The sequence below is a fragment of the Mustela lutreola genome, chromosome 14 (assembly GCF_030435805.1).
Source record: "Mustela lutreola isolate mMusLut2 chromosome 14, mMusLut2.pri, whole genome shotgun sequence".
In the NCBI taxonomy this organism is placed as follows: Eukaryota; Metazoa; Chordata; class Mammalia; order Carnivora; family Mustelidae; genus Mustela; species Mustela lutreola.
The window spans coordinates 1,868,853-1,990,748 of NC_081303.1; the positions used below are offsets into that span (position 1 = coordinate 1,868,853).

At 44.5% G+C, this 121,896-nt stretch overlaps 2 protein-coding genes across 5 annotated transcripts; both read right to left on the reverse strand.

Annotated features, from left to right (window-relative positions):
• Window positions 1–8,661: 8,661 nt before the first annotated feature.
• Window positions 8,662–75,673, reverse strand: F5 (coagulation factor V). Its single transcript, XM_059146872.1, has 25 exons — window positions 75,459–75,673; window positions 72,308–72,390; window positions 65,134–65,256; window positions 51,644–51,856; window positions 49,472–49,615; window positions 45,623–45,844; window positions 43,781–43,946; window positions 39,011–39,188; window positions 37,128–37,227; window positions 36,627–36,838; window positions 35,383–35,533; window positions 33,397–33,609; window positions 29,768–32,282; window positions 26,545–26,707; window positions 25,573–25,809; window positions 24,499–24,712; window positions 23,472–23,651; window positions 21,439–21,555; window positions 20,464–20,535; window positions 19,452–19,555; window positions 18,887–19,042; window positions 15,930–16,074; window positions 13,845–13,996; window positions 10,725–10,907; window positions 8,662–9,413 (listed from the first exon to the last, which is right to left on the reverse strand). The coding sequence occupies exons 1-25, from the start codon at window positions 75,605–75,607 to the stop codon at window positions 9,267–9,269; spliced, it is 6,339 nt and encodes a 2,112-aa protein (XP_059002855.1). The 5' UTR covers window positions 75,608–75,673; the 3' UTR covers window positions 8,662–9,266.
• Window positions 75,674–78,485: 2,812 nt separating this feature from the next.
• Window positions 78,486–121,647, reverse strand: SELP (selectin P). 4 transcript variants are annotated; one of them, XM_059146875.1, is made up of 18 exons: window positions 121,341–121,646; window positions 121,111–121,194; window positions 108,049–108,139; window positions 105,838–106,224; window positions 102,342–102,449; window positions 101,697–101,882; window positions 100,778–100,963; window positions 100,105–100,290; window positions 98,401–98,586; window positions 95,872–96,057; window positions 92,491–92,676; window positions 87,234–87,419; window positions 85,719–85,931; window positions 84,548–84,733; window positions 83,423–83,539; window positions 81,107–81,137; window positions 80,035–80,090; window positions 78,486–79,176 (listed from the first exon to the last, which is right to left on the reverse strand). In XM_059146875.1, the coding sequence occupies exons 1-17, from the start codon at window positions 121,479–121,481 to the stop codon at window positions 80,036–80,038; spliced, it is 2,715 nt and encodes a 904-aa protein (XP_059002858.1). In that variant the 5' UTR covers window positions 121,482–121,646; the 3' UTR covers window positions 78,486–79,176; window position 80,035. The 4 variants fall into 4 exon arrangements, with proteins under 4 accessions (XP_059002858.1, XP_059002857.1, XP_059002860.1 ...); XM_059146874.1 differs by having other exon boundaries at window positions 83,423–83,542; window positions 121,341–121,642; XM_059146877.1 differs by lacking the exon at window positions 85,719–85,931 and having other exon boundaries at window positions 83,423–83,542; window positions 121,341–121,647.
• Between the last annotated feature and the right edge of the window lie 249 nt (window positions 121,648–121,896).

Here is a 121,896-nt window from a genome sequence, read left to right on the forward strand (position 1 = left end):
TTTTAACAACTTGAAAAAAATCCTGGAGTAGTAATTCTATGTTTCCTCTGAACTTTTCATCTTTGTGATACACCCACAGACTGTTTTCTAATTCTCAACTAGAACTATTAGTAATGTTTAGGGTAGTATCTGTTAGTTTCTTCAAGTCATGGCTCTGCTGTGAGTCATTTAGCTCCTCTGCATAGCAACCAATTATGATATAACAAACAGTGGACAATGAGATGTCAGTGGAGGATATATTATGCAACAAAAGTTATAACCTCATCTAAGTGACTTCAAATAGAGGAATAAAAATATAGATATGCTTTTTTATTTAAAAAATAGAGGTATTTTAATATTCCCACATAGCATCAAATATAACAAAGCATCCTGTTGATCCCCAAATAAGTATTTTTCAGATTAACAGGCACTCTTAATTAATATTTATATATTAACAATTCATGTCTACCTGTTTGGAGGGGATGAATTATAAATGTTACTACATCCATTCTGTGGAAACGAAACCAGACTCAAAAAGAAGCTGGGCGTCTGATCATCTGGCTTCCAGCTTTGGCTCTGACACAAACAGGCAATAGTTTCAGGTAAGTTGTTTAACCTTTGGGGACTTACCCTTCCACACAGGGCAACAAAGTTGGGTCTCACGATCTCTCTTCTTCTCATCTCTTGCCTATTACTCCACATGATTTTCTTGTCCCTGTTATATCTTGGTAAATTCTAGATCAGGAAAGCTCCTGCCCACCACTTCAGCAGAGGGACCCATGGCTAGCTACGAAATTTGGGGAGCCCATTGCAAAGTAAAACTGGGGGCTCCTAGTTAAAAAATTACTAAGAATTTCAAGGGGGTGACAATAGAGCATTAAATAAGCATGAGGCTCCTGTGAGCATGGGGACCCTGTGACTTGAACAGATCATGCAATCCATGAGGCTGGCCCTGGAGAGAACAAAGGAATTTTTCTTTACATTCAGAGGCTCTCTTTTGCTGCTAACTGAATGAAAATCAGAGACATCTCGGTGGAACAGTGACCTGAATCATTAAAGGAAAGAAATTATGAGAATACAGAATTAGAAAGCCAATGTTTCACATTGACCAAAATGACAGAACAGGAGACTCCTGACTTTCCCTCCTCCCACAGATTTGCCAACTAGACAGCTGCATATGGATCACTTCCCTCTGAATGATATCTAAAAACCACGTGAATAACTCCTCCACATCAGCCTACTGAGAAAACACATCAAGAAGGGTAGGAAATGCTGAGACGTGTACCATAAACCCCACCCCTGGCACAATGCCTTACAATCGGGGGGGGGGGGGAATTCCCAACTCCCAGCTTCTCCCTGTGAGTGAAGTGTTTGTACCCCACATCTCATGCTCAACTTTTAAGGCTACTATGAGAGGGATGGGTCCCCAAATCTCCCACATCAGAGAGCCAACAGGGGTTGGCATTCACAAGCCCCACAGGAACATAGCAAATGAAGAAGCAGCTGTTAAACAGGCACACGAACACTCCCCCACCTATTCCCTAAGGCTCAGTACAGCTGGAACAGGCAAAGGTACCCATCCCCAGTTCTTCCCTGGAAGGAGTTTGAGTGCAGACTTTCCCAGCTGCTGGCTGAGGGTCTGGCTTCTAATCAGTTTGCATCTGGCTGCTGACTGGGACATCCTAGGAGCCCTAAAAAGCGGGAGGACACTTGTCCCATAGTCTCTCTTTGGCTCACTTCAACAACAACAACCACCTAAGTTGCCAGATTTTCCTGGAAGGAACTTGTCCACACACAAAGTGCTCCAAGTTTTGCAGTTGTCACTCAGGGAGCAGGTTCCCAAGTCACCTAACTCCATTAGCCACCAGGGTTTGGCATCTACAATCCCATAGGACAACATTAAACAAAGAAACCAGTTTCTAAACAGGCTCACAAGCTTTTTTTGTAGCTTTCCCTTCCCCATCTCAGCATGGAAAGAAGAGGCAAGAACACTCATCTCCCCATTTCTCCCTAGAGGGTACTTGACTACTTTCCTAGCTGCTGTTTGAGGTCCTGGCTTTTAGTTAGACTGCATGTGGGAGCAGCCTGGGATCCTCACAGGAGACTGGAAGAGCTGGTGGGCATGCCCCCTTTGATCTCCCTCCAGCTTGTCCAGCAGTAAAACCAAGTCTCCAGCTTCTCCCTGGAAGAAGCATGTCTACACATCTCGCACCCAAATGTTACAGCTGCCACAGAGGGAAATGGATCCCAAATCATCCAGCTCTTGGTGCTGGCAGAGCTCAGCATTCACAAGTCCCCCAGGACAATATGATACCAAGAAATGATGCTACATGGATGTACAAACACCTTTAGCAACTATTCTCCCTGGTTCAGAACAGAGTAAGCTAAACCACCCAGCACCTGAGTGGTTTTGATGGAGACTGGACTGTACCTCTAATATCCTGACTTTTCCAGATACTGCCTGAAGGTTAGGCTTCCAGTTATCCTGCACTGGTGAGACGATGGAGCAGATAATTCGTATTCATGAAACTGAACAGGCATGTGCACATTTTCCACATCTCTGGGACAATCTACTACTGGGACCCATAAAAATAAAGACAGCAGAATGGATAATCACAAAGATTTGAGAAGCAACTAGGACCTCAGGCTAGGCTGATTTATGAGGCTCAAGTCCAGTCAGTCAAGTCTGGGAGAGTTGGCAGTTTCATCTATTGCACAGAAAACAAGGCAAAGGGCCAAGGAAAATGACAAAGCAGGGAAATGTTTTCCAAGCAGAAGAACAAGATAGATTTTTAAAGACCAACCTTAATGAGATAGAAGTAAGTGATTTACCTGACAGAGAGTTCAAGATAATGATAAAAATTCTCACTGCCATCAAGATAGCAATGAAGGAACAAAGTGCAAGTTTCAACAAAAAGATGGGAAATATTAAAAATTACCAAATAGAAATCATAGAACTAAAGTATACAATAACTTAAATACAAAATCCAATAGAGGAGCGCCTGGGTGGCTCAGTGGGTTAAAGCCTCTGCCTTCAGCTCAGGTCATGATCCCAGGGTCCTAGGATCGAGCCCCGCATCAGGCTCTCTGCTCAGTGGGGAGCCTGCTCCCTGCTCTCTCTCTGGCTGCCTCTCTGCCTACTTGTAATCTCTGTCAAATAAATACATAAAAATCTTAAAAAAAAATAAAATTCAATAGAGGGCTTCAGCAATAGACTAGATGAAGTGGAAGAAAGAATCAGTGAACTCAAAGTCAAGACACTGAAAATCATCCCATGAGAGAAGCAAAAAAAAAAAAAAAAAAGAAAAAAAGAAAAAAAAAAGAAAGAAAGAAAGAAAGAAAGAAAGAATATAGCTTAAGGTACTCATAGCATACCATCAGGTAGGCCAGTACATGCATCACAGATATCTGAGAAGGAGAAGAGAGAGAAAGGGATAGGAAGCCAACTCAAAGAATCAATGGCTGAAGACTTCTCAGACCTTAGGAGAGAAACAGATATTCAGATGAAGATGAATCCAAAAGAGACCCACACCAAGACGTACTATAATTGTATTGTCAAATATTAAAGAAAATGAGGCAACCTTAAAACCAGCAACATAAAATGACTTGTTATGTATAAGGGAACCCCCATAAGACTATCATCAGACTGTTAGCAGAACCTTGTAGGCCAGAGGAGAGTGGGATGATACATTCAGAGTGCTAAGTGAAAAAATAAAAACCAAAATAGCCACCAAGAACCCTCAACCCAACATAGATATCCTTCAGAACTGGAGAGAGGAAGATTTTCCCAAACATGAGCTGAAGGAGTTCATCATCATTAGACAGTCCTCACAAAAATTGTTCGAGTTCTTCAAGCTGAAGAACTGAAAGGATGCCAACTAGTAACGTGAAAACATAAGACAGTATAAAACTTGCTGATAAAAGTAAATATATAAATATATAGGTAAACTCAGAATACACTAACATTGTAATGCTGGTATGTAAGTAATTTACAATACTAGTATAAGATCTAAAAGACAAAAGTCTTAAAATAACTACAGCTACAATAACTTGTGAATGGAGACACAATATTAAAAAGATGTAAATTGGGACATCAGTAACGAAATGTGGGGGAAGGAATGTAAAAATGTAGAGCTTTTGTATGTGCTTGAGGTTAAGTTGTTAACAGATTAAAATAGACTGTTATATATACACAAAATATTATGCATAAGCCTTATAGTAACTATAAAACAAAACCTTCAGTAGATATACAAAAGATAAAAGAATCAAAGCATACTATAGAAAATCATTAAATCACAAAGAGAGCAAGAGTAGAACAAAGGAATGCCAAAATCGCCAGAAAACAATGAACAAAATGGAAAGATTAAGTTCATATGTATCAATAGTTACTATAAGTGTGAAAAGACTAAATTCTCCAAACAAAAGACATACAGTGGTTGATGGACATAAAGTAAGAACTAAGCATGCATGACCTAAAAGAATAGCTCCAGCTTTAAGGACTCATACAGACTGAAAGAGAAGAGATTAAAAAAAAGATTTTTCCGTGCAAACAGAAAGAGAGCAATGGTAGCTCTAAATTCTATCAGACTAAATAAACGTTCAGTCTAAAACAATAGGGAAAATAAGATCACTATATAATGATAAGGGAGTAAATTCATCAAAGGAATATAATCACTATAAATACCTAGGTACCCAACGTCAGCCTCCTAGACATAGAAATCAATTATTAACAGATCTGAGGGGAAAAATAGACAGCAATACAATAATAGTAGGAGACTTCAGTGCTGCCCTTTCAACAATGTACAGGTGGCATAAAACCAGTCAGTAGATCAGATGGACCTCACAGATATTTACAGAACATTCTATCCAACAGCAGCAGACTACACCTTTCTCAAGCACACATGCAATATGTTCTAGGAGAGATCATAGTTAAGCCACAAAACAAGTCTTCATCGATTTAAGAAAGCCAGAATCACCTCTACGCTTTTTCTAACCATAATGGCATGAAACTGAAAATCAATTACAAGAAAGCAAAAATTCACACATACGTGGAGATTAAACAACATGCTTTTAAACAACCAGTGAATCAACAAAGAAATCAAATGGGAAATAAAAAAAAATCTTGAGGCAAATGAAAAATGGAAACGCTACCAATGGAAAACATAACAAGCTTACGAGGAAACATACCAAAAACTTATGGGATGCAGGAGAAGTAGTTCTAAGAAGGAAGTTTATAGTGATAAACACCTACATTAAGAAAAAGAAAGCTCTCACATAAAGCTAACATTATATCTAAAGAACTAGAAAAAGAAGAACTAAGCCCAAAGTTAGTATAACGAAGGAAATAACAAAACAAAATGGAAATAAAAAAAATATAGGCTAGAAGGACAATAGAAAAGATCAATGAAACTAAGAGCTGATTTTTTGAAAAGGTTAACAAAATTGACAAAACATTAACTAACTTAAGAGAGAGAGAAGACTGAAATATAAGATCAGAAGTGAAAGAAGACACATTACAACTGATATCACAGATATACTAAGAATTGCAAGAAACTGTTATGAACAATTGTACACCAACAGATTTCTTCTAGGATAACCAAGGAGAAATTAACACATTCCTGGGAACATATAACTAACCAAGAATGAATCACAAAGAAACAGAAAATCTGAGCAGAACAATAATGAGTGATGAAATTGAAGCAGTAATCAAAAGCTTCGCAATGAAAGGAAACCTGGGACCAGATAGCTTCATGGGTGAATTCTGCCAAACATTTAAGGAAGAATTAATACCAATCCTTTGCAGACTCCCACAAAAAATTAAACAGGATGATACTCCCATACTCGTTTTATGAGCCCCTACCAAAGCCAGAGTATGAGCCTTCATCTGAAAGCCAGAAAAAGATATGCCCAAAAAGAAAATTACAACCTAATATCGCTGATGAATATAGATACAAAAATCCTTAACAAAATATAAGCAAGCTGAACTTGATACAGTATTAAGGATCAAACACCACGATTAAGTGGGATTTATCCTTGAGATGCAAAGGTATTTCAATGCATGCATTCAATAAATGTGATATACCACATTAACAAAATGAAGAATCTATATTGTAGTATCATTTCAATCAACATAATCAAAACATTTAATAAAATTCATCATCTTTTCACAGTAAAATTTCTCAATAAGTTGATATAGAAGAACTATACCTCAACATAAAAAGACCATATATGGCAAACTCACAGCTAAACATATCCAGAGGAACAAGTTGAGGAGCAAGACCTGGCCTGCCCACTCTTCCCTCTTTCATTTAAAATAGCACTGGTAGTCCAGGTCAGGGCAATTAGGCAAGAAAAAGAAATAAAGAACCCAAATCAGAAAAGAGGAAGTAAAATTGTTTCTATTTGCAGATGACATGATGTTATACAGAGAACCCTAAAGATTACACTATTCTTATAGTGTTATATATATTACAGTTAGAACTAATAAATTCAGTCAAGTTGCAGGCTATAAAATCAATATACAAAAATCAGTTGCATTTCTATATACTAACAATGAACTATTGGAAAGAAAAATTAAGAAAATAATCCCATTCACAATAGTATCAAAATACCTAGGAATAAATTTAACCAAGGAGATTAAGTATCTGTACACTAAAAACTATAAAACATTGATAAAAGAAATTGAAGACACAGATAAATGGATAAACATTCCCTACTTGTGGATTATAAGAATTTGTATTGTTAAAACGTCCATAGAATCCAAAGTGATCTACAGATTCAGTGCGATTACTATCAAAGTTCCAATATTTTTCAAGGAACTAGGAAAAAAAATCCTAAAATTCATATGGATCCACAAAAGGCCCCATATATCCAAGCAATCTAGGGAAAGAGGAACAAAGCAGAGGCACCACACTTACTGATTTCAAGCTACGTTACAAAGCTACAGTAATCCAAAACTTGGATATTGGCATAAAAACAGACATAGATAAAACAACAACAACAACACAGACATAGATCAATGCACAGAATAGAGTCCAGAAATAAACCCATCCATACATGGTCAATTAATTTTTGACAAAGGTGCAGAAAAACACTGTAGGAAGAGGATAGTCTCTTTAGTAAATGGTGTTGGCCAAACTCAGTATCCCTACGCAAATGAATGAACTTGGACTGGTAGCTTACCCCATATGCAAAAATCAACTCAAAATGGGTCTCGGCTGGGATGTAGGGTGGGCTGGTGGTGGCGGCTGGGGTGGTTTTGTCTGCCTGCCCAAAGGAGGTGGCCATGTTGGCGGCGCTGGGGAACCAAGCTGTGGTGAGACGAAGCCCGGAATCCCAGACACTGCCCATGGAGCCCGAGGGGTGCCTGAACGTGCCCCTCGGGGGTGGTCGGCTGGATGGGATAGGAGAGTAAGCATGAGCAAGGGCGAAAATAGGGAGGGATGGGCCGTGCTGATGGCTGTGAAGTACCTTCATCTGCAGCTTCAGGAGCAGTGCAGGTCTGGTTTGGAGATCAAGCCCTGGTAGACCCCTTAACGGAAAGAATAACTGTGAGGTGATGACATGTTAATGAACTTGATCATGGGGATCCTTTCACAACGTAGAGGTATGTCAAATCAACAAGTTGTACACTTAAGTATATTATGATTTTGTCAAATGTTATTATGATTTTGTCTCCCACCTTTATTGAAGCCTATGTTCTGTGGGTGTTTGAAGCTCCTATACACCTTCACAGGACTCAGCCCACCCACAGAGGCGACAGGTAACTGACCGTGTCTAAAGGTGTCCCCAATGAATTATACTCCTTGGGATGCACCTGTGACTTGTGCTAACCAGTAGAATACCTCAGAGTGAGGCTGTGCCAGTTCTGGGCCTAGCATTTAAAAGGACTGGCACAGTTTCTGCTCCCTAAATTGTTAACACTTGTTTGAAGAGCTTGACTCACTTTACAAGAAGTCCAGCTCCCCTGTTGGAAACATCCAAAGGATAGACCACTTGGAAGCCATGTAAAGAGGAAAAGAACTGAAACCACATGGAGAGTGACAGAGAACCAGCTGTTTCAACATCTCCTGAAGCCTTCTGGTGACTCTGGCTACAGGAGCATCTGACTATAATCTCACTGGAGAACGCAAATGAAGTTAGCCTTAAAACCACCCAGCCGAGCCCAGTCAACCCACAGAATCATGAGAGAGAGAATTAACTGTTGCTTTAAGCATTAAGATCTGGGGTGGTTTGTTCCACAGAAAGATAACCTCACCAGTGACTGTTCCATGTGACTTCCAGGAGGCCAGAAAGCTCCCCAGTCTCTCAATGTCGATGGTGTCATTGGATGCCAAGTTCCCAGGGAAGGGAGTGCAGAAAGGGGAAGTCATTAAGGAAGGGAGAGCAGGAGGTTGGGGTCACCTTCAGGGGACTGAAGGGAGCCTCAGGGACTTGGCAGTCCCAGCAGGAACAGTTGCCTTTGGGCGAATGGCTCCAAGGCCGTTTTGCAGGTTTTAGCTTTCCCTTAGGCGAACCCATGTTTTGAAAAGGTAAACCATTGTAGTGCCAGCTAGAATGAAGCCAAGGTTACACACTCATTTCTCCCATGGTTATTTTGGTTGTGTTCCGTGTCTAAAGACCCCTCACTCTGACCATCAATAGGTGATTCAGTTCCAAGGGAGATCAGGCCAGACTCACAAGTTGGGACAACTGCGTCTTTACTCATAGAGGGTCAGAAAAATCATTGTTTGGGTAAGACAGGGTACTTTAAGCACTCATTCTTACATATGGTATGATTTTTTTTTTCTTTCCATGTTAAGAAAAATGAAACATTTAAAACCTTGTTTCCTTTACTCTTAAATCATAGGGATTTTTGTTTGGTTTGGTTTGGTTTTTTAAAGGTAGGAGTGAAAACTATCCAGGTCTAAAAATGGTTTTTTTTTTAAAGTAGTATCTTTTTTATTAGTGTGTGTAGGTTTTAAAAGAACTATAATGAAGCATTGCTAACTACATAAATATTACTTTACATAGCATTTTTAATCATTGTGAAAGAAGCCATTTGCTTGTTGGTTCTCGATATTTTTCCCATCTATATTCAGATCAATTAAGAATTAACAGCTATCATCTCACTGAATTGTAGCAAGGAGTTTACCTTATGAAAGTTTCATATATAAAATTTTATTCTCTAATAGAAAAAAGGGAAAATACCGAAAATTATTAATGTTTAAAAAGCTATAAAATACATTGCCTGCTCTAAATGGTTTGATAGCTTTACAAGTCCTTCCTATGTCTTCGAATATTCAATTCTAGTAAATATCACAGCCAAAGAGCTCCAAGCGAAGTGCAATACTTTGATTCCATGTTTTAGGAATGATGCGGATGAACCTGGACATAATGGGTGGGTTGAAAGAGTTCTTCACGTGTCCTTTGATATTATTGTTTCCTTCAAAAATCTGAAAGCAAAATATGAGAAGGTCTTTAAAAATGATATCGTGGTTATAAAAATCTTACAGATCATTTTCTTTTCTTCTGCAATTTTCGTTCAAGCTGAGGGCATTACACATACAACATCACTGGAGATGGTCTTTGGCCGATTATGAAATCCCATGCCTAACAGACCTCTTTAGGGATTCCACCTCCCAGTGATCTGGGTCAGAAAAACAGAGAGATCTGACCTTGCTGTGAGGTGTCTGGGAAACCATCTCTGCCCTTAGCGCCTCAGTAGCTGTGTGTGACTTTGGGCCAGTCTCTTATATTCTCCAACTCTCCATGTCCTCACTGGTAAATAATAAAAGTTTACCCCACAGGAGTCGTTACAAAGAGTTGTTTAAGTATATAAATATGTGACAAGTGCACAGTGAGTGACAGATAACGGTTAGTTGTCACTGACATTGAAAATAAAATGCAACCATGGGCTTTGACTTATTCTTTTTGGCAAATGTCTTCTACCCTCAATTGAACAGCGTTTTATGACTTCTTTTTTTCTTTTTGCGTCCTGGCAAGTTCCCTGAGATCTACCCAGAGCAGCAGCTGGGCCACTCTTTGTTCATGACACTGATGCTTACTGGGCTGTAAAGACATCCAGGTAAGACACATAAAACCAGCCAAACCAAACGACCCACCAGACAAACAGCCCAGGAGTTTAAAGAGAGAAGGTTCAAATGCATTCACCAAGGTAGGTGCTGAGCCCATGATGAGCATTCAGTAAAGGTCACCCCTTCTCCTGTGTTGTCCTATTGGCTCCAGCCTGGTTTCTCTTCCTGGAATATTAGGCTCATCTCCCTGATTTTTCCCTAGTAGCATTTTGAAAACACATGGCTGGGGATTAAGGAGCGTAATGGAGTAGTTCGTCTTGCAGGAAATTGGGTTCCTCATCGGTTAGGAACCTCATTGTCTCCTGCTTTAATAATATGACACAGAAAGCTTTATGGCCGTGGGTATTTGCTCAGTCAAGAATAACAAGCTGACCCAAGATAAGCTAATATGATGCTATTTCACAGTGGACGTTCCCCCAGACCCCCGTTATGGACGACATGTTTGTGTCCCCCTCAAATTCTCACTATTTTGCAGGGGCTCCATCTCCGCAGAAAGTTAGCCTGCGCATTATCTGTCTTCAGAGCAGCTCCCTGCGGAACTGGGGTTCAGACTTCTTAGAGGGGAGGTGCATGTCTGTGCATATTTGTCAAAAGCAAGGAGCTCTTTGCAAAGGTAAGGCTGTCTCTCGCCAGAGCGGGATGTGAGTTGCTTTGCTGTCGCTTTGTTACCTTGGCCACCATGGAGGACCCCTGCCTGTAAGGCTTCCATTCCATGCCCTGGTCACTGTACTGGATGCTGTAGCTCTTCACGTACATCTCGGAGGACAGAGACTTGCAGCCCTGTGTTACAATTGCAGTTATCTTCTTGATTTTGAGCAGATCAATTTGTAACCACTGTTGGTGGTTGTTTGCCTGTGAAGATGGTGAGGACACATGAGCAAGGCCGATGTTAAATCCCCCACTTTTTAGACCAAGATACTCAGAAATGTGCAGAATTCAAAAGCTTTTCCTATCTCATCCCTTAGGATTCTCTGTCCTTTAGAGGACTTCCCTGTTCCTTCTTGTTTGCTGTCACAGACGTATATAAACTTTTAGTGGTGTATTTCATATATCGTACAATAATGGTTTACTTGTTTATATCTCTTCGAAGGCTGGGATTTATTGTGTTTTGTTTCCAGATACTTAACACAATGCATGGCACAGAGTTGGTGTTCAAGGAATATTTGCTGAATGAATAAATAAATGAATCTTACTTGAGAAAAAAAATTAGATTGCTAAATTATCTGTAATATTATTCTCTTAATCAAATTTATTTAAATGCCGTGATGATATTGCGGATGGGTTATCTGGGAAAGGACTCTCTCCTCTCTCTATTTAACCTCATTTAAAAAAAGTCCCACTTTTCTTTCTCTTGCTTCTGTCAGCTAGGAGGAGTCATCCAGTTTCTTCTTCTCTGATATTTCAAACAAATGTAATACCTGAGAGACCTAATAAAGCCATGACTAGGATCTGATATGGTACAGGAGCTGTTCTGTCTCTGGCCTGATGAAATGCTTAATCATATGTTTGCTGACACATATTGGAGAAAGAGGGTCAGAAGGACTAACTGACCGATTTTCACCCTTGGGAGATTAATCATGCCCCATAGTCTCAGTCAGTCCTACATGAAATAACGAATATTGATCTATTTCTTTAACATCACTTATGTGTACATGTATGTACGTGTATATATTGATACACAGATATATGTGTAATTCATATACTACATGTATTTTTAAAGCAGATTAATTGAATTAAAATTATTACATTAATTAATTTTTGTTAATTTTGTAGCACTCTCTAGTGACATTTGGTGATTTCTTAGTGTATCTTCAGGCTGTCTGTGTCCAGTCCAGGTTGTACTGGTGACACAGAGGTAGGGATCTAGAGAGATCGGGAGGCATAATGATCTTTCATAGACATAAAACAGGCGGGCGTGCCTCCGTTTGCATGTGTGCCTGCCTAGGTCCAGCTGAGATTTTTAACCTCTCTAAAGAGACCTCATAAAGACACTGGATTCTAATAGGAGATTAAGTGAAACAGTTCTGATTTAGAATTCCAGATTTAAAATGGTGACCTTAAAAATTAGAATTAGTATTTCATCTTTGAATCCATTATTATATCATGAAGACCGAGAGCAAATTATATACAGAGCAAAATTTTTCAAAAAGCTATAATACAGAGTAGGGTGAAAAAGTTACCTGGAAAAAAATTGGATGATATCCTTTCTCCTTAACTTTTTTTATTATTTAACATTTTATTTATATAACTATAGAAATGCAATATAGTATCACATTATTACTTTTATTATTTTAACTTCTTTAGGTCTCTGTTTCTCCCTCTACAAAATTGCAAAATGAGGTATTTGGGTGGTTTCCAATGGTGGGAGGACCACTGATCTGTTTATCGGGAGAATGGGCTTCCTGATTCTGCCACCAAACTAAGCTAAAATGCTTTAATCTCCTTCATGTTTAAACTTAAAAGGAAAAGTCTGGACCAGATGCTTAGCAAACCCCTTGCTGTTCTTACATTCTATGAGACTGTGACAGACCAGAAATGAGTTTTGAGACACGGATATCTGTTCCCAAGACTATCTGTAGGGGGTCCAAGTTCTTCCATTTTCTCCATTCCTACCACAACTCCCCTTCTGTTGCTGGCAGCCTAACCCACGGATAGGACCTGGAATTCTATAGAGTCCAGGGAACTGGAACGCAGGTGTTTTAAGGAAGAGACAGAGGAGTGTAGAAAAGAGGGAAGGGTTAAGCTGACTGGTAGAATCATTCTGAGCTCTGATGCCATTGTGATTTTTTTAAGTCAGTTGAAGAGTGAAATAAAAATGTGTCAACTATGAACTGTTACCCTAAAACTGAGTCACTGGAATTATCCAATGGGTTATTATCTGGACAACAGAACTCTCTGGAGGATGCTTATTAAACTTAGGCCACGGATCTATAACCCTGGTTTTGCAACATTTTGCCATGCCTCCAACTGTCTAAACGAATGTCACAAAGTTCTCAAAAAATGGGAACAAAAAAAATTTTAAATAACACTACTATGAAAATGAAAAGTATTGGGGTGCCTAGGTGGCTCAGTCAGTTAAGCGGCTGCCTTCAGCTTGGGTCATAATCTCAGGATACTGGGATGGAGCCCCGCATCAGGCTCCCTGCTCAGTGGGGAGTCTGCTTCTCCTTCTCCCTCTGCCTGCTGCTCTGCCTACTTGTACTCTCTATCTGTCAAATAAATAAATAAAATCTTTTTTAAAAATTAGGAAAAAAAGAAAATGAAAAGTATTGCTAAATTGTGGGAAAAAAAAGTATTGCAAATCTAAATCATTTATCACTAATATGAGTTGTCTCAGTTAGGAGCTGGCCAACTCTAGCCCAAGGGCCATATTTGGTCCCCGGCCTGTTTTTGTAAATCAGGTTTTATTGGAACACAGCCATGCTCATTTATGTACTGTTCATAGCTGTTTTCCTGCTACAAGGGCAGAGTTGAGTAGTTATGACTGAGAATGTATGGCTCACAATGTCTAAAATATTTATGGTCTGGTCCTTTGTGGAAGAAATTTGCCCACACTTGATAAAAATCAAAACTAGATCAAGAACCACAGACATGATAAATAACGTCTCTGAGCCAAAGTCAGAGCTAAGCTATCAAACCAGCGGACATCCTAGATTCTCGGACCTAGGATCACAACCGGCAGAAACGCGAGATTATATTCTGACTTCCCAGGACCCCATGTTTCCCGTAGTGAGGGTCTGTGTTTCCTTCTGGAAGGTTGAGGGAGCTCCGTTCACAGGCATCCTCTACCTTGGCTTGCCAGGCGTTCACACGACCCTGGGCATTGAGACGGGCACGGAAGGGTTCCCAGTAATCTCCCCACCAAGATTTTTTGAATGAGGAAGCTGTGATTTGCTTGTTTTCTATCTTTCCATTTTCCATACCCAGTGGTGCGGAGCATCCTGTCAAGAGAGAAGTAATGAGATTAATTGTGCACCACCACTCTGCCCTGCATGGTGTTTCTCACTTGCAGAGGGGACAAGAAAAAATATCACTACCAAGTCACAACAGAAACAACCATTGTCACCAATGATGTTATTGCCCAAAGGCCAAATACTGCTTTTAAGCTCTATGTATATTACTAAGTGAGAAAACCAAAGAATAGCAAGAAAAAGTAACCAACACTACCAGAAGATTCAGAAACTAAATTGGAGCCCAGGAAGTCTGACGCATGTTCTGAATATTTAAACCCATTTTCCTCCTTTGGAGAGTCATGGAAACTTCTGCCTTTTCTCTGAGGTAGAAAATACTCCTTCACTACCTAAGTACATAAGAATATATCCTATTTCTCTTTCTAAAGAAAAAGTTACAAAGAAGAAGAGTGAACCCTTTGAAGTCATGCTCAGTAGATTGTTTTCAATCATGGAGGGTGATTCATGTGACGCAGCACGGAGACATCTGCCGAGGTGCGCGGTTGCATGTTAGTCCTCAAAGCTGGTCGGGGAACGTGAGAACACAGCTCGTGAGTGAGCCCAGCCGACAACCCGTCACCACCGTCAGCTCCGCGATGCTTTGTTCTTGTTGGTAAATCATGCTGACATTTTCTTGAAGTGATATCTCTCTCAATGAAAAATGACTTAAAAAAAAGAAAACCTACAGCTAACTCTGATTATATCAAGAAAATGAAGAGTTTTTTTTTTTTTTTTTTTTTTTTAAAGTCATGCTTCTTGAATAGAAAATAGATGTTTTGAATAGGTCAACGGGGACGCCTGGGTGGCTCAGTTGGTTGGACGACAGCCTTCGGCTCAGGTCATGATCCCGGGGTCCCGGGATCGAGTCCCGCATCGGGCTCCCAGCTGCATGGGGAGTCTGCTTCTTCCTCTGACCTTCTCCTCGCTCATGCTCTCTCTCACTGTCTCTCTCTCTCAAATAAATAAATAAAATCTTAAAAAAAAATGTTTGAATAGGTCAACTGAGTTGAATGTCATATTTTAGTTTGACTCTCTGATCTGAACAAACTACCATTTACAACATATACTATATAGAAAGAAACAAACAGTGACTCTATTGCACCTTTGTTCTATTTAGTTGAATTTTATTATGGCCATTTATGATTACTTCAACTTACTTATATTACCGGTCACATTATATTCCCTGAAAAACAGCAGCTTACACAGAAAAAACTTGAGTACCTACAGGGAGCACCAAACGGAGTATAGAGTTCAGTTGAGATTTCAGGAAGTTGGGGGTGCCAGGGTGGTTCAGTCACTTAAGCACCCAACTCTTGATTTTAGCTCAGGATCGTGAGACCAAGCCCTGCCTTGGGCTCCCTGCTGCATGGGGAGGCTGCTTGAGATTTTCTCGCCGCCTTTCCTTCTGCCCCTCCCCGTCAGCTTGCTCGCTCTCTCTCTCTCTCTCTCATGAATAAATAAATCTTTAAAAAAAAAAGTTTCAGGAATTGGTAAGTAGTTTAGATCTCAAAAACATTCACTGAACATCTAACACAGGCCAGTAATGTTGCTCAGGACTTTCATTAAAGTCTGAGTGTGACCTGTAGGACTTTGGAAGAGTCAGAGCTAGTCTGAATCTTAGTTCTTATTGAAATTGGCTAATGGCAGTTATTCTAAGCGACGGCCTCTCCTTGGAGGGTCATGGCAGTGTCCGTGCCACGCTGGCACTGTTTGGAGATGGTGCCCGCCCACTGGCTGGTAGAACCAGTCTTGCTCTAGGTCACGATGTAAATGAGAGTCTGCCTGAGAAGAACCTGTTTCACCAAGATTTTTTTGAGGCACCTCAGTGACTGAATAGAACTACTAATTCTATCCATTCCTCTGTATCTACTAAAGCTTGATTCTCTGAGAGGCAGCAAGACAGTAATGCACCTTAGCATCTTACCGTTAACCTCACAGCCTAGCAGCTCCAACCGAAGGGCCGGTCTGTTATAGAATCTTGTTGGAGAGATCCTAATATATCTAGCCACGATAGGTGGGTCAAACCGATTCTCTTTTATCGTGGAGGCATCCGAATTGCCATCAAAATACTAGAGGAAAAGAGGAAAGCTTAGTTATGGAACAATTCTCTATGAAGTGGTTTTATAATAAAGTTTCAGTTTAACTTAATATTGTCATATTAAGTTTTCAGGTGGCCTGAATTAAATCACTTGGTCTTAAGAAACTGGAGATACTTTCACTTCCGGAAGGTGGTGTAAATGTGCCTCGTCTTGTTCCTTCTGCTAAGTGCAGCTAAAACACAAGAAGCCACTGAAAGATGAAGAGAAGAAGGCAGACCAGCTAGGGTTCTCGGGACCCAAAGAACAACATGGTAGTTAGTGGGCTCCCTGGGTTTCACTTTTGTCTCATATATCCCAGACTGCGAAGTGAAGAAACCAGCAACCAGGAAACACCAACAGATACAGACCAAAAAAAAAGCTCTGGTGAAGGATTCTTTTCTCTAGCCACAGGACCAGGCAAGGGCAGTCCAGCAAGCTGGAGAACGTTCAGACAATAATTGCTCAACTTCTAGATAAACATCAGAGAAAACACCATGGCCCCTCCTCCACCCAGAGCAGCAAAGACCCAGTGGGGAGCCTAGACTTCCATGCTCGTAAGATCGTAATGGGTTACCCCAGCACCCTCACCAGGACTATATTAGAGAAGGTCAAATAGGAACTCAGGACTTTCATCCCCACCAGTTCCTAATAAGGCTCCCACCACTGTGTATCATGGAGTCTGTCCCATTCCCACCCAACAGCAACGAAGAGTGGTCCTCCTGTGGGGCGACCCTGGACTTCGAAGCCCACCTGGCAGGCGTGAGGTGGGCCCCAGTCCCTTTCCTGGCCAGAGCAGTCAGAAGGAGCAGCTAAAACAGAGGGTAAGAACAGCAAGACTAAAACCCAGAACAATAACAGACAGACCAACGAAACAGAGCCAGTCCTTTGAAAAGATGAAAAAAGAGGCAATTATCTAGCAAGAATGACAAAGCAAAAAGAGAGGCACATTCACCAATATCAGTATTGCTGTAGACCCTGCAGACATCAAAAGCATAGGCGAATACACCACTGACTTTATGCACATAAATTCAACAGCTTAGAGAAAATGGATCGATTAGAAAAATACAATCTCAACTTATCCAATAGGAAATGTGCAGAGCCGGTAACTAAAAAAGAAATTGTATTCATAATTTAAAATATACACTATGGAGTATTATGCCTCCATCAGAAAGGACTAATACCCAACTTTTGTAGCAACATGGAAGGGACTGGAAGAGATTATGCTGAGTGAAATCAGTCAAGCAGAGAGAGTCAATTATCATATGGTTTCACTATTTGTGGAGCATGACAAATAGCATGAGGACAAGGGAAGTTAGAGAGGAGAAGGGAGTTGGGGGAAATTGGAAGGGGAGGTGAACCATGAGAGACTATGGACTCTGAAAAACTATCTGAGGGTTTTGAAGGGGCGGGAGGTGGGAGGTTCGGGGAACCAGGTGGTGGGTATTGGAGAGGGCACGGATTGCATGGAGCACTGGGTGTGGTGCAAAAATAATGAATACTGTTATCCTGAAAATTAAAAAAAAAAAAAAAAAAAAAGATTCCTGGAAAAGAAAGCTCTAGGCCCACATTGTTTCTCTGGTGAATTCTACAAATATTTCAAGAATTAACACCAATTCTAGAAATTTCTCCCTGAAAACAGAAGACATGCTTCCCAAATTATTTTATGAAGCCAGTATTACTCGGATATCAAAACCAGAGAAATACATTATAAAAGTAGAACTGCACACCAATATTCCTCATGAATATAAGGGCAAAAGTCTTGAAGTAATGAATTCTGTAACTGTAATCTGTCCCTCTCTCCAAGACAGATTAGTAAGGGCTGTAATTAGAGATTTTCATGATCTGCTCAAAGGGATACTGTAAGTAACGTATTACTAGAGATACCTACTGATAATACAGACACTAGTCAAATAGTAACTGATTTGCAGGAAAAATGAAACAGATTCAGCGTTCTCAGCGTAGTAACGGCAGACCGAGTCCTTCCATTCAGAGAGCTCTCTTTGGAAGGGGACTAGGGAGGAAGGGGAGTTGGGGCTGGTACACAGGGGTTTGGGGGAATAATCCTGGCTGAGCTTCCGAAAGAGGGGCAGGCCTGTCGCTCCTCGGGCGGGGAGCAGAAGGGCAAGCGCGCTGCCCAGAGCCGAACTGGCGTGGACACCGATACCTGCTTCCTTTCAGGTACACTGAGACAAAGAACAAAATACGATGGAAAAGTCAGTAGAAACAAAACTTCAAAGCCCGTTTTTAGCCTAAGCTCCGGAAGGGCCAAGACCCGATGTTCCACTCTGCCGTCCGCCGTCTGCCTGTCTGAGAGGTCTGGGTATCTAGTTTGATCCAGAAGTGAGTTTTTGGTGGAGTTTTGAAGTGTCGTAAGTCAGGCTCATCCTTTACTCTGTGGTGACAGACCCAGGCTACACCACTTTCCTTCCTAAAGCCTAAGGAAACCATTTGCATTTCTATCTCCCAGAAAGGTATTTTTTAAAAAGACACGAAGAGGGCGCCTGGGTGGCTCAGTGGGTTAAGCCGCTGCCTTCGGCTCAGGTCATGATCTCAGGGTCCTGGGATCGAGTCCCGCATCGGGCTCTCTGCTCAGCAGGGAGCCTGCTTCCCTCTCTCTCTCTCTGCCTGCCTCTCCATCTACTTGTGATTTCTCTCTGTCAAATAAATAAATAAAATCTTAAAAAAAAAAAAAATAAAAAATAAAATAAAATAAAATAAAAAGACACGAAGACAGGCATAGTCACAAGCAGCCTAGGGAGCCTAGGGTGAGTCTAGGGAGTGGGAAAGAAACGGGCGCACAGACCATCACGTTCCTGGTGCTGTTCCCCTTGAAGATCTGCCAGTTTGTGCGGTCGGAGCTGTACGCCACGGAGAACTGCGTGGTGTAGTAGGACTTCAGATACTGCTTGGCCCCTTGAGTCTGGATCCCCGTGAGTACGACTTCCCTCTGCATGTCCACCTGCCACACAGCAAAGCCATTACGGACTGTCCTTGTCAACAAGTCACACGCTGCTTCCGTGATTCACTGTGCAGCCGGCTTTCTTTGGGACTAACCACCCAAGGTCTTAGTGCTAATAAAATGGCCAGAAACAACCCACATGTGAGCATGGAGGACCTGGGCTTGAATCCAAGTTCAACCACTTACTAGACATTTGGCACTTAATTAGGCCCGCTCTGCCTTAGTTTCTTCATCTGTAAAAAGGATCTCTAGGCTGTGACTAGCACTAACCTCATAGGGTTCGTTTTGAGTATGTAAAGTACTTAGGGTAGTACCTAGAATGTTGCAAGAACAACAAGGAGAAATTATTAAACCACTGTCATTTTATTAGTATGGTGCTGTAAATATTAATAAGGTTAATAAGATATACCTGGATCCAAGGTTTAGTGTCAAGTTCTGGTGAAGGTTTCTCTGTGATCCAAGCATTATATGACCCACCATTGTTTAATCTTGCTAATCTGGGTTCCCAATAACCTAAATCCAAAAAAGAAAAAAAAAATATTCTGAATTAAAACAAACAGACAAACCAAAAGCATATAATTGGCCATTTCCCAAGTAAATTTAGTCCCACTGGATGGCCAGACCTCTGCAAGGTCTTCTGCTGAAGTTAGGAGACTGGGCTGTTGACACAAGGCCTCAGCTACGAGGCTCGTTCTCGATGGTGAAATCTTCTTGGCTTCAGTCCGTGCTTGGTCAGCTGTCAACCACCGCCCACCCCCTCTCCTGCATACAGGTTCTGTTTGTCTTTTCTCAGTTATGTTGATGTGGCTGCTGCCCAGAGTGCTTGCCTAAGGGGAGGACGTGGGAGGGATTATGGGAGCCTCCTGATCCCTTCCAACTGACCTCTTGGTCTTAGGAAGGGTTTTGAGGCAGAGTGAGGAAGTTTAGAAGGAGACCCTGACACCCAGTGGGTGGTCAGCAAAGTCCTTGAATGGTTGGCACAACAAAGAACCCTACTAGTGGGGAGAGTAGTATGGGGCCAATAAGACCTTGTGAATCTGGCTGTAATATTATGTTTGTGATCAAACCTGGAAAGGGATGAATGGGGAGGGTTTTGAAAATGGGAACATGGTCGTAGGAGTAAGGGATCCCCTCCTTGCTCAATCCTTGCCGAGAGGTTGGGCTGCCTGGGTAGAGATTCTGAGGAGCCCTAGCTCTTGGTCTTCCCTGAGACAGACTCTATAGGACCTTATACATTAGAGAGGATGTTAGAGCCTATTATACACTCCTTCCTCTACCAGATGAGCACCTCATAAGCAAAGCCCAGGGAGGAGCAATGACACGTAGATTCGACAGGTAGGGGTTGTCATGGGTTGTTTTTCAGGCTGTACACTGCACAATTGTAGGAGATGGCTTCCAAAGATGATGATGCAACCACTTACCCAAATGCTCAGAAGCCTTGATCTGTGAATCAGCTATGATACCAGTGCTTAGTCCCATCGGCATCTTACATTCTAAAAAACAGACAAAACACACACACACACACACACACACACACAGAGCAATGAATAATTTTTGCTTAGAAAATACATATAACTGTGAAATCTCCATGGCAGGAGATCATACCTCTGGTGGGTCAGTCATTTGATAGTTTCACTTCGCTTTGTGGCACTGCCTTAAACATGTCTGGTTACATTTAGTGCTAGTACTAGCAAGACTAGTAATTGGTGCTAGTCTTTAACAGAGTGACACCCTAGAGGAAAACCATGGAGACCCCAAAATTCAACTAGTTTTATACAGATTTCCATCTGCTCGTATCTTAAAGTAAGTCATTTTACAACCTTAAGTATTACCCCCTGTAAGTCTATGTTCTCAAAAGTTGACCTGAAAGTTACAGAGTTATTTATATCCTGATCACAAAAGAAAATGCCAGCCACTGAGATGTCTGGATGTTGACACAGTGCTTGAGGATTACGTACTCAGCAAATATTAAATAAATGCTGGCTGGCTGGTTGGCTGGGTAGATGGGCAGATGGAAATGATTTCTCAAATACTGGAACGCCAAGTTCAGAGACGATCCCAGTTGTTGCTGAATTCCTGGTATCTTTTCCCTCCTCTGGAAAATTTCTTACATTCATTTCCCATGAATCACACATCATGAAGGAAGCCACTTTATATTCGTTCCCCAACTGAGAAGAATGCCTTTGGGCTGAAACACGGGGTTTAAGTTTCCTTGAAGACTGATGCTTGCGGCACCATCAGAGGATGGGTCAGAATGCATCAGTTAGCAGTTAGAATAAAAGCATTATTGCCCCTGTCATGAGGAGTCTCAGAGTTCCTTATTTCCAATCTAAAAGTTAGGAATGTTCCAGCAGGGACCGTCCTGCTAAAAGCATCACGTGGTTCTTGGGCGGTACCTCTGTCTATGATGAGAAACGGTGCTTGCATCCCTGCTCTCTGGTTTTCTCCAACCTCTGTGTCCAGCAGCCACCAGCCAGCTTTTGATGCCTTCATTTCAAGAGTTTTAAATGAACCTAAAACAGAGAGTGAAGGACAATATTACACACCCCTAATGAACAATATTAGTTGACAGCTATCAAAGAATCCTAAAATCCCTGCATCACAAGAGGCTTTAGAAAAGAATTTAAGAATGACCCCTTTCTCTTAGGCAGGACTAGAAGTGTAACAAACAGATAAAAACAAAACAAAACAATGACACACACATTAGTAAAAGCAACTGCCCCAGGACTTTAAAAAATCTCCAGCACCCCTTACAGGAAAGAAGCTCTCATACAAAGTTAGAAGCTAAGTCATACACAGCACAGCTGAGCCCTAAGGATGAAAATGACCCGGAGCGACTCATGACTAGGCCTCAAGAAAACTGTCCCTGTCTCCTTTCTCTCCCTTCACTTCATTAGTTTTTCCCTTTTTTATAAGAAAATCAAAATCAGGGCGCCTGGGTGGCTCAGTGGGTTAAGCCGCTGCCTTCGGCTCAGGTCATGATCTCAGGGTCCTGGGATCGAGTCCCGCATCGGGCTCTCTGCTCAGCAGGGAGCCTGCTTCCCTCTCTCTCTCTCTGCCTGCCTCTCCATCTACTTGTGATTTCTCTCTGTCAAATAAATAAATAAAATCTTTAAAAAAAAAAAAAAAAAAAAGAAAATCAAAATCAAGCACCCTTCTCCCACGTTTTCAAGTCTTCTATTGAGTTTACGTAGTTGAATAGAGAGACGCATGAACTACCTCAGAAAATTCGCTGAAAGAAAGAAATGTCTGAAACCTCTGATCATCCACTCTGATCTTTAATGCTACCCTTTGCTAGTTCGTACTTGAATTCTGCTGACTGTAATTCATGTCTATTTTCCAGATTGTGAGTGAGAATTAATAGCCGATGGTCATCCTCCACTGTCCAGTACAGACCATTTAGATATGAAGATTTGGACAGGGCAGCCAATTCCAGCTTCTCAGTGTTTCGGAAAGGAGGACTGATCTGGCAATCTACATCTGGTGAAGTCAGGAATGAGTTTCACCTAATCCCCTCTTGTCTCTGATTTTAATAGGGCGGGTCTTTACAGCTTAATGAATGCACCACAGGCCTGAATGAAACAAACAAGAACGCCCTTTCCCTCTCCCAAACCAACCCAGTCCTGTTCGGACTGCTGTGCCCTTCTAAGGCTGAGTCACACAGCAAATTCTCCACCCAAAGTACTGGCAAGGGACCCTACTGCCCTCAGCTTCTCAGAGCATTTGCGGGAGATGGGCTGTTTGTTAAAAATGCGGAGGCTCAGGGTGCCTGGGTGGCTCCATTGTGGGGCGTCTGCCTTCGGCTCAGGTCGTGGTCCAGGGTCCTGGGATCGAGCCCTGCATTGGGCTCCCCGCTCTCCCTGGGAAGCCTGCTTCTCCCTCTCCCACTCCCCCTGCTTGTGTTCTCTCTCTCTCGCTGTCTCTCTCTGTCAAATAAATAAATAAAATCTTAAAAAAAAGGAGAGAGTCTGGCATCTGCTGAAGATCCCAAGATCTACCAGATCAAGAGCTCCAAAAGCAAATCTCTGCCTTGGCATTTGCATTTTAACCAGCTTCCTAGACTTCCACTGTGCTCAGTACCATTGCAGAATCAGTGGCCGCGGCGCTCATACCCCTACCCACTCCTACAACACACAGGGAGACCTACAACCCACTCGTACCTAAGAATCCTTGGCGATGACTGGTTTGTTGAAGCCTTTTCATTATTAAGGGGGGATTAGCCCGTGTGGTGCTGCAAAGGGCACACACGTTAGCTGCCTTTTTCGCACTCGGTATGCAGTCTGGGGGGGTGTGTCTGCCCAGGATCTATGCCAGAAACCATCCCCGACCCTCAGGAAGTAATGCCCAGGAGGGAATGAGGGCCAGCGATAGCTCCCCTAGCCGTTTTTCACCAGGGACCTCTTTCCCTCTTTCCCGTGCGGGTCTTTACCAGGCAGCAGGGGCCAGACCCCCCGCTGGTGCTGTCGAGTGCCGTTTTCCAGCAAGGTCTGGCCGTGAAAGTGAACCACGTGGATGTCTTGGGAGCTGCCCATGTTCAGCAGGTGTAACCTCACCCACTCTTGCTCGTACATTCTCAGGCCAGGCAAGTTGTAGATCATCCCATTAATGGCTGAAAGGAGAGAGAGTCGCAATGGGTTAGTGATCTGAGTGCGCCAGGAGAGAGGCTGCCGAAGAGGTCTGAGGCCTCCCGCCTCACGACCCATCTTCCTACCGCTCTGCCTGCCCAGTACAGTAAGGACAGTATAGTACAGTAAGGACCCCTGTGTACCCTGGTATCAGGGAGAGGCTAAAACGGGACCCCAGCTCCTCCCCTTGTCGGCCTCCAGCAGCCTCCTACAGAGCTGACCACTCTCCACCCCGCACCTCACACTTGCCCTGCTCTGTCTCCTTGACCTTTACAGGGTGGGTTTGCCTGTGCTACAGGAACAGGAAGACGAACATGAGCCAGAGAAGTGAAGTCCAGGGGTCAGAGGAAAGAGAGTGAGGGGATACAGAGCACGTCACCCCGGGGCCTCCTAAATTCAGAGAGAGCTCCGGGCAAATCTGGGAATGCGGATGACCGAGGTCCCTGTTTGTTCTCTCATTCCTATGAGAGCTCCTCTGTTCCCTTTCCCAGCGTAAATGTCTTGGGCTCTCGGGCTTCATCTGCTCTCTGCTCTGTGAAACGTATGTGAGTGTGTGTGCATGTGTGCACGTGTGTGCACACTGGCTTTTGGTTGGTGGGTGGGTGGGTTGGGTATGTTCTCAAAGAAGCTCCCATGTTAGCTTTCAGACCTTCTCTAGCTCCTCCATGTGCCTGCCATCTGCCGGGGGACAGCAGCCCACAGCTGTTTAAGGACCTGGTGCGGGTCAAGGCTCCTGATTCCTCAGAAGCACGTCCTGTCTAATCTTATGAAGACCTAGAGTCACCCAGTGTGATTCAGCTCGGAGACTGGATCAAAGTCAGAGGAAAATACCATGAAACTCATGGGAGTTTTTGACTTCTGAAGATGCAAGTCTCCAAGGCCTGGGGGACTGAGTCTTTTTTTCATAGTACCAGCTCTTCTTTTCATCAAAGATCATAAAAAGTAAGACGAATTCTCTCATATCCATGGGCGTGTTGCTCTTATCAAGGACTCCTTTTTCACAGATCAGAAGGGGACCTATCAAGCCAGAATGGATGTCTTTTTCCTGGAAGACAGTAGGAGGAAAATGCACAGATTTTCTCTTTCTCAGGATTCCCTTTGCTCTTCTGACAATCACTGATTATGTAGAAAAGGAAACCTCAGGAGCTCTGAGTTTGAAGTTTATAAATGAAGAGCTCAGTAAGCCTGGGTATCTCTGATCATGGGATCCCGTGGCACTCATAGTCCCTTCCTCTGATTCGTCCTTGATCTCAGCATGGCAGTAATGATAATATCAATGACAGTATCAATGCCATTATAATTAGTATTTATTGAGCATCTACTATTATAGCAAATATTTTGCTGGTAGTATCTTATTTAATTCAGATAGCACTCCTATAAATTAAAAATAAGCTCACTTATTAAATATACATTACCAAGTGCCTATTGTGTGCTATCCACTGTTTCCTCATTTTTTAACTTTAGAAACTGAGGTTGAGAGAGGTCAAGTATCTTTCCCAGGCCCCCCCAGTAAGTGACAGGATAGGAACTGAAATCGAAGTCTGTGCTTTCTCTCTAGCAAGTCCACCCAAGATGAAGGCATCTTGGCTTTGCTGCTTTTTCATAAAGAAGAGCAAAACAAAGCTATTACTTGCACAAGGAAATTGCAAAAACATGTCTTCCTCTGCAAAGTAGTCACTCTGCATGGGCTCAATCATTTCCATACCCCTCTCTCCTCTCCACGGAGCACATGCTTCTCTCTCGTGGTCCTCTGAAGACAAGTTGCGACAGACTGTTGACCAGAACCCTTACAAATTCGTCATGGAAAGCAAGACATTTAAGGAGAAATCATCTTGACCCTTCTATCTGGTGGACTCAGGTTATAAGGTGAGGCGAGTGACAAAAACTTTCAACGGATGTACCTACCGGGTTCACTGCTGAGTAGTAAGCCCAGGCCCGGCAGGCAGAGCCGGGACTCTCCGGTCCGGATCGGGTGGTGGCGTGCCATACATACGTGTAACTGCTATTTGGCTGAACAGCATTATCTTCCTTGAACCACTCAGGAGAGTCATCTTCATAAGTCTTTCCCTCTGATGACTTTTCGTAGGAAAGCCCATGGGCATGAAGAGAATATGGTCTGGATGCTAAATTTTTGAAACGAACCTAGAAGAAAGAATGACCCACAAATGTACTAAGTCCAAAAAATCCAAATTAAAAAAAGTCAGTATTATACATCCAAGCAGATTAAATTAAACCTACGTGTATATACAGTGAGATATGTTAACTGCCTACAAGTACAAGGTAACCATATATTACTTCATCTAATCTTTACAACATCCTGTGAGATAGGGCCCACGCAGTTTACCCTAAGAACACCAAAATATGTTTGTTCTTAGGCTGTAAAGCAGAAGTGTTTGGCACGTGTGACGTGACCACAGCAGGTACTGCAGATCTGAAGATGAATGAGCTTTGGGTCTCGCTCACAGTAAGTCTCCAACCTTGGTGAAGAGGCAGCGACACGTGGAGACTGACATTAAAGACCTGGGACCAAAAGGCCATAACCAAAGTATGAATGGGGTTAGACAGAATGTCTGAAAAGAGCAATTCGGCTGAACGTGCAGGAGTTTCTTGGGGAAAACAGAATTGGCCCTTATGGAAGAAACAGGAGATCCGCAGAGGAAGAAATAAAATCACGAGATCATTTTTTTTTTTTTTTAGATCATTTCTTTTAAGATTATCAAATCACTTGGCAAACAGTCTCTGAAAAGAAGTGTAATTATTTGTTAACTTTGGAAAATAAATTACCTATAGCCCTCCTGCCCCTTCCACTGTTACAAAGCCTTTGGTGCTTGTGGAAATTTCCGTGATGATCTTAGCAATGCTCATGAGATGACTTACTTGGATGACATCATCCACTTCAGCTCTAATAATAGGACCAAGAATGCCGAGATGCTCTTCATACTCCCCCAAAGGATCACGTTTGGTAAAAGTGCTATCAAGGTACTTCCGAAAGACGACTTTCTTGTATATGGTGTTCTCTGGATCATCATCAATGTCTTCACTGAAATAATAATAAGAACAGTATTTGTTTAAAGGAACAAATGAAAGGCCATTCAAAGAACTGGGGGAATTATCCCTGTTTCTGAGTATAGTATCTAGCATGGCTATTTAATTAGTACTCGAGGAACAAATGAATGAGAATATAAATGAGTAAAAACTTAAGCCAATAAATATCTTTCAGATCCCCGCTCACATATCATTTCTTAGGTAAATCTTCCTATAAAACTTTATAGGTCAAATCTGTCTATATGATTCCATAAGTTTCTATAGTATTGCTATAGCATATACAGTATATTCCTGGAGTACTCTTAAATTTCTCTAGTGTACATATAGTAAATTATCTTATTTATTTGTTTCTTTTTTTTTTTTTTTTAAATATGTCATTTACTTGTGAGATTATCTATTAGAATCTGACTCTAATACTAGAGTGAAAACACCATGAAGTCAGGAATCATGCCTAATCTGCTCACTCTTTCATTTCTAGTATCTAACAAGTTATTCAGCACACAGTAGGGACTTGATAGATTTTTATGTAACACATCAGTGAATGAACAAATATAACCACATAGTCACCTAGCAGATTTCAAGTATCAGAAGCAGCCAGGGCTTGGGGCTGTCAGGTGTCAACGGTCACCCCGTGAAGGTCACTAGGTGGCTGGGAGTTTTATACTCTGAAAGTAGCCATTTTTCTCTCATTTCCTTTTGAAAAATCCTGTTATTCCATGTGCAGTTCACTAGTTCAGTCTGTGGCCAGAGCACATCGTATTCTCTCACTGACTCCTCCACGCCCCAGGCCTGTGGAAACAGGCCAAAACTCCTCCGTCATGCACCACGTCCGTCACGCACTGTGAGCCGCCAATAGAGGATCCCATTCTGTCTTCCTTCCCACTTCTTACCCTACCGACCCCATCCTTCCAGACCTCAAGCGTAACAGAGTTTTACAGAGCACTTGGGGGCAAGCAAAGCAGCTCTGATTACCATACACTTGGCTTGCATGTCTGGAATGGTATATAGGATTTTGAAGGAACTGGTTCCATCCCTTTCCACTTTGGAAAGGCCCTAAATCTTACTCCTTCAGAGCCTCTCTTCGAAATCCCTAGATAAACTATTTATTCTCACATAGCAATGGGTGCTACATTTAAATAGAAAGTCATGGGAAAATATGTTTTATTCTTATTGGGGGGGGGTAGGAAGAGCAGAGGGAGAAGGAGAGAGAGAATCTTAAGCAGGCTCCATGTCCAACATGGAGCCCAATGTGGGGCTCAATCTCACAACCCTGAGAACATGACCTGAGCTGAAATCAAGAGTTGGAAGCTTAATCAACTGAGCCACCCAGGTGCGCCAAAAATGTGTTTTAAACTAACTGAGTTCTAATATGGAAATGCCAGCACCAGATTAATGAAATAATTTCTGTAAGCCATACCATGCACTGTGCTTGCTTACTCTGATTATCCTTTGGCTTTTGGCTTTTACTGTACCCATTAGCTTTTGGAAAAGCTATATTGTACTATATTTAGACTGTTCAAGCATGGTCACCATGCTGTGTCCCTGAGAATCTGCAGCTAAGCCTTGCCCCTTGTCCCTCCTCTCTTCTTTCTCTATATTGTCATCCCAGAATACAGAGTCCACCTCATTATGGTGTTTATCCTTAAGTGGAACTGAACTGAAAACTCTTAGAAATGTCTATGGATCCCTTAGAAACTCTCTGTTGTAGTTAGGCCACTTGCAAAACTGCATGAACTCCTCCAACTCCGTGGTTGAAGAGTGACTAGAATCCTGAAAGTTTAAATATGAAGAGTATGTTGGGGGCCATTCAGTGTAACATCTTCATTTAAAAAATGAAAGTAGTAGAGTCCAGGAAAGGAGCTCATATATTCTAGGAAACCAGGAATGGCTTCAAACTTCTGAAGTTTTAACTTTCATTTCAAGTTCAAATTTTCAATGTCAAGTTTTAGTTTTGCTCTTTGGATAAACACCAAAATTCTTCCCATGGCCTATAAAACCTAGCGGCATCTGGCCTTTGCAGAGCTAGCCAAACGCTTTCTTACCACTCACCTTCTTCCTGAGCTCCAACTACAGGTTTCAGGGCTTCCTGCTTCCACAGGTCCTCATCATGCCCTTCTTTCTGTCTAGAATGTTCTCCTCTTTCTACTTCCTACCTAGTTTACTTCTACTCATCTTCCAATCTCAGCTCAAATACCACTTCCTTGGGGTCAGATTCCTCAAGTCTCATATCAGCATGTATCTTCCTTTCCTTCTTGGTCTTTAGCTGGTTATATTTTACACTTATTTATGGGAGTATTTAATTCATATCCACCTGCCCAACTAGACACAAGTTCTATGAGGGCAGGAGTCGTGTATGTTTATATTATTCTCTTTTAGAGTCTCAGCACTTAGCACAATGCTTAGGAGAGAATAAGCACTCATTAAAGAGTTATTGGAGGAGTGATTCTATGAGCCAAATTAAAGCCCCAGTTTAAATTAAGGTACATCATCACTGAATGACTGCCTCAGTTGAAGATATAAACTTACTTTTTGTTTCTAAACTGGCTTGTATCCTTGGCCTCTGCTACTGGAATCTCATGTAATTTGAATCAAATGTCACCAAGATGCTGTATACTTTATATTGATCAGTAAACAATTTTAACGTTTTTTTTGGTAACCAAATGCAAAAGGAGATTTCTACATCACAAATTTGGATGTGAAGCCAACTTCAATGAAATCTTGTTGATTAGCAGATAGCTATGGATAGGTTGGATTCTGCACTCAGGCAAGGAAACATGGTAGGAACACGTGTGGTGAGAGCGGAAGAGAGAGGAGGGGCTTCCTTAACTATCGATTTTCATAGATTCTTATAGTGATTGTTCTTGCATTGTCCAAATATCACCAAATGTAGAGAGCTAACCTTGGAATTTACAAAGGAAATTGCATAGGACAAGTTGTAATAGGGGACCAAAATTATACTTAGTATAATTTGCCCAGAATTTTTTCCTTGGACTGTAGCAATCTTTTTAGCAGTAGTGGAAACATGAGAATATAAAAGGAGAAAATTTGGCCAAACCTTTGAGCAAATTTTGAATAATCCCAGGATATTTCTTCAGCAGCAATGTAATAATATTTTCTGTTTCCACTGTTGCTGCGGAGGTACCACGCTGCAATGCTGTCAGGATTTCTGGAGGAGTTGATGTCTGTCCTAGTATCAGTTTGGTAAGGGTCATCATAGGCCACAAAATCAATTTCAGCAGTGTATTCTTCACTGCTCTCTTCCTTCTGCCTTGGAATAATCTCAATATAATCTCCATCATTTGCACTGAGGCCTATTACGACTGGTGGGTTAAGTTCTCTTGGCACAAGAGTGTTATTTAGGGTAGGAGATGGCACCTGACCAATGTCTGGATGAGAGGAAATCTGACCAAATTCTGGAGGAAGCAATGACTGAGTAGATTCAGAGGTGTAGGATGTCTGATCAAGGTCTGGAGGAAGTGATGTATCTAGATCAGGAGGAAGGGCTGTTTGACTAATGTTTGGAGAGAGAGTTGCCTGGTTGAGGTCTGGGTAAAGGAGCATCTGATCGAGGTCTGGAAAAAGGGTTGTCTGGCTGATGTCTGATGAGAGAGTCTCCTGGTCAAGGTCTGGAGAAAAGGGTGTCTGACTGAGGTCTGGGGAAAGTGTTGTGTGGCTGAGGTCTGAAGAAAAGCTGGTCTGGTCAAGGTCTGGGTAAAGTGTTGTCTGGCTGAGGTCTGGAGAAAATGTTGCCTGGTCAAGGTCTGGAGAAAATGTTGCCTGGTCAAGGTCTGGAGAAAATGTTGTATGATCGAAGTCTGGGGAAAGGGTTGTCTTGCTGAGGTCTGGGGACAAGTTTGTCTGGCTGAGGTCTGGAGAAAAGGTTGTCTGGATGAGGTCTGGAGAAAAGGCTGTATGGTCAAAGTCTGAGGAAAGGGTTGTCTTGCTGAGGTCTGGGGACAGGGTTGTCTGGCTGAGGTCTGGAGAAAAGGTTGTATGGTCAAGATCCGGGGAAATGGTTAGTTGACTGAGATCTGCAGAGAGAGTTGCCTGCCAGGCTTCAGGTTCCAAAGAAGGGAACACTTGATCAATGTCAGTAGGGAACGGCTTTTTTCTTAGGTCATAGTCGAGCATCTGGCCAGACTCTGGAGGAGATGTATGGCTAGAGTCTGTAGTGGAGTGTATTTGATCGGACTCTCCAATAGGAAATGCCTGATAGTATTCTTCTGGGGGTATTGCCTGATAAAGATCTAAAGGGGAGCTCATCTGACTGGTGTCATTTGGGGCATTGTGATTATGGTCAGGAAGTGAGGCTAACTGGCTCAGATTCACAGAGGGGAATGTCTGATTGAGGTCTGTGGGAAAAGATGCTTCATCAGATTTATGGGGTAACAACGAATGATCAAGTCTCCTGTCTGAAAATGTGGTATTGGCCTTTCCTCTTAGAGGGTGGAAGCCCCTTGGAGATAGAGGAATATGGTGTGCAAACTTCACTTCTTTTTTCTTTTTTCGTGTTTTAATGAAAAAAGGGATTTTCTTCAATCCACTGTTTCCTCTGTCCTGTTTTACTTGGAGAGATTTATTTCTAATTCCAGAAAATCTGGGGTGGCCACTCTGCTTTCTGTGCTTTTTTATGAGAGGGATGTTTTCTCCCCAAGTCCTTGAGGCATTCCGGGGGCTGTCCAGCAGCTTATCAACAGCCATGTCTTCATCAGCATCTGGAACGATTTCATAACTACCTTTCTCAGACACCACATGCCACTTCCCATTCACAACCTTGGATGGATTCTTTTGTTTTAAGAGTAACGGATCACTGGGAAGGTCTTCCCATGATCCCATTCTGGAAGGAGATGAATTGCCTTGGCTTAAGTATCTCCCAGTTTTTTGTGCTGAAAATTCCACTTGGGAGAACCTATGCTTTGCTGTGTGCTCGCTTCCTTTCTTGGATCCCTTATGCTTAGCATGTTCTTGACCCCTGAATCCTTCTGCATCAAATGGAAGTAGGCTTATCTCTGTGATGTCTGGCTGTAGAGGATCCTCTACAGAGTCTTCAGAATAAGGGCTGGAATGTTCTGCTGTCGAACGGTTGAGAGCTGAGTTCTTGTCTAAGCCAATGTGTCCCAGAGAGCGGCCAGCCATGGTGGCTGCTGAGTGAGGAAGAGTTTTCTGAGGTTTTGCAAAGTTATAGACAGTAAACCTGCTAATGTTACTTAGGGAAGAAGAATTTGAACTAAGAGCTGTATCAGGAGGAATGAATTCAGAATTGTTCTCCAGAGCTAGGGCAGTAAGATTAAACTCCTCTTCCTCCTGATTAAGTGATGAATTTCTGAATGACCTAATTCCCAGCCATGAAGCCAGGCTGTTCTGGTAATCATCGTCATCATCAACCTCTTCACCCATGTTTTCTGAAGAATCACGCATTTTCCGTGTAGTCATGGCTGTAGATGCGGGAGGTCCGTAGATAATCTCATACGAGTCTTCGTAATCATCCCGGATACATTTAACATCCCTGAATCTCAACCTTAGGTTTTTGTTTCTTGGATTGGAATTTATTGTCGTTAACATCCAAGTTCCTATAGAAGAGAGACAGAGAAAACAGCTCTAAGCCCAGAAAAAGATACAAAAACCCTAGGACCCATTGGCAGACAATTTTCAACAAACTTCAGGTGGGGGTTGACAAGTGTGGTCTGTGGGTCACCACTGACCTGAGAACTCTTGATTACCTGTAGTCACATAAGGAGAGAAGTTAGGTGTAAGGTGTTTAGGAAACTGTTCAGCAAACTGACATTGCTGTGCACCCAATGTGATATGTGATCAGTGCCTTTATCTCATATGACAATACAGACTGAAAGTGCTGGTCAGTGAGGGAGAAAACGCTTAGCACAGATAGTTTAAGAGTCACTGTTTTAGAATATATTTAAAAAGGAAAAAGCTAAAAATAAAGTAGGCTTTAGCTATCATAAACATCTTGTTGGTTGCACATCTCGTTTGACAATTGGACTGACGGGGTGGATGATGTAAGATGTATTTCTAAGCAATGAATGACTCAGGTGGTTCGAAGGCAATTTTGAATCTCTTTGAAATGGCATTATTTCCTGACATACAGATGTGCTGGGGCGTCTCCGACAGTTACACTTGTTGAGTGTCTGCTGAGCGCTAGGCATTTGGTACATATGACAATTCACGGTCAAAGCAACCCTGTAAAGTGTGATTGTGTTTTGGAGACGAATACGGGAAGCTCAGTGTGGTCAAGGAACTTGTCCAAGGTTACACAGACACTGAGTCCCCGAGCACATCCGAGGAGCTCCAAAGCCCACCCTCCGAGGTATTGTATCTGATTACTAACTAACCCACAGTGGTGTGGCTAGCCCTAGAAATGGAAAAGGCCATTTTGATCAAAGAACACTCTTTTGTGGCTGAATGTTCATGCCTCCTCCTCAAAGTCACGCCTTATCTTTTTGCTGTTGCGTCTTTCCTTCTCACTTAGCACAGAGAAGGATGAACGGAGCCCACATGAAAGGACTGGGTCCGTTTACGTGATTAATTCCCCAAAGAGAAATCACGAGAAGTACCGAAAGGAAAGTCTGTATGGGATCAGAAAGATGAACTGAGGAACTATGGTAGCTTGGGAAGCTGTAGCAGACCTTAATAGATCAGAGGTTCCTCTCTGAGCGTCCAGGCTCTTACCAACATTATCCATGGTGACCGTCACAGATTCCCCACGCATGGGGAAGAGGGTCAAGGTGTCCTCATGTCTCTTTCCATAGATGAATGAGTGCCCGGTGAAGTGAATGGTCAAAATGTCATCCTGGGTTCCTACACTGCAGAAGTGCCACTGGACGGTGTCATCATAGCAGAATCCGAGTGTGGGTATACTCTCAGGGACATAGCCATTGATCGCTGAAGGAGGAAAATCCATTAACATGAAGCCTCCGCCAACAAAAGGACATGTGTTGAATGATACCCTTGATTAATGTCCCAATATTAACTTGGTTGTAGCAAAGCAGTGATTACGATAAGCATCACCAGCCTGTCTAACATGTGACTACATCAAACTCAGACTTCCCAAATGAGAACTTATTTTCCCTACGTTAGCCAAGGGAGAAGTATCAGGAGAAAGATAAAGCCTTTCATTCCCATTGACTTACTCATTCATTGGTCAAGTGTGTATCAAATTCTGTTTTCCACACTCAACTTTTAAAGATGGTCTAAACCTCAACTTACAATATTATCTAGAATGAGTCTTCCTGGAAGGGAAGCATAATATAAGCAATTCACCTTGACACATTGATTAGTGAGTAAGAGATAGTGTCCCTCACAGGCAGGCAGATTTAGCACATTTTGCAGCTTTAATTACATCCTCTTAACATTGAGATAATCTATAGTTTTCAATCAAGTATTAAGTTCACACATTTTGATTATTTTTCAAAGGCAGTATCTTTATTTACTTAGGTTCTAAGCATGGTGCTAAATCACAGGGCCCACCTCTGCCTGTGCCACCACTCTGGCCCAGATACTAAAGTGATGCCTGGCACCAGGGAGCACTTAATGACATAATATGTTTTTAGTTTGTATTTCATTTGGGAGGCTCTTCTAAATGGTCTATAGCTGTCCTGTCTGATACAGTGGGCGCTGACTACAAGTGGCTATTGAGCAGTTGAAATGTGGATAATCTGGATTGAAATGTGCTGTAAGTATAAAATACACACCAGATTTCAGAGACCTAGTGCGAAATAAAGAAAGCCAATCTCATCCATTTTTATATCGATTATATGTTGAAATGATAATATTTGGGATATAGTTCACTTTAAGTTTTCATATGGTTACTAGAAATTTTAAAATTATATTTGTGGCTCATGCAGAATTTCTAATGGATAACATTAGCCTAAAACTATGACAGATTCACTGCCCAAAATGAAATTATGCAAAGAAAGCTGAGTAACTCCCTGTTTGGAATTATTTTCAGGACACCTGCCTGTTCTGAGAATTCCATCATTCATATCAGAGAAAGTGATCGTAATGGCTCTTGACTCTGAGGAACAGTGGTGGGAACCTTGACACCCGTGGCAAAGTTTGCTTTTAGCAGGCTCAGTGCCATTTCTCTCAGACTTCTCATAGCAGTGGCTTTAGGCGCTGGCACTGAAAACCACAGCAAATGCCAGAACTTTGGCTCAGGGAATTCCTTCTGTTCTGAACTTCCTACCTCTCACTTCAAACCTCTTCATGAATTGGCTTTTTAAGACTCTGGCTCCCCATCTGCATTTTGCCTCCATTTAATGCGACCACCTAGTTTCGGACTACTTACCTTGTTTTTGCTCCGGCCATGGAGCCCGTTCAGCTTGTACGCAGTCTAAAACCCCACATACCACTGACAAAGGCCTGGAGCCCCTTCCTCAACACCCCGCTCTCACCCTGTTCCTCCAGAGTGGACGAGCCCAGAGCATGTGTGTAAACGCACATGCACATTTGGAGCTTGAGGCCAAGAAGACTTCCTAAGAAGAAACAGCTTTTAGCCTCTGGTCATAGGACGGCTGCTCTAGTATTCCCCAGTAACTTCGTCCCCAAATGTCTGGGTGGCGATTGAATTCTAACCCGTGCCTCTGCCTTCATGCACAGTCATCCTTCAAGCATGGGAGGGAAAAACTGATGGACAAAAGTAGTGACGGGACTTACTGCTCATGATGTTTGATTCGTAAAACTTGGGGTCGTCCCGTTTCACCTTGTCGGGATTTTCACAGAACTTGTTGATGTTGTCCTCAATGTACCAGCTCTTGTTCTCATCAAACACCGCAAACACGGCCTGCTGCTCGATGTCTGCTGCCCTCTGGAGGGGAAACGTGCCCTGCTTGGTGATCAACGTCCCAGCAGAGGACCCACAGCACTGAGTTCTCCGAAACCAAAGAGGCACAGTCTTGGGGCCACCGCAGCCCCAAAGTCTGGCATTTATGACAGCCCATTTTGTACAAAGCCTTTGTTAGAGCCAAAGGTAATATGCAAAGACAAACAGAGCAGATCAGAAAATTCAGAGACTAAAACATCCTAATAGAAAAATTCTATCTCCTCATGGCAGTTATAATTCTGTTTTATCTCTGTGAGTGGACACCTGTCCACCCGGATGACTGACTAGACATGCTCCACATAGTTGCAAGGAGAAAACAGAAGGTTGCAATAGGAACGCTTTCTACCTCTCCCTACCTGTTTCCTTTCCTCGCTCAATAAATTAAGGTCTTCCAAAGGTCCATTTCTGATTTTTCCAGACATTTATTTATTGTGTATGCCTTAGGATGAACTTCTTTGATTATAGCTTAGCCTGATCAGAATTTTAAGTTAATAGCATGGGACTATTATTTTCCAATGAAGATCCGTGTCTTTGTTCACTTTTGTGTCTATAATTTAGTATCACTAGAGATGGACCATTGTCTGGGTCCAACTTCACCAGATTTTATGTCTCCAAAGTATTCTCCCTCTTATTTCTCCCCGGTCCAGGTCTCTAAATAGAACAAGGATTGGCAGAGTGCTTTACACTTTTACCAGGTGGCATCTCGCTGAGCCCCAAAACAACCCTGCAAAAATTTTTTTAGGAGGGTATTACCCATTTAATAAAAGGAAGAAATTAAGAGAGCTAAGTGGCTTGCTGATGACATACAGAAGACCTGGAATTTCAAACTACAACAAAATATGGTGTCACGTTGCAGAACTGCCCTCTAGAGTGAGAATCTACATGAAAATAGACAAGTTAAAACAGAAACGAACAAACAAACAACAAAGGAATACATGTTGTCCCACTGGCGTTAGAGAGGGCCACATAGTATTCTGTTCTCTAGAAGGCGAAGCCCCGTCACTGAGCCTGGAGACCGGATCTGCTCCAGCCCACCAAGCTCTGGGGTTTCTGCAGGGCCCGTCCGCGGACGGGGTACCTGGATGCCTCGTTTGTCCAGGGAGCGGCTCTTGCAAATGAGCAGGAGGCCGATGAGGCCGGACGCGATGTCCCTGGTGACGTCCACGTGGCTGTAATAGGGCCTCGTCAGGCACTGCGCGTCGTGCTCTGTGGGCTCGTCGGACTCCAGGATGTTCCACTTGTACGTGTGCGTCTCCCCGGGTCGGACGGCCCTGACCATGGTCGTGTTGTCTGGAGGGAGACAGGCGGACCGTTCCGTTCCGGAGGATCGCGCGGGGCCGCGAGCCGGAGCTCTGGCCAGAACCCACCCGCCCTCGGGAGCCCGGAGAGGCCCGACGCCCCGGAGAGGCCGCGATCGCGCCGCGGGTGGCGGCCCCGGGCACCAGCAGGTGACAGGGCGGGGGGCACCGCGCGGGAGCGACCGCCACCGGACCGCTGGGGCCGTGTCGCCGAGCCCGGGCAGGGCAGGGCACAGCGGGCGGGCAGAGGCGCGGCTGCCCTGGGCCGACCCCGTCCGCACCTGAAGCCAGCGACGCGTTGGCGTCGTCTTCGTGCGGAGAGAAGGTCACTCCGTGCGGATAGATGCTGTAGACGCGGCTGGCCATGTTCTTGAACACGATCTGGAAGGCAACCCAGACCCATGACTCCGGGCCTCGGTCGGGTCGCGAGAACCGACTCGGCGCCGGCGCCCCCGGCCGCGCGGGAGCCTGTGCGCTTGCCTGGGCCGCAACCTCTCCTGTCGCCGCGAACCTTCCAGGCCGCTCCACCCCGCGGGGAGGGGCAACCGGAGAGAGAAGTCTGCCCTTCCGAGTGGCCTTCCCACAGCCCAGCGCCCTTCCCAGTCCGACCCCAGGCCCCTGCCCCTCCGCTGGGTTCGACCACGTGCGCCTTCAGCTCTGTTCCTTCTCTTTAGACCGCGATGCCCTCCACCTGGCAGATCCCCTGGGACACTGTCCTCGGTGTCCCTTTCTGAGGGGCACACAGATGGCACACAGATGGCGAGGCAGAGTCACACCGCTAGAAAGCACGTAAAAAGGATGGGCGAGCTCAGAAATGTGGGAAGGGGGAGAAGCACAGAGAAGGGCTGCGCTCTCGTCTGTAGGGAATGTAACTGAGCAAAAATGCCCTGTGTGCGGACAAAGGGGTGAAGGGAGGAACAGGATCTACTCAGGGGCCCCAGCCATGCTCCTTAATCTTCAAGCGAGGACCTTCTCTCGCCTTCCATTGGTTGACTGCCTAAGCATTTGGATCCCCCTTACTCTGCAGACGACCTGCGTTCTAGAATCTTGCCAACGTTTGCAGTCTGCACGTCTTTGCTGCCCAGCTCCTACCAAAAGCACGATGATGGGGCACATTTTTAAAGAGAGCTGTCTGAAGAACACTCGGTGCTCTTGAGTCATGTCTAAATTTATCCCCATCAGAGACCAGCCAAGGGAGAACTACATACCAAGAGCACAATGGTGACTTGTTTATACTCAATTGGATTTACTGTTCTGTTCTCAGCTATAATGACAAACATTTATTTTACAAAGCTATGTGACTGATTCACTCATTCATTTACTTAAGATTTATTTATGCATTTCAGAGAGAGAGAGAGAGTGGACATGTGGTGCAGGAGGGGCAGAGGGGGAGAGAGGATCTCGAGCAGATCCCCCAGCCGAGCATGTAGCTAGAGGCAAGTCTCCATCTCAGGACCCTGAGATCAGGACCTGAGACAAAGTCTAGAGTTGGATGCTCAACCAACTGAGCCACCCAGGGGCCCCAGCAACTTATTTATTAAACCATTTGTAGGGATGCTATCACAGACTCTACCCGCTGTATTATACAGCATCCTCTTTTTAAGGATCCATGGGGGAAACTGGTCTCAGTATCAAGGGGAATTATGTTTGTTTATGACTTTTGTGAATCTTGCCCTGACATATTTTACTTGGATGCTAGAAAACTTTGGACGAAACTTGTAGGAAACCTTATAGAAGCATACGGTGTGCTGTGAATTGTATAAGACTGACAAATCACAGACCTGTACCCCTGAAACAAATAATACATTCTATGTTAATAAAAGAATTTAAAAAAAGATTAAGTGAGAAATATTAAAAAAAAAAAAAAAAGCAGCACATGGCATGTGTATACTTACCCATGGCTATATTTTCTTTGCCCCCATATCACACTTCACCTCAATTACATTGGCTCTTTGTTTTATTCCTTTATAATTTGGTAAATTGTCGCAGATTCTTTGTATTATGAGGTAGGCTATAAATCAGAGCAAATACTACATAGAAACTAAAGTTGCATTTGAATTAAAAACTACATGGACATATTTTTCTTTTTACTACAAAGAACCAGTGCTTATAAACTGTCTTTTCTATTTAATTTCTCCCACGGTTCTATTTTTCTGTTACTTACTTTGAGTGTGTCTCTGACCTGGGCTCTGATAATCGGGCCCAAGATCCCGTCTTCTTTGATATTATCATTCTCCATACGTTTAGTGAAAGATTCATCTTGATACTGTTTGTAGACAACCTTCTTATAATGTTTTCCAATTTGGTTTGAGAAATTATCCAAATGCAGAGATCTGTATTTTCTTAAAGTGAAATGAATTTTTAGAAAAATTAAACCATCTGCTCAAGTAAAGACCCCTTACGATTTTGAAACTCCTTGTGTTTAGAAGTTCTGTTCTTGGATTAGCTAAAAATGCTAGTTTTCTAAAAATAAATTCATAATGTGGTTTGCAAAGTCCCAATATCTGCTCTTTAGCTGGAAAACCAGAAACCTTTGTCTCCTGCAACACTGACAAAGTTGCAGGCCTGGTTAGAAACAGCTACTTAGAACCTCCTGTCACTCTGGTCACTATAAAGACCTTAGACGTCTCTGGGAAAATGTCTATCCAAAAGAAAGGAGAGGATGTACTGTGAATTTTTCTCAAGTCTTTGTTATGACTTAATTTATGGTAACTTTATTGACTTCCCAGATATTTCTTGATCTCTAAAAGTTATGCCCCACACCTGGAAGCTTTGACTATCTTCATTAGTCAGAGTTCTGTGCTGTTGGGCTCACCCTCCTATCAGCCATCCAATCCAAGTGCCAACTAAAAAGCAACCATCTCCACTCATCTTCTGTAGCAACTCGATACAAGACTTGGGTCTGCAACAAGAACCACTTTTCCTTTTGGTCCTCTTTATTGCCTTAGTTTGCAAAAACAGAAGTTCTGTGATAGAATTTACTCATTTTCTGCATATATTCTGCACAATAAAAGGCACACACTATTGCCAGAGCCCTGGAATCTTACTCAGTTCCATCAAATAGTATTATATAATCTTGAGCAAGTTCCTTTTTTGCTCTTTTTCTCAGTCAAATTTTTTGAATAGCAAATACATTCACATGATTTTGATTACAGAAGAAAGCTCTCACTCACATATTTTTCCCATCAACCCCACCTCCCTGACCATCCCTGTATTTTCTAGATATTCACTTGCATTAATTTCATATGTATCATTCCAGAGCATTTTTATGCATAAATATGGAAATGTGACTTGCAAATATAAATATTCTTATACCCTCATCCCTTTAAGAAAAGGAAACTTGACGTTTGTTTTTTTTTTTTTTTTTGCATTTCCCCAGCCTCATTGAGGTGATTTTGACAGCTGTATATATTTGAGAAGTATAACATGATGATTTATGTATGTGTATATGTGATTAACACAGTTATGCTAATTAACACTTTCATCACCTCACGCAGCATTTGTCATTTTGTGTCTGGAACGTGTCTTAGCACAATCTTCTACAGGTTCATCCACATTGTCTTGAATGGCAGGCTTTCTTCTTTTTTAAGACTGAGTGATATTCCTGCATGTGTGTAATATTTTCTTTATCCATCCATCCATCAACAGATGCTCAGGTTGTTTCCATATCTTAGCCATTGTGAATAATGCTGCCGTGGACATGGAATGCAGATACCTCTTTAAGATATTGACTTCATTTCCCTTGGATATAATTCAGAAGTGGAATTGCTGGATCATACAGTACTTCTATTTTTAATTTTTGGAGGAGCCTTCTCACTATTTTCCATAATGGTCACACCAATTTATATTCTTACCAACACTGTACAAAGTTCCATTTTCTTCACACCCTCACCAACCCTGGTTACCACTTTTTTGTAGTAGCCTTCCTCACAGGTGTGAGGTGATAATCTCATTGTGGATATGATTTGTATTTCCCTAACAACTAGTGATGTTGAACACCTTTTCACATATCTATTTTCCAATTGTATGTCTTCTTTGGAAAAATGTCAATTTAGATTCTTTGCTGATTTAAAAAAATTTATTATTTTTTTAAGATTTTATTTTTAACAATCTCTGCATCCAATGTGAGGCTTGAACTCACAACTCCAAGATCAAGAATCCCATTTGTAGTCATTATCTTTGTATAAGCTTTCTACCCCTTCATTAATTCTCCTTTTGGGACTCTCATAATGCATATATTGGACGGTAAATATAAGTCATGTGAGCTTGCTTTATTCTTTTCCATTCTCCACCTCGTTTTTTGTCGTTATAACTGAATAATTTTAAATTACCTATTTTTGAGTTTGCTGAATCTTTCTTCTGCATGATCAAGTCTGCTACTGAAGTTCTCTACTGAATTTTTAAAATTCTGTCATTATATCCTTCAGTTCCAGGTTCTCTGGTTATTTTTTATGGTTTTTATTTATTTGTTACACTTATTTTATTCATGCATTGTTTTCCTGATTTCATTTCTTTCTTTCTTTTTTTTTAAGATTTTATTTATTTATTTGACAGACAGAGACCACAAGTAGGCAGAGAAGCAGTCAGAGAGAAGAGGAAGCAGGCTCCCTGCTGAGCAGAGAGCCCGATGCGGGACTCGATCCCAGGACTCTGGGATCATGACCTGAGCTGAAGGCAGAGGCTTTAACCCACTGAGCCACCCAGGCATCCCCCTGATTTCATTTCTTTGCCTACCTGTCCTCTTGTCCCTCACTTAAGATAATTGTTTTTGAATTTTTGTCAGACAATTTGTAGATCTCGATTTCTTTCACATTGGTTATTTGAGCTTTATTAGTTTCCTTTCATGGTGTCATTTTTGCCTGATTTTTTGTGATTCGTGTAGCCTTGTATTCATGTACATTTGAAGGAGTAAACACCTTCTTCTGGTCTTTACTGACTGATTTTGTCAGGTAAAGACCTTCTCCTGTCAAGTCTCTGGGCTGCTGGGATTGCCTCTGTGATCACAGCTGAGTGAAGCTGGAACCAGGTCATGTGGCTGCTTCTGAACCTAGAGTGGCATCTGTGGTTAGTGGGCCTTTTACCAGGGGGTCAGGCGGGCATGGATCCTGTCTAGTCTCTGGGCAGATACAACTGTCTCTAGGACCTTGGTCAGTAGAGCTAGTGCTGGGGTAGTGGCTATTTCAAGGTTTATAGTGGAGTCTGGAAATGGCAGTGCTGTTATTAGGTTTTTTGATGGGTGTGGCTCCCATCTGGTCCTTGAGAAGGTTCCCATCAGGTCATTGGGTATATCCCTTGGTGGGCAAGACCGCAGTTGGGAGAGCTGGAGCGGGGTTACAGTGATGCTTCAAGATTTGCAGTGGGACCGAGGTCTGCAGACCAGCCTCCTGGGGCATGGATGGATGGGATTTCCTGAAAGTCCCTGAGCTGGCAGGACTATTCCAGGGCTGGAGCTGGTTACAGGGCCACTTTAAGATACATACACCATCCAAGTTCTGTAGGCCACCCTTCAGGGTCATGGTCAGGTGTGACTTCTGGGTCCTTTGGCAAATGATGCTGGTGTCAAGACCAAGGTCAAGTGGGGCAGTAGCTGAGTCCATAATGGGACAAGGTTGCTTCCAAGTTTTTAGCTGGGAGCACCATCAGTGAATCTACCATCTAAGCATGACGTGCCTTCTCAAAATATCCTTCCTTGGTCTTGGCTTCTGTTAGGAAGGTCTTGCAATTTCTCAAATCTACCTGGATCCCAAAGCTGTCACAGAAGTACTTCTGTTTGTGGATAGCTGTCAAATCACTCTTGCTGTGGAGGGATATGGGCAGGGGACCTCCTCTTCTGCCATTTTTACTTCTCTTGACCTCTTAATCTAATAACATAACTTGGAGAACTTTTTATACTAGTATATAGGGAGTGTTTACGTCCTTTTTTGAAAACAGATGCATAGTAGTCCATCATATGGATGTGTCATAATTTGTTAAACTCATTTCCTACTGAAGGACATTTCAGGTTGTTTTCAAACCATTGCCACTACTCACAGTGTAGCAGTAAATATCCAGTACATACATCACTTCATATGTGAACGATACACCTACATAGCAAATTCCCAGAGTACAACTGCTGGGTCCGAGGACACACGCATTTATCACCGTGAGCACGTGTGTTTGTAATGGCGATACCTATTGTCGAATCGTCCTCTTGACTGGCTGCATCAGATTATTGTCCCACCAACAATGTATGATAGCACTTTCTCCTACAGCCTAGCCAAGAGATTATGTCAGCAGATTTTGTGAGTCTGTGAGCTGGAAAATCATGTCTCAGTGGAGTTTAATTTGCACTTCTCTTATTGTGAGTGAACTTGAGTATTTTTCAAGTGTTAAGGTTATTTGAATTTCCAAATTTCTTACTCTCTCTGACATCTTTTCTAATCTACAGAATAAAATAAAAGCTGTTTCTAACTTGGAGAGTTAAAGTAAAACTCATAGTAAATGTTTCACATGGTGCTTGGCCATAGCAAGCATCCAACAAGTGGGTAGCGCTATTGCTAGTAAGACTGTTGCTGCTGCTGCTACTACTACTCCTACTACTACTCCTACTGTTACTACTGTTACTACTACTACTACTGCTGTTGCTGCTGCTGCTACTGCTACTACTACTACTATTATTGTTACTCCCCCTCCTTCTACTACTGTTACTACTACTACTGTTGCTGCTGCTGCGACTACTACTACTATTATTGTTACTACTACTACTACTACTACTGTTCCTACTCTCATGCTGCTGAGTTCCCATGGGGAGTTTAGAGTAATTCCAGATTGATTTGGACAAAAAGAGCTGAAACCAATGCATGCATACCCCTGAGAGCAGTCAACTCATGGCATTTCACCCCATGCTTCTAAGACCCCTGAACCTTCACACAGTGGTAAGAACCCCAGAACTCACTTGTCCATATTCACTGGTATTACAGGTGCGTAGTCCCAGATGACTTCCTCCGCAGCAATGAAGTATTCCCACCTCTTCATGTGCCGCCTCTGGTCACGAGTTAGTTTCTTAGGATTCCTGGTTTTCTTCGCACAGTTTTTAATGTCAATGTGAGCCTGCATCCCAGCTGAATTAGAATACAAAGGCAATGAAAAGATTTGAGAGAAGAAATTACGGCCAATCCAAATGTCTATCTTTTAAATAAATTTGTGGAAGATTTAAGTAATTACAGCAAAAGTGCTGCTCAGACAACTTCTGGACATTTTGGTCTGCAGCTCTTTCAGTACCATAGAGAAAGGGGTAAGAATTAAAAGCAAAGGAAAGAGAAGATGGGTTAAAGAAAAAACATGAAAAGATTTCATTTCTTTTTTTTTTTTTTTTTTTTTTTTTTTTTTTTTTTTTATTTTTTATAAACATATATTTTTTATATACATATATTTTTATCCCCAGGTCTGTGAATCACCAGGTTTACACACTTCACAGCACTCACCAAATCACATACCCTCCCCAATGTCCATAATCCCACCCCCTTCTCCCCAACCCCCTCCCCCCGGCAACCCTCAGTTTGTTTTGTGAGATTAAGAGTCACTTATGGTTTGTCTCCCTCCCAATCCCATCTTGTTTCATTTATTCTTCTACCCACTGAAAGATTTCATTTCTTTCAGAGGAAAAAAAATGTAATTTCCAGATCCTTAAAATCTTATGACTTAAGTCTTGTTGAGTTCTCATTTTTCCCATCATCTGTCCCTTTATTTGTAGAATGGAGATAATGCAAGCACATACTATATAAAATTATTGTTAAGAATTAAACAAGTTAATATACATATTGCTTAATGTCAATGATGATAGTTTTGCTGTTGTTGTTTTATTATTATGGAGGACTCTACCGAGGGTATTGTGACAATTTCATGACTTTGAATATAATTTTGACTGCTCAGTGCAAACAGAAAACAAAATGATCCCACTGAAGTGTCTCTTTCTTATGTGTCTGGCTTTTACATACATTGTTTTGGTAAGAAAATTATTTCCTGTAGTGATATCACTTACTTACATTTTGGTCTCTGTTGACACAGACCCTCTTCCCCAAAGTTTTATTTATTATTTTTATTATTTATTTACACATTATTTATTTATTATTAACATATAATGTATTATTTGTTTCAGGGGTATTCCCAACAGTTTTCAAGCAACAATGTGTAATAGAACAATTAGTTATTTTGTTTACAAGATACCATGTAACAACCTGGGCTGACTCTTTTTCCCACCAAAACTTACCCATGTTCCTTAAAGTCCACTCCTTAGCTAGTAAAATACTATGCTTTTTCTATTCAACATACATCCAGCGGGTTAATCTTTGTGCCAGGCTTTGTGTCCACCTTCTTATAAAAGATAATTTTTCCATGTTCAATCTTTTGCGCTTTCTGTAACTTAGTGCTTCCATAAATTTACAGATGTTTGATTTGTTCTAGCACTTAGGTTTTTTTCTTTAGCTGAATACTAAATAGCCCAAAGAAGAATAACTCTATGTATGCATTTACTTCCTTCCCTTTTTCTCCTTTTGAGGAAGTAGACCCTTTTTCAGCTTTTGCCTCATTTTAGGAAATCTTTGTCAATTCCTCCACTTCCTCTATTCCAACTCATGTGTTAAAGTCTAAGCGCAGAATAATGGGATTCTGTTCTCAGGACGAAGGCCCTATGTCTGGAGCATGGGTGGCTTGAAAAGGCAAAGGAGAATGAGGGGATTTGTGCTGGGGCTGGAAAGGTCCTATACTCACAAGCAAAACTGTTGGAAGAATTTCTTACCTTGAAAATGTCTTGGGACGAGAGAAGATATGATCCACTTTCCCTCTGGGCTCATAGTCATGTTTGCAGTAGTGGATGTAGCACTGACAAGGGTGATAGCCGAGATCTTATGATGATTCTGCTCCAAGACCTGGCCGTTGAAATGAATGGAGAACAGCTCTGGGCCAGAACTCATTCCGATGAGATGCCAACTAACCTGGTCATGGGCGCAAACTGTGATATCTGAGGGGGAAAGCGGGGAACAACAGGCAGTCAGCGCTCTGTAATGAACAACTCACTCACCAGGTACGTACTGAGCACCTGCTGTGCATCAGCCATTGTTTCTGGGGGTACAGACCACCCTCCTGCTGTGCCTCCTGCCCTGGCAGCACGGACATCAGAGTGCTGGGCAAACAAGCAATCACAGCTCACGGCAATGACTGGTGCTCGAGAGCCAACAACAGAGCCCGGAGATGAGCAAAGTTAGCTCAGAAAGACAAGGATTGATTGCTAAGGGATTAAGCCAAGGAGGGAACCACGTAGGTCACCAACCATCCTGGTCTACGTGGTACTGAGGAGTTTCCCAGGGTGCAGGATTTTCACTGTTGAAACTGGGAAAGCCGTCTGAAAGCCTGGGCAATTGGTCATTCTTTAGAATCAATTTGTGCTCAGCCGGAAGGCGTCACCGGAACCTGCTGAGTTCAGGGTTCTAATCAGGTCTAATCAGGTAAGGCTGAGTTCAGGGGTCTAATCCTCTCAGCTGGACAGAGGTCAAAGCTCTGTCTACGGGAAAGATGTGAAGAGGCTTTAGGAATTCTTGATTGCTTCTTTAACCACCTGTTGATTGTTTAACTGACAATGCAGTGAATTACTCTGTGGGGTATAGACTCTCCTTAAATGCAATGGACAAATTTCCACTATGCCAGGCCATGAGGAGCACTGAATGGATGAAGTAATGGAAACAGAATAAAAGCTGAGTTTCGTTCCTTCTTTGCGCTCACGGTAACTGGGGAAATGCTAATGTGCTCGGTGGGAGATTCCAACCCTAGCCCCCATCCTTGGCTTGGGTTTTGAATTTCAGATTCATAGCCCTTAGATACTACATTATGGAGCCGAGAATCAGTCCCTTACCTACAGAGAGGCTGACGAGCTTGTATTTTTTAGGAGACCACTGTAACCTGGCGGGGATTCCTAAATCATGGGTGAGAACAAGAAGCTAGAAGGTAGGAGGCTTTGACGAAAGTGTTTATGTACTCCAAAGAAATTCTTACACTGGATTGAGCATTTAACATATCTATATTAGCATTTGTCATATTTACTTGATTTACCTTGCTCCATGAGGCAATTGTGAAGCATTAACTTTTCTGTTTCTACTAATGACAGCCCCCTATCCTGCCTCTCTTAAGTCCCAACTACTCTTTTTGACTATAAATTCATAAACTCTATGACCTGATCAAGTTATTAATTTTTTGTATAGGACTTGCTTTTGTATGACTTCTATACATTTAGAGAAATATAAAATGTAAATACAGAAATTACAGAAATGATTCACTCTGCCAGGACACAGATACAATGTATCTTTGACCACTCCCCTCTAAGCATTATAGCACTGGCAATGTCTTTTATATGTAAGAAACTTCCTAACAATCTCTGCCCAAGGATGGATGGCTAATCCGTTTTTGTAAATAGGCACATTGAGACAATTAACTATCAAGGACCACACCAAGCTAGAGAGATGAGCAAGGCTTGACTCCGATCCTAAGACAGACGTCAATTGACGAAGTTTTGGGGACTCTGAGTAGCAACCAGAGTCATCTGAGTACATCTGTATTAAACCAGGTGGGAAGGGAGAGCCAAATGAAATAGAATACAATTTAAAAATGAAGTCCAGATCTCAACCTTGGACAAGTTTTGTCTTTAGGAAGTAAGCCAGTTGCGATTGTCAAATACAGAGAATGGCCTCTGAGAAGCTTAGTGTTATGAAGTATGAAATTATTTAATAAAATAATGTTTTCATTTTTCCGTTCTTTTTCCTCAGGGTCTTTGGTTCTAAGTTATTTCTATCAGAGAGATGGAAGAAGTCTGGATGGGAGTCAGTTTTGTTGTTTTTCTTTCTCTCTCTCTCTTTTTAAAGGTTTTATTTATTTATTGGTCAGAGAGTGAGCGCACACATGAGCAGGCAGAGTGGCAGGCAGAGGTGGAGAGAGAAGCAGGCTCCCTGATGCGGGGCTTGATCCCAGGACCCTGGGATCATGACCTGAGCCGAAGGCAGATGCTTAACCAACTGAGCCACCCAGGAGCCCCTGTTTTTCTCTTAAGAGTTGCTATGATTTTCCTTTTCCACAAGAGTCTCCATGAAAACAGAGAGTGAATGTCCTACACGCCACTGGACATCACTCATCCATCGCCTTTTGAAACCTCCTAGTATTTTTGTATGTGGCGTATTTCTCCTGATCTACTCATCCCCACTCCTTGCATTCTTTTTGTTGATGCTTCCTGCTAGGGATCGACCTTGAATTTGTATTTTGTAGGGCTTTCTCTGTGGAGGAAGGCATGGTCATCATGCAGAAGAACCACAGAACTCACTGAGGGAAAGACTGAGCTTGTATCTTGCAGGTCTTCCTAGAGGCACAGGGCAAGGTGGAACCTGCTCACATCCCTACATCCCGTGCGTTAGCTGCACACTCTTTCTCTATAGAAGACTGATGAATCGCTGACCTCTGAAACCAATAATACATTACGTGTTAATTGAATTTAAATAAAAATTTTTGAAAAGAAAAAAAAATTTCTCCATATATGCATCTTTTCTCAAAATAATACTTTGACAAGTGAACAGCCATGAATTTGGCAAATGATAACAATATACTCTTCTGAAGAATGTTCTAGAAATGCTTTCTTGGATCTCAAGGCCTCTCATGAATCAAGAGTCCAAGTAGGGCAGCATTTGTACATGTGCTCCATCTCTATATTTGACCTCTTAAATACTTAAGTCGCCCTCCTGGGGGGCTTCTGTTACCCTTTCAGACACCATTAGTTCAAAGTCTATAGCTACATGTCCGAGATGGTTGTCGCTTACTGAACATGGAATGAGGTGTACTATCAGCGTAAAGTGTGCTGAATTTCAGAGATTTGTGTTATAAAGAGAAAGAATGTAAACTATCTCACAAATAACTTTATACTGATCCTAATTTAAAATGATAACATTTTGGATATATTGGGTCAAATAAAATAGTGTCAACATAAAAAAAATTCCCAAGGGTGCTTGGTTGGCTCAGTGGGTTAGAGCCTCTGCCTTCGGCTCAGGTCATGGTCTCAGGGTCCTGGAAACGAGCCCCGCATCGGGCTCTCTGCTTGGTGGGGAGCCTGCTTCCTCCTCTCTCTCTCTGCCTGCCTCTCTGCCTACTTGTGATCTCTGTCTGCCAAAAAAATAAATAAAATCTTTAAAAAAAAAAAAAAAGCCTACACCCAACACAAAACAAAGAACAGATGATGGGATCTTGAGACCCACTTAAGTGGATTACATTATCTTTCTGACCAGGAGTTGAAAAATAGTGTGTACGGGGGCGCCTGGGTGGCTCGGTGGGTTAAAGCCTCTGCCTTCGACTCAGGTCATGATCCCAGCATCCTGGGGTCGAGTCCCACATCGGGCTCTCTGCTCAGCAGGAAGCCTGTTCTCCCTCTCTCTCTCTCTGCCTGCCTCTCTGCCTACTTGTGATCTCTGTCTGTTAAATAAACAAATAAGAATCTTAAAAAAGAAAAGAAAAATAGTGTGTATGAGTTTGGTCAACTTCTGTAGGACTTCAAGGAACACAACGGACCAAAGGCACTGATGACTCCGCTGTGGCTGGATGGCATCCAGCCACATGTTACCTGGCATTGTTCCGTTCACATAGCCATTGACTGTGTACATTAAAGATGATGACGGGTTCCAGCTCTTGCTTTCATCAAACACAGCAAACATCAGCACATGTTGTTTGTCAAACATCTTCTGAACCCCGTTGTCAGTGAGGGCGCCTATGAAAGGAAGAACATACTTTTTAATAGCATCCCAGACAGAAGACTCTCGCTAGGTACTCAAAGACAGCAAAAAACTTAAGGCAAGAAGTCAATCATGATGGTAATTTTAAGAAGTTCTTATTTTTATAAATAGTATCTTGGGGCCCCTGGGTAACTCAGTTGATTAAGCAGCTGACTCCTGATGTCGGCTCAGGTCAGGATCTCAGGGTCCAGAGATCAAGCCCCGCATTGGGCTCCACACTCGACACAGAGACTGCCTGAGATTCTCCCCGCTCTGTCTGCCTCTCCCCCAACTCACACGCACACACACACTCTCTCTCTCTGAAAGACATAAATATTTATCTATCTATCTATTTATTTATTTATTTATTAGTTTTTATTTATTTATTTGACAGGCAGAGAGAGCACCGGCAGGGGGAGGAGTAGGAGAGGAAGAAGCAGGCTTCCCGCTGAGCAGGGAGCCTGATGAGAGGCTCAAACTCAAGACCCTGGGATTACACCCTGAGCTGGAGGAAGATGTTTAGCTGACTGAGTCACCCAGGTGCCCCGACAAATAAATCTTTAAAAAGTAGCATCTCTATCAAGTAATAGTGATCGGGGGCTTGCTAAAATCCTAGTGCCATGGTAAGGATTTTCTCTGACATCTCACAGCCTTGAGGAATGGGATTTAGAGGTAAACGTGACCAGGCACGAAGAAAACAATGTGGTGATGGTCAGGACTTTAGTGAAAGTACTCATTTTCTTGAGTGTCAAGAGGCCAATGAACAGAGACTTCAGCTCAGCAGGCAAGGCACCCTCCGAGTCCCACACAGCCACCTTGCTTGTACGTGTGATGAGGCGTTAAAGAATTTGTGGAGGTCAAGGTTAGTCCATTCTCTCAGCTGAGAAAGGCAGCTGGCAGTAAATGAAAGTAAAATGAAGTAAGAGCTTCTTATAAATTTGAATTTTTTTCAGCGCCACCACAGTATTTTTATATACCAGGCAATGCCAATGTGTATTTGTGCAGTGAGTAAATGAATCAGGAATGTGTGTATGTGTGTATGTATGGACAGGGGGCGAGTCTATCACATCATTTCCCACAGTGTAGTTTATTGTGGTTGTTTATGTTTTTAATTAACATACAGTGTACTATTTGCTTCAGGGGTACAGGTCTGTGAATCGTCAGGCTTACACGTCACAGCACTCACCTAGCACAGACCCTCCCCAGTGTCCATCCCCAGCTACCCCATCCCTATCCCGCCACCCCCCAGCAACCCTCGGTTTGTTCCCTGAGATCAAGAGTCTTTGTGGTTTGTCTTCCTCGCTGGTTTTGTCTTGTCTCACTTTTCCCTCCCTTCCTCTATGATCCTCTGTCTTGTTTCTCAAATTCCTCATATCGGTGAGATCATATAATTCTCTTTCCCTGATTCACTTATTTTGCTCAGCATAATACCCTCTAGTTCCATCCACATTGTCACAAATGGCAAGATTTCGTTTCTTTTGATGGCTGCATAGTATTCCATTGTGTATATATACCACATCTTCTTTATCCATTCATCTGTTGATGGACATCCAGGCTCTTTCCATAGTTTGGCTATTGTGGACATTGCTGCTATAAACATTCGGATGCACGTGCCCCTTTGGATACCTATATTTGTATCTTTAGGGTAAATACCAGTAGTGCGATTGCTGGGTCGTATGTTAAATTTCTTTCCAAGTACTCTCAGCAATATATAGGATGTATACTTTCAAGAAGACTTGGCCTTGAGGTAAATGCTAGAGATCTTATGGACCTGGTATCAGAACATACTCTCAGACAGGGATTTACTTGGGAGAGTCTCCCAGGACTGAGAAAAAGGAAGGATTAGAAGAAACAGGAATATTCCGACCCTCAAATACCAATGTGAGCAAGGATCTGGTTTCTGTGCTTCTCCCTTTGATTTATAGAAAGGTTCCAAGATTCTCCCAATTCTCATTTCACTATAGTATACCTTACCATTTCAATCTTAGTTGTTGCCCTCTCTCTCTCTCTCTTTTTTTCCTTACCTTTCTTACAAATGAGCAGAGGTCCAATCAGCCCAGAGTTGAAGTCCTGTATCAGATTCTCATAGGAGTAATAGATGTGTGTAAGGCACGGAGGGTCATCGTGTGTGGGTCCGCTGCCCTCACTGATCTTCCACTCGTACGTGTATTCCTGGCCCGGAGCTATGGCGTCATCCATCTTCTCCACAGGGAACGTGTGGTCAGAGTAAGAAGCACCTGGAGAAAAAGAGCCATGGAAACACCTGGACAGTCACTGAGGACAACGTTTTATCATCCTCAAATCTGGGGGAACATAACGTCTCTACAGAGATATCTATGCCTTTTAATAGTGAACCTTCATTATTTGGAAAAATTCACATACGCCCACTTCTTTGTCTATGCAATTATAAGGGCTTTGGTCTATGGTGATTTGAAGTGAATCAGAAAGCGACTAGTATATTCGGTAAGGTTTAGAAAGTTCATTTTCTAGGGTATCTAAATGATTAGTATCTAGGTATCATCAGAGAGATGAATCACTGTTACCAGAAAATCACCTCAAGCTAAGAGAATGGGTTTTATTTCTATTTTCTCTATAGTGCTTGACAAGATCTCTTTCATTTAATTGCCTGTTAGCATTGGATGTGAGTACACTCAGAGCTTTTTCTATGTTGTTTTCCTTCTGTATTTCATATCTTCTCTCCCACCTCTGACAACCCCAGCCCTAGTTCCTCACTTTACCACCCCCCCATCCTGTGATCACCCTGACGATCCCCAGAGCCTTGGAGCCCAGCTCCCTTACGCCGTCTGGTCACCGCTGTGATTATGAAGTGTGTCTACCATCCGATGTTTAGATGTTCTCCTCCCGTCCCCTGCGTGTCTGAAGACCCGCTGTTAACAGTCCCACATATACTCTGGTGTCCTGACTGGTGGGAGAGGAGCAGGATGTCGAAGCTGGTCTTCCTTACTGAAGAGAGGGAACGGAGATGCGGAAGATGGAGAGAAGAGACTTGGGTGGATCTTCAACAGCAAGAAGAAGATGCGGCTAGAGATGGAGCAAGTGAGGTCAGGAAGGGGGAGGTCAGTGTCGTGGACAGCAAATGTGTGAGCCATGCCTCCTTTACTCAGGCGAGCTTCACGGTCATCAGCCGGTGCAGGAACTTCTCTTGGGGATGCATTTACCTTCTGTTTGGTACAACAGCTTGATAAATTAGACGTCAAAGGGGAGACCATCAGAGTGGAGACATGAGCAGACAAAAAGGATTGGAAAAAAGGGCTCAGATGTTTAACACGATGGGGTGAAGGCTTTGTGGAAACCGTTCTTACTGAAGCGATTGTGCTTTTTTAAAACAAATGATTAATTTCTCACTCCTATTCTCTCTTCCTGTTCCTTTTCTTCTCTATTCTTCCCCCTTTCCTCTCTTTTTCTGCCTCCCCCTCTTCCTTTCGTCATCTTTACTGAAGTCACGTACAATAAAACCCACCAGTTTTAAGTATACTGCTAGCTGCATTTTGACGGATGTGTGGAGTGGAATGGCTACCCTCACAATGAAGGTACAGGACAGTTTTCTTGCTCTGGGAAGTTGCCTTGTGCCATTTGCAGCTAGAACCTTCCCCTGCTCTCTGGGCCAGCAGCTTCCGATCTGCTGTTGTCACTCCTTTCCTCTGTCCTCTGAGGTCATGGAAGCGAACAATAGATCATATGCCCTCTTGTGTCACTCATGTTCGTGTGGTGTATCTTCTTCCGTCTTCTGCCTTTCCCTGTCCTTGTCTTTAAAGTGGATTTCTCAAATCAGCATAGAGGAAGGTGATTCTTTTTATCTGGGCTTACAATCTCCTAGTTGCAGTGTTCTTTCCGTTTGCTTATAATATAATCACTGATACGGCTGAGTTTAAGTCGACCGTCTTCCTCTTGTTTTCTATTGATCCATCTGGTCTTTATTCCTTTTTCTCTTCTTTCTTGCTTTCTTTTAGATTAATCGAGTATCTCTTTTTATCTCCACTACTATTAGCTTTTCTTTGTTTTATTAGTGCCTTCGGTTTACAATATATGACTTTAACTTATCAGAGTCTACCTTCAAATAATATGATGCCATTTCACTTGTAAGACACTCGCAATAGTATATTTCCGTTTCTCCTGGTCTTTGTGCTACTGTTCATCATGCATACAGTTTACTTCTGCATATATACTACCCCCCTAATAAATTTTGTTATTTTTGCTTTGAAGTTTAGATGATTGTCTTTTCAACAGATTAAAAATGAGGAAAAACTTTCTCTATGTTTACCCATTTCTGAAGCCTTTTATTCCTTCTTGTGGATACAAATAGTCTTTTAATATCATTTTTTTTCTTTTTTTTAAGACTTCCTTTCATGTGTTTTTCTGGACTTCAAGTGGGAAATTACTTCTTATTTCTATGCTTGAGACAGTCTTTCTTTTTTCTTCATTTTAAATGGATATTTGTGGTACAGAATATTAAGGGGACAAAATGCCCTTCCCCCACTGCACACCAGTACTTTAAAGATATCCCTAATTATCTCCTGGCTTGCATTGTTTCCACTGTCTGCTGTCACTCTTATTTTCATTTTTGGATCTTTTCTTTTCTTTCTTTCTTTTTTTAAAATTTTATTTATTTATTTGACAGAGAGAGATCACAGGTAGGCAGAGAGGCTGGCAGAGAGAGAGAGAGAGAGAGAGAGAGAGAAGCAGGCTCCCTGTCGAGCAGAGAGCCCGACACGGGACTCGATCCCAGGACCCCGAGACCATGACCTGAGCCGAAGGCAGCAGCCTAACCCACCGAGCCACCCAGGCGCCCCTTTTCTTTCTTTCTTTCTTTTTTTTTTGTTCTGACAACTTTTAACATTTTCTCTTCATCATAGGTCTTTAGTAACTTGATCATGATGTGCTTTGGTAAGGGTTTTCTTCATGTTCCTTCTTCTTGGTTTTGTCAAACCTTTGTAGGTTTATAGCTGTCATCACATTTGGAAAATTTCAGCTTTGATGTCTTCAAATATTTCTTCTGTTTCTCCTCATTCTAGGATTCCAGTTATACATATGTGATATCGCTGGATATTGTCCCATAGAATACCAATGTCTTGTTCATTTTGTTCAGTCTCTCTTATCTTCATGATTCACCTGGGTAGTTTCCATTGTTATGTATAATATCCCCTGTTAATCTCATCTGGTATACTCTCCATTGCAGCCATTATATTCATCTGCAGAGTTTCCATTTGTGTGTCCTCATGTCTTCCATCTCTCTCCCCATCATGCTCTGAACATAAGGAGAATCTTCGTAATAGCTGTTTGAATGTCTCTGCCGGCCAGTTCTATCATTTATCTCTGGGTCTGTTTCTATTGATTTAAGTTTTTTCTTGGCTATGGGTAGTACATTTCCTGCTCCTTCTAATGCTTGTTAATCTTTATTAGCGTTGTGAGTTTTACATATTGGTTGCTGAATTTTGTTGCATTCTTGTAACTAATATGTTACACTGGCACACAGTGAAGAGGTGTGAAATTGATTGGATACTTTCAAGTCTTGTTTTTAAAGTTTCATCACCTTCTGAGTAGTCTGCAGTCTGGACTAATTTTATCCAATTTCTGTGCCTTCTGTTGACTTACCTCTACTGAGTGCCCGCTTGTTAGGTCTTTTCTTGTTTAATGATGGGAACATAAACTATTTCTCTGTGTGTGGTCCAGGGACTGTTCTGCCTGTTTCTTTCTGGTGGTATTTTCCATACTTTTAATACTCTCCTCACATGCATGTGCAGATCAACACTGAGTTGAAGACCTGACAGCCCTCCATGTAGATTCTTAAGAACTCCTTCTCTTTGTGTGTACCATCCTCTTGAGGATTCCATCCTGCAAATCCAGCCACTTCAGCCTACCAAAAGTCTAAACTCTGTTTCTTTAACTAAAGGACTATTGAATTCTGCCTGAGTTCACCCTCATCGTGCTATCCTGGAAACTGTCTCCATGCAGTGAGCCTGGGTACACACAGACCCACCTCATTTGTTATTCTCCTCCCTTGGAGCATTCCCTTGCATCGTCTGTTGTTCAGTGTCTGAAAACTGCTATTTCATATGTTTTGTCTGTCTGTCTGTCTCATTGTTAAGCAAAAGGATGGATACAATCCCTCATTTTCAGAAGCCAAAGCTGAACTGCTGAATTCCTATACAGATGATTTCATTTTGTAGATTATTAGCTACTGTCGTAGCTAACTGCACATTATCAGGACGAGTCTGGTCTACTCACACTCACGTGAGCTTGCATAGCACCAGCATGTTTGGGCTCTCCAGATGGGAGTGTGGAATAAGGCACAAGCTTCCATCATCAATGAGGCATTTGGGCACAGCAGCAACATGCACCATGTACTGCATGGGGTTCTGAGCACAGAAGCCATAAGACAGAAGAGTTGAGTAGATATATCTAGATTCACTGACATATCTTCACAGGACAGAGCATCTTTATATGAATGGGAATGAATACAACCAAACTTGAAATGACATGATAGTCATAATATCAGCCTTACAGATAGGAAACAAAGACGGACTTTAATGCTCTTAGAAGCTACGATTTATTGATGGTGATTACACTGATGGCATATGGAAAAGAAGACTAGATATGGCTGGACCATAAAATCTTGACAGGAGACCGAGTCTGGTTACTATTTTCTCAACACAAATCCAGCTGTATTAATTCATTTGGCAAAACTTTCAAGGCCACCTACTACCTCCAAAATATATATCCCAAGTTTACACTCTTCCCTGTGTTTCTAATGCCATAACCCTAGGATAAAACTGGACTCCAGAATTAGCCTATTAACTGGTCACTGGGATTCTGGTGCAAGACTACCCTCCCAATCAATTTCCCGACTTGTATACAGAATGATGCCTTTAGACTTTCGATCTTACTTTGCCATACTCCTGTTTAAAATCCTAACCACAGCTTCTTCTTTTACAAAATTTTTAACATGGACCACAAGTCCATATGTAATCTACCCCACTTCTCTCTCCATACTTATTGTGTATGACTTTTCCCCTTGATACTATGTAACACTCTCTGGGGCCACCTTTTAGTTCCCCAAACCAGCCAAGTTCCGTCCAACCTCAGGTCCTGGCAGATAGCACTGCCTCGGCTTGGAGTGTTCTCCCTCTTTGTCTTTCTTTTGGGTAAATATGTGCTCATCCTTTAGATGTCACCTTAAATACAAGCCTACCCCTTTCCTGGTCTCTAATTGTACTACCCATTTTTTCTTCTACAGAAGCTGTGATAATTTATAATTAAGTATGTATGGCACTGGATGATTTAGTTCATTTTCTACTACTAAATAATAACAATTTACATCATGCACATTTCTGTCACCAGAAAGTGAGCCACTCAAAGGCAGGTGCTGGTTTGTATCTGGCTAATGTCTCTGGTACCTTTCACAGTGCCTGGCATGGAGAAGGTGCTCACCGAATGTATGCTGAATTTCTAAGATTTAAGATCCTGTGGGCTAGAATCAAGGTTATCATGTCTTAGCTCATAGGTGATTAGGAATGCACGGTATTACAACAAATTACATGCCAACATTAACATTATGGAGATAATATATAAGAATCTGAGTTGCTGTCTTTTCTTCTGTTGTTCTTCAAGAATAACACTAAAATGCAGTTCTTGTGACCAAATTTCTGCATAGAATTTGCTGCCCTGAATCCTGGCTACCTCCTTTAGATAAGACAATGACTCTGTGGTCCCCAGTCCTTAAAGGGCACATTTTTTTCATTGACTTCCCTCCTGAAAGCTGTAGGCATCCGTGTTGTGACACTTGTGCTAGTGAAAAGCTTAACATGGGATCACACTGTATCTTATTTTTGCCCTCAAAGATAGCTTGACATTGATGGCCAAATTGACTATGGGCTGAAATTTCACTCAGATGATGAAAAGGATCTGAATATTAAAAAAAGGATCTGGGGGCACCTGGGTGGTTCAGTGGCTTAAGTGGCTACCTTCGACTCAGGTCGTGATTCCAGGGTCCAAGGATGGAGCCCCTCATCAGGCTCCCTTCTCAGTGGGGTGTCTGCTTCCTGCTCTCCTTCTGCCTGCCACTCTGCCTGCTTGTGCTCTGTCAAATAAATTAATAAAATCTTTAAAGAAGTAAAAAAGGGTCTGACGATTAAGGTGTAGAGAAATTTTTTAAAAAATATTTTATTTATTTATTTGACACAGAGAGACACAGTGAGAGAGGGAACACAAGCAGGGTGTGGGAGAGGAAGAAGCAGGCTTCCCGCTGAGCAGGGAGCCTGATGCGGGGCTCGATCCCAGGACCCTGGGACCATGACCTGAGCCAAAGGCAGACGCATAACGACTGGGCCATCCAGGTGCCCCCAGGAGTTGAGAAATTTTAAAAGTTTGGACAATTTCCTGAGAGTAATAATATTATTTCAGTCTAAATGGAAAAGAAAAAAAGAGTGTATAAGGAAGAGTCTCTGCTAACACATAGGAAGGATTATCTCTGGGAAGTTACAAAATAATTCTAGAAGCAAAGGACAAACAGGTCTGATAAGGAGAGTTGCCCTCTTGTCTACTGACTGGACCTGGCATGGCGAGTTGTTGACTAGAGCTAACTCCAACCAAGCACAATGGCCCTGATTCAATGTTCCTGATTCTTGGCCTCATGAAGTTAGAAAATGGTGTTTCTGGACATGATGTGTCTACTGTTCCAGTTGTTAAAGCCTCACAGGAAATTCCTAGAGTAGAAAGTGGCTTTCTTTCCATTGCCTTCAGAAGCTCTCAGAAGGACAAAAAGTGATATTCTTTGTAGGCCAAGAGGTAACTTCTGAAGTCCTTCCTCTCTTTCTCTGGACAAATGTGTGCGCATCCTTCAGACATCAGCCTAAATGCAGTTCACCCATTCCTTGGTGAATATTACATGTATTTATGAATATAGTTAGATGTAAATATCATATACACATTTTTAATTAAATATTTATGAAATTATATAATTAATGATACTTTCTCTCACTGGATTGTGAGAGAGTCCAGAATTGAAATTTCTTGGTTGAAACACTTGCTGCCTCTGTGAATTTGGCTTTCTTTAACCTCTCTTTTAGCCTCCCTTTTCTGGTTTGTAACAATATAATGTTTTCTCTAGCAACAATACAATCATTTTTGATGGGTAATGAGGACTAAAAACACATGTAAAATGTCTGGCTCCTGACCAATGCTATGACGGCCCGTCGCAATACATTTGAGTATGCTGACTATTTTCTTTCTCAGCCAATTTGCAACTGATACAACCTCTCTCCTTTGTGCTGTACATCTGATAAGGTGTATCTAAGTGCCCTTGAGTTCTGTCAACACACGTGAGAAAGATTAGAGGTGGTGACTTATCTACTCTAAAAGTGGCAAAAACTGGTAATAAGATTGCTCATAATCACCAGCAAAATTAATAGGTTTCAGATCAAAGGGGAAACAATGTGTAGGCTCTACTCTCTAATCCACTCCTCAGTTCCTCAGTCCAGAAATCATCATCATCATCGCCATGATCATGTTCCGGGCTGAGGGAGGTTCCCGGACACAAATACAAAGAAGTCTGTAAGACCTGAGGGACTCACAGCTCAGCTAACAGTAGGGTACATGCTGGTGTCTTGGTTGTGACGGGTTTCCCCTCTAGATTTCTTTTAGGGCTACTTCAGTGGAGAAGCCACAATTAGAACACATTGTGCATCATAATATGAACCAAACAATATCAATATCTAAGAATCACCCTAAAAGATTTAACACATACTAGATATAGCAATGTGACTGATTGTTGAATGCTATCAAATTTATTTTTAAATGATCAGGGTTTCATATTCAGTTTTATTTGAACAAACAATGGTTTTTAAGTGTCTGTCTAGTTGATCAAAGTAAATTATTGAGAATTTCATATTCATTTGACGTGAATAAGAATATGAAGTTACATACAAGATAAACTTAAAATAATTGAATCAGGGCACCTGGGTGGCTCAGTGGGTTGAGCCTCTGCCTTCGGCTCAGGTCATGATCTCAGGGTCCTGGGATCGAGCCCTGCATCGGGCTCTCTGCTCAGCAGTGAGCCTGCTTCCCCCTCTCTCTCTGCCTGCCTCTCTGCCTGCTTGTGATCTCTCTCTGTCAAATAAATACATAAAATATTAAAAAATAAAATAGTTGAATGAATGGTTTTGATTATGTTCACGATACAACTTAAAAGGTGGATAATGAGCGTCTTGAAAGAAATAGTGAACAAATGTGTACATGGGGAAAGATTCTCTAATTACGCTAAGTGAGGATTATTACTTATGAGGTAATCTTGGGATAATTTAATCAGTGTTTTTATTCTTTTAACTTCAAAGTATTTTATCCTATATTTAGTCTAGAACAAAAGAGGCATGTGGTAGCTTTGATTTCACAACCTAGGTAATATGAAGCATGAAATACAAGCAGTTACTTAAAGGAAGCATTTATGAAACGCATTTTTGGTGAATCTGACTTTGACTTTGTAATTGAAATAAAAGTTTAAGCTCTTAACTGAAGAGAGGAGAAACAGACAGGAAAGACTACTGTGCTAGAGCACAAGAAGTCCCTGTTCAGCTTTGTGCGAGAATGAATTCTTCACACCAAGGGTAACCGTTCATTTTATATTTACTCAAGTTTGTTCATTGCCTGCTCTGCCCATAGTCAGTGTTGCAATTTGTTTACTGATCATGATAAACCAATTATTAGCCAAAAGGTTCTCAGTATTTTTTTTTTTTAAATGTGAAATGCTACCTATAAGCTTTGGGAAAGTAAAGTTACGTAAAGACCCACTTCGGTTACCCACTAGGCTGCTCGTTCTTGAGATCCTCCCTTGTTACTCATTTTTTCTTTTTTTTAAACAACCCTTTTCCTCTCCATTTAATTAACGTAGGGCGTGCTTCAGTGTACATTCAAAGACTAGGAGCCTTCTTTCAGAAGCTATAATTTAGGGGCGCCTGGGTGGCTCAGTGGGTTAAGCTGCTGCCTTCGGCTCAGGTCATGATCTCAGGGTCCTGGGATCGAGTCCCGCACTGGGCTCTCTGCTCTGGCAGGGAGCCTGCTTCCCCACCTCTCTCTCTGCCTGCCTCTCCATCTACTTGTGATCTCTCTCTGTCAAATAAATAAATAAAATCTTAAAAAAAAAAAAAAGAAGCTGTAATTTAGTTAACAGGCAAAGTAGAATGCCGATGTTTTCTAAGGAAATGGATTGAACGGCACGGGGAGGGCAAGTCTCTCTTGAAGGGGCGTTCACATTTCTGACACTTACGAGAATTATTATATCAGCCACTACAGTTTGTTTTGGGTATTTATCATATACTCAAAGAAATGCCAAAATATTCAGATGAAAAGTGAAACACCAGTGCCCACATAAGCATTGGAATGTTTTGGACAAATCCAAAAGACTAAGTTTTCATATGGAGAATTTGGCAACACCAAACGTAAAAAAAAATCTGATGGAAAATGCATCTCATCTATCTGTCTGTCTATCTATCATTTCTATTCAGAGTTGGCTCACTAGCAGACAGCTGAATATTATAAAACTAATTTTGTGATGAAATACTCATAATGCAACTCACACATTTAAGTGACTACATAAAGCAATAAACAAATACTATTAAGATTCACTCTGAAGCAAACTTTTAAAGTTAATTGACCAAAACAGCTACAGAAATCTTACTGAAGAACAAAAGTTGCTCAACGGGGCATATTAGAAACAGTTCCATGTGTTCAAGTTAGTTTCTGAAATTTTAGCCTCAAATTTAGGCTCTTAGTGATAGCAAGTTTTTAAGTGATCAGGTATAGCTGCATATATTTTATTTCCTGGTTTCAGAATATATTCCTATTAAACACATGCCTAAAGGAAATGTTCTCGTGAGCATTTTTTGCAAATCGTGATTTGTCCAACCCATCAAATGGGTTACTCGTCCTTGCCCTAAGTACTAGTGAGGTGTCCCCCAGTCATGCCTGGGGAGTGGTGCGGGTGCGACACCGAGCTACAACCTTGCTTTTGCATCAGGCGCTGCCAATTTATGGATCCACGGCCAGCATGAGACTTTCACTCAGAGCACTGTCTTCCCTGGCCAGAACTCAGATTTCCAACCATCAACGAACTAAAGCATAGCCAAGTCTACGGCCATACCACCCTGAACGCGCCCGATCTCGTCTGATCTCAGAAGCTAAGCAGGGTTGGGCCTGGTTAGTACTTGGATGGGAGACTAAAGCATAGCCAAGAATTCAAAAGGCAACACGACTTCTGGCCAACCAAAATAGGTATTAAGAAACAACACCCACGAATGAAAGCTCAGGGTCTTTACCGATAGACAATACCATAGACAATAATTTTCAAGTCTGTTTCAAGTCTGCCTACTTTGTATATAATTCTAATATCCGTGGGTGTCTGTATAATCTCATGGTAGATTAGAAATAATGGCTTAGAAAGAGATTGGAGTTTTACTTCTCATCTTGTGTTTTAAAGAGTCTGGGAAATGTAACATATATCCAAAGTGTTTAAAAAAAATCTTAGACATTTAAGAAGTAAATTCCAAACTATCTGGAAAATATAATAATTCAAAATGATTCATTCCTCTGTGCTCTGGATAACTGAGGTTTTCTGTTTAATTTTAGTTCATTTTGACATCTCAATTCTAAGAGAGAGTTTTATTTCATTCAAGTACAAGTAAAATGATGAGGACTATCCAAGGCCAGGGACTTCCTTTAATCTAAGCGACTGAAAACAAATCTTAATGCAGTCACAATGACGAGACACGAAATAACCAACAACAGGTAACATCGTCATGCATCAACCATGGGCCCAGAACTTGACACATACTACGACTGGTCCCGGCCATAACCTTCGAGGGGAGGAATCGCTATGCCCGTGTCACAGATGTAAAACTAAAGGTTAGTGGTAAAGAAGGTTGCCCCAAATTGCCCAAATTTAAAGCCAGGTCATTCTGGCTCCGAAGCCAGCATTCTTTCCAAGGCTGTCCTTTCCTTCTAACTGATGAAAACAGGTCTCCAAATGCTTGCTGGAGCTCAAGGACTAATTCCCAGAAAAGTAGGATTGTGGTCAAGGTTGGATCATTGACTCGTCAGATCAAGTAGCCCCAGGGGCAAGGACTGAGTCCTGCCTTAGGCCTATTCTACCGTCTCAATCTCCCACCATGCACTTCTACGTCTGCAAAAAAGGAGTCTGGGCTCTCACTGGCCCAGTGTGTGCTTCATTGATTTCCCACACTGCCCCAGATAGTTCAAGCCCTGGAGGACGGCTGTGGGCCAGGATGAGTGTCAGGCAAGAAGAAGATGTTTTATTTTAAAGCAGAGGGCAAAATAAAATGAACAGAAGCCTTGTCTTTTTCCACACAAGGCACTCAATCTTAAATAGATTGAGTTTGCCTCTCGTTTCCAAAATAAAAATTTCACTTTCCCCACCAATCTGTATTTACCTTTCTCGGATTTAGGCAACTAGGGGCAATAGTGAGGTGACCAGTGGAAGTGGCGGGAGCATCTTAAACAGCTGCTCATAGACAACTGGCTGAGGGTGGGGGGGGGTGCAGGAACAAATAAACAGTAAAGAAAGGGGCATAATGTTGCAAGGTCCGTTCCCTATGCAAACAGCCCAGCTAGAATACAAAGTCCATGAACCTTACCTCCTCCCACATTTGAAATGGAACCTGGATGGGACATTTGGGGGTTCCTCCCTCTGGCATGACATTGCTGAATTCTCGATGTAGTTGCCTGGAAGCCTCATAAGTAGGTTAAATGGTTGTTTGTTATGCCACTGTATGATTTTAGGAATATAGGACAGACTCTTGCACATTCTGCCTCATTCAGAGTCTTGCCAAATTGGCCCTTAAAGATGTCTGATGTTTCAGTTAATGCTCATTGCTCTTCCTCAAGCCAAAGATTAAGGGCTGATGCAAATACTCCAGGAAAGGGTAGTTCATTAACCTATTATCAGTCCTTTATGTGTTAGTTGGAATGAGTTTAACTACTAATTTACACAAGAAATAATAAATGTAAAACACACTGTGTAATCCACAAATTACCAGATAAGTAGGAAATTATCTGAACACACTTAAAAATTTTAATTGAGATGTAACATAATTTGAATACATTTTAACTGAAAAATCAACCTCACTATCACATCTAATATCTGTCAAGTGTTCATTATATGCTAGGCCTTATCCAGAGATTTCATGACAACAAACCTATATGAGGTAGTATGATTCTTAGTCTCATTTTACAGACGAGAGAGAGATGAGGCACAGAGAGGTTGGGCAACTTCTCAAAAGCCACACAGCTAATAAGTGTAAGCCAAGATTTGCACCAAGCAGTCTACTTCCAGAACCTGCGCTGTAAATCACTTTCCTGCTTAATTGCCCCCCTTCAAAGGTATGACGGCTGGAACATATGGGAGAAAGAAAATTTGTGAGTCATGAAAGGACTGAAGGTATTTAAACGTGTTATTATACTAATACCTAGTACAATATGGTTACAATTTTCTGATATCAGCTCCTAAGAGAAGTCCGCTGTGCTTGTTGTGGTCTGAATGATCGTGATAGAAATAATCAGAGCAAGGTCGTCAACAGTACTTACTGTCCCGTGGCTGATGTGGTCACTTCTACCACCTTCGTCTTTGTGACCTTTGCTGTCGCTGCCATCATCATCATCGTGATTTACTGAGGGCTTCCCATGTTCCAGGAATCCTATTTCAGACACTACCTGAACAGTCTCATTTCAGACACTACCTGAACAGTCTCATTTTAATCCTCAGAGAGGTAACGCTCATAGAACCAGAGGTGATGCATCTGGAATGGGAACGTATGTCTGCCTTCAAAGCGCAAGTTCTTAACCATTTCACTTCATCTAAAATTGTGTTAAGACTTCTACCGCCACCGCCACCGCAACCACCAAATACCACTTATGAAGCGCGCTTTCTGTGTCAGGCCACCCGTGCCACATCAGTCCAATGCCACTGTTTCAAACTACGGTTCTTGGGCTACATCCAGCCAGCTGTCTGTTTTTGTAAATAAAGTTTTATTGGGACACAGTCACACTCATTCACTTGCACATTGTTTGTGATGGTGTTTGTGTTGAAAGGTAGAGTTGAGCAGTTACAAGACATAACCCAAAACCAACATACTTAGGACCTGGCTTCCCACAGAGAAGTCTGTGGACGCCCCCTGCTTTAACCCACTTTGAAATGTGCATGTATTACTGTTCTCATTTACACGTGCATATGTTGGAATTCAGAAAGATTAGGCAATTTTCCCATCCAGCTGTTAAAGAGCAAGAACCTAGTAAACACCTGAGGTCCAGACGGCTCCGGATTTTGTTCCTTTTCCTCCCTAAGACTTACAAAGGCAACAGCTTTCATAGTCACCCCTTGAAGGAAAGGAGATTTCTCTAACATGTGGTTAACAATCTGGTTTTAAATGTCTGACACCGGTGTTAGAGTTGTATGTTTTCCACTGCCAGAGGAGTATTAAATTACTCTTACCTTCTGAGAATTTACTGTATTTAATTCCTTGAGGATGGATGCTTACGGGCTTGTCTGCCTTATTCTTAAAGTGAACTTTCATGATGTCTCCAACTTCAGCATACAAGGTAGGCCCAAGAAGTCCTATAGAAACAAGGATTTATAATCTATCTGCGTTCAGGAATACCAAAGACAGAGCTGCTAAGCATGGAGAGACACAGACCCGCATGAGAGATGGCTGTCACTCCCCCGGCCCTGAGGCTGGCCTGCTTGTCTTTGATCTAGAAGGGTTTGCCGGCCCCTTGTCTCGACATTGCACGCAGTCAGGACAGGACAAGAAGGTAGAAATGTTTGGCGTGGGCTCAAAGCAAGTCAAGAGAGAGAAGGAATAGTTCTGATCATGTCTACCCCATCCTGACCCCTGTCATTCCTTGCAGATTACTGTCTTTGGCCAAGAGAAGAATGGTGTTCACTTTCGGTTGTGCAGGGTGATTTGAGGGAAGATGACTGGCTCCATTAGATCTCCCTGAGCGGGGGAACCTCAGAGACCTCAATAAAGTGAGGATAGGGGGAAGGTCACAGGGTACGCTGGTCCTGAGGTGAGTTCAGAGTCCCTGAGGCAGGAGTGATGCGTCCAAAGAACAGAAAGGAAGAGTGCAGGTGGCGCGCGAGCAGATGAGGGAGGGGCGGGTCACGTGGGGCTTCATGGGCTTTGGTAAGGAATTTGGATTATCTTCTTTTTTTTTTTTTTTTTTTTTTTAAAGATTTATTTATTTATTTATTTGACAGAGAGAGATCACAAGTAGGCAGAGAGGCAGGCAGAGAGAGAGAGGAGGAAGCAGGCTCCCCGCCGAGCAGAGAGCCTGATGCGGGGCTCGATCCCAGGACCCTGGGATCATGACCTGAGCCGAAGGCAGAGGCTTATTAACCCACTGAGCCACCCAGGCGCCCCGGAATTTGGATTATCTTCTGAACGAAATGGAAAATTGCTGGGGTTTTGTGCCGCAGACAGACATGGTTTTAAAAGTTCGTTCTGGAGGGAAAAAAAGGACCTCCCAGCTGTAGTGTGGAGAACAGTGTGCAGTGATGGGCCTGGAAATGGCAGCAGGTGACACAGAGAAGCCACACGCGGTAGGTGGGGGAAGACGCTGGTTCCGGATTCTGAAGGCAGAGCCGGCTGGATTTGCCGGTTGGCTGACGTGGCCTCTGAGAGAACGAAGCCAAGGGTGACCCTGCGGTGTTTTATCTGAGCAATGGGGTAAACTACGTGACCAGTTACTTCAGTGTGGGACACCGGGGGTGACAGCTGAGACGGGCAGATATCAAGAGTGACGTCTCAAGTCTTACATGACAAGTGTGCTGAGTCCTGCAGCCACGAGGAGAAATAAGACCCTGTCCCTGTCCTCGAAGAGCTCGCAAGCTCGTCTGGGGGCAAACGCACGGTAGGAGCCACCGCTGAGATGTGGGCAAAGTGCTATAGACGGAGAGAGGATGAAGGGCCAGTTCTGTCTGAGGGGTTAAGGGAGGAGGTGATACTTGAGTCGGGCTTCGGCAGAATCATACATGAGAATTTCCCAAAATTAAATGTTTGAAAAGTTGACTGCTCTCACGTCCCAGCCACCTGTAGACCCTGTGCGGTTTGCTTCTCCCCAGCAGAGACCGCGGGAGCTTGAGGAGAAAGAGGCAGCAGTCATGGAGTTCAGCCAGCATTTGTTTGCAGGGCTGATGGTCACGTTAATCGGGCCCCCACTTACAGAACTGTAATGCTGACTAAAATAGAGGCCTTTGCAGAGCTTGCAAAAAAGTAGGAAGGACAGATTTTAACAAACCATCATACAAAAGCACAGCTTACACTGAAGAGCATTTGACAGAGGGATCGTGTCCAATCTTGGAGAAAGGGAGGAGCTCGGGGTTGGACATGCTTCCTTGAGGAAGCAATGCTTCAACTGAAGTCCAAAGGCCAAGAGGCAAAGGCATGGGCAGGGACATTTCAAGGAGTAGGATGAGCATGTGCAAAGGGCCCGTGGCACCAGAAAACTTGGCCTATTCAAAAACTGACAGATGGCCACAGTGAAGGTAAAGTTCAACAGGTAAGAGAGAGAGGCAGAACGTGAGGCTGAAGGCACGATCAGAAGCCCCATCATGTAGAGCCTTCCACATCTTTGAGTTTTGCCTCTAAGTGTATCTGGAAGCCAATCAAGAGTTTTAAGCAGGGGTGAGACATGGACCAGATTTGGGGTTTTAAATCTCTGGGGGCACTGGTGGAGGATGAGCTGGGGAGAACTCAGAGTGGATGCTGAGAGAACAGAGGGCTCCAGGTGGGTGATGTGGTGACAGAGTGTAAGGTGATGATGAGAACATGCTAGAGGGCTATTAGAAGATGAAACGTCAGGGCTTGATGGATGGCATATGGGTGGAGGGGGAGGGAGACCAAGTTGCTGTGGATGGCTGGTGATGTTCTTGCTGGGGAGCGGGGGCAGGAAGGTAACCTTCTCTGACATGAGGACACCATGGGAGGTTTTGTTTGCTAGATATGGTAGGCACAATAATGGCCCAGCAGAGATGTCTGCATCTTTACTCCTGGGACCTGTGAATACCCTACCCGGGGTGGCCAATGGGGCTCTGCAGGTGTGACTAAAAGAAGTTTGAAATGGTAGAGTTTCCGAGATTATTATCCCAAGGGAAATGTCATCCAGCATCCTTATAAACAGGATGCAGGCAAAGCTGAGCTCACAGCCCTGCCGGATCTGAACCGGAGGAAGGGGCCACAAACTCGCACGTGCAGCCTGCCTCCAGTAACGGGAAAAGGCAAGGAGAGGACTGTTCCCCAGAGGGGGAGAGCTCTGCCAACGCCTTGATTTTAACCCAGTGAAACTTATTTTGGACTTCTGACCTCAAGAACTGCAAGATAATAAATTTGTATTGTTCTGAGCTAGAAGTTCTGAGCTGAAGTTTGCGGCAATATGTTACCGATTGGCAGTGGGGGAAACAGTATCTCTGAGACTGAACCCCCTTTCCCTACTTCTATCTTTCTACCTGCAGTTTTCTTACTGCTTTCAGCAAACTCTTCGCTGCTGGAGTTTATGCTGATCTTGTGCCTGGAGCGTGTTGTTTGCTTCTGTGTTCGCTCTGCACAGGACTGTGGAGGTCACACTGTTCAATCTTCAATTTAGAGATACTTACAAAGCCTGGGATGTGGGGGTGGGTGGATGGCTTGCTCAAGGTCAGTCAATCATTGGGTGGTGCCCCTGGGGTTAGAACTCAGGGCTCTGGACTCTTGAACCAAAGCTTTCTCTACCACCTTGCACAGAGCAGGTTCAGAACCGCCCCCTCTCCTGAAATAGTTCCAATGTCTACACCATTTGTGACTCCTGACCACAACCGGCAGGACTAGCTGAGCTCGCTCTCTCTTCTGGCTGCTACCCTCAATCCTAGCTCCTGATGGAAGCCCCCACTGGCTCTTCCGACCTGCCGGGGATGCCCAGGAGCCCAAAAGATGCTGGCCAGGTGGTCACAGCATGCACTGCATTTGTTGCCATGGCACCTTGCTTGGGTGATTTGTTTGCTGGCATTGCGTGGCTACAAATGCCCGTGCCTGGGATAAGTCTCCTCAGTTATTTAACCTAATAAGACCTCTTGCTGCAATGAATGGTCTGGAGTATTTATTTGCCTCCCTTTCTGCTTCCTTGGAATTAAGGCAAAACAAAGGGATGTTTTCATAAATGCAAACCAAATACCTTCCCTCATGTGGACAAACACATGAGTGTTGCCTGAGCTGCTGGTTAGCTCCTCCATCAGCCTGATGGCCTGGGTCCCAGCAGTGATGTGGGGGAAGGGGCCACCTACCTTGTGGTCCCAGGAAGGTAGCACAGAGTGTACCCAATTTCATGCGGCTTTGGAGTTGAAAAGGACAACATAAAGTCAGCTAATCCTATCCCCTGCGCTCGGGTGCATATGAGTTACAGAAAACAGGGAAGCCCAGTGTTGTACTAGTTCAGAACCCCTTCAGGGGCAAACGTTTCATACCCTTCCTTGAAAACACTCAGAGTTGACACTCGCCATTTCAAAGCCCCAGCCTGGATTCCCAAAAATGAGCCCAGTCCCTGCACTTGTCCACATGGCTGCAAACCTCGATGCAGGGACCCCTCCAGACCCCCAGTCCTATGGCCTCGCCCCCACCCACAATTACAGTGACTTCTGGGCTCAGGCTGTAGAAGTGTCACTTGACTCATTCGCACAAGGCTCAGCTGGAATCACACCCGCCAAGAGCCGGAAACGGGGAAAGGTGCCAGTGACCCAGAACCAGGCTGGGAATGGGGCAGGTCACAGAGTTGGTGGCCGTGTCTGAACCCGGAGCTTCACAGGGTTCACCCCGGACTTGCCGCACTGCATCAGCTACAGACAGACATCAAGATGAACAAAATACTACCCTTGCCTTTCAAGGATTCATAGTTAAGTAACTTTACGAGTTCAGGAAGAAGCTGCTTTAAAATGGTGTTAAAATGCCTCAGAGTTCTCGGAAAACAAATGTGATATGAGATACACAGGGGTCGGTAGAGAGGTGAAGTTTTAAGTGCACAGGGTTTAAACGTAAATTAATGATCAAGGTCTACTTGTAATTAATGAGGTTGAATCAGGAAATTTCTACAAAAGCTAATAATCTCAAAGGATTTTTAAAAAAAGATTTTACTAATTTATTTGGTAGAGAGCATAAGCCTGGGGAGCAGCAGGCAGAGGGAGAGGGCGAAGCAGGCTCCCTGCTCAGCAGGGGGATCCCAGGACCCCGGGACCATGACCTGAGCGGGAGGCGGCCGCTTCACCTACTGAACCACCCAGGCAAAGGGTTCTGATCACGTACTCTCCTCTCCAAAAACTATCAATGACTCCCTCCTGCCCAGAAGATAGTCCCCAGCCTGGCCCTGGCCTTTCTAACACAGTTCTCGGCACAGTGGCTTACATGGCCCAGACATTCAAATTCCGTTAACTTGGCAAAAGCCAAAGAGGAAAGGCTCCAAACACCTGTCCGATTCCTCTTTTTTCCAGGCCTTGTGAGTGTGTTTCCCAGCTTGTTTTCCCTTTGCACAACTATAGTTTAATTTAGTTAAATATTTCTTCAGCATCTGCTGTCCGTACTAAGCTTGGAACCAGAGCTCTGAGCACGAAGAGACTCTGACAGAGGACAGGAGATCCTTCAACTTCCCGCCCACAGTGACCAACTGGGTTTTCGTGGTGACCTTACTGTCTGTTGCCTTGCTGTCCTCCCTGAAGGTGACCGCTCTTCTTCCTCAAGCTGAGTCCCTCCAACTCTTGCATCGTATCATGTCCTACTTCTTCTGAGTCTGGCTCCGGCCAGGACTCTCCCTCCGATGTGATTACCCTCCCCTTTTCTACGGGATACGTCAAGTCACTGTATTCTTGTTTGTAAAAGTCCAAAATATACTGACGCCCCTCCTTCCCTTCCAGAACCTCCCTGTCTCTCCTCACATGAGGAGCCAAGTTTCGGGGAACCGTTTTCTCTAAGTTCCTCCTTCACCTCCATTCACCAAGGGAAGTGGCGCTGGTTTTGGAAAGCAGGGAACAGCTTCAAGGGGGTCACTAAGCATCCTCCTAACGTCGAGTGGGAAAAGAACTGGAAAGAAACCATTGGTTCTGGCATCTCAGAGTCATGGGTGCTATTTTCTGAGAGTCATTTTAGCGGACTTATATTACAGAGGGTCAGGGAGGAAACAGTATTACAGAGAAAGGAGCGGAGGGCTCATGTGGGGAAATGGCCCTGAAGGAAAGGCAGGCAGTCGAGGGGAGATTTGTTCTAGGAAGGGGTGGGCCTGAACATAGTTGCGTTTTGTTTTACTGTTGTTGAGTTTTGGCTGAAAGGAAGGTTCTAGCCAAGGAAGACTGAGGACAAAGGGAGATCAGAGGAAGCAGAACTAAACAGTTTGCACAGAGAGGTAGAAGGATGAGTCCGGGGAAGCTGACCAGTCTTCACTTGGTTAGTACGGAAGGACGAGTGAATTACTGACCAGGCGACCCAAGGGAGGAAGTTCTCTCTTTATGGCCTCTACCATTCCTGGGAAATATGGTATCATACTCAAGAACCCCAAAACCCATTCAACCCACTTTCTTTGATTAAAGGGGAGATCAGGAAAGGGGTATTGGGGCGGATCCATCTGGTAAGGGTCTGACCTGAGTTCAGTCATGATCTATCTCAGGCTCAAGGAGGCTTTGGGTTCAGCAGGGAGTCTGCGTCTCCTGCTTCCTCTGCTCTCTTCCCTCGCCCTCCCCCGCTCATGCTCTCTCTCTGTTCCTCAAATAAACAAACACAAACTTCAGGAAAAAAAAAAAAAAAGAAAAGAAAAGATGAGGAAAAAGAAGAGATTTTTCTTTGAAAACAACAGCTGTTGTATACCTCACACTAAATAAAAAAGGGGAAGAGGGGCGCCTGGGTGGCTCAGTCATTGAGCGTCCACCTGTGGCTCAGGTCATGATCCCAGGGTCCTGGGATTGAGTCCAGCGTGGGCTCCCTGCTCAGCAGGGAGCCTGCTTCTCCCTCTCCCACTCCCCCTGCTTGTGTTCCCGCCCCCCCTCTCTCTGTCAAGTGAATAAATAAAATCTTAAAAAAAAGAAAAAAAAACAGGAGAAGAGATGGGAAAAACCGAAGCAAGAGAACCAGCCATGTATGGTTCCTCTGAATGAGTGTAGGGAGCCGGCCAGAAGCAATGACACTTGCCAGGGTTCAGCTGCGCTCCATGAACTAGACCGTCAGCTCCAGGAAGGCAGGATGTGGTTCTGCCTTGCCAACTGGGGCGTCCGTAGTGCCTCTTCAATGCCCAGCCTGTAGCCAGTGCTCAAGAGTACTTTGTTCAATAAGTGAATAAAATTCAAACTCTTAAACGCTTTATTTAGCTTTCTGATCAGTGTTAAAAACAGCCGGCTTCGTGAGCACAGCCCCTCAGGCAAGAAGGGACCTCTGGCTTCATGCTTTGCTGCCACTGTTTTGAAATTCTCAAAAATGTGAATTCCGGGCTCCACATCTTCATTTTTCACTTACCCCCACAACTTAGACAGCCCGGACTGCTTAAAAACAACAAAAGCACTTATTTCTAAAAAATGTCACCAAACAGATACTTTAGATAACCAGGGATAGCAAATTTTCAGAGATTCATCTTTAAAACTGAAGAATGTACTTCCGGCTTACCTGAAGTTTTGGATCGTGGTTTTTCTTTCAGAAAATGTGGTTCATACTCTCTGTAGACAATTTTCTTAAAGAAAGGATTCGAACTAGAAATCAAATACAGAAATTAATTTGAGAGCCATATACGTCTACATCTCACATCACAAAACAAATGGATTTCTCATGTCCTCAGATACACAGTAGGAAAAATAGTATTTTAATTGCATTTCAGAAACTCAAGGTTTTGAAAATATGAATAATACATGGGGTTAATAAAATAATTATTGATCTCTTTAGGAATATTTTGTTGTGGCAACCATTCTATCCCAACTTAGTCTGCCTTAACTAATCCTTACTCAGAATCCATTTTCTAAGAAAAGAACCTAAGATCATTGTGTGAACCCAAACTTTATGCTTAGATTTTAAATGACTAAAGATATAACCAAATCTTTTATGAATAAATACATGGGCTATATTTTTAATGATGAGTCATATACAGATTTAAATTACTGGGGAACATTACAAAGAATCATTGTTTTGGTGAACCCTGTTTCTAGTTGAGAAGTTGGAGATGACTAATGGAGTTAAAGCCCTGGGCACTCCTACTAAAAACAAACAAACCAAATGAAAAAGGCAAGTCTTGGGAAATGTAAGTCTCTTGTCCAGAGGAGAAACAATGGATAAATGGCAAAGCCAAGACTCAAAGAGGTAAAACCATTGTATTCATGGTAAAGAATTCACAGAAAGGGAGGCAGTAAGAGTGGGACTCTTGAACTCTAGAGGAAAAAGAAAAAAAAAAAATATATATATATATTTATTTATGATTTTATTTATTTGTCAGAGGTCACAAGTAGGCAGAGAGGCAGGCAGAGAGAGAGCGGGAAGCAGGTTCCCCGCTGAACAGAGAGCCCGATGCGGGGCTGGATCCCAGGACCCTGAGATCACGACCTGAGCTGAAGGCAGAGGCTTTAACCCACTGAGCCACCCAGGCAGCCCAATATATATGTTTTTACTTCAATATCTGTTACCACATACCTGTAAGTGACTGAACAAGTTTCCTTAGGGAAGTTTCCAAAAACATTTACTTAAGACTTCAGACAAGAATAATAGATATATCCCACCTCTAAAAGTATTCTCCTGCTAATATTAGATGAAGTAAGAGGAAAGATCTTTGCTTTGTGCTGAAATTCACTTTGGCAAAAAAACAGGTGGTTATGTTGATCTCCTTACAGAAAGGATCATTCCGCTGTAGGTGTGGGACACTTAGTACAAGTTCTTAGTTTAAGCAGCTGGATGTACAGGTTAGATTTTGTACAGGGGAAAATGACATGATTCGAAGTTCAAAAATCTTGACAGTTGGTCTAGGTTGTCACTGTATGGTTTGGGCTCAAAAACTGACACCAGAAGTATGACTCTTACCAGAATTCTGGAAACTCAACCATAGATCGAGGGGATCAGATCAACAGTCATGGTTCCCTTTGGAGTGCTCCTGTGTAAGTCAGGCTTTTTCTCTATGTGGTTCTGCTTCCAATATTCTGCTTGTTATTTTTCAGAGCTAACTACAGAAGAAAGGACAAACTCCCAAGCATAAGCACAGAATATCCCAGCAAAGATAGCCAGCATGATAATGTCTGGCCATGAGCAAGAGAAATTAATGTTGGAAAGCCTATGATTTTCTTTGGGGTTTTGGCAGTTCTGTAAGGGTATGGTATGGGTATGATCTAGATCATCAACTCAAAAGACAATATTTAAAATGATTTTTAAAAATATTTTATTTATTTATTTGACAGAGATCACCAAGTAGGCAGAAAGGCAGGCAGAGAGAGGAGGAAATAGATTCCCTACAAAGCAGAGAGCCTGATGCCGGGCTTGATCCCAGGACTCCGGAATCATTACCCAAGCTGAAGGCAGAGGCTTTAACCCACTGAGGCACCCAGGCGCCCTAAAATGATTTTTTTTAAAGCATTTCTTGGGGGCAACTCAGTGGTTCAGTGGGTTAAGTGTCTGCCTTCAGCTCAAGTCATGTATGACCCCAGGGTCCTGGGATCGAGTCTCACATCAGCTCCCTACTCAGGGGAGACCTGCTTCTCTGTCTCCTTCTGCTGCTCCCCCTGCTGTGTTCTCTATGCCTCTCTATCTCCAATAAATAAATAAATCTTTAAAAAAAATTTTTTTAAAGATTTCTTATTGTTACAAGACCCAGGTAATATGTAATACTGTCCAAAAGAACACAGTTACAAAGTAATTCTTTAAGGGGTTTCATGTTTTGCTCTACCGGACTCTTAAAATATTACATTATTTCTTAGGAGATTGCTCTGGTTTTGTAATCCTAAAAGAGGAACTTGTCTTTCACAATCATTTAAATGGTGATGTTTTAGTTAAAAACAAACAAACAAAAAAAAAAAAAACCTGAGTCACACTGAGAGGTTTACTAATAAAAAATATAAAAATATAACCAAATGGAAATAGTGAGTCGGTCCTACAATTTGTTTAATTTCTGGGAAGTCTTGTTTTTAGCCTTTCAATTAGGAAAAACAATTTGTAGTTCAGAAATAGAGTTTTGTTACTTAAGCCACCGTTTCCTTACACCGCGACCTTCCACACTGGCCAGGGCAGACCGGATCCCAGGGGCTAAGAAGTGACAAAAGCGAAGAGTCCCACGAAGTGGAAGAAAAGGTGAAAAACCAGAAACTGTGGCCCGGTGGGTGCTGGAAACCACGGCTGCTCGGCCAGTGCCATGAACAGCCCACTGGACCGCGGACGGTGCGCGCGTCTCCAGCGGTCGGAGGCTGCGGGGACCCGGTGACTGCTCCGGCCCGGGCGTCCGTAAAGTCCCGGGCGCCTCGGACCCGGGAAGGGGCTCTGCAGGGGCTGGGCTCGCGAGGGGGTCGTGCCTGGAGCTTCCGAACCAACGCGCAGATGAAGCCCACGAGCCCAGCAACAAAGCCCCATCAACCAACCCTTCCTTCCAGCCGCGCGCGCAGACGACCGCGCGGAGCCTCCCGGGCACTCTACGGTCAGAAGCAAAATAGCGATTTTGGTTAAAAATGAGCAATAAGTTGTTGGGGTTTTCTGTTTTTGTTTGTTTGTTTGTTTGTTTGTTAGCGGTGGAGCTGCGGGAGGCACGTCCCCGCGCGCGGCCGCCGTCCCTCCCCGCAGCCCGCCCGCGCCTCACCTGGGCCCGGGGCTCTCGGGCCGGTAGCTCCAGTCCACGCCCTGGGCCGCCACGTAGAACTGCCGCAGCCGCGCGGCCGCCGCCCCGCAGCAGGCGCCCAGGACCGCCAGGACGCCCAGGACGCCGAGGCGCGGGCCGCGCGGGGCCATGGCTGTCCTGCTCCGGGACGCGGCCGGGCGCGCGTGCACTCCGGGCGGCTGCGGGAGGCGGTGTCCTCCCGCCGTCGGCCGGCGCGGGCCGGGGCTGCGGCCGCGGGGCGGTCCTCCGGGCGAGCGCCCTCCCAGGCGCGGGCTTGGCCAGGCGCGGCGCCCCCGGGACGCGAGGCTCGGGGCGGAGCCGACGGCGGGAGCAGGTGGCGACAGCGCAGAGCCCGCCGGCCCCGCGGACCCGCGAGGCGCAGGCAGAACCGAGCCCGCGCCGGCACCTGCGGGCGCCCCAGGGCGGCGGCCCCTCCCTCACCACCGCCGTGAACCCCCAGGGGCAAGACGACGTTTGCCCGACGCTCAGCCCACGCCCTCTGCCTCAGTTTCCCTGGGGTCTGGGGGAAGGGTAGCGCCGCGTTAGGGGCACCGAACCGCCGTCCTGTCGGTGAGGACGCGGGGGCGTGAGTACACGGGCCCGAGCGGCCCAGAGCGGGTCTGTGGGCCCGGACCGCTCGCCGGTTCCCACCCCTGCGCAGTTCGGCCGCGGCCGCGGAGGGCAGAGCCGACTCGGACCCACTTACTGGCTGCGCGGCGTGGGCAGGGCAGGGCCGCGGCGTCTTTCGAGCTCAGTCCCGCCGCGGGCGCGAGGCCGGTAATCTGCAGAGACACCTGCTGGGACGCGAGGGCTCCGACTCCGGGCAGCCTGGCGTGGAGCACACCTGTGTTCCTGGGACTGGGGTTTCCTGCCGCAGGGGCCCCTTGGGTTTCTTGAGGATCTGGCTGTTTCACACTGCCTTAAGCAATGGCGCTACTGGGTTTTTACCCCGAAGATACAGATGTCGTGAACAGAAGGGCCACCTGTGCCCCAGTGTTCAGAGCAGCAACGGCCACGGTCGCCAAACGTGGAAGGAGCCCAGATGCCCTTCAACGGACGAATGGATAAAGAAGATGTGGTCCCTGCATACACAATGGAACATCACGCAGCCGTCAGAAAGGATGAACACCCGACTTTTCCATCAACCTGGACGGAACTGTAGGAAATTATGCTGAGTGAAATAAGTCAAGTGGAGAAAGGCAATTGTCATATGGTTTCACCTATTTGTGGACATTAAAAGGCAGGGAAAAATGAAGTGGGGGGGATCGGAGGGGGAGATGAACCGTGAGAGACTGCGGACTCCAAGAAACAAACTGAGGGTTTTAGAGGGGAGGGGGGAGGGGGATGGCCTGGCCCAGTGATGGATATTAAGGAGGGCACGTATTGCACGGAGCACTGGGTGTTTCACAAAAACAGTGAATCATGGAACGCTACATCAAAAACTAATGGTGCACTGTATGGTGACTACCATAAGATAATAATTTAAAAATCAGATCTTATTTTGCTATTAATAGAAAACCTGAGAAACCTGAGCATTATTATAACTGTCTGAGACTCCTTGAATCTGCACTCCTCCAAGTTTGTCTTAAAAAAATTTTTTTTTAAATTTATTTATTTACCAGAGAGAGTGAGAAACTAGCAGAGGGAGAAGCAGGCTCCCCGCTGAGCAAGGAGCCTGATAAGGGACTCAACCCCAGGACCCTGGGATCATGACCTGAGCAGAAAACAGATGCTTTATGGGCTGAGCCACCCAGGCATGCTCCCAGCTTCTGTCCTAACACAGTTTGTCTCAATAGATCTGCTACATTGTAACCTGGCACCTCACATGAGGTCTCCATGATGTCGGGCTCCTCCATACTTCACTCCTCCTCTGCACAGTCCGGTCTGCTCCTTTGCTGATATACCCTGTCCGCTTAGAATGCCCAGCCCTCCCTTGTTGCTGAACAGTGTCTGTTCAGAGTCCTCTCTCTCTCCTTAATTCTGGACTCAAACTGGCCTTTTCCATTTAATGAACTACCACGATATTCACATATGATACTCATATCAAATGCCCTCTATTTGTGTGGGTAACTATTGTTTCCTGACTAGATTATAAACTGTTCAAGAGCTCAACAGTGTCTTACTCTTCTGTATCTGTGAGAGCCACAGAAGCGGACAACCGTCAGAATTCCCTGGGTAGCTTTCACAAATTGTAGATTCTTTTTTTTTTTTTTTTTTAAAGATTTTATTTATTTATTTATTTGACAGCGATCACAAGTAGGCAGAGAGGCAGGCAGAGAGAGAGGAAGGAAACCAGGTTCCCCGCTGAGCTGAGAGCCCGAGGCGGGGCTCGATCCCAGGACTCTGGGATCATGACCTGAGCCGAAGGCAGACGCTTTAACCCACTGAGCCACCTAGGCGCCCCACAAATTGTAGATTCTGACTCTGACACAGGGCTGGTAACCACTGTCCCATGATACCCAGCGTAGTGATTGGCGTTAAGACAAGCAGAGGTGTTATCAACAGTACATGAGAGAAACTTTAAAAAGCAGTGTGTCCCTCAATCCCAAGTTTACTGCCAAAGTTCTTGTAAAATTATTGTAACCTTTACTTAGACTCTTTCACAATTTTATTTGCATATTGGCCCATGAATCATTCATTGTGCATGATACCTTTATTGCCTCATATTTCACAGAGACAAGATAACTGTATTGTTTGGCTCTCTACTTTTCACATCAGTTCCAGATTACTATGTAACTTTCAACAATCTAAAAACATGTGATTTAATAAATAACATCTCTTTTTCCTTATAGGATGTTCAAGTGTTGAGGATTTTCTCTGCTTCTCTAATTTTCTGATATTTTCTTCTTTGATTCTGGGGTGGGGTGGGCAGGGATATGGTATATATTTGCTGACTGATTGAAAGGTTAATCTGTACTTGGGACAACGGTAATTGTGCTTTACATCGATGTAAACAAAATGAGGTACACAGATCCCACTGAACAAAACATCAAATAATAGAGCATGGCATTCGGGAAGAATCTCTTTAATCGCACATTTGAATTTTGATCTTGAGTTTCTTTTGGGGAGAGTGACCAGTGAAGGGAAGGGGACACGTGGCTTCCTGTGTTGATTCTTGGTCTTCTGGCACAATGTTGATTCTGGTCTCTATGTTGATTCTGGTCTCTCTGCTGCCTTCCAGAGGCTTCTCTGGAAGTCTTGCAACACAAGTGTAATAGGGCTGCATAAACAACAATCACTGGAGACCCCAGAAGGTCTTACAGAAATTCCCTCAAGTCACAGACACCCCTGCCTTCCAACCAGTAGCGTACGCCTTCCTCCAGTCTGAAAATAAAGAGGCATTTTTATTTTTCCACGGTCCGGTCTTCTGGTAAGCCAGATGCTTCGGTCTCTGGTTAATGAGTCTGTCAAGAAAGGGACAGCAAAACCCACAGACCACGGCAGAGCTCCAGCCCCGGCTTCCGGGGCTTAAGGAAGAGGCAGAGCAGGAAGGAGTGGTGACTGGAGAGTCTGGGCTTGTGGCACAATCCTTCTGCTCTCATCCAGAACTAATCTACAGGAAACCCCATGTCCTTCTTTAACAAGTATTTCCAGAAAACTGCAGCAAACATGCTACAGCTGAAGTCAAGTCTGGCAGGAAGCCTGATGTTCAAAAATAGGATCCTGTAGAGGTTGAGTAAGGAGACCAGCAGGACAGTCTCTGAAAATGAGACAGAAGTAATTAAACTAAATCGATTTTCCTTAAAAGAAAGCAAGCAAGCTTGTAAGCAAGACAGTGAGCGCTCAGCATATTTGTCCCCTAAAGATCCACGTAGTCTCTTTCTGGATTCCAGACATTTTGCCATCCAGGCGACGTTCCTTAGGAAACTCCACTACTCACAGAGCTTTTGGGAAGAAAGAAAGTGTCAGATAATTTTTGTTGTCCCAGCAAGTCACAGAGGGAATTGGCTCCATAAAAGCTGGTAAGGGGATCCTAGGTGGCTCAGTGGGTTAAGCCTCTGCTTTCAGCTCAGGTCGTGATCTCAGGGTCCTGGGATCGAGCCCCGCATCGGGCTCTCTGCTCAGTGGGGAGCCTGCATTCTCCTCTCTCTCTCTGCCTGCCTCTCTGCCTACTTGTGATCTCTGTCAAATAAATAAAATCTTTTTAAAAAGATGGTAAAATTTTTCTAATAATATGACTTCTGGCCATCAGGCAAGGCCATGGGGTTGTTAATACCTCCAAGCAGCCATTAATGGGAATGTCACACATCCTAAAAATAGTTCTATCTTGTTAGAACATTTCTAGCCTGGAGGAAATGGAAACCCTCATATAAACTTAACTTTCTATTGTCACTCTAGTGACATATCTTATCCCCCAGATGCCAACACAATTTCCTTCAAGTCTTAAAAGCTTAATACATACTTAAAATTGAACTATTTTTATTATATATTATATTATATATATATATTATATTATAAACCTATAGTTTAATTATATCATGAAACATCAAGGTTTAACATTCTTTCTCTTTCCGCTGCTGTTCCATTTCCTTCAAAAATATCTTCAGAGGTAACTTACCTTAAGGACTTGGGTCAAATGCAGCATTTGTAAAAACTCCGTATGTTCCCAGGTGGCTAAGGAAGAGAAATAAAAAATGACCTACTATGCAGTTCTGGTCCCTGCCCACAGTCCAGCACATGCTTCCTGCAGAGACATTGGAGTACCACCCCACCCTGGAATTCTGCTTTAAAAGGAAAACAAAAATAAATGCACAGGAGCTTTCTGAGATCCCACTTGGGAGCTCTGGGTGATTGGCACAGCACTTACACCCACGCAACGTGATCGTTGATGCTCTAGGTACCCAAGTAACCTGCTACGCCTCTTCTTGGTGAGAAGGAATCCTTAGAAAATACCCAGGCTTGATCATCTGCAACAGTTTTCAAAGAATGGTAGTGCTGCCCCCTACAGGTGTTTTTTAAATTTTCATAGGGATCAAGAATTTTGCCCACACATAGTGGGAAAGGGCCAGGGGCACTGGATACTGCAGAAGGCACAGGGCACAAAAGAATTATCCAGCACTCCACATAATTTTAGAATATCTATTCGATATTCCTGTAGGTGAACAACCCCTGAGCCTAGAATTTAATTGCTTTACATATAAATAATATTTTTTGGCATCTTTTAGAATACAATTGCCACGTGAATTGAGGAAGATTATGACAGGTTTTCCAACCCTCTACCAGAGCCATTCATCACTTGAAAAAGTCAGGCTGGTGTCGGCAACAGCTCTGACGCTGTCTGAGGCACGGAGACAAGGTTCCTGACTGTTGGACTTTACGGTTGTTGACCCAAAGGTGCTCACAGCAACGGGCCAAATAATGCCTCGGCTCTAGCGTTTTATTTCCATTGTTTGTCACTTTCCCTTTCATTTCTCCTTTACTTTATAATTAGAGCACTTACTGATCTTAAAAAACACTATGTGTGGTTAAAATATGTTATCTGAGTATTTTACTTTAGAATTAGTAAAGGGGACAGGGCAAAAACTCTGTAGCAGAAAGGGGGCATTACGTGTAATCATTCTGACATATTACAGTGAATTAAAAAGCCAAACTAGACACATTTACTCAATCTTGAAACAGGTCTATCTTACCTTTGAGGGTTCAAGGGGCTCTCTCCATCATCTAGAATAAGCAAGAAGACACAAATGATCAGTTGAAAAGAAACAAAAAAAACAGGAGGCGGAGGAGAAAGGTCATCGGTGGTAGGAGGGGCTGGGGAAAGTCGGTGTACTGATTTTCAGATGGGCCCATCGTCAGGCGTATACTGAGAACAAGCTCTCTCTGAGAGGTAGGACCTCTGCTAGGCTAAATTAAACACTTGACAGTATGTAATCCAGAGTCTTTTCCTCTTTGTTCTCTTCCCATTCAGTGACAATGTCTTCTTTTTCCTCCGGTTCCTGCCGTCAGTGTCTTGGCTATTTTTTGTTGTTGTTGATGTTGAGATCATCGGTTCTTGAAACCCACTACTCTGATCCTTGAGGCCCCCGATCCCTGCAACCTATGTCACACCCCCAGCCACCTGTTGGGGCTAATCACACAGACAAATCCACACCAACATAACAAGGGCTGTCTGCCTTCTCTGGTAACACAGGGGACAGGGCCTCCCATCTTAACCCAAACAATGACGCTGACAGTGGAAACTTTAAACATGGCAGCAGGCCTGTCAATCATCCCATGGATAGATAAAGGGGGAAAGTCATCTCATGGCTAAGTAAATTTCAAAAATATTAGATCAAATGAAGATGAACAAGTGTATTCATTACATTATTATGGAGCCTTCAAGGTGATAATGACTATGTATTTCGAATTTAGAGGGAATGTATATGCAGCATTTTATTATTATTTGGCCACAGGATCTTAAAAAGGCTAAAATCAGCTTGGGACATGTCAAGGAAAAATCCCCCATCCTCACAAATGAGTTTATTCATTATTAAAGATGTTGGAGGATGGGTGGCTGCTGCTCCCTCTTCATGGACTGGAGGGTTCTCTAGCAATGTCCCCAAACTGAAGAAAGAACTTGGGGGAAATGCAGAAATCGTGTGATTCCGACATGGGTATGGAGAGTAGGATCTAGGAGACTAGGAGCCCCTTCTGCAACCCTCCAGGTTTGGTTAAGCACAAATGGCCCACCGAAGGACTGGCTGCGGCTCTCTGGTGGTCAAGCAGAGCGTCAGAGCCACGCTTTGTCCTTTGTGCTCCGCACCCCTTCCCGGGAGAGGAACTTTAGAAAACGAGCCTCAGTGCAATGTGGCTCTGTGCATGGAGAGAGCTTCAGACAACAGAGCAAGTGGTTCTGCCGTGGAGCAGTTAAGAACGGTTCTCAAGTCGTCAGTTCCGCGAGAACCCGTCAGCTACAATGGCCTTACCATTTGAAAATGGTATTTCTATAGGTAAGATTGATGGAGCCATTAGTAGGTATTTACTGAATGCTCCTCTGTGCCCGTCCTAGTTCTTTGGGCACATCCTAGCGCCCATCCTTTGTTCTCTGACATCGCAGTATGTGTGATGTTGGAGGAGCTGGTGCCGCTGTCGGAAGTGGCCATTACCTGTACTGGGGCATCTGAGCTGAGCCTTCCTGACGCCTCAGATGCCCCTAGTTCCCATCCATGAGAAATGATGAAGAGACACATTAGCTATGAAAAGAGGTTTCTGAACTCATGGCTGAACATTTGGGGCAGACAGACAAAGATTGCTTTAACCCTTAAGAGATGGTTCCCTTCTTGTAGTCCTAGGCCAGACCTCTTTCCCTGATGAACAACCTGGAAAACACATCTCCCTTACAGACGGTCTTCCTCCACTGGGTCACATCCCTGCTTCAGTCCTGTGTTAGCGCCACGCATTTTCATGGGAACGTACAGATGTCCCAGTGTGTCACACCAGGTCATGACTGAGCAGCCGTTCCTTATGCCTCTGGCTTCATTTCTCCCTTCCTCCAGAAGCACTTGATTTTGATTCAGAAGCACTAACTACCTAACGCCCTGGGTCAACAAATGACCATCACGTAAGAGAATGACAAAGGAGCGTGACGCTTGCCGGTTAGTCCTGGTGATAACTAAGGCTACCTGGACCAGAGATCCTCAAATGCCAATGAGTCAACTGGCCTCATCAGAGTTCAGAGGGGAGGGCTTTCGAGAAATTCAGATTTCCCGGCCAGCCTCTAGCTCTCCCTACATGAGGACCTCTGTATTTGCAAAGGTGATTGTGATGGGCAGTCAGCTCTGGAGAGGACTTCTCCTGGGCTTGTTTTCTTTAAGGGAAAATGTTTTTCAAACATGGACTACTGACATTGTGGTTTGACGGGCCCAATGCCAGTAGTGATGACATCAACAGTCACACCAGCTCCTCCAACATCACGCATCTTCTTCACAAGAAAGAAGAAAAGAAGGAGAAGACGCTTTCCTATTTACCTTTTTGTCTGAGGCGCTTTCTTAGCAGAGCCAGGAGTGTCCCACACGTCACCAAGCCTATTGTAGAAGCCACTGCTCCACCGAAGTAAGTCAGGGCTTGCTGGATTGTCAACGGCCCTGCTGCAGAACAGACACACAAGCAGGGCGTAAGAAGTGTGTTGCACCAAGGGCCATCATTCTTCCAGGAGGGTCCCAAGGACTGTGAGTTGTGAGACCACACAGGATTATCAATGGTCCCGGAAGGAGAGATCTAGAAGCCATAAAACTACACCAACAGTGTGGGGAGCATTTTATTTTATTCCTAATGCTTAAATATCAAACACAATGTCCAAAGGCGTCAGGGGAAGGACTTAATAAAGTGAACAAAATGGGGGTGCCTGGGTGACGAAGTGGGTTAAGCCTCTGCCTTCAGCTCAGGTCCTGATCTCAAGTCCTGGGATTGAGCCCCACATCGGGCTCTCCACTCTGCAAGGAGCCTGCTTCCCCCTTCCCCTCTGCCTGCCTCTCTGCCTACTTGTGATGTCTCTCTCTCTCTGTCAAATAAATTAAAAAAAAATAAAGTGAACAAAATGATAAAAGAAGTAGAAGTTCAAGCACATAAAATAAACCATGGTTAATTCTGGGGGCCCAAGATTCAGTATATGACAAAATGTAGTCGCGACAAGCTGTAGAGAAATAAATGAAAACGTAGGAGGTGTATGAAATAAACCTTACAAAGACATGAAGCTCAATTTAAAAAGATCTATGTGTTTTTAGAGGTGTGTGGTAAACAAAATTCTCTGAGATAGTAAATTAGCAATCTGCATAAAGTAAGCTCCAGTTAAAAATATTCTGAAACTTCAGGATGTCTTATACACACACAGATTATAAAGAAATGAGAGGATGCGTTTGGCACATCTGAGCTCTGAGAAAGGAGTGGTGATTGTCTGCACAGAGTCACAGAATTTAATTCCCACTGCTCTGCCTAAGGCGAGGAGATTCTGCTCTGTTTGTCCTGAAACATTCATTAAAACAGGGAAACCCCGTGATGGAAAGGGAGACACTGTCAAAAATACACAGAAAAGAAACACTGGTTTTGTTACGTTCCTTATCAAAGTGACTTCTTAACCCCTGTGGGAACTATACCTTGGCAGGCTGGCATGGGAGTTGACCACTGGCCGTTCTCTTGGCACGCTGTTCTTGCTGAGCCGTTAAGTACCTGGCCCTCCGGACAGTAGAAGGTACAGGTTGATCCGTAGCTGAAACCGCCCCAGGGGTTGGAGCAGTTCATGCCGCCAGGTTCAATCACGCGCAGCTCGGAGCATCTGACAGCTGCAGGGAAAGCAAACACGTTGAATGAAGGTAGCAGAGCTTACGGTCTCCTCTGTAACCTGCCAGCATTGCCAGCAGATCCGAAAGGGGATGGGCCACATCAACAGTCACACCAGCTCCTCCAACATCACGCGTGCTGCGACGTCCGCTCAGAGAACGGCAGCCTGAGAGCTAGGATGGGCGCGGAGGAGCGTTCACCGAATACCCGCCAATGGCTCCATCAACCTTACCTACAAAAATACCGTTTTCAGAATTTCACGTCTCAAAAATACTACTCTTCTAACTGGATCATCAGCACCACTGGTAATTAGCCGGCATGTCAGCATGTGTTAATTAAAATATTTAATACTTGTTTAACACAGCTGCCTCCAGAAGCTCAAAGGAAGTAGAGACTGTGGCCTTCTCTAACCTTTTCTTCAGGGAACTTCGGGTTCTTGTCCTTCACGCGTGGATGGAAACTAAAGCTCGGGAAATCGACTCCAGCATTACTGAGCAACAGCAACATTCCCAAAGCATCATCCGGGTCCTCATGGGGAACCCAAAGACGGAAGAGACACAGTACTTCTGTACGGGGTGACAGCCTTTCCAGGGACATCGCGTGTGGCTCGTCCTTTTCGCTAGGTTCCAGTTAGGGAAGTACGGGATGTTTACACTATCACATCATTCATGGAACTGCAACTTGTTATTTCACAATTTTTGTAGTTGGTTTCGTGTTGGGCAAACTTGTTGCTTTCACACACTGGGACATTTGCAAACGTTTCCTCCTTTATGTCTTTGAGACCAGGACATTCACTTGTGACATAGCAAGGGGAGAGGTGACATGCCTGTGGCACATTACCACCAAGTGGGATTAGTGTAGCTTTCATGGGGGAGCTGACATGTGTAGTGGTCGTTGGGCGGGATGGGATTTCAACAGGCAGTGTGACGATGAGTGTGGCCGCCAGCCGGAAGGCGGCAGCAGAGCTGCATGCCCATTTCCTGTTACCTCTGCATGCCGGAGTTCCTCCTGTCCACTGTCCTGAAGGTCTGCATCTGCGAGCACTGTCTCCCATGAGTGTGAATCCAGCTTTGCATCCAAAGTAACAAGTGGTGTTCAAGCCAAAGTTTCCCAGATGGTGCCTACAGGACATGGTTCCTTGCTCTGGCGTGATGAGGGCTGGGCATCGGACCGCTTCTGAAGTACGGGCCGTTACTGTGCCTGCGTGAAAACATGTTTCTCTTTAAAGAGCTCCCATTCAAAGGAGCGTAATGGAGTTAAGACTGACACGGAGTAACTGGCTTCCGCCCTGGTAGCAAGGGAGGCTCTAGCAATAGCTCCTCAAGGAAGTTAAAGTGAATTGTTCATCTCAGGTATGGAAAACCAGATGAGAAAAAAAGTGCCTAAAAATATCCTTGGAGGGGGCGTCTGGGTGGCTCAGTGGGTTAAAGCCTCTGCCTTCGGCTCAGGTCATGATCTCAGGGTCCTGGGATCGAGCCCCACATCGGGCGCTCTGCCCAGCGGGAGCCTGCTTCCTCCTCTCTCCCTGCCTGCCTCTCTGCCTCCTTGTGATCTCTAACAAATAAATAAAATATTTAAAAAAGAAACAAAAATAATATCTATCATCTATCTATCTATCCTTGGATAAGTAATTCTCTAGACCAGAGGAAGAATGGAAGGTGAGACATGACGTCAATGTTACCAACATTTAAAAATAAAACAAAAATTGAAGAGTTGGTGCAGAAATGTAAAAAATTCAGCCGTAAACCAGATGTGCATAAGCTAACTGTCTGCCCTTGCTGCTTCGTTGGGAGGTGGCATCGTCGGGTGGCTGAAGGGCCACATGAAATGCGAGGTGTGCGTGATGTCACCGGCTTTGTCACTGATTTTCTATGTGGCAGGAGGATGCTTGTTGACCTAAAACCTCAGTTCCTTGATTTGAGAAATGGGACCAGTGACTCCGTCCCTCGGACCCTCCTGGGGATGAAGCAAAGGAGACCATTCAATCGACTCAGTGAAGGTCTCTGAGGAAAAGAGGCCAACGTCATGAAAGAAAATTTCTGCTTAAGAATCCACAGATCCTGGGGCACCTGGGTGGCTCAGTCAGCGTCTGCCTTCAGGTCAGGTCATGGTCCCGGGGTCCTGGGATCGAATCCCGCATCGGACTCCCTGCTCAGGGGGGAGCCTGCTTCTCCCTGTCTCTCTGCCCCTCCCCCGACTTGTGCCCTGTCTCTCTCTCTCCCCCTCTCCTTCATAAATAAGTGCAAATCTTCAAAGAATCCATATATTTTTTTTAATCACAGAAATAAGAAGTCCTGTCACTCCTTACAAACTTTTAAATCCATGGGCTGTGTTTCTTCGATTCCAGAAGATGACCCATTTTAGACTAAGAAAAAGAGCTTTCACAGTAATAGTATTATAACGCATATCTGTCACATAGTAAGAGCTTTTATAAGTGTTTGTTATTTTTTTGAAGAAAATTTCCGGAAGAAGAGCCGTCTCAGTGAGTGTATAGTTTTTTACCTTCGCAGGTTGGTGGAGGTGCCGTCCATTTTCCAGAAGCTGTGCACTCAACATGACTGGATCCTTCCAGCTTCAAACCCTTGTTACAGGAGAAACGGCAGGTGGAGCCAACCCCGAGTTCCTTATGCGTGTCAGAACAAGCTAGACTTCCCCGCTCTGGAGCAAATAATTCTGGGCACTTGATGGCTGGAGAGTCAAACAAATTATGTCACAATCTTCAAGTTTATTCAGAAGCCAGGTATGCACCGAATTCATTCATTCATGTCTCTAACAAATATTTACTGAGCATCTACTAGGTGAGGTGTTTTGCTAGGCAGCCAGTGTTCCACAACTAATAGGACAGATCGTTTAATGCAGTGGCAGGGAAGGGATGGCAGGCTCACAGTTGAAGGTGGAGGGAGAAGTTACAGAAATGAAGAAGTCAAAGGTTTAAGCAGTCACACATAAGAACCCACAATTTCACCCTCTTCTCTACGCCCCTGTGCTTTGGAAACCCTGCCGCCCAAGGCTCTCGCTGTCCTGTCTGGACGGGTGCGGTCCCCGATTCCACCTCTGCCTTTCCTCCTGCCCGAGGCTACTTCCTCATAGATATCCTGCCAACTCCTCAAACCCAACATTTCTAAAAAGGCAAGATTGATCTTCTGTTCTAAACTATTTCCTCCGTTTGGATCCCCAGGCTCTTTTTTTAATACCACAGTCCCCTAGCACAGGAAAGCTGAAAACCTTCTGGTCAAGCTAGATTAGTCCCTGGAAATTCCCTGAACTGACTTATGTGTACTTGCCTCTGGTTCTTGGTCATGCTGCTCTGAATTTCTTTCTCTTTTCACTGAAAAAAATCCTACCCCTCCTGTAGGAAACAGCTGACCACAGCCTCTGTAGAGACTCTGCTGATCTCTATAGCCTGGACTTCTCTTCTGAACACATCAGTTTTCTGTTTGGGATTACATGTCGTCATACCCCTGCTGTAGCTTCCCTCACCTTCTGGATGGAAAACGTAAAATCCAAGAGCCAGGGGTGCTGGGCTGGCTCAGCTGGAAGACCGTGTGGCTCGTGATATTGGTGTCATGATTTCGAGCCCCACACTGGGTATAGAGATTACTTTAAAAAAGAAAAAAATTTTTAAAAATCCCAAGAATCACAAAACTTTGTGTGTTTCACAGTTCACACTGCCGGGTCTCAAGAGTTGGTACTCGTGAATCATTTGCTAAGTGGGTGAATAAACAAATTTTTAGTTTAATCAGCCATTTACCTCAAAAAACTTTTAGAAATTACTGTAGTTATTTATTTCTGTAAGGATCATGTCTTTATGTCCACTAAATTCTCTGACATAAGACTATCACTTATCATCAAATATTCGACAAACTCAGTGACTATTCTTTCTTTAAATCCAAGCTATTTGAACGCAATGCCTTAGTCAAGCCAGGCTCATTTTGCTTAGCACTTTTGCCTCAAAAACAAAACAAAACAAAACAAAACCTCTTGAAGTCTTATGTGGTACCTCACAGAAAAGTGATTATTTCTAGCCTTTACACAGCACCCCAAGTGTTTTTCAGTGACAGGCGATTTGCCAAAAGATTGTGGATCCTCATGTCATGAATCCATTCAAACAAAGTAACACCCTGAATTTCAGTTTAGAATGCTCAAATTTTTGAGTAATTGGTAAATCCAGGGCTGGCAGATCAATTTCATTTACCAAACATTTATTAAATATGTCTGTTAGTGTAAATCATAGACATTAAATCACCTGTGAAGAGTTTCACTAAAATGACTTTTTTAGACTCTTTCAGGATTTTATATTTAAGCCCAAGAAAGTGTATAATGTCAGCTGCAGGACAGCGGGGACCTTGTCAGTCCTTTTCAACCCTATATCCCAGGGGATAGGGCCTGGCACCTAGTAGGGCTTCTAAAATGTTTGTCAAATGAACGTAACTTGGATGTATGTAACTTGGATGCATGCTAGCGAGTATGTTTACGTCTGAAAAGAAACTGGAGGAGTTACTCTCTGAAAAACTCATTCATGTGACCGTCAGTACACAACGAGTTACTACAGCATTAAATACACTGGGGGCCATGGCTTTTATCTCAGTTTGTCACTCTTGTTCTGCCAAGATTGTAGCTACAGGTTTTTGCTTTTTGGGGTGTTGTTGTTGTTTTGTATATGAAAGTCTCTGAATCCTCTTAGGTAAGAGTTAACCTTGTCCAAACAAAGGCCTCTATGTGACTTTAAGGTTTTGACTTCAAATCAAGTAGGGAAGACATTCTCCTGTCTGAGAGGCAGCTTTGATGAGATACACAGAGGCCTAACCCCCGTCTGGTAAATAGTGGGCGCCCAGCAAACGTGGCTGAATTACAGGTGTGAAGTGGCCAAGGATGCTGCCGGGGGAGGGGCCTAGGGCCAAAAGAGAGGAGGAGTAATTAATTACAAGAATAGAGAACTGATAAGAATTGCTTTTGTCACGTGCTTAGTGCTTAGTGCTCTATCTCCGTGAGCTTCCAAGCAGTACTATCACAATGACCTTCACTGATGTTTTCTGTAACCCACGAAGGGTTGTATGTAAATCCATGAACTGTCGAGTTCACTGGCCCTCTGTCATTAACTGACAGCAGATTGGCTTATATTATCTTAAATAGACTTAGTAAATTCTCCCCTATATCTTTTTATTATCTCTTTTTACTTGAGTTAATTTTTGTCAAGAAAATCTTGAAAGGAAGATACAGTATAAATAATAAATTCCTAAACTCAAACTTTAGAGATAAAGACTGCGTTCCTCTGGGGAGTCAGAGAAACGTTGGAGCGGGGAGAAAACCGCAGAGATATGAGCCGGGCCAGGGTTCAGAGGGCAGCGGGGTGCTATGTTATAGGACTTGGATGAGCAGGGACTTGGCAGAGCAGAGACGGGACTGGGAGTGGTCACTAGGAGTTGGGTCCAGTGGCCAAACGTGGTCTCCAGAGGGTCAGTGACAAAGTGATTAGGAGAGTGGTAAAATCAGTGAAGATAGTGGCCCAGCAGTTAGGGACATAAAGGTCACAGCAACCAGAGATAAGCAATTCGGGAAAGGACTTCAGGTCCCAGGGGAGGAAGGCAGTGAGACTGGGAAATACGGCAGCACCCAAATCGCGAAGGGCCAAGGGACTGGTGTTCTGACTAAAAAAGAATGAAAATATCTGCAGAGCCACTGGAAAATGAGACCTCGCATTGCACTCTGAAGTGGGAGACCAAGTGCGCCACCGGCCACCCCGTCCAGCTAACTCAGTGGTCCTCAAGCCCTGTTGATACAGAGCCTGACACAGAGCCACAAAACTCTATGCAAAAATCAGGCTTCTGGGTCAATGCTGAAGGTTAAAATGTTACAGATTCAAGCATGTCGGAAAAGAAGAGGAATGATTTGCCTAAATCCAGAGGATAAATTTGGAGGGTGAGGTGAAAACACAGACCCAACAACCAGAGCTGAGGCTCCGACAGCATTGCTGGTTCCGAGGCCCACAGCTGGCCGAAGCTGCCGGCCACGGCAGGTTCCAGGCGCGGCAGGACCGGTTCCTGTACCAGGGGAGGCAAACGCCTCCTCTCCCAGAGAAGAGGGGCTGACAGACAAAAGGGGAAACAGGAACTTTGGAGATTAGATTCCAGCTGTGACAACCACAGTGGTGGCATATATGATCTAAAATTTTAGTGAGGTCATTCTTAGGCATTTTTTATTCTTTAGCCTTAATGCAGAATGTGGAAAAACAGCTTATGATAAATGCCGGTGGAATAAATGACTGAGTGAATGAAAAATGAATGAGGAAGCCTGAGCCCTTAGTGTTATCCCCGGAGTGTTCTAGATTCCGCCGGTGCCCGCAGTATAGCTCTCACAGCAGATGGCAGCCTTCTGTGTCCCCAACCTCAGACATCTTGAACAGAAGACATCGGCGTGTCTACTCTCCTTTTGGAATCTAGGAAACTGCCCCCCACCCCACCCTGCCACAGGCTCTCCTGTGCCTTAGAGGGCGCAGGGCTTGGGAAGAGCAGCGCAGGTCTTCTAGTATTCATCTAGCGCTCACGCCGCAAGAAGGAATAAACAATGTCTCAGCTTTTTTCTCTTTCATGCAACACTAATAGATTTCTACCAACACAGCCTCTGGTCTGATCACCAGGCACTGTCATCTCTGAAGTTCACGGCCTCCGGTAGAGCGGCAGCCTGGCCGCTGGCCAACAGAGAGCACGCGCCAGAGACCGAGGTTTAGGGACACCGCCGCTGGGGGGCAGTGCAGTGTCACGATGACAGCACGGCCGGACCCGGCTGGAGTCCAGCTCCATGCTTCCCAGCTCCTTGGCCTTTGCCGTCTAGGCATCCTCTCGAAGCCTCCATTTCCTCATCTTTACAAGGGATCAGAATATCCACGCTCATGGCTGTGGTGCGGGTCGGATGGGATTCTGTCTGTGACAGAGCTGGTCCTTGTCCCGTAGGCAGTAAACATCAGCTGCTGGTGCTGGTCTAGTCATGACTGAGCACCCTGAAAAGGGCCATGAGGGCCTGGGCTCCGTTAGCCAGAGGCTCGGGGCAGACCAAGACAGACAGGCTCCAGCTCCCGTTTTGAAGGGACAGTTCACTGTCCACAGGGCTCGTGCGTGAGTCAATTCAACAGTGAATGAAAAGCGGCAGCTGGTGAGTGTTTGCCACACGGCTCCTTCCTCTCCGCCGCAGGGAGACAGAGCTGAAGGAGGCCTGGGTCCTGCCGCGGAGGACCTCCCAGTCCACGTGGAGGCAGAGCCCGCAGAGAGGGGCCGAGTGGCCTGCGAGGTCCCGGAGGGGTGGGGATGGCATCACATCCATCGCTGCCTCAGTGCGGGGCTCAGCAGGGCTCGGTGAAGGCGGTGTAGGCAGTGATGAGCCACTGGTGGAAACACACTCCATAAGGAAGTGAAAGTCCGTTGGTGCAGCTGCACTTCGTCTCTTACTCAGGATGCGAATCCCAACAGGTCACTTAGCCCCCCTGAGCCACTGCTTCCTCGGTTGGGAAACAGAGATGACACTGCCCTTCTCCACTACTTCAGAACAGGGAAGACGTTAAAACTCGCAGTGCTACGAACGCACTTTACCAGGCTGTGAAGCGTTTAAACGTACAGGGAAATGCAGAGAGCAAGACAGAGTGACCCCGCTCTGCGGAGAGGGGGTTCGCTTTAGATTGGGAACAGTTTTACACGAATCCCTGGTGATTCTTCCTTCTGGCCTCTTATCTGAGAAGCCATACGAAAGGACAGAGCCGCAATCCTACCTTCACAAGTTGGTGCAGAGCCTGTCCAATGTCCAGATGGAGTGCAATCCAGTACTTGTGGTCCGGATAAAGAGAATCCTTCATCACAGGCGAATCGGCACGTGGCCCTGTAACTGGAATCCCCCAGAGGCTGGACGCAGGTCATTGTGCCGTTGTGAGGGCTTCCCAAAGCTGTGCACGTACTGGCTACCACGGGCAGAGAGAGCAGAGTGGGGTCGTTAGAACACAGCAACCTGAAATCAGCCTGTGTACGCACCCTTCATCCACCCCAGCATTTGGCTGGAACGATCATTTGAGCTTCATGCTGCTTCCTCACCACTTAGAGGTCAGGCGAGTGTATAACAGCAGCAGCCGTTATCCTGAAACCCCTCCATCAAGAGCTTTAGACGTCATTTAAAAAGGGAGCTGGTGGTTTGGAAAGATAGCTTCAAGTGTCCCTGGACAGGCATGGAAGTGGCTTTGACACCTTTAGAAACAGAACTATTGGCCTCGGGGTGACTGGGTGGCTCAGTGGGTTAAAGCTGCTGCCTTTGGCTTGGGTCATGATCTCAGGGTCCTGGGATCGAGCCCCGCATTGGGCTCTCTGCTCAGCGGGGAGCCTGCTTCCTCCTCTCTCTCTGCCTGCCTCTCTGCCTGCTTGTAATCTTTGTCTATCAGATAAATAAATAAAATCTTAAAAAAAAAAAAATAAAGAACCATTGACCTTGCCAGAGCACAGTGACTAATGACAGGAAACAGGAAAACAAAGTAAAATACTTTCTCCTCCCACAAAAGCTCCTTTCCCCAGCCAGCGGGTAGAAAGAATCTGGGTCTAAATCCTTGTTGTGTCCTTACCAGCACAGTGTCTCTAGACCTTTCCGATCTTTAGTTGCTTCATCTGTGAAATGGGAAAATGATATTCCCCACCTTGCAGGGGCCCTCAGTTATACAGAATAATAAATTAAATCAGATGTAAAAACTTAAATTTAAAAATATCTTAAAGATCACGGACACATGGTAAGCACGTAATGGAACTGGCCATCTGCAGATGCTCTTCCCACCAATGCCATCCTATACGGTGACCAGCCCCAGTGACTTACTTGTCCACTTACAGAAAAGGTAAATTACAGCTCGTGGTTCTTGACCACAGTTCATACACACAAAGCTGGAGATGGTGGGGGGCTAGCTTGGGTTGGAGATCATGCTCTGAGGGATGGGGCAAATCACTTAAACCTCTCAGAGCCTCAGTATCTTCACTTCTAAAATGAGGAAAATGGCACTGCCTGGCTCCCAAAATTTTTACAAGGGTCAAAAGCAAAAAAAAGACTCTTAAGTAAATGTCAGTGACTGTTGAAATATCCCTCCGACAATTAATGAAACTATAATGTCCAGATTCAACATGTCAACATTAAAAAATGAAGACTAAGAGAATGCACGGTTTAGGGCTTTCTTCTTCACTATTCGGTTTGACTGAGTAGCGTACGGCTTCGGACCAGAGTCAGTGACAGGAGGCCTGAACCCATGGCCACTCTTCAGCCACTGACTTGAACTGCTTGAAGTTCCAAAAGTATTTTTTATACCTTTCTCTTCCCTTTCCCCTCCTCCCCTCTCCAGCTATATCCCCCTCAACCTGATCAAATTCTCCAAAGACCTCGTCGTTTTCTGCCACTTGAAACATCTTCCTGTCTTCAGTGTGCACGTGTGGGTGGTGGGAGAGAGGAGAGGAGACACATCAAGAAGGCTGTGGCCTGGAAGGAACAACTGGGAGGGTCTTGGTGCCATGGCATCCATATCAAGCTCTTTTATGGCCTTGCCTTCTGATAGCGGGGCTCTGAGAGCTGCGTGTCAGAAGGCAGCAGGGCAAAGGGGACTTAGAAAAGGGAAACTGTCTGATGACACGGTCAGGAGTCTTACAACAGTGAGCGGGTTGCAAGCCTTCTGGTCCCTTCCTGCCCAGCCCACATTTGGGTATTTCACTTGAAGCTCACCCAACAACAACAGGAGAAAGTTCAGTCAGAATCAACAAAGAGCTAAAAGCAGGAGGGAACTAGAAGGTCACAGGAAGCCATGGTGAGTGTCAGCCTCCCTGCTGTGAAACACCCACAGGCAGCACAGTATGGGGCAATGAACCATGACTCTGATGACTATGACAGAATTCTGGGGAAGGATCCCAGTCCCTGGGACAGCCCTCCGCAGGGACTCTGAGTTCTTCCCCAGAACTTCATGGAATTTGTAATATACCCAGGCTCCAGTGTGGCCAGGATTAAAGCTGAGAAGGCAAGGTCAGAAGCCTCATTCTGGTCCTTCTAGACCCTGCTTGGAAGCTACTCTCAACCCCAGCACCAGGGGCTTGCCATGCTCTGGTGCCTGGAAATGAAGGACGTCCAATTCTATTGAGTTCATTCATTCATTCGTTCAACCATTCATTTATTCGCTGTTGACCTGACGTAACTGTGTGTGTGTGTGTGTGTGTGTGACCTGAATAGCAAGTGGTTTCCTCTTCATTAAAAACCTGTGTCTGCCTGCTTTCACTCAGATGTTAAAAGTCTGTACAAAGTGAAAGGCAAAGGCAAACAATTCAGGATTATCTAGTATTTTACTATTTAATTTAATTATTAAAATTATATATGCATCATAAAAATACTAATTGCATAGAGGGAAAGTGAATGGGGAAAATACTGGAAGATTTCATATAAGAAAGCTAAAACAACGCCTATTTCACGCTGGGAGTATTTGAGAGGATTTTTTTGTTTCTTTATGTTCTTATTTTCCTGTAGTTTTACAAATAAGAATCTTGCTTGTAAAAGTGATATTTTCATAAATACAACCAAAGAACTGGATACATCGAGGGGACAAAAGGAATGGGGGGAGGGTATAAAAAGCATACATCTGTGCTTCAGTTCCCAAACACAAAGGATTAGAACCCATTCTATTTCATAAAATATTGGCAGACGACCCCGGCTCTCTTTTCGGCCAAGTACTCCAAGTGCCCCTCCCATCGCATCAGGACACCCATAGGGCGCCCACCTTCCGCCTGGTTCCTAGGAGCAAAATGCCAGTCAGCCTTGGGGCAACCATCCCGAAGCTATTTTTTTCCTTTGTGGCCTTCTTTTGAGGCATTGTTTTTAGCCAGGAGAACAGTGTACCTGGTTTGTGACAGAAGCTTCCAGATCCTGGTCAGAGGCTGATAGGGCCCTTCCCTATCTCCTATTGCCAGACATCCTGCTACTCATGTTATCTGCCTGGCCCTTTAAGGTTACTGAATTTGGAATCAATGGGTTACAGGAGGAAAGTGTTTATTAATTTTCCAGTCCATTTCAAACTTCTGGCCCCTAGACAGTCACCACTGCTAAAATACAGCCTACAGTGGATTTCTGAGAAGGTGAGGAGAATTCACCTTACCGTGGCATTCTGGAGGAGGAGAGCTCCAGTTCCCAGAGCGCAAGCACCGCAGCACGCTTGCTCCCACCAGGTGGGAGCCTTCGCTGCACGCAAAGTGGCAGGTTGATTCGTACCTAAAGGCACCAAGTGGGTGGGAGCAGTTCACCTGCCCCTTGTTTGGAGCCAGAAGATCCTGGCACTGCAGAGCTGCAAGTAAGAAAGTGAGGGAGTGAGGACAGAGTAACACACAGGTACACATTAATTTTGACCGCTTAATCCTTTCTAGGGCCAAGAACGGGGGTTTCTGAGTGGGGACTGTTTAAACTGGAGGATGAGAAAAGCCTCCATCACAATGGCACATGGAGAAATTTATACGGAAAACTCATTGTTAAGCATTTTGGCATTTTGGCAATATGCATGAACAATTTTCAAAAGATCATATTTTTAGATTCAAGAATGTATGCTAAGAATGTAATCAAGATGCATAGCAAAAAATCAATTCAGAGATTTTTTTTGAATGAAGACATTACTTTTCAGAGCAAAATACTGAAAATAAACGGAAATGCCACTGATCAGAGGCTGATAACAAATTATGCTGAATCGATGGAAGGAGTACTAAAGGTCGCTAAAAATGATCTATTTCATCTTGGAAAGGTATGGGAGGTATCTCAATGTACAATGTTCAGTGAAAAGTGAATAAAAATTACATATATGCTATGATCTCAATCATGTAAAACAGACGGTCAGAGAGAACAGGTGCACTGTAATATGATAAGTCTTTTCTCATTGTAAAAATGTGAACAATAATTCTAACTACCTTATGGAGATATGTAACTACCCTATGGAGATTCTAAAGTGCTCAGTAAATATTATCCGTGGTCGACAGATATTACCGGGGACAGCAGCAAGCAGCAGCAGCTCGTGCTGACAGATGGCAGTAACACCACTGGAAGCAGACCCTGACCGTCTCTTTCTCTTTCTCTTTCTCTTCCCAGAAAACACCTGGGAAGCCTGGCCGCGGAGTTATTGAGATCACATCTCAGGAAGCTAAAGAGAGTAGCCAACCGTCTTGGGGTGTGATAAGACATTTACGTGCCTGGAGACAAGAATGGCCCCAGAGGGATTCTCTTAAGATCTCTCCCTCCCTTTTAAGCACAGCAAAGCTCCCTTTTGTGTCTGTCTCTCAGACACATTCACGACACATCCCACTGCCCTCGCCCTCACGGTGTATGGTCATCTAGTCCCTCACTGTCTCATTTTTGGGTTCATTTTTCCATTTTTTTTTAATCGTGGTAGGATACACATGGTATAAAATTTACCACTTAACTACTTTTAAGTGCACAGTTCACTGATACAAAGTACACTCATCTCGCTGGGCAGCCATCACCACCGACCAGCGACAGAGCACCTGTCCTCATCGTGCACTCAACCTCCATACTCATCAAACAGGAACCCCGCAGTCCCCTCCTCTCAGCCCCTGGCAACCACCATTCTGCTTTCTGTCCATGATTTGAACTACTCCAGGGACCTTGTATGAGGGCACTCACCCCTTATCCTCATCTGTCTTCTTATGTCACTAAGCACAATGTCCCTGCGTTTCAGCCATGGTATAGCGTATGTCAGAATGTCCTTCCTTTTTAAGGCTAATAATATTTCATTGTATATCTCAACCACAGTTGTCTTCTCCATTCATCCATTCATGAAAACTTGGGTTGCTTCCATGTTTTAGTTATTATGAATAATGCTGCTATGGACATGAGTGTACAAACCTTTTTCCCTGTTTGCAACCCTGATTTCCAATTCCTGCCTCATTTTAAAATCAGGATATACTTAGATCCGGGGGATTCACATAAATTGCCCAAGGATCCCAGTAAATAGCAACACAAAATGCCAATGTTGCATTTCTAGGACGTGACTTCTGTGTGGAGTACTCCTTGTAAAAATAATAATCCTAGTGACTTCCTTATGCCTCTGCTCTCCTGTAAGAGCAAAATATAGAAAACATGAACTATCGAAGGAAGATTACTTTGTAAAATCAGATTGCAGACATAGGATTTATAAGGTAATGTTGTTATTTTACATACATTTGTAAACTCATAGCAGTTTTAAGCTCTCTTTGCACACATTAATTTACAACCATGAATGAGGCACGTAGGTAAGGCAGATAATAATACTTCCATTTTACAGGAAACACTGAACTTAAGAGAGACCAAAATCTTGTTGCCAGGAAATGATGGAACTAGACTAAATGCCTTGTGCATTAGTCTTCTACCGCCCTACGTTGTTCCTTGTGCATCATTCCTTCCTCCCAACCTGTCTCCTTTTCGTCATGCCAACACATTCCATCGGTCAGTGCAACTCTCGCCTTGAGCTCCAATACGCTGTAATGGACATGCACTTTGCTCACCCTTTCCTCCCTAGAGCCGACACAAAGGGTCTGGCACTAGTGGTTCTTGGTGAATGTTTGATGCATAAATGCCTTACTTCAAACGCAGATGTGATGCCTAACCAACTGAGAGACACAGAAGGAACGTTCCAAGGTCACAGTACCTTGACACACCGGTGCTGGCGCTGTCCACTGTCCCAACTCAGTACACTGGACTAAGTCAGCTCCTTCCAGCTTGAAACCCTCGGCACAGCGGAAGCTACAGCTGGTGTTGTCCTGGAATGCTCCTGAGGATGGGGAGCAGTCCATGCTGCCGTGAACGGGACTCTGCAGTGGCCCGCAGGCAATGGCTAAATGGGAGAAAGTTGTCGTTGAAACTGGGTCGTGGAAGGGCTCAGTTCCTTCTCAGGAAGACCTCTCAAGAGATGCATCTTTCCTACCAAAATTACCCACATGTCCAGAGCCCCGAATCCTCCCTTTTCCAAAATGGAAACTGCGTAGGACACCTTCCTATGTCCTCTTTGCCTGGGTCACTCTCTTGCCCTTTGATTTCAGCTTAGACTGCACTCTCCTTAGGAAACCTTCCCTGGCCACCCCAGATCAGGACTAATGACTCCTTTAGTGCGCTCTCCATGCCCCTTGCACCTGCAGACACTGTCCGAGCACTACCCCTTGGGCCACAGGCTCCTGGAGGCTGGGCTCAGTCATTCTGAGCTGGATCCCAGGGCCTGGCTCTTTAAATATTTACTCTTTACTTAAATTAAATACTCTTTAAATATTTACCGGTCGTATTTGTGGAATTGGATCTGGAAAGAGCTGACATGGAATAGGCTGGACTTTTAAGGAAAAAGCTGGGATAATAGAGCCCATTGTTGATACACTATCACCCGGGCTTATAAAATGATATTGAGTGGGTCATATCTCTGGAACACAGGATGTCAACTTCATCAGACTTTGAATGCCAAGTGAGTGCAGTCCAAGGAGAGTTCCTGCATGAAATTAATCCCTGAGTGACCCCAGTTCTGATGAAGTCAGATTTCTTCATGCACTTCCTTGATAGAACATTTTGACTCCAAGCTATTCCTGCTTGGCTTTTTGTTTTGTTTTTGGTTTTCAGACAAAAGCTCCCATCAACCCTGGGCTTAGACCTCTGGTTTTTACAGAATCAGGGCCTCTAAGAACCAAAGATCCTCTAGTACTTCTTCTCTCTTCCTTTATGGATGAGAAAAGTGAGGTCTGGAAATGTTAAGTTACTTCCAAGTTCTGCTATCTGGACAGTAGCTGAGGTAGGCTTGTAATCAAGTCTCCTGGGCACTCGCTCATCCAATATTCAATTTCCTGCTGCCCTATCCCTCTTTCTGCTTAATGAGCTGAGGGTATGAGGCAACTGCACGGAATTCAGCCTCGTGCTCTTATGCAAGGATGGAAGGTTGTGTCACATCCTCAGCCAGGACAGCCTGCCTCCCTCCAGGATCAAAGTCACCTCCAAAAACTTCAACAGGGAATTCCCCTCTTTGTCCTAATAGCCACGTTCCGACTTCCTCTGAAGCAGAGGCCTTGTCCCACAGCTTGTATTGCCAGTGAGGCAGGAAGGGGAAAAAAAGAGATAGAAATTGAGTGACCGGTCTAACGCTAACTACTTCACCGATGCTATTTCATTGCATACTTTTTACATCCTTCATGCTCACAAAGCACCTGGGAACTCTTAGCTCATTTCATGGGTGAAGAAACCATGCCTCCTGGAGGCTGAAACACCTGTTCCACTGTCAGAGCCTGGAGGAGGCTTTCCTGAGGTGAAGAGCCCCTGATCGGGCCAATGTGCCATGACCCTTCCTGGGTGGAGGGGGGCAACGGAAGGAAACTCCTACCTTCACAAGCTGGCGAGGGTGCGGTCCACTGGCCAGAGCCCGTGCAGCGCAGAGAGGCCCAGCCCCTCACCTGGTAGCCAGGTTCGCATCCAAATTTGCAACTGGAGCCATATGCAAACGCAGAGAGGGGGTGGACACAGTCCATGGTTCCTTTGCCAGGGGCTTCCAGGAGGGGACACTGCACAACTGGAGAGAAGCACCAAGGAGAGAAAGAGAGAGAGAGATACTAAGAAAGGAAAAACCAGGCCCACAGCTGGAAGACGATGATGAAACTACCTCAGGAAATCCAGGTGCAGCTAGGAATCTGTGAGGGTCAGAGACCTTCACGATGTTTGTCCAGACTTGGGGACCAGTCCACAGGGTGACCTCAGTCTTAAAATATAAAAGGAGTCCTCCAAGCTCTTCCTAACGTCCTCCATTCCCTTTACCTCTAAGAACCTGTCCTGGTAGATCTTCTACCAGATCTTGTGTGAAATTTATGAACGGGGCCTGTTCTAAAACTGTTCGAGGGCTGTGGGTTTGGGAGAAGGGAGGACTTGTGAGTGGCGGGTGGAAGGAGGGTCAGGTTGTGGCCGTTCAGGCCAACGTCTCCATAGCTGGCCACTGCCATCTGTACTCGCAGCAAGAACAGGGCATGGTGGACATTATCCAAACCCAATCCCCAGAAACTCACCTTCACACACTGGGGCTGCGGCTGTCCACACCCCTGAGGCCATGCACTGCACCACCTCCGATCCAACTAATGCAAATCCCTCTTCACAGCTAAAGTGGCAGCTGGTCCCGTACAGGAAGGCCTCGGCCGAGTGTGGACAGGTCATGCTTCCTCGCTCAGGAGTCTTCAGGGGTGGGCACTGGGCAGCTACAAACAACCCCAGAGTAATGGTGTGAGCCCTTGGGTTATGCCCAGTGCCAGGGAAAGCTCGGGATGCTACAGTGGCTATCGAAACCTTCCCTCAGTGATGGGAGAGGTGACAGAACTGGTTGGTTCAAAGGTACTTTCAGGGGCACCTGGGTGGCTCAGTGGGTTAAAGCGTCTGCCTTCGGCTCAGGTCATGATCTCAAGGTCCTGGGATCAAGCCCCACATCGGGCTCTCTGCTCAGTGGGGAGCCTGCTTCCTCCTCTCTCTCTGCCTGCCTCTCTGCCTACTTGTGATCTCGGTCTGTCAAATAAACAAATAAAATCTTAAAAAAAAAAACTTTCAGCAATTGTTTTGAAAGACCCAAACATCCTCATGGTTCATTTACTTTTTGAAGAAGCAACGTAAAATTACCAAATTAATAATACTCAGCCCTAAGGCCTCATTATTATACTCTATTTGCTTTGCAACTGACAAAGACAGAGCCTGTCTCTCTTTGTGATGCTTTTGCCTAAGAATCAAGAATTACACCGATTACCTCACTCTACAGATACAAAGCATCATGAAAATCAAAATTAGTGTTACTCTTATTGATGGGCAATATCAAAAATCAGAATTCCCCATCTAATGTGGATCCTCATGATTTCTCATATTTTTTTTTTAATGGAGAAAGTTTGTTTTCCTCCTCTGAAATTCTAGTAGTCAGTGAGGATGGAGAGAATAGGGTCCACATACCGACACATTGCGGTGGCTCACTCGTCCAGACTCCAGAAGCCAAACATTCCAGCTTGCTGGGCCCATTTAGTTCGTACCCTTCTGTGCAGTGGAACCTGCACTCTGAAGTGAAGGAGAAGTTTCCCAGAGGGTGGCTGCAGTTCATGAATGCTTGCGGAGGGAGATCGAGATCCCCACACTCTCTGACTGTGGGGACAAAATATTGATTTTCTTTCTCACTGCAGGTTTAAAGACAATGTCAGGTTTGCTAGACATTGGAAGCTATTTGTATAACCCTCTGAATCCCATCTCTCTGGGCTTCTAACCCAACCTGGTCCTCTTTACTTGGTGCTTTGGTATTGGCTGCATCTTGGGAAATAATCAGTCTTTCACCGGTTTTTATCAAATGAGCAATATCAGCCTTTGCTTTGCTTTCTTTATGTTTCTTTTACCCTTTAGGATTTTATGAGTCAATGTTCCAAGAAGGAAATGTTTTCCCCAGAGTGTATGTCTTGGGACAGTTGGAGTGGGGCAGACTCACAGATCATGGAGGGGGCCAGGGCTAGCCTTTACTCACTGGTGAGTCTCCAACATGATTCTTTCCCTGGAACCACCTCCAGCACAAGACCAACGACCACAATAATATCAATAAAAGAGTGGCCTCACCATATTCACATTCTGGCCCATAGAATCCGGGGAAGCAGGAGCAGGTGTAGTTCCCGATGGTCTCGATGCACTCTCCTTGCTTGCTGCACGACATGTCCTGGCAGGAGGCTGCATGGATTCAGAAGGACCAGAATCATGGGCATTCCCAGAAGGCATGAAGAAAAGCGGGGTTATTCCCCAGGCCACAGACTCAGCCCCTCTTGGGTTAGACTGAGCTGGCCAAACAACAGAAAATGACCGTGTCCTCTGTTGGGCCAGCCTGGCCCCTGTGAAGGACATTGTAGGAACCCACCAGAGCATTGCCTGGCTTCCATTTTAGGCTGAGCTAAGTGTTTCCTAAGGAGGAATGGCTATGTGAGGCAGAGAGACAAAGAGCCACCAACAGATGTGTAGACAGAGACACTCCTCTATGTGGTATGAAATAGGTTGTGGCTTTTAACCAAGAATATTCTTAGAGTTGTATTACAGAAACCCCTGTGACAGTGCAGCGTAAAGTTTAGGAAGCAGATGTGGGCAGCCACACACACGTGATCAGAATCCTGGCTCTGCTGCCTACTATTAAGGGACTCAGACAAGTTACTTCTCTGAAGCCAACCTGCACAAGATCAGGGCCAAAGCCCTTCCAGCCTTTTGTTCCTTTCAAATCTGCAGCCAGCATCACATGGTGGAGGAGCAGAGGAACAAACGAAACGCTAAGACCTCCTTGTGGCACATAACAGTTTCGTCAAGAGGTGTTTCCCAGGTCTCAGGATACCAGGCTTAGGTGTGGAGAGCATGACTGGCCAGCCAGGCCCATCTCAGTAAGTCTGAGCATAGATGGGCTGGAGTTTCTTTCCTGCAGGGGGCTCTTGGGGATGGACGGATGCACTCTGCACTAGGCACCTGATGGAGGGTTGGCATTAGAATCAGTACTCTCAAAGCACGGAGAATGTCTTTACTGATGAGGTCACAGGTGGGGGCAAGGTCTGAGGCTAGACTCTTTTCTGGTGGTGTTTCCTCAGCACCGAGCTGTGGCCACATGTGGTCCACTTTGGGGTCCATTACAAGAGAAAACTCATATGTCACATAGAGGGTTATACTAGATGACCTCTACATTCCCTCACAACTCTGAGATGTGAAAATTCTAGAAGTCATGCAGATTCCACAGGAGGACGTCCCTAAGGCAGCCGGCAAGTGTGGTGAAGCTGCACAGGGGCACTAGAAAGGGTTCCAAGGAACGGGAAGATGCAGGGGAAGCAGCAGCCACTAGATACTGGACAGATGTTTGGTCCACATCTTCCCTCCTATCGCCGCGACCTCACCCGGCTTCCCTGTCTGTCCTGTGCTCGTAGAGCACGCACATTCTGTTCCGATTGTAGCTTCCTCAGGACCTCAGAATGCTATACATGAGAAAACAGTCCCAGGTCTGTCCTTTACTCCACTTCAAGGAATCAGGCAGGTCAGAAATCGTCTATAACTTTGAATCCTCAGGAAAGGACATAATGATGATTCGCTAAATGAATCTTTTTTTTTTTTTTTTCCCTCCTGATAAGCTGTTGTGAGATGTAACAATCCTGACATTTAGAGAAGTGGTCCAACTTAATTTCTTGTTGCAGACGACATGTCGGCTTCTCATCTGTTTCCTACAGAGAGCTGATGGTTCCCTACACCCTTTCCAGCTTGGGTGGCAAAAACATGCCACGCAGGATAGTGGCTGCCTAGAGTGTTGTGTTTGGTGGAGCCAGAAACTCGACTGTGCGGCAAAATTGCAGCCATTAGCCATGTCCCCCGTTCCTGAAGGTTAGAGGAGAGGTATGACGCACGACCGTAGCTTTTAATCGCTTTCCTTCCTTGGGATTTTTTTGCAGTTTACTGGGGAAGGTGATCTTGGAGTGAGGGATGTTGAAGGTTGGGCAGGGAGGGGGAGCAGTGGCGAGCTGGAAACATCTACGGGCAACAAGAGAACCTTACAGGGACCGTTCCAGGGAGGCACGACCCAGGGAGTGTAGGGAGCTGGCCGGGAGGCCGCAGGAAGCACGGAGATTCTGGTCGTGTTCGTCCTGGCCTACAAAGAACAGGCCGTGATTGTTTACATTCATAAATTTGTTAATTCGTCGATAAATTATTTATAAAATGAGACCCAACTACAGGGCAATGCACTTACGGATACGTTTTCCCTCGGATGGGAGCTGGACAGGAGAAGAGAGAAACAGGAGAGGAGGAGGAGTTCTGAGGGGAGTGTTTACGATTCCCAGAATTTATCTATTTATTACTTGGTTTTGCTGTTTAAGTTCCATCAGTGAACACGTAATACATCATTAGCTCCTGACGTAGTGTTCAACGGCTCCTGAGCCGCCGTAACAGCCCGCGCTCCTCGCCACACGTGCCCTCCTTAACACCCATCCCCCCACCCCTCTCCCCTCCGCAGCCCTCAGTTCGGCTCCGGGAGCCCCGAGTCTCTCTCGGTTCGTCTCCGTCTATGGTTTCCTCCCATTCAGCCACCCTCCCCCCACCCGTGGCCCCCGCGCCATTCCTTACATTCCGCGCAGGAGGGAAACCCCGTGGTAACTGCTTCTCCGCGTGACTTCCTTCACTCAGCCTAACCCCTCTGGGCCCGGCCGCGTCGGTTTTAGAACGGCCACGGCGGAGGGCGGCTCTTTTGCAAGACGCAGCGTCAGAGCGCTGGGGACCGGGCAGCCCCGGGCCGTGTCTCCGCGCAGCCGCAGCGTGGGGGAGGCGCGTGAGGCAGCCCGGCTGGTCTGTGAGGACGACGCGCGAGCGCGCGACTGAGAAGGCCGAGCCGCGGCGCGTGCGCTCTCCCGGAAGCAGACACAGCCCGTCACCCCTCCCCGCGCCGCACCCCGCCCCCACCGTCCAGCACCCGCGCGCGCTGCTGAAGGGAAGCGGTAACACGCGGTGTCCGTCCCGGCCTCGTGCTGGCTCCTGAGAACGGGGGGCGGAGGGCACGGCGGCGCTCGTGGCTACACAGCACCCGCTTTGGATCAAGAGTTTGGAACCGGCTCCGCCGTGTGGCTCGGAACCCCGCGCGCGCTCCTCACTAGCCCGAGCCTTTGTCTCGTCAGCGACCTGAGGGAACCAGAGGGTCCGGCTGACGAGGTTCGCCCCAGGACTGGACCCGGCGGACGGCCGAGCCCCGAACCGACCGCAGGGCCCGCGCCGCACGGATGGGCCGGCGGCCGTGCAGCCGCGGCTCCGGGCCGTGGCGCAGCGCCTCTCCGCGTCTCCTCGGGCAGCGAGGGGCAAGAAAGCTCTGGACGTCGGTTCGGGGACACGAGACCGCCTGAGCACAATGAGGCAGTGGGTCCAGCGACCCAGAAACGACGGTGAAATTCGAGTCTCAGAAACCCGGTTCCTGTCCTCCCCGTCGTCCGTGCCTCGGGCCGCTCAGTGCCGGGCCTGCCGTGGCTGGTTCTCTGCTGTCGCAGCCCCGACTCTGCGACCGCGTGACCGACCCGGGGGACGCGCCGCCGCGAGCGAGCCGGGCGCGGGCTCTCACCTGCGTAGCACAGCGCGCGCTTCCGCTTCCCGCACGGCTCGTCGTTCCACTGGCCCGGGGCCGACGCGCTCTTGATGTAGATCTCCACGCAGTCCTGGTTGTTCTTCTTGTTGTTGGGCTCGTGGTCGGCCCAGTTCGCCGCCTCCTCGGTGAGGGGCTGTTTGGTTCCCACCCACGTCCATGTCTCGCCGACCTTCCGGATCCCGATCCAGTAGTACGAGCTGGAGTACGGTATGACCTCATTGAGGTGAGCGATTTCCTTTTTATTCTGGATGGCCACTAAGTCCGTGTAGTGCTTCTGGCAGAACACCCGCGAGTAGTTCCAGGAATACGCTTTTGTGCTGTAGTGGTAGGTCCACGCCGCCACTTCTTCCTGCTTTATTAAGTCTGAGGAGAGAGAGGGATGGCCAGGTTAGCGCCCTGACCCCGCACAGTTCCTGAGCGTGAAGACAATCCCGCGTGGCTCCGAAGAGCTTCCGACCGCAGGGCCTAAAACAGGACTCTTCCCTGTCTGACCTAGTTGTTCTGAGGAAGAACACGAGTTTCCATCTTTCATCTAAAAAGATACCCATGGGGCGCCGGGGTGGCTCAGTGGGTTAAGCCGCTGCCTTCGGCTCAGGTCATGGTCTCAGGGTCCTGGGATCGAGTCCCGCATCGGGCTCTCTGCTCAGCAGGGAGCCTGCTTCCCTCTCTCTCTCTCTCTGCCTGCCTCTCCATCTACTTGTGATTTCTCTCTGTCAAAAAAAAAAAAAAAAAAATCTTTAAAAATATACCCATGAAGTCAGAATGGGAAATTGTATTCTGAGGACCCTGAGGATTAGAAATTTGTAGTCACAGTGATAACAGACTTGGGCTGTCTCATCGTCTCCTCCTTTTATAAGTGGGGCAGACGTATTAAGTAATTTGCCCAATTTAAGGGACACACAAAATGGCTCAGTGGCTCCTTTTGCTCTACAGGTTCTACCTCCTCACCTGTAAAATAAGATGTTGTATGACCTGGAGTCTGCCTGCTGGCCCAGCCTCATCACCCACCATATTTACCTTCTTAGCAGATAGACTCCCACTCTGTGCCTTTGCAGTGCTCTTCCTGCTATTCCGGCTGCCCTCCCCACGTGGGCCTGCAGAATGGGCCTCCCCATACTTTCCAGGACTCGCCCAGGTAGGCTCGCTGCCCCTTCCTCCAGGCTCCTGCTGCACCTTATCTCTGCCTCTACCACCCTTATCACTGGGTGTGGGAATGTCTCTTCCTGTGACGGCAAGATTAGGAATCTTGGTAGTGCTCTGTTTTCATCTCTGGGTCCCTTAACCAAGCACAGAGCGTGGCACCTCACAGGTGTCCCAGAAATACTTGTTGAGTGAAACACAACGTGTTTGTGACCCAGGCAGGTCACAAATCAAGTCTCCTGACCTGCAGTCTCACAGTCATTCCGCCGCTCTTGACTGTTTCTCTCTGATAAATTATGCTGTGTCCTCCACTTCCGCTCACTCACGTGTTAAAACAAGCCTTTTAAGATATGTTTGTGATATTAAATGAAATAAGGGGTGTGCCCTTCAAAAGTGTAAGGGGCACTCTGAGGGAAGATAATATTTTTGTAGCCAGTGGGAACTCACCGGGGCCAGGAGAGGCCAGATCCCATGTGAAGAAGTGTACAGGGCAGGCAATCAGCCCGGGAAGTGGCCGTCTTTCCTGTTTATAGAGGCTCATTCCTACTCAACCCTGTCCTCTGCTGCTGGCATGATGGTCATGCTGGTCTCTCCCTCACTGACTCCTCTATTGCAGTGCTTTGCCCTAAAACTTTATTCTGGTGTCACCACGGCTGCAATATTGACCTCCATGGAGATTAGGCAGTTTTACCTCAATCAGCCCCTTCTTCCATAATAACATATTCAAAACTATGTTTTACAGTTGTAGTGGTTTAAGTAAATACATCTATGAATACTGTATACTAAGACATTTTTGTGAGTCCCTAATGGTACTGTGGACCAGTGTCTGCTGGGCCTAATGGATAATTGGTCCTGGAGATGTTCATTTCAGTTTTTCCAGAGTTTTTCCAGAAGTGTGATGGTGTTGGGTGCATTTTTTCCCCAGGCATTTGGGTGAGAAGAGTATTTCCATGCCTCACAACAACTGGCTACCATCCTTAACTTCTCCTACTTGGAGAAGGTCTCCTCCTTACTCAGGGCCAGATGAAGGGTTAACATAAAGTTTACCAAAGATCAGGGCACTGAACCAAAGGAGCTGGGCTGTTCTGAGGACCACTCTGTGAAATCTCCAGTTCCAGATGGCTTTTAGGCAGCTGGCCTGAAACAAGAAAAGAAAATTCTTTTTAGGATCGATGTGAAATCAATGAAGCCAAAAAAAAATTCTTGTCCATAATCAGTATATTGAGTTATAATCCTCCCTGTTTCCAGTGAGGGTGGAGGTTCAAGCCCTCTGCCTCCTTCTTGTTTCTCACTACTCTGCTTCCGAGTTGTACCCTGCACCATAGCCGAGGACAGAACTTGTTTCTTCTTTCATTCAAGATATTTGTCAAGTAACTACTCTGTGCAACTAATATTTTTTGTTTATGGAACATTCTGTAATATGCACATAAGAAAAAGATTGTCATTGTTATTATGCAATAATCTCCCTTTAAGAACTAGTATGCCACACCCTAAAGTACTAGGAAGTTGCACACAGACTCCCTGACTGACCTGTGCTTTGATGCCTGGGGCAGCAGTGAATTATCCTGTGCTACACCATCTACTCTGTGTTATTGATCTATGTTTTATCTTCTTGCTTGTCAATTTCAGCCTATGTCCACAGTATTATTCAATAAGTAATATATATGCATAACACATATATAATAAACTTACTCCCTTTGGATCAATAGCAAGTGTTATTTCTAATTAGTTCCCTTCTGTTGGGATTTCATCAGATCTGTTAACATTTTCAAAATGTTTTTAGGCAAGGGGAGGAGCAAGATGGCGGAGGAGTTGGAAACCTACATTTCATCTGGCCCCAGGAGTTCAGATAGACAGTTACCAAACCATCCTTAACACCTAAAAACTCAATGGAAGATTGATGAGAAGAGGAGCAACAATTCCATGAACAGAAAAGCGACAACTTTCTGGAAGGTCGGACGTGCAGAGAAGTGAACCCAAAGAGATATAGGGGAAGACAGACCGGGGGCGGGGGGGTTCTCCATCAGCCACTTACCGGCAGGTGAGAGAGCAGCGGGGCCTGATATTGGAACGTTTAGAAGTCTGCTCCACGGAGGGACATCGCTCCAGAGGCTAAGCGGGGGGGGGGGGGGGGGGGGGTAGAACCCTCGCGGGGACAGTGTGGTCTCAGCTCCCTCAGGGTTACAGGAAGACCCGGCGTGTCCAAGTGTGGCAGAGCTCCCGGGTATCAGAGCGGGGGAAGTTGGGGGCAGAGACAGAGCCAAGGAGGGGGCTTTCAGCTCAGGGTTGCCATAAACCCTGACCTGAGGCACATTCGGACACTGGTCTTCGAGCAGAGACCTCACAAATGGTAGATCGGGGAGACCCTCCACCCTTTCTTCTCTGGAAGAAGTGGCGGGGGAGCGCGGCAGGAATCTGCTAGGTTTGGAGACTCCAAACAGGGCCATGCACCAGAGATAGAGATGCTTGGTCACAAGCCGGAGGAGCTCAGAGCACGGCCGGAGACCAGGGAGACGGGAGGAACTGACGGCTTTTCTCTCAGGTTGCACTGAGGAGCCGGGCCCTGAGCTCTGGGCACCTCCTGCCAGAGACTGGGTGGCTGCCATCTTCATTCCCGTCCTCCAAAGCCAGAGGGAAAGCACTCAGGGAACAAAAAGCTCTGAGCACGACCTAGAACACATCGCTTAGCTCAGCCCCTGGCAAGGGCGGTGTGGTTCCGCCTCTAGCAAAGACATTTGAGAATCACAGCCAACATGAAATGTGTGTTTCTTTCCTTAAAATTTTGGGATACAGCTTCTTAGAGACCAAAATCTAGTGTATGGCTTTGTTCTAGCTCCCGCCTGATCACATTCTCTCCTTTTTTTAAAAAATATTTTTTTCTTTCTTTTTTCAACCAACTTCTTATCACATTAATTCTTTTTTAAAAATCTACTTAAATTTTTATCTTTACAGTCATATTCTATCCATTCTATCCCTTCATCATGTTTACCTTTATTTTTGTATATATGTAAGTTCTTAGTTCTTTAAAATTTGGGGAGGCAGTTTCTTCTAACAGACAAAAATATACCCACAATCAGCTGTGTGGCTCTGTTCTATTCACCAGCCTGAGATAGACACACACATACAACATATATATATATATTTTTTCCCTTTCTTTTCACCCCAGTTTTGAGTCTTTTCTGATTTGTTTAGTATACATTTTTCTGGGGTTGATCTTACCCTTTTAACATTTTGTTCTCTCATTCATCTATTCTCTGGACAAAATGACAAAGTGGAAAAATTCACCTCAAAAAAAAAAAAAAAAGAGTAAGAGGCTTGAGACCTAATCAATATGGACAAAGAGAATCCCCCTCAAAGTCAATAAAAATAGGTCAACACCCCATCATCTAATAGTAAAACTTACAAGTCTCAGAGACAGAATGAAAATCCTAACCTAAAAGCAGCTGAGAACAATAGGCCTATAGTATACAATGGTAAAAATATTAGACTGACAGCAGACCTGTCCACAGAGACCTGGCAGGCCAGAAAGGACTGGCATGATATATTGAGAGCACTAAATGAGAAAAACATGCAGCCAAGAATACTACATCCATCTAGGCTATCATTGAAAATAGAAGGAGAGATTAAAAGCTTCCAGGACAGGGGCGCCTGGGCGGCTCAGTGGGTTAAGCCGCTGCCTTCGGCTCAGGTCATGATCTCAGGGTCCTGGGATAGAGCCCCACATCGGGCTCTCTGCTCAGCAGGGAGCCTGCTTCCCTTCCTCTCTCTCTGCCTGCCTCTCTGCCTACTTGTGATCTCTCGCTGTCAAATAAATAAATAAAATCTTTAAAAAAAAAAAAAAAAGCTTCCAGGACAAATTAAAACTAAAAGAATTTGCAAACACCAAACCAGCCCTATAGGAAATACTGAAAGGGGTCCTCTTAGCAAAAAAAGAGCCTAAAAGTAGTAGATCAGAAAGGAATAGAGACAATATACAGTAACAGTCACCCTACAGGCAATAACAATGGCACTAGATTCATATCTTTCAATAGTTACCCTGAATGTAAATGGGCTAAATGCCCCAATCAAAAGACACAGGGTATCAGAATAGATTAAAAAAACAACAACAACAACAAAAAACAAGACCCATTGATAGGCTATCGGCAAGAAACTCATTTTAGACCCAAAGACACCTCCAGATTTAAAGTGAGAGCGTGGAAACAATTTACCATGCTAATGGACATCAAAAGAAAGCTGGGGTGGCAATCTTTATTTTTTTAAAAGATTTTATTTATTTATTTGACAGACAGTGATTACAAGTAGGCAGAGAAGCAGGCAGAAAGAGGAGGAAGCAGGATCCCCGCTGAGCAGAGAGCCCGATGCGGGGCTTGATCCCAGGACCCTGGGATCATGACCCGAGCCTAAGGCAGAGGCTTTAACCCACTGAACCACCCAGGCGCCTGGGGTGGCAATCTTTAAATCAGATAAATTCAATTTTAAGCCAAGACTATAACAAGAGATGAGGAAGGACACTATGTCGTACTTGGGTCTGCCCAACAAGAAGATCTAACAATTTTAAATATCTATGTCCCTAACATGGGAGCAGCCAATTATATAAACCAATTAATAACAAAATCGAAGAAACACATCGACAATAATACAGTAATAGTAGGGAACTTTAACACTCCCCTCACTGAAATGGACAGATCATCCAAGCAAAAGATCAACAAGAAAATAAAGGCCTTAAATGACACACTGGACCAGATGGACATCACAGATCCATTCAGAACATTCCATCCTAAAGAAACAGAATACACATTCTTCCCTAGTGCACATGGAACATTCTACAGAATAGATCACATCCTGGGTCACAAATCAGGTCTCAACTGGTACCAAAATGAATTATTGGGACTTCAAGATAAAAAACTTTTGCACAGCAAAGGAAAGAGTCAACAAAACCAAAAGACAACCGACAGAATAAGAGAAGATATGTGTAAATGACATATCAGATAAAGGGCTAGTATCCAAAATCTATAAAGAACTTATCAAACTCAACACCCAAAGGACAAATAATCCAGTCAAGAAATGGGCAGAAGACATGAACAGACATTTCTGCAAAGAAGACATCCAAATGGCCAACAGACACATGAAAGAGTGCTTCACATCACTCAGCATCAGGGAAATACAAATCAAAATCACAGTGAGATACCACCTTACACCAGTCAGAATGGCTAAAATTAGCAAGTCAGGAAACAACAGGTGTTGGTGAGGATGTGGAGAAAGGGGAACCCTCCTACACTGTTGGTGGGAATGCAAGCTGGTGCAGCCACTCTGGAAAGCAGCATGGAGGTTTCTCAAAAAGTTAAAAATAGAGCTACCCTATGACCCAGCAATTGCACTACTGGGTATTTACCCTAAAGATACAAATGTAGTGATCTGAAGGGGCACATGCACCTGAATGTTTATAGCAGCAATGTCCACAATAGCCAAACAATGGAAAGAGTCTAGATGTCCATCAACAGATGCATGGATAAAGAAGTTGTGGTATATATACACAATGGAATACTATGCAGCCTTCAAAAGAAATGAAATTTTGCCTTTTGCAACTATGTGGATGGAACTAGAGGGTATTTTGCTGAGTGAAATAAGTCAATCAGAGAAAAACAATTATATGATCTCACTGATAAGGTAATTTGAGAAACCATAAGAGACTCTTAATGTCACAAAACAAACTGAGGGGGGCCGGGGGAAGTGGGGTAGGGATCGGGAAGCTGGGTGATGGACATTGGGGAGGGTATGTTCTATGGTCTGTGCTGTGAAGTGTATAAACCTGGCGATTCACAGACCTGTACCCCTGTATGTTTAAAATTTTTTTTAAATTTTTACAAAAAAGGGTAATTTGAGAAACAAGACAGAGGAGGGAAAAATGAAATAAGATGAAACTACAGATGGAGATAATCCATATGAGACTCTCAATTTCAGGAAACGAACTGCGAGTTGCTGGAGGGGAGGGCTGTGAGAGGGATAGAGTAACTGGGTGATGGACACTGGGGAGGGTATGTGCTATGATCAGTGCTGTGAATTGTGTAAGACTGATGAATCACAGACCTGTACCCCTGAAATAAAAAATACATTATATGTTAATTGGAAAAAATTAAATGAGATAATGGAAAAGAAAAAAGTAAGACATAGTGATCAAGTAAAGACTTTAAGCTTAAAATTGTACTTTATTAGGTTAAAATTCTGCAAAGAAAGTGGAATACAAATAGTTATGAGAGGAGAGAAAAGAAATAATATAAAATTTCTTACTATCTGGAACTTACTTATGTTTTTTTTAAGTGGTGAGGGTTATTAGATCACTACAGTATTTACTTCCACTGAAATGAATATTAAGAAATGATGTGACATCTATTTATTATAAAAGGCTAATATTTACAATGTATTAGACATCCCCTCCGTTATAAGTTTAAAACTTAATGATCAAAGAAGTTAGCTTTCTACTTAAAAAGGTGTGAGAGTTTACACAACTTTCCAAAATTCTATCAGAGGCACAAGCAGCAAAAGCATTACTGCTGAAGAACACCATCATGCAGATTTCATGAAGGGGACCCCAGTATTCACCTTTGAACGTGAGCTGGGTTCCCCTAATATTCACCTTTGAATGTGTGCTGGGTTCCCCCTATATTCACCTTTGAACATGCACTGGGTTCCTTCTCCAGTAGACTGGAGGAGTATAGTATTTTTGATCTAGTGGTCCTCCCCATGGGCCCTTTGGAAGTGTTTGTTTCCCTGTACATTTCTCTGTCGAGCATTTCTAGAGGGTCCTCTGACTTAAGGGAATGTTCAAGGGAGTGCGTGGGAGGCTGATCAGGGGAGGCTGCTGCTTCACTGTCCATGCCCGACTCCAGCCACTATCCCAAAAGAGCTGTTTCACATTTTATTTATTTTTTTTTAAGACTTTACCCATCCATTTGACAGAGATCACAAGTAGGCAGAGAGGCAGGCAGAGAGAGAGAGGAGGAAGCAGGTTCCCCGCTGAGCAGAGAGCCCGACGTGGGACTCGATCCCAGGACCCTGAGATCATGACCCGAGCCGAAGGCAGTGGCCTAACCCACTGAGCCACCCAGGCGCCCCAGCTGTTTCACATTTTAACTAGCTTGTTTAAATGTTGAAATATGGTTCAAACAGAACTGAGAGAGAAAGAGAGTTTTTAAACATTTTAAGGTTTTCAAGGTGGATGTTGGGTTAACATAATGATTCTTATTCTTGCAGAACATTTGAATTCCTTTGAAAGATTGATAAAAGCACTGGTCAGGATTCTTCAAAAAATGCACAGCTGTAATTTGTTTTTAGACAATTTCAGACAGTTCATGGACAGTCCACATGTCCATGTTTAGTGGACTGCGAGTCCAAATCTCTGTGAACTTTAAGGCAACGGAGTAAGTCACTGGCAACAGACAAATGTTTTGTGTGTGAGCATAGAGAATGGATGATGCCTGAGAATCTTCCTTTGACTGGTCATTTTCCTCTGAAATTTCTCTGGGGTGGGCAGGCTTTCTCACCTCTGTTCCTGGTCTACACTGTCATCTTCAGCTCTAAGATCCTGGAGATTTTAAGGGCTGTTTCCATGTGTTATTGAGCTAGTTAAGTGTTGAAACAAGAGCAAATGTCTCTAAGAGAAACGGACATGGGTCTGCTAATCTGTAATGTTCTCTGGCTGTCGGCTTCAAACTGGAAGTCACTGGGAAACAGTCTGTGACTAGGTCATTATAATCATATCCTGTACCCTTGTAAACCTTTATTAAAGCTGCTTTACACTATAGTTCTCTTTAATTTTACTTTTCCTAAGAACTGAAAAAAATGGAATGAGGAGGGGGCAGGGACAAAATGCCAGACCAAGTGTTTTTTCCCTTGTCCACACTTTGCTTAGGAAGAAGTATTGGATGCCAGCAGGAGTCCCATGGCTGCCAACGTGGAGGGTGGCTTGCAAAGTGGGCAGAAATGGTGCCATGGGAAGGAATTCTGTTCCCCTGTCTACATTGTAGACCACAGCTTTGCACTTCTAAAGGCAGAGTTGACAATATGACCCCCCCTCCCCCGCTGGGACTGTTTGCCTTCTGCCCCAATCCTGATCTCTCTCCTTCCTCTATGGTTCAGGTTCTTGAACTTTCTACTTTCCCTTTATTCTCCAGCCTCCTCCAACCACCAGCCCATGAAACTGCTCTTGCTAACTTTACCACTGAAACCCTAATTACCAAACCCAGTGAACACTTTCCCTTCATATCTTCCTTGACCTTTCTCCACCAATAAATACTACTGAATACTTCCTTTTATTGAAAATGCTTCCGTTGTTTCTCTTGACTCTTATCTGACATCTTGAGCAATTTTGATGCGTCTTCCTCTGAATGTATGTCAGCCCACTGCTTGCCCTTGTAGAGATAGAGACTTCCCTAGGTTCCTGCCTCCATGACCCTATTCTCTTATCACTCCTCTGCTTTCTTGAGGTCTTCTTCTGGTCATCCGTGTGCCAGATGGCCCGCAGGCAGCATCTCCACCCCTGACTTCCCTCCTGAGCGTGACATCGGCAGTCCAAGCGCAAAGCAAGCCTGTGTGTGCAGAGTCAGAAGGTGCTGCTGGCAGACACTTCTCAAGGCCAAGATAACTTAGGTCTGAATCTCAGCGATAGTAGAAAGCAGACGCTTAATGCTTAATAAATATTTTATGAATGAGTGAGCAAATAAATTGAAGAACAAAGGCAGAGGAATGACTGAAGGTAAGACAAGTGGGTTCTGAGTAAGAAAACACTGAAAAAAATATGTGATGGTTATAACTCCGTATCAAAAGGCTACAGCAGTGGTTGTATCAAATTTAAAAGTATATTATGATGAGGCAGAAGAGCCCAAGAAAGCTGTGCAAAAAAAAAATAAATAAATAAAATGATCTTGGTACTTTGTGTCACTCTATTTGGGTGTGAGAGAAGCAAGGGGCATGATGGCTCACATCCTGTGTGAGGGAACAATGAGTAGGACTCACTCTCTTAACACTGTACGGGTAAGACAGAAGGATGTGTGGAGAAGTGGGAAAACCTGCGATTGTGACAGTGGGTGGTGTGTTTCAGGAAAGCCCAGAAGGGCGTCAAATAGCAGCAGCTCTTAGAAGTTGGGGACGAGAAAGCAGATTTCCACCCAACCCTCTGGAGAGAGTGTGGCTCTCAGGAAGACTTTAGCACTCAAAGGGGCTCTTAGAAGAGAAATAGGTTCTTACTAGCAGTCAGTCTCCCTGGCCTGAACCCCGTGACCCTGAAGTCCTTTGGGCCATGAAGGGAAGACAAAGGCTCTCTCTCCTTTATCCAAACCCTTCACACCAACCTGTCATCAAATCATACTGACCTTACCTTTGGATCAGATATCTGGGCTTTCTCCAGATTTCCCATTTCCGCTAAGGTACTAGAGCAGACATAATTCTTTCACTTCTTGCACATTTTCTATCTGGCCTCGCCTCAAGTTACTACCTTCAAGTTATCCATCTTCAATTCTTTCTCTATAATGAAGTCAGAATCATTCCTAACACACAAACCTGATCGTATCACTTTACTACCTAAAGTCCATCAGCTGTTCCCATTCCTTGAGCAACAAATACAGACCCTTCAAGATGACACAGGTAAGACCCTTCAAAACATGGTCTCTTCCTTTTGTCTAGTCTCCTCTCCTGCCGTTAACTTTCAGTTTACTCACCATCCACACAATTCAACTATGCATTTATTAAAAACATCTTGTCGTTTCCAGAATGTACTATATGTGCCCTCTGTTCTCCTAATTGCCCAGAGCACCGTCTCCTTCTCTGTGTGCCTAGTGCTATAAATCCAAAAATCTCCTCCTGAAAGGAGCCTTTTCTATCACCAGAGTCACCGCCCCCACCAAGACAGGTGCTCCCTGTTATTCCCTGTTCTTTCCCATTGCTTATTTCAGTAGCTATTAATTTATCAAAGGCCTAAATGTGTCAGGTACTCTTTGAGGCACTGGCACTAAGATGGTAGAAACGGACATCATTCCTGTCCTCATGGAATATACAATGTACTGAGGAAGACGGACAATGACATGCCAATAAATACAGAACAGTTCATAACAGATAAAGGTGAAACCTGGGAGCTAGTGGTACACGCTAGGTTGAGAATTAAAGTGGGATAGAGGGACTGGTGGTTACCTTGGGCAGATCTCTCTATGGAGGTCATTTTTTTTTTTAAGATTTTATTTATTTGACAGAGACACAGCAAGAGAGGGGAACACAAGCAGGGGGAATGGGAGAGGGGAAAGCAGGCTTCTTGCTGAGCAGGGAGCCCGATGTGGGGCTCGATCCCAAGATCCTGGGATCATGAGCAGAGCTGAAGGCAGATGCTTAATGATTGAGCCACCCAGAAGCCCCTAAGGAGGTCATTTTTAACTGAAAGCAGAAGGGCCAGAAGAAGCCAGGCAGGGAGAAGCAAGAAGAAGGGAATTAAAGATGGAATGAAAAGCTGGTGTGAAGGCTTTGGGTGGCAGCGAAGTGCGGAGCGTACACTGCGTTATCCGCTGGATAACGGAATGAGCTGGAACGGAATGAGCAGTGGGAAGAGAGGACCACGAAGCTGGTGACAGATCATTCCGGGCCTTTGGGAACTAAAACAAGGGGATGAGCTTTTGTTCTACATGCAAAGAGCAGTAGCCTGGGGAGGGAGGTGTGGATTTTAATAGAGGCTATGATGTCGTCTGATTGCTGTCGAAAACTGGGAGAGCCTGGGGATTAATTGAAAAGGGATTTTTGATGAGGGTGAGAAAAGGGAGCTGAGGGGACAGCACAAGCTCACACACTGGAACCCACCTCTCTGCCAGGGGGCTGTGTGTGACATTCCTCAGGCACGCCTGGCACCCAAGATCAAAGGAAAGGGGAAACAAAGGGTTAACTGATAAAGATCACAGTCAGCAGGATCGGAGTCTCCATCCATTTGCAACTGTTTTAATGATTTGCAATAAAAAAAAATTCTTCAGAAAGCTATAGACTCAATTCCCTGCAACCCTAACATCACCCTTCCTTCCATAGGACAGAAAATCTTTTATCTGCAGTCACTCCTCGCAGTCCCAGTGTAGGTCTTTCTGCCCACGGGTCCTATCCCCATGCTATAATAAAAACCCTCTTTTGCACTGGAAACATCTCAAGAATTCTTTCATGGTTGCTGGCTCCAACCCCCCCCCCCCCACCGGCCCCCTCCAAACCACATGAGGTTGGGGCCAGGTCTCATGAGTCTGATGTAATAGCCCAGAAGGGACCTAATGGCCAGGGCTCTGAACAGAGAAGCGTCCTCAGCAGAGGGACTTGAGTATAGTGTATATTTATTTAATTTTCTTTTTTTTTTTTCTATTTATTTGACAGACAGAGATCACAAGCAGGCAGAGAGAGGAAGGGAAGCAGGCTCCCCGCTGAGCAGAGATCCTGATGCAGGGCTCGATCCCAGGACCCTGGGATCATGACCTGAGCCAAAAACAGAGGCCTTAACCCGTTCAGCAACCTAGGCGCCCCAGAGTATAGTGGTTTTGATGAATTTGATGAATTAGCCGCAGAAAGGCTGGGCCTCGCAAAGGGGAAGCTACAATACTAGTCCCAGGGGGAGGGAAAGGGGGTCTGGCTGGGGCCAAGGCCAATGGGAATGCAAAGCAGGGAGGTAGATGTGAGAGTTGTGGAGTGGGCAGAGCTATACACATTGCTGGTGGCAAAGTCCAGGTTTCACAAGGCATCACAACTGCCAAAATACTTCCCTGAAGTTTCCGACACTACACAGTCGTGCTGGCATAGCCCAGGTGTTAGTAGCCCCAGCAGCTTAAAGGTAGAAAATGAAGCACAGTGAAAAAAAATAAAAAGAGGTCTCCAGGCCAACAGCAAATTAGAAATAAAAACAGGAAGGAGCCCAGGACATTAACACCAAGAATCCGAGCATGTATTTTAAATTTGACTACCAATCACCATTATTTAGGTTGAATTACTAGCATTAAAAATAAAGTAGCATACCTAATTTTTAAAAGTCCATTAGAGCTTGACAGAGCTACAAGTACAAAGGAATCATTTTGTATTTGATTCCTTTGTACTTGTAGCTCTGTATAAAGTTTCTGTCTGCTTTTCAATCAAAGAAATGAGACACCTAGAAGATAATGTAATAAATGTCGTTCATGAAACCACCATGAACCTAATTTCCAGGGTCTTTTCTCAGTCTTGCCCATTAAGCAGTAGGTCATTTTTGACTTTTGGAGATTTGATTAAGTTTCCACTTACTTAATTCTGAAGCTACCTATTCTAGGAGCGGGGTGGTCAGCCCAGGAGAAAGTGAACCCCATAGCTACATTCTGAAAAAGAGGTAAAAGAAGAGAAAGAACTAAAAGCCACAGACCTAAGATGGTTGAGGTATAGAAATGAAAGAGACTCTAGAACTGTTCCTTAGCCCACAAAAACTCTAACATCAGCACAATTTAACTGCGCGTTCCCAATCTCCCCTCTTCAAGACTCATCCAATTGAGAACCCTCCACCAGATAAACCTGAGCCTCCTTCCTCAGGTCCTAGAGGTTCACTGAGGTCACTCTGAACTTGAAGCCAGATTCACACACAGAGGGTTGAGGTTCCTGAATCCCAAGAGCCAAATGTGCCCAGGGCCAAAGGAAGAGGGCTTACTTTTGGAATATGGAAAACAGCTCTAGATTGCAGAGTTCCAGCCCAGTTTCAAGACACTAAGGGCGGTTCTTCTAAGCCTGAAGCACAAGAGGCAATAGAGTAGGGCTCTTAACCTAAGACCCATGTGTGGGTCGGGGAACCCACTGTCCTTGTCCAGAAAGCTTGTGTTTATGAGGACGTTTGCATTTTCATCTGGGATGAAGAGTTGTATTTTTGCTAGAACCCCAAGGAACCCCACGATCCAATGTGTCCACATACTTCTGAAATAGAGGAGGATCCCAGACTGAGTAGAAGGAGGAGATGACTAACTCCTTGTCCATGTAAGTCGACCAGCACAGAGAATGTGTGATATGCAGGAGATAAGACAAAGGCAATCCACATTCTCATGTCATTGGGGTTCAAACTCAGGACAGACTCAAACTCAAGTCTCCTTCTCTATTATCCCCAGCATAGAAAATCCCCACTGCAGGTATTTGAAAAGTGTACCGTAGTAAAGCAAAGAGGTGGGGTGAATCATGTATGAATGCTGATTTCCTCTGACATCCCATGGGAAGGAGCTCAAAAACACGGACAGATGGCTCCTTGCTAGCTACAGATGGTACGGTCTTGGACCCTGGGACTGTGGGAGATATTCCTGGTAAGTCAGGAGTAAAACTGTATGGCTTATCTTTTAATGAGTTCCAAAATACCTACTTTCCCTTGTATCTTTCCTGGATCCCAAACTCCACAAATTTTTTTCTTTTTCACAACAATACTAACTGGCGTTTACTAATCAGTTACCATGTGCCAGCCTCAGATTTAAATGCGTTTCAGTGCAATCTTATTTAATCTTCCCCATGACACTATAGAGTGCTGGAATTTTATCTATTTTACAGATGGAGAAACTGAGTCACTAACAGCATGGAGACTTAAGGCAGAAATGGAAACCATTCGAAGTCTCCACGTTAAGTCCCGGCAGACTCCTAGAGCTCAGATAGGGAACCGGAAGGGCTGGGATGAGAACACATTCAATCTCAGGTCATCCCAGGGCACCTGCTCTGCCTTGCCTTCAAGCCAGAGAGAAGAGCAGTCCTGGAGAAGGTGATCGAGGCTTTACCAAAATCTGCACCATGAGAGTTTCGGAAGCTCTAAGGAGAAACAGCAGCGTGAAACCAGAGGACAGAAGTGCAGATCCCGGCACTGTCGAGCCTAGCAGTGCGGCCGTGCGCGAAACTCCTGTTCTCCATGAGGCTCGGCGGCTTCACTCGTAGCATGGAAAGAGCAGCCTCAACCCCCACGAATGCTAGAGGCTCCAAAGTGGACAGCAGGTTTGGAGATGCTCGCACTCTAATGGACTGTTCTCCCCAAAGCACCATGACAACTGCCCTTCCCCACCCGCCTGCTTCAGCCTGCACGCCACGTCTCACCCGGTCCCAGATACAGAGAAATGAACTTACCATCTCCTCTGCGCCTGGGCTTCCTCTCGGCCGCCCGCCGAGCCCGGACTTCTTATAGTCTCGCTGCCTCCCCTCAGTGTCAAGCTGTTTAGAAAAGCGACTTCCTATTCAAGTTCCAGAAACTCACCACAGCCCTTCCCATGAAATTAGATGTTGATAATACAGGAGCTGCTGATAATACTTAGCAGCAGTGGTCACCAGGGGTGGGGTGGGGGCAGGAGGTTACCTACTTCCATGCGAGGCTGGTCTGGAGACAGGAGCATGTGTGAATCACTCGTGGACATCCCGGGCTGAGCAGTGCAGGAATAGTGCCCACATGCCCGGGAGTCGAATTTCCTCTTATTATGATACGATCCCCAATTTAAGGTCATACGTTTGGAAAATATGCTCTGTCTTAATCATAACGTCCCCGTGTAAATTTTCCAGTTATTGTGAAATCGCAGTGAATGTTAACAATTCCAGCAGCCTTCTGAGACAAGGAAGCAAAAATAATAACACAAAATAACAAAGTAGGAAAGGAAAAAGCCACTGAGAAAATCCTGGCAAGAGGGGCAGGGTGATTGCTGGGAACGGTCTTGAAATGAAATACAACAGACATGGGTCATTATTAGAAAAGAGCTTCTGCTTCTTGTATTAGAAAGAAAAAGATGTAAAACTGGAAGTTTCGTGGGTGGGAGTAAATTTCGAGGCTGTGGGCTCAGCGCTGAAGGCTGGGGCTCTGTGGCGAGCTCCCAGAGACCCATGTTGGCTGCACGTCTGTCCCACCTTTTGGCAAATGACCTAAAC

Coding starts and splice junctions, on each gene's coding strand:
- F5 (XM_059146872.1), bottom strand. CDS start 75,607: ATGGCCCCGCGCGGCCCGCGCCTCGGCGTCCTGGGCGTCCTGGCGGTC. Junction 32,283..33,396: donor GGTCACCATGGATAATGTTG/GTAAGAGCCTGG, acceptor TCTCTTCTATAG/GAACTTGGATGTTAACGACA. Junction 19,043..19,451: donor ACACTAAACCTTGGATCCAG/GTATATCTTATT, acceptor GCTGTGTGGCAG/GTGGACATGCAGAGGGAAGT.
- SELP (XM_059146874.1), bottom strand. CDS start 121,481: ATGACCTTAAATTGGGGATCGTATCATAATAAGAGGAAATTCGACTCC. Junction 100,291..100,777: donor CGCAGCCCCAGTGTGTGAAG/GTGAGTTTCTGG, acceptor GCTTCTCTCCAG/TTGTGCAGTGTCCCCTCCTG. Junction 98,587..100,104: donor ACCCTCGCCAGCTTGTGAAG/GTAGGAGTTTCC, acceptor TCTCCCATTTAG/CCATTGCCTGCGGGCCACTG.